The sequence below is a fragment of the Sus scrofa genome, chromosome 8 (genome assembly GCF_054392235.1).
Source record: "Sus scrofa isolate SSC_HxYL_T2T_F1_AM1 chromosome 8, Sscrofa_HxYL_maternal_Yorkshire_Landrace_v2.0, whole genome shotgun sequence".
In the NCBI taxonomy this organism is placed as follows: domain Eukaryota; kingdom Metazoa; phylum Chordata; class Mammalia; order Artiodactyla; family Suidae; genus Sus; species Sus scrofa.
The window spans coordinates 137,799,280-137,926,094 of record NC_139390.1 but is presented as its reverse complement, the minus strand read 5'-3'; the positions used below and the strand labels follow the sequence as shown (position 1 = coordinate 137,926,094).

General features: G+C 41.5%; 3 protein-coding genes across 21 annotated transcripts; 1 reads left to right on the top strand and 2 right to left on the bottom strand.

The window, feature by feature from the left end:
• Window positions 1–29,002: 29,002 nt before the first annotated feature.
• NUDT9 (nudix hydrolase 9) lies at window positions 29,003–118,626 on the top strand. 16 transcript variants are annotated; one of them, XR_014813417.1, is made up of 11 exons: window positions 29,003–29,206; window positions 34,630–34,869; window positions 37,405–37,500; window positions 43,197–43,283; window positions 49,454–49,565; window positions 51,198–51,344; window positions 52,847–52,931; window positions 57,289–57,548; window positions 58,320–58,448; window positions 59,168–60,068; window positions 61,805–62,652. XR_014813417.1 is itself a non-coding variant. In XM_003357087.5 (9 exons), the coding sequence occupies exons 3-9, from the start codon at window positions 34,670–34,672 to the stop codon at window positions 57,465–57,467; spliced, it is 906 nt and encodes a 301-aa protein (XP_003357135.1). In that variant the 5' UTR covers window positions 29,003–29,206; window positions 30,576–30,632; window positions 34,630–34,669; the 3' UTR covers window positions 57,468–57,794. The 16 variants fall into 16 exon arrangements, 5 of the variants coding, with proteins under 5 accessions (XP_003357135.1, XP_084829622.1, XP_005667074.1 ...); XR_014813419.1 differs by lacking the exons at window positions 58,320–58,448; window positions 61,805–62,652 and adding an exon at window positions 118,390–118,626 and having other exon boundaries at window positions 59,168–59,251; XR_014813416.1 differs by lacking the exon at window positions 58,320–58,448 and having other exon boundaries at window positions 59,168–60,060; window positions 61,748–65,540.
• SCPPPQ1 (secretory calcium-binding phosphoprotein proline-glutamine rich 1) lies at window positions 59,135–67,554 on the bottom strand. The gene is made up of 10 exons (XM_084971139.1): window positions 67,475–67,554; window positions 67,182–67,251; window positions 66,213–66,245; window positions 66,043–66,120; window positions 63,978–64,022; window positions 62,593–62,619; window positions 61,501–61,530; window positions 61,345–61,411; window positions 60,509–60,546; window positions 59,135–59,268 (listed from the first exon to the last, which is right to left on the bottom strand). Exons 1-10 carry the CDS (start codon window positions 67,552–67,554, stop codon window positions 59,218–59,220), a joined length of 519 nt encoding a protein of 172 aa, XP_084827265.1. The 3' UTR covers window positions 59,135–59,217.
• SPARCL1 (SPARC like 1) lies at window positions 70,358–114,388 on the bottom strand. Of its 4 annotated transcripts, NM_001097422.2 has the most exons (12): window positions 113,961–114,388; window positions 113,089–113,163; window positions 89,629–89,692; window positions 85,799–85,975; window positions 84,431–85,411; window positions 82,765–82,837; window positions 81,946–82,064; window positions 81,108–81,228; window positions 79,206–79,342; window positions 76,930–77,078; window positions 75,779–75,927; window positions 70,358–70,811 (listed from the first exon to the last, which is right to left on the bottom strand). In NM_001097422.2, exons 3-12 carry the CDS (start codon window positions 89,680–89,682, stop codon window positions 70,783–70,785), a joined length of 1,989 nt encoding a protein of 662 aa, NP_001090891.2. In that variant the 5' UTR covers window positions 89,683–89,692; window positions 113,089–113,163; window positions 113,961–114,388; the 3' UTR covers window positions 70,358–70,782. The 4 variants fall into 4 exon arrangements, 2 of the variants coding, with proteins under 2 accessions (NP_001090891.2, NP_001421976.1); NM_001435047.1 differs by lacking the exon at window positions 113,089–113,163; XR_014811768.1 differs by lacking the exon at window positions 113,089–113,163 and having other exon boundaries at window positions 70,598–72,853; window positions 74,889–75,927; window positions 113,961–114,373.
• Window positions 118,627–126,815: the final 8,189 nt, after the last annotated feature.

Sequence of the window (126,815 nt, the reverse complement as noted above, 5' to 3'; positions counted from 1 at the left end):
GAACTGGGACTTTTTGTGAGACACTACAGTGCTTGGAAACATAATTTTGTCATGTGGGTCACTAACGGTCGCCTTTTATATTTAGGAGGCAGGAAGATCACAAAAATTTGAAGTTCACAAATAATTCACAGTCACTTCTCCCTGTTAAACAGCCCGACGTGTCAGAGTGCATGCGGTGCTAGTGACAGTGCGGCAACAGGCAACTCCATCACAGAGTTCCTAAAGACTCTGAGCATCATCTGCAGTTGTTTCCTTACAGCCCCCAATCCAAGTTTACGACAGCAAACACATTTATATAGAAAGTTTCCAGTTTCCAGAGTTTTTTTCCCACATATATAATCTAATTTGATTTCAAAAACTTGCTAGGAAGTAGAGAAAAAAACCCTTATCTCCCTATTTTAAAAGCAAATCAGTTAGATTGACTTTTTTTTTTTTTTTTTTTTTTTTTTTGGTCTTTTTGCCATTTCTTGCCGGCTGCTCCCGCAGCATATGGAGGTTCCCAAGCTAGGGGTCTAATTGCAGCTGTAGCCGCCGGCCTATGCCAGAGCCACAGCAATGCAGGATCTGAGACCTACACTATAGCTCACAGCAATGCTAGATCCTTAACCCACTGAGTGAGGCTAGGGATCCAACCTGCAACCTCATGGTTCTTAGTCGGATTCATTAACCACTGCGCCACGATGGGAACTCTTAGATTGACTTTTTAAAGTTCTCACAGTTAAGTAAAAGTATTAACTGGGGCTAGACCAGAGTCAGTGTTTGTCAAGCTTTTTGCCCAATATCTATTGTAAGAAATCCAATTTTACAAGTGATGTTGTTTATATTGCATGTCTGCTTTTGTACATATTGACTTTTATATATTGAGATATTGGCTCTGCTCTATTTTAGAAAATTGCATTAAAAAAACAAAACAGAACAGGAAGTTCTCGTGATGTGTCAGTGGAAACGAGCCCAACTAGTACCCATGAGGATTCACTTTCAATCCCTGGCCTCGCTCAGTAGCAAATAATCAAACAAGCAAATGGTGAGTTTTGACTGAGTTGACTGAGGTTTCATTGGTCTAGGGGAAAAAGAAATGGTGTTTGAAAGCCTTCGCACCTGAATCTGGTGTTTGTGACTGCACCTCCCTGAGTATTTCCCGATTTGTACTGGGATGTTACTGATACTTGCCCTACAGGATTCTTGTTAAGTTCGAATGAGTTAACGTAAAGCACAGTGCTTTATCACTTATTCAACTCTGTATAAATTATAATTAACCCTAATAGAATTATAATGTGAATTGCTTTTGTGAAGGATGATTAGCTACTTACCTAACAGAGTGGTAAAGTATGTGATTTTCTATATTTGCAGTTTTTAAAAATACCATTGGGAGAAAGGTATTTTTATACATGGGGCATCTTAATTTCATGTTGCCCCCCCTCCCATTTAAAACAAGACAACAGTCTCAAAATGGAGTTACCTACATTAACCCTCAGGTCAGCAGACCAAGACTTAATTACATTTTCAGCTCTCCCAGGAATGGAATCTTTTTTTTTTTTTGCTTTTTTTTAGGACTGCACCCACAGACATATGGAAGTTCCCAGGCTAGGAGTCGAATCAGAGCTGTAGCTGCCGGCCTACGCCACAGCCACAGCAACGACAGATCCGAGATGAGTTTGCAACCTACACCACAGTTCACTGCAACATGGGATCCTTAACCCACTGAGCGAGGCCAGGGATCGAACCTGCATCCTCATGGCTACTAGTCAAATTCATTTTCGCTGCATGGAATGGAATCTTAAAGCTGTCAATCAGGAATCACCTGATCAGCACTAGTTAGGTAATCTGCCTGACAGACCCCTATGAATCCCCTAAAGGAAAGTAATTTTGCAATAACTAACCCATTTTTTTTTTTTTTTTTTGCCTGGTATAACTTCCTTTTTCCACTCCTTCCTATCTAGAAAAGTTATTTTATAAAGCTTTTCAGAACTTCTTCCTACTGCTAGATTGGATACTGCTGGATTCAAATTGATTTTTACTCAAAAGAATTTTTAAATTTTTTAATATATCTCAGTTTACCCGCTAATAATCCCCAGATATTGAAGAGGTTACTTAAAAAGGTAAGCATAAAGGGTCCTTTTCGATGACATTTTGAGCACTTACCATGGCCAGGCATTTTGCTAAATGCTTTCACATAAACACACAATTTAATATATCCTCTCAATAACCTTAACCAGTAGGTTCATCTGATAAGTCTATTATCTGAATAAAGGATTAAGAGAAATAAGCAAATTGTCTGAGGTCATAGGATAAGAGGTAGGCTTGAACTTAAATTTAGGCCATTATCACTAGATTGCCTTCTTTCTTAAGGCAAAGAAGAAAGGTTAAACCAGTTCTAAGTCTCTGAAAATTCAAAAGGATCTCAATGTTTACTCCTCATAACTCAACACTCAACGGCATTCATAAGAGCTCCCTCCCAACACCTGCAATTTAAATGCCTAGTTTGCAGGTGTCAGGGAAGGAGAAATCCCCCCATCCTTCTTGAGTTCTTTAGGGGAGTCTAATAATTAAACTGATACAAAATAGGGGGTCCTGCTATGGTGCATGGCTCTTCACTTCTCAGATCAACTACTTTAAATCCATTTATCCGTCTCTTGTAGACTCTTTATCCTTCCTAATAAAATACAGGTAGGGGATTACTATCAATTCTATTTAATCCAATTCAATAAATATTACAGCATTCTAGGTGCAAGGCCAGGTGAGAGATGAGAAAAAGACGTCTTTAGGAACCTACATTCTAGGACAGGACAGACAAGTAACACTGGGGAAAACAAATATTTGAACAGAAGCAAAAACAAGGGAGTTCCTGTTGTGGCACAGAAGAAATGAACCCACATGAAGATGTGGGTTCGATCCCTGGCCTTGCTCAGTGGGTTAAGGATCTGGCATTGCCATGAGCTGAGGTGCAGGTCACAGACAAGGCTCCGATCCCACACTGCTGTGGCTGTGGTACAGGCCGGCAGCAGTAGGTCTGATTCGAGCCCTCCCCCACCCCCCCAGGAACATCCAAATGCCGCAAGTGTGGCCCTAAAAAGAAAAACAACAAAAAAAGAAACAGAAACAAAAAAGTGCTATCTATGGGAGTGAAGAGGAGAGGCTGATTTTGGAAACAAGCAGGGCCCTGTGGGCTCCTGGGCACACAAACCTTTCTGTGTCCCCCATTTCTTGTTTTTAGGGAATAAACTTCAGCCTCCATGACCTTCCCTGAGTTTCTAAGGGCAGGTGCAAATGTTGCTACTCAGGGAAGGGAGAGGTGCAGAGACCAGAGAGGAGCGGTCAAGAAAAAAACAGTGCAGCTTTGGGGCAGGGTCCTGGTCCCTCCTCAAGGAATATAGATAAGAATATCTTTGAGTTCTTCTGCAGAATGAAAACCCCCAACAAATGGAAGATGTTAATGAAGCCTTCTTTATTCTGGAAGTAAGACCACCAGACCACTGAGCACCAGCTTTGAAAACAATGCAAGCTTGTCTCTACCCAGATCCTTCTCTGTGGCCTTATTTTTCACTCCCCAAACTATAAAACCACCTCCCAATCTCTCCTAAGGTGGGGGGGGGGGGCAATCTTTGAGGCATTAGCCTGCTGTGACCCTCTTTTGCCTGGCAAAGTAATAAAGCTACTTTTTCTCCTTTGCCCAAAACTCTGTCTCCTCTATTCACCACCACCACCACCGGGGAGCAGGGGCTGAGTTCTGGCAACAAATTGGTTAGGAATGACATAGACTAGGAGGTTGGACTTGATTTGTGTCCCGAGGGTGAGCAGGACTCAGGCAGGCTCTGGGGCAGGGCTTTTTAATCCTGTTCCTAAATCCAACCAGGAAAAAAAAATCCCCGAAAGGATTATGTTGGTTCATGTGAGAAGAGTCTTCATTTTCAAAGAGTGAGCTCTATTTTGTTTAAGATAATTAAACTTGTTTAAATCCATTCAATGATATTATTAAAGGCTTCAAATCTCCTTCAGGGAGATTAAACCCAAAAGCCTTTGGCCCTGTCACACTGTAATGTGGGGTTGGGAGGTGGGGTGGGGCTCTGTCCCGGGCCTCCCCAGGGCTTCTGGGCCTGCACTTCCAGATCCTTGCGTGCAGGCAAGGACCGAAGGAGAGAGAGTGCAGAGCAGAGGAACCTCACATTATCAAGGTTACTTGTTTCCTTAACAACTAAGCAGAATAAAGGAAATTCTGACCAACTGGGAAAGAGTTTGGGAACTCCAATCTGGTTTTTGTTTTTGTTTTTAACTGTGCATCATTATCTATTAGTGAGTCAAGGAATTAATTTTATTTTGTTGTGTGATCAATTTAAAGGGTTATACTAGCATTTAAAACTATCATACATAGAATATTTATAGCAAATAGCATAGGGTATTCCTTTGGCTTCGTATCCTGGTGAACCCTCTTTCAGCTTTTCTATAGGTATGTAGGAGGGGTGGAGGAGTGTGTGTGGTGGGTAACTTGGTTACTTGAGAGGCAACAGTGCAAGAGAATAGGCTCTGCAGCTAGATTGTCTGGAGTTGAATCCTGGCTCAACGAATGACTCTCTGCGACCTTGGTCAAGTTATATAACTATTTGGTTTCAGTGTCCTCATCTGTAAAAGAAAGATAATAGTATCTATCTTGCCATGATTAGTACAAGATTAAATGAAATAATATTTGTAAAATGCTCAGAATAGAGCTTGGTACACAGCTGTGCAAGTATGACCAAGAGTCTCAGAAAGAGTGGCAGAAATTTTTGCAAGCCACTCTTGTAGTCAAATCTGAATTAACCCAAGTACTTCAGAATGTGACAGGAACCACTTGATTATTTACCAGTAATTATTTTAGGTTGAAGGTATAGTCTATGATATATCTTTGACTTTTTAGTTCCCCTTTGAGAGGTTTAAATATTGAATACATGAAAAGGAAAATAAAACTTTATGAATACAGTTTACAAGGGAAGATAGGTTCAGGGAGATCAAGTAACTTGCCAAGATGATGCTGACAAGTTGTAGGGGCTTGGATTTACATCCATGGCTTTTATTTACCAACCAATTGATTGATCGATTACTGTGCAAGCAGCATATGGAAGTTCCTGGGCCGGGGATCAAACCTGTGCCACAGCAGTGACCTGAGCTGCTGCAGTGGCAATATCAGATCCTTAACCCGCTGCACCACCAGGGGAACTCCACTAACAGCTTTATTGAGATTAATTCACATATCATAAAATTGACTTGTGTAAAGTGTGTAACTCAATGCTTTTTAGTCATTTGCAGAGTTGGACAGCTATCACCAACAATTTTAGAACATTTTTATCATCCCCTCCCAAAGAAACCTTGTACCCATTAGCAATCACTCCCCATCCCCTCCCATGCCCTCTTCCCCAGTCTTAGACAACCACTAGACTACTTTCTGTCCATATAGATTTAGTCTGTTCTGCACATTTTATATGAATGGAGGTATTCTTCCTCGAATCATGTGGAAGTTCCTGGGCCAGGGATGGATCAAGCCTGAGCCACAATAGCGACCCCAGCCACTGCAGTGACAATGCAGGATCCTTAACCCACTGTACCACAAGAGAACCTCCCAAATTCATTCTTTCACATGTGAATATCCAGCCCCAGAAAAATTTGTTGAAAAGACTATTCTTTCGTCATCGAATTTTCTTTACAAGCTTGTCAGAAATCATTGTCCATACATGTGTAGATTTATATTTGGGCTGTCAGTTCGATTTCATTGATCTATTCCATCTATCTATGCTGATATCACTACCACCCTGTAATTATTATTGTAGGTTTGTAGTTAGTCTTGAAATCAGGAAGTGTGAATTTTCAAGCTTAGTTCTTCTTATTCAAAATGGTTTGGCTATTCTGGGTCACTTGCATTTCCATATAAATCTTAGCATTATCTTTTCTATTTCTACAAAAAAGGCAATGGGATTTTAATATAGATTGTGTTGAATCTATAGGTCAATTTGAGAGTACTGTCATCTTTTTTTAATTTTATGGTGGCACCTCTGGCATATGGAAGTTCCCAGGCCAGGGACTGAATCCAAGCTGCAGCTGCGACCCTACACCATAGCTGCAGTAACACTGGATCCTTTGACCCACTACACTGGGTCAGGGATTGAACCTGCAATTCCACAGCAACCTGAGCTCTTGCCATCAGATTCTTAACACACTGCACCCCAGCAGGAACTCTAAGAGAGAGTACTGTCATCTTAATGTATTGTCTTCCGATCCATGAACATGAAATGTTCCGTTTACTTAGACCTTCTTTCATTTCTTTCAGCAATGTTTCAGTTTTCAGAACATGTCCTGCACTTCTTTTGTTAAACTGACTCCTGATTACTGTATTCTTTTTGACGCTATCACAAATGGAATTCTTTTTTCTTTTTTTTAACGGCTGCACCTGTGACAAATGGAAGTTCTCAGGCTAGGGGTCAAATCAGAGCTGCAGCTGCAAGCCCATGCCACAGCCATGGCAACACTGGATCCAAGCCACATTTATGACCTACACTGCAGCTTGTGGCAATGCTGGATCCTTAACCCACTGAGCCAGGGCGGGATGGAACCTGTATTCTCACAGACACTGTGTTAGGTTCTTAACCTGCCGAGCCACAATGGGAACTCTTGGAATTATTTTGTTAATTTCATTTTCAGATTATTATTGAGAGTATGTAGAAATATAATTTATTTTTGTATATTGATCTTGAATCCTCCAACCTTGCTGAACTTAAGGCAGTCTCATAAATGTTTAATCAATTTGTTAGACTTTTCTATGTACAAGATCACGTTGGAGTTCTCGTTGTGGCGCAGCAGAAACAAATCTGACTAGAAACCATGAGGTTGTGGGGTTGGTCCCTGGCATCACTCAGTGGGTTAAGGATCCAGCGTTGCTGTGAGCTGTGGTTACAGCTCAGATGTGTCTCGGATCCTGTGTTGCTGTGGCTGTGGTGTAGGCCGGCAGCTCTGATTGGACCCCTCGCCTGGGAACTTCCATACGCCGAATGTGCGGCCCTAAAAAAAAAAAAAAGATCACATCATTTGCATTTGTCCACTGTAATGCTGACTAGAGGTAACTAGAAGTGATCAGTGGTAAGAACATGAACAGAGATGTCTTATTCCTGATCTTAGGGGGAAAATATTCAGTCTTTTATCATTAAGTATGATGTTAGCTGTGGGTTTTTCATAGAGGCTCCTTATAAGGTTGAGGAATTTCCCTTCTACTCCTAGTTTGTTGAATGTTTTTGTCATGAAGAGGTGTTGGATTTTGTCAAATGCTTTTTCTATGTCTATCATGATAATCATGTGGTTTTGTTTTTTATTCTATTGATATAATGTAAAGGTATTACATTAACTGATTTTCACATGGTAAACCAATCTTACATTTCTGGGATAAATTCCTTTTAATCATGGTGTATAATCCTTTTCATACATTGCTCAATATGATTTGCTAGTATTTGGTTGAGGCTTTTCATGTCTCTAAGCATAAAAGTATTAGCCCATAGTTTTCTTCTGATGTCTTTCTCCCATTTTAGTATCATAATGTTGAACTCATAACATATGTTCCTAAGAATTTTCTTTCTCTCTCCCTCTCTTTCTCTCTCTCTCTCTTTCTTTTACCTTTTAGGGCCACACCACATATGGAAGTTCCCAGGCTAGGGGTCGAATTGGAGCTGCAACTGCTGGCCACAGCCACAGCCACAGCAACACTAGACCCAAGCCACGTCTGCAACCTACACTGCAGCTCATGGCAATGCTGGATCCTTAACCCACTGAGCGAGGCTAGGGATTGAACCCGTATCCTGAAGAATATTAGTCAGGTTGGTAACTTGCTGAGCCACCATGGGAACTCCTGAAGTTTTCTATTTTTTTTAGGAAGAGCCTATGAAGAATTAATATTAAATGTTTAGTAGAATTCACCAGTAAAGTCAAAAGCCTGGGTTTTGCTTTGTGGGTATTTGGTTTGTTTTTGTTTGTTTGTTTGTTTTGTTGTTGTTGTTTTTGTGGTTGCTGCCTTTTTTTTTTTTGGCTGAGAAATGTTGAACCTCCCAGGCCAGGGATTAAACCTGTGCAGCAGTTGTGGCCTGCACTATAGCTGCAGCAATGCCAGATCCTTAACCCCACTATGCCACAAGGGACTTCCCAAAGCCGTATCTTTTTGAAGCCAAAGACCAGTTCTCTTTCCACTACATTGTGTAGTCTTTAGCTATTTGTCTTCGTTAAAAAATATCTTTGTTCTGGGAGTTCCTGTCGTGGGTCAGTGGTTAACTAATCTGACCAGGAACTCTGAGGTTGCGGGTTCAATCCCTGGCCTTGCTCAGTGGGTTAAGGATCCAGCATTGCCATGAGCTGTGGTGTAGGTCATAGACGCGGCTCGGATCCCACGTTGCTGTGGCTCTGGCGTAGGCTGGCGGCTACAGCTCCGATTCGACCCCTAGCCTGGGAACCTCCATATGCCATGGGAGCGGCCCTAGAAAAGGCAAAAATACAAAAAAACCACTTTGTTCTTTGTTTCTGAAGCAAACAAATTAAAGGCAGCTAATTTTCATTTATTGTATTGTCCATGAGTCTATTGACATTGTTAGCCAAACTATTTTTTTCTTGGCCACACACATGGCATGTGGAAGTTTCTGGGCCAAGGATCAAACCCCCACCACAGCAGTGACCCAAGCTGTTGCAGGGAAGATGTCAGATCCTTAACCCACTGTGCCACAAGAAAACTCCTAGCCAAACCTTTTTTTAATCCAAATATCTTAATTCTTTCTTTTTGGATAATTTGTATTTGGCAATTTCAAACTAACACAACTGTTCTGGGCACGTAACTCTCTTTCTAAAGCCTTCCTTCATTTCTACTCTTTCACGGAATCCTCTTTTGTTTCCATTTTAATTCAATTCAGCAAGCACTTATTGAGTTTTGGGATATGCCAGTGGCTGTCCAAAGTGGCAAATGTAGAAATATTAACATTTGGAAGAAGCAAACAGTATAACAGGTGAAACATTTGCAAAATGTCAAACGCTGAACGTTGCGGAAATTAGATGGTCACGGAGGCTCAAGGAAAGGAGCAGTCAGAGTTCCCGTCGCGGCACAGCAGAAACGAATCCGACTAAGAACCGTGAAGTTGCGGTTTCCATCCCTGGCTTTGCTCAGTGGGTTAAATATCCGGTGTTGCCGTGAGCTGTGGTGTAGGTCGAAGATGCGGCTTGGATTATACGTTGCTGTGGCTGTGGTGTAGGCTGGTGGCTACAGCTCCCTTTCCACCCCTAGCTTGGGAATCTCCATATGCCTCAGGTGTGGCCCTAAAAACCAAAAAAAAAAAAAAAAAAAAAAAAAAAAATTAGAGAAATAAAGGAGCAGTCACCTCACCCTCGGCGGGTTCGGAAAGGTTGCAGGCAAGTGTAAGTAGGCATTCCTCACGCTAATGTACAGGAAGGGAAGGGAGAGCATTCGGTTGATGGCACGGGTGTGCAAGGACACGGGGGTCTGACATGCATGTTCCGGCATCTGTGTAAGCGTCCGGGGGGGGAGGAGATGAGAGATGCCACTGAAGAGGCGGACTGAGGTCAAGTCTTGGAGGGCTTTCTACGCTTAGACTAACACATGCAATCACCCTGTGGGAGAGCAAGAGTGTTGATATGTTCTAAAGAGTAGGATAACACGGTTGAATCCTTCATCCATTCCCATGGCGCACTACTACACGCCTCCCTTGTGACAATTACTATGACAGGTCTTGGGTCTAGAGGACTCATGTGACATGGGAGCAGAAGTTAAGAGCACTGATTTTGGAATCAAATTTCCAGAGTTTGAATCCTGGCTCCATTGTTCCTAGCTTCATGACCTTGGACAAGTTACTTAATAACCTCTCTGCACGCCATTTTCCTCAACTATAAAGTACAGATAAGAACATAATTTAACTTTTAGAACTGGTATGAGGGTAAAACTATTAATATACACCAACACTTATAAGAGTTTGCTCTCATTATTATTGTCATAATTTTGAGTAACACTATTCACTATCTGTCCTTGGGAATCTTACACATACACACTAATAAGGATAGTAGAAAATGAAGTAATAACCCATATGAATACATAACTACAAATTTGTTCTTATAAAAACTCAGTGAAAAAGTCCAAGGGGTGCTTTGACAGAGGATAACAGAGAGGTGGGAGGGATACCTCCTTTATTTAGGGTGGCCAGAGCAGATAATGCTAAATCTGAAGTCTAAAGACTCTGCCAGACTCTCTTGTCTCTAGACATTTACCCTTGTCTGTAACTTTATTTCCTACCTTTCTGGGAGGGTCTTAGTCCATTCAGGATGCTATACTAGAATACCACAGACTGGGTGGCTTATAAATAGAGAGAAACTGGAGGCTGGGGAGTCTAAATCCAGGCACCAGCAGATTCCACGTTGGAAGGGGCCTGGCTTGCTGGATCACAGATGGCCATCTTCTCCTGTGTCCTCACATGGCAGCGGGGGTTAGGCAGCTCTCTGGGATCTCTTGAATGAGGACACCGTTCATTACCTAACACCATTGCCTTGAAGGTTAGGATTTCAATATAGGAATTTTCAGAGAACACAAACATTGAGTCTATAGCATTCAACTCCTGCCCCCACCCAAATTTATGTCCTTCTCACATGCAAAACACCACCATTACATTCCAACAGCCCCCTCCCCCCAAATTTTAACTCATTTCAGCATGAACTCCAAAGTCTAAAATCCAAAGTCTCATTTATATATCATCTAAAGCAGACATGGGTGAGACTCAAGGTATAATTCATCCTTAGGCAGGTTGTTTTCCAGCTGTGAGCCTGTGAAACTGGCATGTTATGTGCTTCAAAAATACAGTGGCAGGAAAGACGTAGCCCACTCCACAGGGCATAGGATAGACAGTCCCATTCGAGAAGGGAGAAGAAACAGGAGAGAAGAAAGAACAGTTTCCAGCTAAGTCTAAAACCTAACGAATCAAGCAACATCAAACCTTCTTCAAGGTTCAAGAATAATCCTCATCAGCTAGACGCTCTCTCTTCCAGGCTACAGTTCTACCTCTGCATCTTTCCCTGGCTGGGGTTGGGTCGAGGTGGCTTCGCAGGTCTGGAGTCAGTGGAGTGCCCCACCCCTGCTCCATTGGACGTGGCCCTGGTGAGGGCTCTCAGGGGTGGCCCTGCCCTTCAATATCTGGGTGGAGGCAGCCATGACCCTGGGCTCTTGTACTCTGCATGCAGATCGAAAAAAGTGCTGCACTGAGGCTGCCAAAGTTTTCTACTTGTGCCCTTTGGAAGGGCAGCCACCTGGCCACCGGGGTGGCCACAAAACGTGGCACTGAAGTGCAGGGAGTGGAACCTAAAATGTCAGGCAGTGCTGTGCAGGGCGTGCCGAGGTTCTGCAGGGTCGGGAGGCTCCTCTTTTGAAATTGCTCTGCCTTCAGAGCCTTTGTACTCTGGGTCTAGGGGGCGTGGGACAGCCTCACATCTCTGAATTGCCCTTAGGGTCAATCTTCTGTTTTCTTGGAAAACAGCTTCTATCCAGGTGGCTGAGCTATACTAATCCCCTTAATAAATAATCACTTGGGCACACCCTTGACACTCTACCCCAACCCTGCTTTCTCATTTTTCACAATACACAAAGCCTGAGAATTTTCCAAATCTTAATATTCTACTTTTTGATAAACAATTCCATCCATGAATCATTTCGCTCTTTCTGCATTTTACTGGCCAGTGAAGGTAATCAACACACAGTCTATAACAGGAATAGAAAAGAATCTCAGTTGTGCCAAACTGAGAACTACAACCCCTAAGACAACCTCGCAGATAACTCTGAGGAACTTCTCTGGAGAAGCATGGTTTTCAGCGCAGTTTTCATATCTTGTCAGAACAAAGCACATCAAACAAGTCAGAGATACTTTCCTTCAGGATTTCAAAAAAAAAAAAAAAAAAAAAACCAGATCAGGAAATACATAGTGAGTTAGAATGGCCTTAGCACCTGGGAAGGGAGTTTTATGTAGAAGGAGTCCCAGCACTGGCGTCCCAGAAAGGGAGGCATTTCATCTTTATTTATTTATTTATTTTTGTCTTTTTTTTTTTTTGTCTTTGTTGTTGTTGTTGTTGTTGTTATTGTTGCTATTTCTTGGGCCGCTCCCGCGGCATATGGAGGTTCCCAGGCTAGGGGTTGAATCGGAGCTGTAGCCACTGGCCTACGCCAGAGCCACAGCAACGCGGGATCTGAGCCGCGTCTGCAACCTACACCACAGCTCACGGCAACGCCGGATCGTTAACCCACTGAGCAAGGGCAGGGATCGAACCCGCAACCTCATGGTTCCTAGTCGGATTCGTTAACCCACTGCGCCACGACGACGGGAACTCCTCATCTTTATTTTTGAACATAGGTTTTTTTTTTTTTTTTTGCTTTTTTAGGGCCAAACTTGAGGCATATGCAAGTTCCCAGGCTAGGGGTAGAATCCAAGCTACAGCTGCCAGTCACAGCCACAGCAACGCAGGATCCGAGCCGCATTTGTGACCTACACCACAGCTCACGGCAACACCGGATCTTTAACCCACTGAGTGAGGCCAGGAATTGAACCCACATCCTGCTAGTCAGGTTTGTTAACTGCTGAGTCACAATGGGAACTCCAATTTTTTTTAAAGGTCATAAGACTAAAGATTGAATCAAAGAAAAGAGGATCAAATAGGTATGAGGGTTAATAATTACCAAGCATAATTCAGCCACAGTAGCAGAAAGTTTCAGAAAACTGTCATCTATAAATCAATGACCAGTAAGAACACACTCTATAGGGAAATTATCTAAGTTTGTGCTCTGAGTAAAGTATTCCAACAAATTCATGAGTGGGATTATAGAGATATTAAATCAGATATGTGTTAAACCAGTTTGTCCAGATATATAAGATTTTTTCCTATCTCATAAATGAGTCTAGAATTTGAGCCTGGATATCTTATCTAAGAAATTCAGTATTTATAATGTTCAAACTACACTGTTTTTTCTCCCAGTGTGCACTGGCTCGATGTGGGATCTCACTTCCCAGACCAGGAATTGAATCCAGGCCACAACAGTGAAAGCACTGAATCTGAACTACTAGACTACCAGGGAACTCCCCAAACTACACAATTTTTAACCTAGGATTTGAAAGAGATTGGTGTCTACGCTGTGCACTGGAACTTTTGGGTGTTTCCATCTAATCTGTGCACTGTTTCCTGTTATTCAGTGACTTGAGTAAACCTTGAACCGAGAAAAGGAGATACAGAATCTTTTCCGTAATCTCTGCCTTCATTTCATGATGAGTGGTTTTCTTCTTCAGGCTCCTGTGGCTAGTCATTGTAACTTGATTCATTTTGTATGAAAATACTCCCTTGTGGAGAGACGAAGGAGTAAACGGAAGAGAGGAGAGCATGCAGGGTTATTTGTCCTTGACTTGTGACCCTAGAAATGAGAGGGAATTTACCTCACTCCGTTCTTCTTTTCTCGCATTGCTTCATTGCAGGCAAAAGCACTCAACACTCCTCCATTTTTGTTGCCTTTACTGTCTGTAGCCTTCCAAGCCACAAAGTGGTTTGTATTCTTTTTTTTTTTTTTGGCTTTTTGCTATTTCTTGGGCCGCTCCCACGGCATATGGAGGTTCCCAGGCTAGGAATCGAATCGGAGCTGTAGCCACTGGCCTACGCCAGAGCTACAGCAACGCGGGATCCGAGCCGCATCTGCAACCTACACCACAGCTCATGGCAACGCCAGATCCTTAACCCACTGAGCAAGGGCAGGGACCAAACCCACAACCTCATGGTTCCTAGTCGGATTCGTTAACCACTGCGCCACGACAGAAACTCCCTGGTTTGTATTCTTGATTTTCCTTGGAACTTTACAAAGCTGCCAGAACCTTCTGTCTCACGGTTTTTCCTGTGTGAATTTTAAGTCTATGTTCCATGTCTTAAATCTACCTGCTGGTGATAACCTTTGAGAGTCACTGATATGTCACAGACCTTGACACCATGCCTCCCAAGAACTGCAAATATACCACTATGGTGCAACAGTTAAAAAAAAAGTTTTAAACCAGCTATAATGAAAAAAAATCATTTTATGTATGTGTGTGTGTGTGTATATATATATATATATATATATATATATATATGTATGTATATACATAAAAGTTCTATGTGGGAGACTAATGTGCAGATAAGAGACTAGAATAAGGCCAAACAATGACAGGTTGGTCTTTTCCTGGATCGCCTGTCCCCTCCTTTGCCAGGGGTGCACTCACAATCTTGATATCCCAGTAACTGCGATGCGTCCCAGCCTCGGCTTGGAGCCTCCATATTCTCACTGCCAACCCAGCCATCTGAATGCAGCTCTTACAGAAACTATTTGACTGGCGCCCTTCAATCAGCTGACTCTGGCACTTGCAGATGACCCAACTCAGTTTCTCCCTCCTCTCCCTACCCGCCTCGAGTCCATGCCCCTTCCCTGTAATCATCCTCCTGCGTCTCACTCCCTCCACTGGACTCACCTGATGAAGATTCAGTCCTGTTCAGCCCTGCTTTCTTCTGCTCTGTGCTTGCCCCAAGAAGCTGAGCATTCCTGAAAATAAACACACAAACTCAACTGCGCACGCTGAATTCGACAACACAAGTTCAGACGGGTGTCAAGGGCTCCCTGAAAAGAAATTTCCCTTGATGTCTCTTCTCCCACTCTGAAAGCGGCTGTGTCACATGTTCGTTCTCTTCAAACTGCCTGTACTCCCTTTCCTATGCTCACTCTCGAATGTTGACATTGTCTCAAGTGACAAAAAACAGCAGCAATTGCAAGAAAGGCCAAATTCTCTGCACCTGATATCAGGCTCGCAGCCTCTTCTTCTGTTTCTAGGAATGAAGCGTTCCTGCTCCTCCTTCCCCACTGGAAGCTCAATCCTATGCCCTCCTGCTCTTCCCGCCCGCCCGTCTGGGCCTTTGAAGAACTTTTGCAGTTATTCCCTCTCCATGGCAAGCAGTTCTCTGTCCTGGAAGGCAAGGAAGGTCTCCGGAGCCCTAGGGGTCAGTTCTGTGACACTCTCATTGAATCATTTTCTAGACATCAGAGAAGAAAAACTTTTTGTCTGCTCTCTTAGGTTTAGTGACTGGGATTCTCAAATTAAACAGATAAAAACCAGGTTAGCAAGAAAAATGTATTTAGTCACACAGGCATGAGTTCATGTAAAACTGAGACTCACGGAAGTGTTCAGAATTTGGGGCTTATATACTCTTTTAGTAGGTGAAGGGGAGGGAGGGAAGGACACTTATGAGAACATGGATGATGTATAAGAAAGATTAGTGGGCCCTCAAGAGAAGAGATGGAAGATAGGATAGTTTTCAGTTGTCCGTGACACTCTTCCCTGGTTGCCAAACTCCAAAAACTCCTGGAGAGAGGATTCATGGTAACTGAATTCTAGGGAGGTTCTTGCTTCCCAAATAGATATGGGAGTTCAGGAAAAAAAGCCTTCAGTATAAAATAATTTTAATACTATAGTGGCATATTTTGGACCCTTTCACCGTCCTGTGCGGAATCATTCTCACTGACAAACAAACAACACTCCATCTCCGATCTTTTTTTTTTTTTTTGGCCACACCCGAGGCATGCAGAAGTTCTTGGGCCAGGGATGGAACCTGGGTTACAACAGTGACCTGAGTTACAGCAGTAATAACTGCTGTGGGGTCCTTAACCCTCTGAGTCATCAGGGAACTCCCTCTATCTCCTACCTCTTTTTTTTTTTTGGTTTTGAGGGCCACACCTATGGCATGTGGTAGTTCCTAAGCTAGGGGTCGAATCAGAGCTGCAGTTGCTGGCCCGCACCACAGTCACAGCAACACCAGATCCAAGCCGTGTCTGCAACCTACACCACAGCTCATGGCAACACTGGGTCCTTAACCCACTGAGCGGGGCCAGGGATCAAACCTGCATCTTCACAGATACCAGTTGGGTTCACTTCTGCTGAGCCACAATGGGAACTCCCTATCTCCTACCTTAATAACAACTTCTGCCTTCATTACACCCCTTTCCACCTACAACTCCATCTCTCAACTCTTTTTCACAATAGCTAGAGTGATATTTTAAAAATGAAGATCAAGTGCTGTCATCTCCTGGTTAACTCACTGGAGGCTTCTCATTCCACTTAGAATATAATCTAGGGAGTTCCCCAGTCGATCAGCAGGTTAAGGACCTGGTGTTGTCATTACTGTGGTACACGTTCCATCCCTGGCCCAGGCACTTCCACATGCCATGGGCATGCCCTGCCCCCCCACAAAAGAATACAATCTAAACTCCTTGCTCTTGTCAGCAAAGTTCTACATGATGTGGTCTCTGCTCACCTCTCTGCTCACATTTAATTCCTCTCTCATTATCACAACTACCTTCTATAGAAACTAAACACAGAACCCAATTTCTTTGAGAATTATATGAACAGTAGACATAACTGACGTCCCTTCAGGACAAATATATAAGAAGACACAAGGAACAAACCAAAGATTTATTAATCTTACAGATTTTGGAAGGTCATTTGAAAGTTGTACCTTGAGTATATTCAGTGCTGTTTCAATGGCATGAATAGAGTTTATATAACCTCCTTGGGTCACTTGGTCCCTTGGTTGTCCATTGTCAGCTACTTGGTACTTACAAGGGCCAAGTAACACGCCAGGAGCTGATTTTCAAATGTCAAGGAACTCTTTGCTATGGAAGGCACAGTCTTGCTCCAGTGCCCTTGGGGTTTTGCTGTGTGAACTCCACAGAGTTTCCTTATCTGCCATGGCTAAATCCTACCCAATGGACTTACAAGACAAGCAGGCAAGCTTGCAGAACAGCCTGGACCTAATTTAGAGCACTTTTTATTCTGACAACCCTCAAAACTGGCAGCATTCTGAGTTAATCAAGAAATGTACTGAAGGAGTATTTTTTTTTCTTTTTAAGGCCACACCTGAGGCATATGGAAGTTCCCAGGCCAGGGGTCAAACTGAAGCTGCAGCTGCCAGCCTACACCATAGGCACAGCAATGCCGGATCTGAGCCACGGCTTTGACCTACACCACAGCTCACCGCAAGGTCATATCCTTAACTCACTGAGCAGGATCAGGGATCAAACCTGTGTCCTCATGGATACTAGTCAGGTTTGTTACTGCTGAGCTACAACAGGAACTCCTGAAGGGGTATTTTCAAGTTGCATTTGTATATATGCAACCTGCTAAGCTTAAAGAAGCCACGAAGCATTGTCCCTCTTTCTTAGTGGTAGAGGGTATTAAAAAAAAAAGCATAACATTTACCTAGAATTTCATCACCACCTAGATTCAACAATTAATGTTTATTGTGTGACAACTTTTAAGCCATTTGTCCGTTTATCTTTACATTCCAAAAATACACAGACATAAGAGCAGCACAAAATTACACTCAGTATTTAGAGGTAAAATTTTAATGTTAAAAATTAAAATTATAATAAAACATAAAAATTATATGCCCACGTACTACTCGAATGTGTATTCTTCAAAGTGTGTATTCTACAATTCTATCAGTAATTTGTCTATTTTCCTAAATAAGCCAGTGTATGTGGACAGGAGGGCACTCGTGAGTGCCATCTTCCCCATACAGACTCTCCTGGAGTGAGAGGGGAGAGGGACAATGGCCAGAGTCCGGCCTCATGAATGAACCCAAGTCTCTGCTTCGGTCCACCTTTAACGAGGACAGGAGAAACTTACTGGCATGAAGAGGAATCATGCCTAGTGTTTCCTTCAGAGGGAAGAATATTGGGGCCCTTCTCCAGAACTGGACAGATCTGGGCTCAGGGGAAGAACATACCCTGGAGCTTCCCACTCTGCTTTAGGAACACTGGCTTATTCTTCAAATATTCCTAGGTTTTATTTCCCCTGCTTTGGCCACACCCATGCTATATGGAAGTTCCTGGGCCAGGGGTCAAATCCAAGCCTTAGCTGTGACTTAAACGCTCTATCCTTCACCTGCTGCACCACATCAGGAACTCCTGTTCCTAAAACTTTTTTTTATTATTATTTTTTTCTTTTTTAGGGCTGCACCCATGGCATATGGAGGTTCTCAGGCTAGGAGCTGAATCTGAACTATAGCTGCTGGTCTACGCCACAGCCACAACAATGCAGGATTCGAGCTGAGTCTGCGACCTACACCACAGCTCATGGCAACATTAGATCCTTAACCCACTGAGCAGAGCCAGGGGTCAAACACACAACCTCATGGTTACTAGTTGGATTCTGTGCCGTAACAGAAACTCCCGCGTTCCTAGCTCTTAAACTCCATACATGGAGTTTGACTGTCCATGCCCTAATACAGCACTCTAACTTATCCCCTCTTTGAACACTAATATTTGCTTTGCACATTAAGTTTCCTGGCAATTTTAGCTACAAAGAAACAGAAGGAATTCTAGCTCTCTCACATGATTTAAATGCTCTGCACACAAACTCAATGACCACTTCAGTGGTTGGGGACTGACTATTGAAACCTCCTTTGAGACTGGCAAGAAACTTGACCATCGAAGAGATTTATATTTTAAAAGTGCACTTTGGGAGCCTGGGGTTAGTAGATGAAAACTGTTGCCTTTGGAGTGGATGGGCAAGGAGATCTCGCTGTGTGGCCCAGGGAACTATGTATCTAATCACTTGTCATGGGACATGATGGAGGATAACGTGAGAAAAAGAATGTATACATATGTATGACTGGGTCACTTTGCTGTACAGCAGAAATTGACAGAACATTGTAAATCAATCATAATAATTTTAAAATTAAAAAATAAAAAATAACTTGTTTAGGAGTTCCTATTGTGGTGCAGCAGAAACGAATCTGACTAGGAACCATGAGGTTGCAGGTTTGATCCCTGGCCTTGCTCAGTGGGTTAAGGATCCGGCGTTGCTGTGAGCTGTCTGTAGGCTTAGACCCCTAGCCTGGGAACCTCCATATGCCGTGGGTGTGGGCCTAAAAAGAAAAAAAAAAAAATTGTTTAAAGTGAAGATTAAAAAAAAAAAAAACTAAAGTGGACAGATTCTAAAAGGGGAAGAGGGGTTGCTTCAAGAGGGAAAAATGAAACTTCTTTTCATTCACGATTTCCTCATTTAAGTAGTATTTGCCCAGTGGTAAAGGTCAAGTGGCTGAATCAAAGGACTAGCAGTCAGCCAAATCCCTTTCGCAACCTAGAGGTAAACATGGAAGAGTCGACTGTGTTCAAATCACTTTTCTGTACCAGAAAGAACATTCTTTTTTTTTTTTTTTGTCTTTTTTTTTTTTTTTTTTTTTCCCACTGTACAGCAAGGGGGTCAGGTTATCCTTACATGTATACATTGCAATTACAGTTTTTCCCCCACCCTTTCTTCTGTTGCAACATGAGTATCTAGACATAGTTCTCAATGCTATTCAGCAGGATCTCCTTGTAAATCTATTCTAGGTTGTCTGATAAGCCCAAGCTCCCGATCCCTCCCACTCCCTCCCCCTCCCATCAGGCAGCCACAAGTCTCTTCTCCAAGTCCATGATTTTCTTTTCTGAGGAGATGTTAATTTGTGCTGGATATTAGATTCCAGTTATAAGTGATATCATATGGTATTTGTCTTTGTGCCATTTCTTGGATCAATCTCGTGGCATATGGAGGTTCCCAGGCTATGGGTTGAACTGGAGCTATAGCCGCCGGCCTACACCACAGCCACAGCAACTCGGGATCCGAGCCATGTCTGCGACCTACACCACAGCTCACAGCAATGCTGGATCCTTAACCCACTGAGCAAGGGCAGGGATCGAACCCGCAACCTCATGGTTCTTAGTCGGATTCATTACCCACTGCGCCACGACGGGAATGCCCAGAAAGAACATTCTTTAAGAATACTACTGTATTTAGGAATGCAGCTTTCTTGTGTGCACAGCTCTGATTACTTAACACGCCCACTCTAAAAAGTTGTGCGTTTTGCTTTCGTACCAGTATTTTGTGTCGAACTTTTTTCTCTCCACCTCTGTTAATTTTAGGTGAAAGTGATCTGTCTTTGTTGATAATGTTAAGACTCAGGGTAGGCTGCCCCAATGTGTGTCTCGGTGCACACTGATTATTTTGAGTTAAAGTTACTCAAGAAGCGGTCAATGCAAGAGGGACATTCTGACCCTCTGTTCTGCCTCCCTGAAAGCAGGAAATAAATCTCCCATATGAAAGTTGCAGTCCCTGCATCTGGAGGTAGAGAGATACTTTTATCACCAGAGATAAGAGAATTTAGGCCAAGAAGCCTCTATAAACAAACTTTGTACTTCTTTAATTTACTAACCCAAGCCCGAACACTGTTTAGATTTTTCAGTAATTGAGAACCCCAAACTTGTTTCTATGTCCTATCAATTATTCACAATTTACTGCTTCTCTGCCTAAAAAAAAATAAAAGCTGTCTGCTTTGGCTACTACTTAGGTCTCATTTGCATATGCATGAATTAAAAATTGGTTCTCTTTCTCCTGTTAATCTTCCTTGTTTCAATTTTACTATTATTCTAGCCACAAGAACTCAAGATGCGTAGAAAGGAAAATTTCCCACTCTCTGACAATAAATTCATGTTAACTTTTATTTTTTTGGCCATGCCCATGTCATAAAGAGGTTCCACAACCAGGGACTGAACCCAAGCCACAGCAGTGACACCAGCTCCTTAATCCACTGAGCTACTAGGGAACTCTGATGTTAACTCTTAAAAACAAACAAGCAAGCGAGGTATTGCATTCAACACAGAAGATGCCCTACTGGAACTACTAAGAACTGGAAAACATATAAACCGTAATAGGAAAAGTGAAAGGTGGGACGATTGGGACAGGAACACACACTTATGAAGTGTCTGTTAAATCCAGAGAGTTCATGCACTCCTTGCGGCAGTGCTACTGGGTGTAGTAGTTTTGACTTGACATAAACCCATGTTTCTAAGTTCTTTCTTTGGCTATAAATATTGATGAAAGGTTATTTATGGAAGCTTATGGAACTCAGCAAAAGGAAAAAAATTACTGACTTAAAATGAGGAAACAAAATGCTTGCTTTTCTACCAGCTGTTAAATCAGCCAACTCTGTTTCTCCTACATAGTAACTCCATTAGAATATCTGTGAGGAGTTCCCATTGTGGCGTAGTGGTTAACAACTCTGACAAGGAACCATGAGGTTTCAGGTTCGATCCCTGGCCTTGCTCAGTGGGTTAAGGATCTGGTGTTGCCGGGAGCTGCAGTGTAGGTCATAGACGCGGCTTGGATCTGGCATTGCTGGGGCTCTGGTGTAGGCCGGTGGCTACAGCTCTGATTGGACCCCTAGCCTGGGAACCTCCATATGCCTTGGGAGCTGCCCTAGAAAAGGCAAAAAGACAAAAAAAAAAAAAAAAAAAAAAAAAAATCCATGAAAAGTTTGGAAAATACTTGTTCTCTTGTGGTGCAGTGGATTAAGAAGCTGGTGTTGTCATTGTGGCAGCTTGGGTCACTGCTGGGTGTGGGTTCGATCCCTGGCCTGAGAACTTCCACATGCCGCAGCCAAGAACAATTTTTTGGTGGAGGCGGGGGTGGGGTGGGGAAGAGGAAGTACTTATTCTCAACTGCACCAGAGCATTCTTTGAAATCTTTTTCATATACCACATAGTAACACTGGAAAAGATCATCCTAGAATAACTTTCTTGCCTAACAAAAAGCCAAGAGTTATCAAGACCTTCTTTTTTTAAACACATGTTCTGTTAGAGGATAATGTGTCCGGCTTTTTGAACGTCCTTGATCATGGTCGCTTCCACTCTAGAACGCTGATTGCATTGGAACATTTGACTCTTTCTCCAACAGTCTAAGTGTGATTCCTGGCTTCTGCTTTGCTGATGCAAGCTTTATCACAGATTTATTTATTGTTCAGCTACAGGTGGACTGTGACCTGTGAAGTCAGTTATTGATGGACTATTGCTTAAAGGGTGGCTTAGGAAGACTCTACAGAAACCAGTGCAGGGGTTCCACTGTAGTAATTGTCTGTCTCTTTGGGTTTGTTTTTTTGCTTGTTTGTTTTGCCTTTTCCAGGGCCTCTCCCTTGGCATATGGAGGTTTCCAGGCTAGGGGTCCAATCTGAGCTGTAGCCACCAGCCTATGTCTCAGCCACAGCCACGCAGGATCCGAGCCGCGTTATGTCTGCAACCTACACCACAGCTCACAGCAATGCCGGATCCTTAACCCACTGAGCAAGGCCAGGGATCGAACCCACAACCTCATGGTTCCTAGTCGGAGTTGTTAACCACTGTGCCACGACGGGAACTCCCTCTGTCTCTTTGAACAGCACTGTAATTGCACTAGTAGGTTCCCTAAGGCAGAGAGGAGACAGGGACAACATTTACTGAGCACTTACATGTGCCCGACATCTGCCTGCAGGACCGCATAGGGGTTTTTTCCCTTTACTCCATCTTAGGGCTAATTGGCTCCTAGTCTTTTTCCGGATCTTATCTCAAGTGCTACTTCTTAAAAGTGGAGCTTTCCCAGACTTGACGAAATCTTTAATTTTCAGAGCACCATGAACCTCCCTTCATTACACTGGTCATAGCTGCAACCTGACATTTATTTGCATGACGACATTTTTGACATTTTACCAATATTTATCTCCCAAACCTGCCTGTACATTCATGAGAACAGTGCTCCTGAATGGTTTTCCCCATTATTTTATCCATAGTAGCCACCACTGTCCTCATATACATCAGGTGTGTAATAAATATTTATTGATCAAATGCATGGCTAAGAATTTCAGCTTAGAGTCATACAGACCTAAATTTGAATCCTGGTATATTAGGTTGAATAATGTCCCCCAAGGACATCAGGTCCTGAACCCTGGAACCTGTAAGTGTTATCTAATATGGAAAGGGGTCTTTGCAGATGCAATTAAGGATACTGAGATGATGGAATTAACCTAAATTATACAGGCCAGCACTAAACGAAATCACAAGTGTCCTTATAACATAGGGTCAAAGACGGAATTGACAGACACAGCAAAGAGAAGGCAATGTGACAATCTGGAGGACTGCAAAGTGCTGTGACCACGAGCCATGGACTGCCAGCAACCATCAGAATCCAGAGAGGCAAAGAATGGGTTGTCCCCAAGAGCCTCCAGGAGTGTGCTGCTGCCAACAACTGATTTTGGCACAGCGAAATTGAACTAGGACTTCTGATCTTCTCCTGTTTTACACTACTAGATCTCTGGGGACCGGTTATAGCATCTCTGGGAAACAAATACACCTGACTTTACAAATTATTAGATAGGCTATGTGATCTTGGACAAGTATTTTGCTTTCTTATGTCTGAATCATCATCTCTAAAGTAGGGACAATCACATGAGCCCTCCTGGGATACTGCCAGGAAGGGGTGTGGTAACATGTGTAACGGGCATAGCAAACAGTCAGTAGGTACCATATTTTAAATGCTCGACAAGAATAATTATTACCATTTTTGGTTAGACATTTAGCAAAGGTTCTCTTTTTTAATTCTCATAACTCCATGATGTTGAATACCCTATCTCCTCATTTTGTAGGTAACGAAACAGGCATAGAGAAGTTAAATAATATGCCCATATTACACGGCCAAAGTAAAAAACATTATGAGGATAATACTTGGGAAATATTGTACAAAATTAATTTTTTCCCTCCTGTTAATCTTTCTTAACAAATCAGCCAAAAAAACCCTAAAAAGGTAGAGGAAAAAATTTTCCTTCCCTACACTGACAGTAGTATACCTAGTATCTAGGGCAGTGCCTAGTAAATAGTAAGGAATCAGTTAACATTTATTGTATTATGAAATGAATGGGAAAAGGGGGAAACAGTTGGAATTCTTAATTATTTTTATTTTTAGCCTATCAACTGCAGTAATTACATATACTGCTTTCCTATTTAAAAATATTTATTTCTCATGATCTTTTGCCTGTCTCACCAAACATTATGACTTAAAATGTTGGTATCTGGTTTCTAAATAAAAAAATAAAATAAAATGAAAAGCCCTCACTTTCTTAAGTTTGGATGACACCAATTTAATTTGAGATGTGTGCAGGGTGTGGAGAAAAGGGAACTCTCCTACACTGTTAGTGGGAATGCAAATCGGTGCAACCACTATGGAGAACAGCATGGAGGTTCCTCAAAAAAATACAGAACTACCATATTGTTGGAGGCATGACTATGCGAGGTGACAAAGAATGGAAAGAAAAGACTGGCACCAGAGAGTGACGGTGGAGGTCAGTCTATACTTTACAACGTCTTGTGACTTTCTCATGACCCTTGAGGCAAAAGGAATGAGAACATCAAAGAATCACATCTTGAAAACAAGATTGGTGAAGCACTGGTGTTGCTGATGGAAAACTATCAGCTGTGACATCCTCAGGACTGGAGCCTTGAGGGATTTATGGGAGAGTCCATAGATGGCTTGAAGCAAACAACAAATTATGGCCTGGGAGGGCTAAAACATTTATGATTACTTTATATGCTTAGGAATGACGTCCTAGCATATCTTGCTTCCAATAAGTTTGAAGTAAAATACTGATGTACCCCCTGCACGTACAAGGAAGCAGAAAATAGTAAATAAAAACCATGCGTTGGCTCAGAAGGTTGCTATTGCCTCTCGAAGGCTATAGCCCCCTGATCCCCACTTTATTTCTGTGTCTCTTTCTTCTTACTTCTATGGCACCGCTGACTTTGGGACCAGGGTTGATGAGCAGGCCATGTCACCATATGATCCAACAATCCCACTCCTGGACACATATATGGAGAAAACCGTAATTTGAAAAGATACATGCACCCCAGTGTTCACTGCAACACTGTAACAGCCAACACATGGAAGCAAACTAAATGTCCATTTATAGAGGAATAGATGAAGATGTGGTACATATGTACAATAGAATAATACTCAGCCATAAAAAGAACAAAATAATACCATCTGCAGCAACATGGAGAGACCTAGAGATGATCATACCAAGTGAAATAAGCCAGACAAAGACAAATGTATGATATCACTTACATGCAGAATCTAATAAAAATGATACAAAAGACCTTACTTACAAAACAGAAACAGACTCAAAGATTTCACAATCAAACGTATGGTTACCAAAGGGGAAATATGGTGGTGGAGGATAAATTAGGGGGCTGGAATTAACACATACACACTATCGCACAGACAAGTAAGAAGGACCTAGTGTATAACCCAGGAAATCTAATCAATACTCTGTAATAACCTATATGGGAAAAGAATCTGAAAAAGAAGGGATATATGTGAAACTGATTCACTTTGCTGTACACCTGAAATGAACATGAGATTATAAGTCAATTATATTCCAATAAGCAATACTGAAGAAAAAAATTGAGACGTGGGTTCACAGTCAGTAATATAAAGCAGTAAATATTTAAGATGGCTTTACCGTTCTGCCCAAGAGTGGGGTGCAGCACTAACGCACTACACTCTTGTGGACCTGGGAGTACTTGTTCCTGTGGGAGGAACCCAGGAGACACGGCTGTCTGAGTCAAATGTGGTACAGGCCCAGTGCCAAGGAGTTGGTTTTGTCCGCATTCTTGTGCAGCTAGGTCCACTCTAACCTCCCCTTACGGAAAGCAGTGTTAGGAAACCAGCAGTTAATGAACTTCCTATGAGGTCTTTTCTGTTTCTCCTATTCTTTGGTCAGAGGTTTTGTGGCTCACCTTCTCCTTAATGACTAATTTGTCAGCTGAACTACTTTGCATAAGGTGAACCTTTTTAAGAGAGCCTGCCTGATACATTTCCAGTGTTAAAAAAAAAGGAACAGGTCCAAAGTGGAGTCACTTATGCTAAGCCCCAGGTAAGCAGATCAAAACATTTTGGTTTGTATGGCCTCAGTGGGTATTGGGCACATTGACTTGTGCTAACATTCTCCCAGAGGAAGGTGACATTGCCTGAATTAATCTTCTTTTCTTTTTGACTTCCTTGTTCCACTTTTCCTGTCTTTATTATTATTTCTTTTTTTTTCTTTTTATGGCCACAGCTGCAGCATATGGAAGTTCCCAGGCTAGGGGTCAAATTGGAGCTGCACCTATGGCCTATGCAACAGCCAGGGCAACACCGGATTCTTAACACATGAGAGAGGCCAGGGATCAAATCTGCATCCTCACAGAGACAGCACTGGCTTCTCAACCCACTGAGCCACAACAGGAACTGCCTTTCTGCCTTTAAAAACCTTCCCTTTGTACAGCTCCTTAGAGCTCCCATTTGTTAGATGGGATGCTGCCTGATTTACACATCATTTAATACAGCCAATCAGATCTTCAAAACTCACTCAGTTAAGGCCCATATCCGTGGCATATGAAGTTCCCAGGCTAGGGATCAAATTGGAGCTGTAGTTGCCAGCCTACACCACAGCCACATAAATGCAGGATCCAAGCCATGTCTGCAACCTACACCCAGCTCATGGCAACGCCAGATCATTAACCCCTGAGTGAGGCCAGGGATTGAACCTGCGTCCTACTAGTCAGATTTGTTGCCACTGAGCCACAATGGGAACTCCTGAATTTTTTTAAAATACCAGTTGAAGCAGAGGTGTCTTAACATTAATGGCTGTCAACAGTATTAAGAGCAAAGTTTATCTGACTTTAGGAAGCCAAGTCCAGATATTTCATTTTTTAAAAGGCAAGCACATTTTGGAGTTCCTGTCGTGGCTCAGTGGTTAACGAATCCGACTAGGAACCATGAGGTTGTGAGTTTGATCCCTGGCCTTGCTCAGTGGGTTAAGGATCCGGCGTTGCCGTGAGCTGTGGTGTAGGTCGCAGACACGGCTGGGATCTGTCGTTGCTGTGGCTGTGGCGTAGGCCAGCAGCTGTAGCTCCAATTCGACCCCTAGCCTGGGAACCTCCATATGCAGCCAGTGCAGCCCTAGAAAAGGCAAAAAGATTAAAAAAAAAAAAAAAAAAAAGGCAAGCGCATTTTAATAACAGTACTTTGCTGCTTGGGTGAACTGTTAAACAAACCTGTACGATAAAGTGACAAGGATATATTTTGTTCAGTAATACTACAGTATGAAATGAACTACACTTCCCTAAAACAGAAAGGAAGTGTGCTGGAGTGTGCTGAGGGGAAGGCACTACAGAGGGGGTAGGTGATCCATGTGACTAGGCCATCTGGATTTGTTAACTGGCAATTGTTAGAGGAGAAACAAACTTCTGTCTTTGTGAAGGGAGGCAGTAGTGCAGGTGGAAGAAAGGCACCCTCTGAAGTTAGGTCCTCATCCTTCCACAAGGACTAGGAGCTAGCAGTTATCTCCCTCAATATTTGCATTTTAAAGAGAGGGGCGCTCAGGTTCTTAAGGAAACAGTTCTGGGTGTGGTAGACTTAGATCCACAAAGGTCACAGATTTTATAAATGCAAGCTTTCTGAAAAAAACAAAAACTGCTCCATGAGAGGGGTCTGGGGTCTGTCTGCTGATCCAGTTTTGCTGGAACGAACAGTAAATTCTTCTGGCAGTGTTGAGCTTTTCTAGACAGGTATTATAAAGGGCTGGGGATGGTGCTGGGATCATCCTAGGGACAAGGCCTTAAGCTGCTAGAAGCCATAATGAGGTGATGAAATAAAATTTATATTTTAGGGCAGGAAGAGAAAAAAATTCAACATAAAAATTTCTGTTTGTCTGGGCCCCCCACCCCACCAGCAATGTGCAGTGTGCGTCTGCATTACACATTAAAGAGAACTCCTCAAAGATGGGAGTGCCTACTCAACTGTAAAGATCAATTTTTTTTCTTCTGTTTTTAATTCTGACGCTAGTAACTTCTTAAAAAAACATGGGGGGGGGTTGGTCATAGGGACTCCACGCTCACTTAACAAGTGCTTACCTGGACTATGCATCCTTGGTGAACTTTATGTAAAGTATCAGTATGTCATTATGATGTATAATCCTTTGACTCAAAAATGTATACGACCATGCCTTTGACTTCTAACACAACAGTCCTCAGAGCTTTCTGAGGCTCTGCTTCCTGTGTTACAATCCGTTAACTTGACTCAAATAAAATCCCCCTTTTTCTTCTTGATAGTTAATTGAATTTTCTTGGACAAGTTTGGTCGAGTCTTAATGCAGAGGTTCAGATGGGTCCTTCACATGCCAAGAGTTTTACAGTCTTCAGAACAGTTATTAAAGTTTGATAAATCTACCTTTTAAGATGCTCGAAAGTTTTATGTCTGTGTCAACAGTGGATTGTGTATTTAATGGTTAAATACGTGCACATTAATAAGATAATGACTATCGAACATGAAAAACCAGCTGTTTTGGACACTCCTGATTTCCAATGTCCAGTTTGCAGTGTGAATAATTCCTTCCTATCTCGGGGGTGGCCCTCTGTTCCTCCTGCAGGATATGTGCCTATTTCACAGCCGGCTTCCTCTTCGGAGGTTTGCCAGGGCCACACAAGTAAGGCCTTGTGAAATGTACCCACTGCAGTGAACAACCTGGTAAACAGGGAAGAGAAAAGCCTCACACACGGGACTGCAAGTCTCTTGCCTACTTTCTCTCCCTGTCGTCACTTATAATAAGTTCAGCTACGACTAAGACAAGCGGGATTCACGTCTAGGCCAGCTGCCTGGAACCCGGTCCGGCCTAAAAAACCAGGGCCTCGTCGGAGGTTTACAGACACACTTCTCTCTCAATGCCCTTACTTTCTTCCCCCTTCCAGCTCCTCGTCTTCTTTCACTTTCCCCTTTCTCTCCCGCTCTCTCCGCCGCCGACGGGCCCCGCAGGACGCCGGAGCCCAACCCGCACGTCCAGAAAGCTCGCGTTACCAAGCCAGCCGTGTCTTTGCTTTGCGGCGGGGTCGTAAAGTGCCGTCACGCACCGGAAACGGCGCGGCCCCAGGAGCCGTATCCCCGTGGTGGGGGCTGGGCGCAAGGGCGTCGCTTGAGGGTCTCGCGGGTCCGTCCCTTCGGCAGGGCTTCCGGGCCCTGGGTGTTGATGAGACGTGGCCACGCCCTCTCCAGAACCGGAAGGCGGCCGGGTCCTAGTGCCCGCTGGACACGCAGGGCCCGGGCTCGGGGCTGAGGGGCGGGCGGAGGCTGCGGCCCAACCAAGAGCGGCTCTCGCTCCGCGCTTTTTCCCGCGGGCCGCTGATGGCCGGACGCGTCCTGGGGAAGACGTTAGCCACCGTGTCTCTCTCTGTGGCCTTGGCCTCTGTGACGCTCAAGTCCTTGGGCTGTTGCAGCCTCACGACGTGCAGGTATTCGCTCTTACGGTGCGGGCTCCTTCTTCCGAGCCCGTGGGTTGTGGGCGGGAACCAACGCTTGGTGGGGTGGTTTCAGTAGGCTTCGCCTGCGTCAGGGGTTTTTATAGCCGTATGTACATTTTTTACTTTTTAATTAATTAATTAATTAAGTCGTGGTGGCAGCATGTGGAAGGTCCCAGGCCAGGGATTGAACCCGAAATGACAGCTGGGACCTGAGCAGGGCGAGATCCTTAACTGCTAGACCACCAGCAAACTCCATCCACACATTTTTTAAAAGGCTCTAAAATGTCTTACCTGCCTTTTGAGAAAAACAAATAGTAATATCTTTTTTTATGATACAAGAAATTTGCCGTCCTCCATGAGTCCCTAACACTATTTTCTCCAGAAAATTTAAATAGCTCTGGTTTGGGTGTGGTGGTGTCCCGTGGCTTTTTTTTTTTTTTTTTTTCCCCAGTTAATTCTTAAAATATTATTAAAATTAGTACATTTATGTAGTTTAAAAACGTGAACAGTATAAACGCTGTAAAGTGAAAAATACGAGTCATCATTTTTCTACATTTCAGTGTAGATAATAGATTTATTATATACTCTTTAAAAAATTTGCTTTAAAATTTAAAATTTGCTTTTAAAAAATTTGCTTTAAATCTAGGGATTTGTGATATCCCACACTGCCTCCTCCTTTTATTCCTCTCTCCTTTTGGTTTCTAAACATGATGCCCTAGGTACCATGCCCATGCTAGCTAGGCACAGAGTAATAAACAGGTTTTATGAGGCTGCCTCTAGGAGTGTGTGTACTTAATTTTTTTTTGCTTTGCACGGCAGGGCAGTTTTACTTTCGCACAAGGGAGTTTTCTTCTCTCCCCCCCCCCCCCTCACCGCCCCCCTTCCCCGGCAGGCCATTCTTTTGTCCTGTCCTTTTTTCCCTGAAACTCCAGTGTAGCTTTTGGATTTTCTGGATGGAGCCGCTGTTGCTCTTTCTCTCTAATTTTCCATTGGTTTGTCTTTTGCTATGATGCTCTTAGTGATTTTCTTCAAATTTATCTTCTAGGTTATTCATTTAGACTTCAGCCCTGGGCACTGTTAGTCAGCTCTTCTTCTGAATTGTAGATTGTGCCAAGAACTTTTTTTCCCTAACTGCTTTCTTTAATAGCATCCTTTTCTTGTTTTATGGCTGTAAGAAGTCTTTTGAATCTATACAAATGATAATGAGAATAAAAACTCATCTTCTCTTTCCTGAATTGCCTGTTTTGCATCAGTGGTTCTGTTTCTTTTTGGTAGTTTTTCCTTCTGTTTTTTCTCAAACCTCTGGTGGATGCCAGTTATCGATATTTTGATAATTAATGGGCATATTCTCTCTAAACAGGAAGACTGAGTGAGTGTGGGCTCCATGTACCAGTGGACATAGACAGGAAGGTTTCAGGTGAGCAGGTAGGTAGCAGGTGACAGGCTAAGAACCTCCCCCTTGCCCTTCCATTCCGGGCTGTACACCAGTGGGGCGCCTTCTCTGTTGAGCGTGGCTGCTTTCACTTTATTTCCTCCCTGAATCATAGAGGTGTTAAACCTGGGTTCCTGCTGTATTCTCTAATACCAGTGTTCACAATGGAGACCATGGTCCTTCCTTAGTCTGCTAACAACTTTTGCCGAACTTTTGTTTGGAGGGTGGGAGGGGAGGGAGAAGAACTGATTTCCATGGTTACCGTCCTGCTGCCCACTCAGGACACTTGGGCCCACCTACTTCAAGCTTGAAACCTCTTCCGCCTCCTCTTGTGGGAAGGGCATCTCTCCCTCACCCTTTTGTGCATATTCTCAAATCTAATTGGTTCTGCTTTGCTTTTGTAGGTCAATATGATTCTGCCTACTTTTTATATTCCTGAAATTAGTTAAACTCTCTCAGTCACCGGCAGTGGCCTAGTCTCTTCTGCTACAGATTTTGTTGCCTTCTTATACAACTTTATTTCTTTTCAGTGGGGTTTGGGAAGGGAAGCGATAAACATGTAAGCCCTCTGGAAGTCACTGATGTGATTTTTGATAGCTACCACTGGAACAGCGTAAAATTGCTTGGCAGTTATTCTTCATTTTTATAATGCTGGGAACCCTAGGTGAAGTGAGGTATCTAAAACCAGTGACTGCTTAATGGCATGGAAGAAAAAGCCCAAAGTTAAGCCTGTAACGAGTCTGTGTTGAGTATCTGGTATCTTAGGTTGCAAGCACCCTGGAAGAGACAAACTTATCATCCAGAATTTTACCACATTTTAATAATTTGGGCGAAACCAGGAAGTTACAGTTTTGCAGTGGGTTTTATGGTTTGACTAGAAAGTTGCAAATGCCTATTTTTTAGAAAAAAAAAATGGTCAGAATATAAAAATATACTATATTTTCCAAAAACTATCAGCAACATGTGTGGAAAATGGCATATATTTTATTTCTATGAATACATATAAACATATGCGTAAGCTAAAAATGAAGTCAGAGTAGTAGAGCATAATTGTAAGAGCCTGGGATTTGGACCCAGCTTGCCTAGGATTGGATCCTGATTCTGCTGTCAATTATGTGACCTTGGTAAACTTTAACCCCCCTGGGCCTTAGTGGTCTTTTTTTTTTTTTTTTTTTTTTTCCTGAAATAAAGATGATAATACGTAACCTTAGAGTTGTGAGGAGCAAATGAGTTAATACATTACACGCAATATTTATATTTAGCCATCATGGGTATTATTATAAATTTATTTTATTTCAAAGTAGCATATCAGATTGCATTTCTTCAAATTTGTTTTAGCAACTGGTTTTTGTTTTGTGAACTGGCAGTGGCAGTTTATTAATGACCAGTTCCCACTTGCTTGGTTAAATATATTTTTTGTACCTAGTCAGCAATGCAATAAAAGAACTGAGGCTGGGTTTCCCGTGTGGCCCAGCAGATTAAGTATCCCATGTTGTCACTGCAGTGGCTTGGATCACTGCTGTGACATAGGTTGGATCCCCGGCTTGGGAGCTTCTGCATGCTGCAGGTGCTGCCAAAAAAAAAAAAAAAAAAAAAAAAAAATTGGAGTTCCTATTGCGCTCGACAGGTTAAGAACCCAACATAGTGTCCATGAGGATGCAGGTTTGCTGCCTGGCCTCACTCAGTAGGTTAAGGATCTGGTGTCATCACAAGCTGCAGTGTATGTCATTGTATATTCTTGCCTTTGTTATAGGTTAATTGCCCACATCAGTGTGGCATCATTTCTGGGTTCTCTTTTCTGTTCCATTTATCTTTTGTTGTTTCTAGTCTCTATTTCATTTATTTCTGCTCTGATCTTTATTATTTCTTTCCTTTTACTAACTTTGGATTTTGTTTGTTCTTCATTTTCTGTAGTTCCTTTAGGTGTAAAGTTAGGTTGTTTATTTGAGATTTTCTTATTTCTTGAGGTAGGCTTCTATCACTGTGAACTCCCCTCTTAGAATGTGGGTCCCTTAATTGTTCTGAAGTTGAGTGAAAGTAAAGTTGTTTATTTTTAATTGTTTTTCTTTTTAGGGCCACACTTTTAGTATATGAAATTTCCTGGGCTAGGGGTCAAATTGGACCTGCAGCTGCCAGCCTACATTACAGCCACAGGAACACCAGATCTGAGCTGTGTCTGGGACCTACGCCACAGCTCATGTCAACACTGCATCCTTAACCCACTGAGCAAGGCCAGGGATTGAACCTGCAACCTCATGCTTCCTGAGTCGGATTTGTTTCTGTTGAGCCATGACAAGAGCTCCTGTTCATACATACAGTCTTCTGATGAGTCCTGCGATCACCTTTATAATCATTACCTTCAACTCTCTTTTGGTTTGGTTACTTGTCTCCACTTCACTTAATTCTTCTTCTGGGGTTTTGTTCCTTCATTTGGAATATATTCCTCGGTCATCTCATTTTGTCTAATTTATTGTTTTTATTTCTATGTATTTGATAGGTAGGTTACATTTCCTGACCTTGGAGAAGTGCCTTTTCTATGCATCCTAGTAGCGTGCTACTGTCTGGTCACTAGAGCTGAATGCTCCACGGGTGCCACCTATACAGACTTTTGTGGCAGGCTGACTACTGTGGGCAATGTGATACATGTGACTGGCCTCCATCAATTGGTTGCCAGGCTTTGTCTTGTGCAGAAGCTGCCTGGGCACTGGTGGGCAGGGCTGGGTCACAGGGTAGCTGGGGAATCCCAGGACTAGTGTTGGCCCACTGGTAGGTGGACCTGAGTTCTGGGTTGGGTGATTGTGGGTCTAGTGTTCTGGCTAGTGTTGGTCTCCTGATGGATGGAGTTGGTGCCAAGGGATCCCAGGGCTGGCACCTGCCCCCTGGTGTGTGGGGCCAGATCTTGGGCCTTCTGATTCACCAGCAGCTGTGGCCTCAGCCTTAAGACTGTTGGCCTGCTGGTGGACCCAGCTATCTGTTTGGCCCGTGACCTCCCAGTGTTGTTGCTGAGAGGCTTTTGGTGGGTCCAGGTCCAGCTGCTAATAAGCTAGAGGGAAGTTCGAGTGGTGCTTGCGAGCACCAATGTCCTTGTGGTAGAATGAGCTCCCCAAAATGGTTGCCCCCGGTATCTATGCCCCAAGGGTGAGTCCCAGCTGCCTCCTGCCTCTCTAAGATGCTGTCCAGGATGAGCAGGTGGGTCTGACCCAGGCTTCTTTCAAATTACTGTTTCTGCCCTGAGTCCCAGAGTGTGTGAGAGTGGAGTCTGTATTTCCAGCTCTCCTGAAAATAAGCCACACTGGCCTTCACACCCACGGGTTCTGTAGGCTCACCTCAGTACAGGACCCCCGAGCTGGGGAGCCATGGTGGAGCTTGAACACCTCACTCTTTGGGGAGAACCTTTGCGGTTGTAATTATCCTCCTGTTTGTGGGTTGCCCACCCAGGGTCTGGGTCTTCACTATACCACATCTCTATGCCTCTTCCGTGACCTATTGTGGTTCCTTTGTCTTTAGTTGGAGATTGTCTCTGTTAGTCTTCTGGCCTTTCGCATCAGTGGTTGCTCTGTAGATGGCTGTAATCTTCATGTGCCTGTGGGAGGAGAGAAGCTCAGGGTCTTCCTGCTCTGCCATCTTGGTCACACCGCTACTTTCATAATTTTAAATTAAAAATTTTTTATCTTTGGCCACCCCAAGGCATATGGAATTCCTGGGCCAGGGATTAAACCTGCATCCTGGCATTACAGAGACACTGCTAATCCCGTTGTGCCACAGTAGGAACCCACTGCCCCAGTGTTCAGAACTCCAAGATTTAGCACTATTTTAAAAACTTTTTATTTGAAAATAATTTCTCATAGATATTGATCTCTATCCTAATATGCATTAAATTTGAATTTTCTGATTCTTAAGTCTTTGAAATTGAAAAGTATATTTTGGGGTCTTTGAGTTAGGTTAATTAATTTTTTTGTACTTTTTTTTTTTTTCCTTCCAGAAACTCGTTTTTATCCTGTGGGTTTCATCTTTGCTCCAACATGATGTCTGGCTCTAATGGCACCAAAGAGAATTCCCACAACAAGGCCAGGACATCGCCTTACCCAGGCTCAAAAGTTCACCGCAGCCAGGTTCCTAATGAGAAGGTAGGCTGGCTTGTCGAGTGGCAAGATTATAATCCTGTGGAATACACTGCAGTCTCTGTCTTGGCTGGACCTAGATGGGCAGATCCTCAGATCAGGTGAGCAAATTAGCCAGCGTTAGCTGGGTGTACGACTTTTGGAGAAGATAATGGTTGTATTTGTGAATTATCACTTGGCAGCTGAAAAATTTTTTATCTAGGGCTTGATTTTATTATAACTCATTTTCCGCATTGGCTTGAATTCTTGCCAGTTCATGTTAGTTTATTCTTTGGGGGGGTTTTATGCTGATCCTTCCGAATAGGTAAATCTGTTTTGTTGTGGAGTTTTTAATCTTATGAAATGACAAGTCGTGGTTTCTGTTTTCATTTGCTCTGTTGGGGTTACCAACAATACCTTTTGTTAATATTTTCCAAAATATCTAGACTTGTATTTGAAGTAGAAAATATTTTCAAAAAGCTTTTTCCAGATTACTAAGAACAGGATGATGATAAAATTATGCTAGTGTGAAAAAAAAAAATAGAAAAGGGATAAAGGAGAAAGGAAAGAGGAAAACAAAAAACTCAAACAAAAATGCTTTAATCAAGTGCATGGAAGTGCTGTGTTAGTTCACGTTTTTATATTTATGTTCCTTTTGATACACATAATGATAGAGTTCTAAAGTGTGCTATGAACTAGGCCCCGTACTAAATGTTTTATAAGCATTGTTTTATTTTATTCTATTCTGGAAGGCAGACGGGGTTGTGATTTCTATTTTGTAGAAAAACAGACAAAATGGAAGCACAGAAAGTTTGTCCTTTGTGTATGGTCGTGAAGCTAGTAGAGGGTGTAGCTTGGACTTGAACTCAATCTGACTTCAGAAATCATGCTTTTAACTACTCTGTTGAACTCCAGTCCTGTTTATGGAACATTTTATCAGTTTGATTTAATGATCTGTTTATTGTAAATGATAGTCCTCTCAAGACATTATTTTGTCAGTTAAATAAAACATTTTGCTGTTTGGATTCATCCAGTGTTTGTTGATTAGACTGTTAAACTTTACCAGGTCACTTAGTACTGTGGCTTGAGTTTGACCCGCAGTTTCCTTATTTAATCCAAAGATATGTTTGTGAAAGTACCTGGATTATTAATTAATCATGAAGCTAACTTGTGGAGAAATAATTACCTTTAACTGAGTTCCATTTCCCTCATTTTAGAGAATGTACATATTTACACATGTATCGCACATACACATTATGCACAATTAAAATTAATGATGTTGGCAGGGGTGCTGTACAGTATAAATAGAGGAGGCTCGAATACATTTTCTTACTGTTCATTTAGTTTATTTTAAAGTTAAGTTTGTATCACTATGTAAGTAAAGCTTTATTACTGATATGCTTCCACTATAACTAGATTCATATGTTTTTTAATGATAAATTTCTGGACTCTCAAGAGCATTTTAACGATAAATTTCTGTAACTCTGGTTTTATAACATCATGATTGTTACCATTTAATTTTTATTTGTGTGTTTGATGGAAGAGTGATTACAAGTCTTGAGAGAATAGATCATTCAAATTGGAAATTATTTCCAAAGTAGCACAAATATTTCTATGCTCACTTACTGGAATTAAGCAAGAAAAAAAGGAAACTCATGTCAGAACTGCCTATGCACTATCCACTGTCAGTGCTGTTATGTCAGTGATTTCATAATACCGAGGAAAGTAGTTTGTTTATATATTTTTAAAAATATTTTTATTGTGGTATGACATAAATGCAGTAAAGTGCACATTTCTTAAGTGTGCACGTGTAGCCTAGTAAGATTTTATACTTATATAACTCTGTAACCCAGAGCTATATATATTCAGATCCAGATCTAGAACATTTCTAGCATATTATATCTTTTTTTTTAGGGCCGCACCCATGGTATATGGAGGTTCCCAGGCTAGGGGTCTAACTGCAGCTGTTGCCGCTAGCCTACGCCAGAGCCACAGTAACGCCAGATCCAAACCACGTCTGCGACCCACACCACAGCTCACGGCAAGGCCGGATGCTTAACCCACTGAGCGAGGCCGGGGATCAAACCTCCATCCTCATGGTTCCTAGTCAGATTCGTTTCTGTGCCACAACGGGAACTCCATATTATGTCTATTTTAATCTATATCATGATCATTATTAAGTTTGTGGGTGAATTCATGTTTTGTGGATTTACTTTGATAAAAATATTAGCCAGTATACATTTGAAGAAATTAAAGTTACTTTGAGACAGTAGAATTGACGAAATATCAGAAGGAATCTTATTTTTAGAACAGTGTAGGACGAGTAATTTCTGTATTGTGCCCACAGACAGTTCTCTTACTACCATGCAGACATTTTTTGTAGCATGCGGCAGGAGCTCCAGTTATCTCTGCCATTAGTCTTTCCCGAGAGGTTATAACACACATCTTTGTCTTATAAGGTGTTTTGGTTAAACACTTTTTTTTTTTTTTTTCCGGAAACTGTTTTGAAGGATTAAGATGGATTTGTAAATGAAAACTAAATTTGTACCTAAAAATTAATTTCAAAGATACTGCCTATTATAAATAACTGGCATTTATTAAGCTGTTGATAGTATTGGGTCATTAGTTCTTATTTTGCATTGATGTTCTCATTACAGTGAAAGCAACTTTTCTCCCAAGTTTAATGAAAAAGATGGACCTATTGAGAGAAAGAGCCAAAATGGCCTATATGAGGTTGAAAATGGAAGACCTCGGTAGGTATTGGGAATGGAATATCTTATAGTAGTGGGTCTTTTAAAAGGTAGAAACTAACTGTTGATGAATATTTAATTAACAATCAAGGTAAAAAGAAAAAAAGGGAATTTTATTTGAACCAAATTGAGGATTGTAACTTGGGAGACAGACTCTCAGAAAGCTCTATGAACTGTTCCACCTGTTAAAAGTGTATTTATAGACATTTTTGAGACAAAAGATTGTACATCAGAATGACATATTGATATTTTACATAAAGTTCACCAAAGATACTTAGTCCAGGTAAGCCTGTACAAAGCAAGCAGCAGGTCACCGTGACGCCTTTCAGAGTTGGGAAAGAATGCTATCCCTTAAAGAATTATATTGCTAGTATCAGAATAATGGGGAAAAAATTAATCCTTACATTTGAGCAGGCAGTCCTGTCTTTGAGGAGGTTTGGTTAATGTGTAATGTAGATGCAGTTTGCTCATTAGAGAGGATGGGAGGAGACCCAGATGGACACAGAAAGAAAATATTAAAATTTTTAATATTGTATTATTTATAATATTTAATTTAATTTCAATTTTCTTGTCCTGCCTTAAAACATAAATTTTATATCATCAATATAATTAACATGTATTGTGTGCTTATATATGCAAGGCATTGTATGAAAGAATTTATGCATGTGATCTAATAAAATCATCACAATAATCCTGTGGGTGGATATTTTTTGTTCCATTTCCAGAAAAGGGAAGAGAATGTAAGCAGTTTGCATACAATGAGTGAGGGGTGGGGACACGATTTGAATGCATCTTCTTGTAACTCCACAGTTGACCCTTGAATAGCACAGGGCTGGAACTGTACAGATTCACGTATTTTTTTTTTTTTATTACTCAGTGTATTACTTTTATAGTTGTACAATGATCATCACAGTCCAATTTTATAGGATTTCCATCCCACAACCCTAGCGCATCCCCCACCCCCCAACCCCTCTCCTTTGGAAACCATAAGTTTTTCAAAGTCCGTGAGTCAGTATCTGTACTATAAAGAAGTTCATTGTGTCCTTTTTTCAGGTTCCCCATGTCAGTGAAAGCATTTGATGTTGACCTCTCATTGTCTGACTGACTTCACTTAGCATGATCATTTCTAGGGCTATCCATGTTGCTAAAAATGCCAGTATTTCCTTCCTTTTAATGGCCGAGTAATATTCCACTGTGTATATGTACCACATCTTCTTGATCCACTCCTCTGTCGATGGACATTTAGGTTGTTTCCACATCTTGGCTATTGCAAATAGTGCTGCAATGAACATTGGAGTGCTTGTGTCTTTTCGAGTCATGGTTTTGTCTGAATAGATGCCCAGGAGTGGGATTGCTGGATCAAATGGTAGTTCTATGTGTCGTTTTCTGAGGCATCTCCATACTGTTTTCCACAGTGGTTGCACCAATTTACAATCCCACCAACATTGTACTAGGGTTCCTTTTTCTCCACACCCTCTCCAGCACTTATTGTTTGTGGACTTTTTGATGATGGCCATTCTGGCTGCTGTAAGCTGGTATCTCATCGTGGTTTTGATGTGCATTTCTCTGATAATGAGTGATGTTGAACATCTTTTCATGTGTTTTTTGGCCATCCATATGTCTTCTTTGGAGAATCGTCTATTTAGATTTTTTTGTTGGGGTTGTTTGTTTTTTTGGTATTGAGCTGTAGGAGATGTTTATAAATTTCAGAGATTAATCCCTTGTCAGCGATTCATTTGCAAAGACTTTCTCCCATTCTGTGGGTTGTCTTTTTGTTTCGTTTAGGGTTTCCTTTGCTGTTCAGAAACTTTTAAGTTTAATTAAGTTCCATTTGTTTATTTTTATTTTTACTGTCATTACTCTAAGAGGTGGATCTGAGAGGATGTTGCTGTCGTTTCTTTTCCATGTGGCTGTCCAGTTTTCCCAGCACCACTTATTGAACAGGCTGTCTTTTCTCCATTGTATATTCTTGCCTCCTTTGTTATAGATGAGTTGGCTGTAGGTGTGTGGGTTTAATTCTGGGCTTTCTATCCTGTTCCACTGATCTATGTGTCTGTCTTTGTGCCAGTACCATATGGTTTTGATGGCTGTTGTGTTGTAGTATAGTCTGAAGTCAGGGAGCCTGGTTCCTCCAGCTCCATTTTTCTTTTTCAGGATGGTTTTGGCTATTCTGGGTCTTTTGTGCTTCCAAACAAACTTTAAAATATTTTGTCTGAGTTCTGTGAAAAATGTCCTTGGTAATTTTAATAGGGATTGCATTGACTCTGTAGATAGCTTTGGGTGGTATAGTCATTTTGATAATATTGCCTCTTCCAATCCAAGAGCATGGGATGTCTTTCCATCTATTTGTGTCATCTTTGATTTCCTTCATCAGTGTCTTGTAGTTTTCAGAGTACAGATCTTTTGACTCTTTAGGTATGTTTACTCCTAGGTATTTGATTCTTTTGGATATGATGGTAAATGGGATTGCTTCCCTAATTTCTCTTTCTGGTCTTTCATTGTTAGTGTATAGAAATGCCATCGATTTCTGTGTATTAATTTTGTATCCTGTGACTTTACCAAATTCATGGATGAGGTCTAACAGTTTTCTGGTAGAGTCTTTAGGGTTCTCTAGGTATAGTATCATGTCATCTGCAAAGAGGGATAGTTTTACTTCTTCCTTTCCAATTTGGATTCCTTTTATTTCTTTTACTTCTCTGATTGCCGTGGCTAGGACTTCCAGAACTATGTTGAAGAGTAGTGGCGAGAGGGGCATCCTTGTCTTGTTCCTGATCTCAGTGGGAATTCTTTCAGCTTTTCGCCATTGAGAATGATGTTATCTGTGGGTTTGTCATATATGGCCTTTAATATGTTGAGGTAGGTTCCCTTTATGCCCACTTTCTGAAGGTTTGTTTTTTTTTTTTTTTTTTTTTTTTTGCCGTTTCTGTGGCCGTTCATGCGGCATATGTAGGTTCCCAGGCTAGGGGTCGAATCGGAGCTGTAGCCGCTGGCGTATGCCAGAGCCACAGCAACACGCGTCTGCGACCTACACCACAGCTCACGGCAACGCCTGATCCTTAACCCACTGAGCAAGGGCAGGGACTGAACCCACAACCTCATAGTTCCTAGTCGAATTCGTTAACCACTGAGTCACCACAGGAACTCCTTTCTGAAGGGTTTTTATCAGAAGTGATGGTTGGATTTTGTCAGAGGCTTTTTCTGCATCTATGGAGAGGATCATATGGTTTTTATTCTTCAGTTTATTAATGTGGTGTATCACACTGATTTGTAGATATTGAAGAATCCTTTCATCCCTGGGATAAATCCCACTTGATCATGATGTACAATCCTTGTAATTTATTGTTGGATGTGGTTTGCTAGTATTTTGTTGAGGATTTTTGCATCTATGTTCACCAGTGAAATTGGCCTGTAGTTTTCTTTTTTGTTGGTATCTTTATCTGGTCTGGGTATCAGGGTGATGGTGGCCTCATAGAATGAGTTTGGGAGTGTCCCTTCCTCTGCGATTTTTTGGAATAGTTTCAGAAGGATAGGTGTTAGCTCTTCTCTAAATGTTCAGACACACTTATGCATAGATTTTTTCCAGTAGTAACTATCACAGCACTATACCGTTCCAGTTTGGTCACATCCCTGGATATGGAACCGTGGATACAGAGTGCTGACTGTGAGTTTAAATGGGAGTGTTGTTCAAGGGTCAGTTCTAATTAAATCAACTAACAGAGAAGGAAGGGGTTGAACCTTCTATTTCAGTAGTAATTTATAAAATGAAATAATACCTTAGAGTAAGAATTTATCCAAATATGTAAGAGTACAAACAAAAACAACCAAACAATTTAACATCAAATTTCTTATCATACCTTTAAAAAGGATTTTTCTGTACAACTCTGAAGTTTTCCATTTTCCTTATGAAGGCATTATAAAAGGAAAAATGTAAAAATTAGCATGCCTCAAATAAAGCAAGAGAAGAATCAGAGATTTGGAAATCAGGCTTTTCTCCTAATAAAAATGTTGCAGTTTATATTCTTAGTTCTTCTAGAACAAAAGCATTGCTGTATTCCTCTCACCTCCTACCTGGTCTTTCAGTTTTACTGGCATTCTTTCTTTGCTCCTAACTTACTCACCTTTCTGTGTTATGGAATCTTATCAAGTCAAACCCTCCATGCATTTAACTTATCCCTTAGACTCTTTTCTAGGTAAAATGTGTTAAAAGATAGGTACACATATGAAAGGATAGTCAGCAAAGGTAAGATAGCTGATTTTTTAGTTAAGATTCTTTTACTAATGGAAACCAACTCTGGATTGTCTGAGTAAAAAGTGAACTTTTCTCTAGGCTATAGGGTTATCTCCAGGAGCCCGAAGCAGAGATGCAGCTAATTTTAGGGGAGGGTAGAATGGAAATCCATTAGGACTGTCTCTCAGCCTCACATCTGTTTTTCTTTGTACGTTGCCTTCATTTTTCTTTTCTGCAAACAACTCTCTCTGCTGCTCAGGTAATAGGATAATCCATATGTCTTTTCCGCAACTTCCAGTTTATAAGTTATAGGCTTGGTTGTCTGTAAAAACTAACATTTTCTCTCTTAATATTGGCTTTGATTATTTGTGTTCAGGGCTGTCTGGTTACATGGAACAAAACATAGTTGCTGTCTACTCTGCGCCTCCTCCTGAATCTGAAAAGTTGAAATAGTGTCATCTGGTCAGGTGTCATGTCTTATTTTTTTGTTTTTATTTGCACGTCTTGCTGAAATGTTTCTAAGTCTAGTATAAAACAATATAAAAATTCATTCAACTGTAGTAACAGTCACAGGAAAGACCAGAATAAAAAGAGATGGTCGAAAGGGAGAATTTGACAAGTTGTTTATTTACTTTCACATACTGGGAGGACCAAAAATATAATATTAAATATAGGATTGTAGATTAGGGCATTTCATTTTCTATAATGAAATTGAACGTTTAAGGACTATTGACTTAAGAGATAATGATTCGTGCAGTCATTATCTCTAAGTCCTGCAGGCATGAGTGTTGCTGTGTTTATCTGACAGACTTTTTAACATTGGGTTGTGGCATTAGGTTAAATAGTAGGTTGGCATTTTTATAAAATTTTTAAAATTGAATTTTGGTATATTTGAAATCTTGAAATATTAAATACTTCTACCTCATTATATGCTACATAATATTCATTACTGATAGTAACAATCTAGACCCCTCTGTGAAAAAAATGGATTTTTAAATGTAACCCAGACTATTTGAATGGGTCAGGTTGTAGGAGAATGGAGTAGGAAAGAGGATGAGAAGAGAGTGAAGAGAAGTTTGGCTATCATGAGTGATAAAGCATCACTGTGGTAGAGATAGATGCAGTTAGGTACAAGGCATTTCATCCTTTCAGACTGAAGAGTCCAGTAAGGCTCTAGTTTGAATTCTGAAGTGTAGGTGAAAACCGAAGTTCCTATATTGTAGAACAACTTTGGAAATGAGATCCTCTTCCTGATTCAAGCCCAAAGCTTAAGAAACACACGAAAGACAAGTTACACAACTCTCTAAGGAAGAATCTATTTTCAGTGCCAAATATGTCGTGGTGCTACTGGATGCCTATGGAGATGCATTTTCCTTCAGTCACTCTTACTGCTTATTTTGGGCCAAGGCAAGTTGGGTTAAAAAGGATGAGAACATTCAGTTGATTTTCATGTTTGTTTTTTTCTTTACAGAAATCCTGCAGGACGAACAGGACTGGTTGGTCGGGGGCTTTTGGGGCGATGGGGCCCCAATCATGCTGCAGATCCCATCATAACAAGGTAAGAACTAAAAACATATTTTAGTGGCAAGGAGTTAAGTAATTGGAAAAGTAGAGGCTCTAACCATGTTTTTACATATACATGATATACCTACAGATGTATGTATGTATATGTATGTGTTTATAGATACAGTCATCCCACGGTACCCTGGGTCAACCCCTGTGCTCCAAGCAGATACCAAATTCTGTGGATGCTCAGGTCTCTTATATTGGGTAGTACAGTCGGCCCTCCTTATCCACGGATTGTGCACCTGCGGGTATAGAGAGCTGACTGCATTTACATGTATATATGTGTGTATGTATGTATACACACACACACACGTGTATATACATTCATATGTATACATACGAAGTCTATAGTTTAAAGGGCCTTTATGTAAAATTATAGTAATGAGACATAAGTATAAAGCTGTAGTTTTATGTTGTGTGAATAGGTTAGGCGTTATCTAAACAAAGTTAATTCACCAGATAATTTATTGAGCATCTCTGTGTTCTCAAAATTGAGTAAGTGCTTTCAAGCATATAAAAAAGTATAGCAGTCCCAAATTTCAGTTTCCTTTTATTGAGGAGCCATATTTTCATTTGCAAGGTAGAAAATACGAACTAAGAAAACATGTCAAAGTAATATGAGTGGTATAGGATGCTTCAGAAAAGTGGAGAATTGGATGTGGGGCACGATGATGCTTGAACCAGGGCACCCAAGGAAGGCATTATAAAGGAGGTAGACTGGAGCTGCACTTGAAGCTTGATAGGGGAACAAGAGGAAGCCGAGGAACAAGGCCGGTAGTAATATTATTTGAGTATTATTGAGGGATGATGAAAAGACCATCTTGGTTGAGGTAGAAGACTCTTGTAGGAGAATAGTGGGTGGTAAATTAGACAAAATTAATGTTTACGCATTTCTCTTGTGGAAAATATTAAATGCCAGAGCTAAGGAGTATGAAGTGGAGCCATTGAAGGTTCCAGAAGAGGGAAAAGGCATTCTCTTCCTGAGGCAGTTCTATCTGATAAGTCAGATCATATTCAGAAGGTTTCTTGGTGAGCATGAGTCACAGTAAAGGAGATGGGGAATCTGATAGTTAGATGGACTTAGCCGTCTCCATTGGAATTATCTTCCTAACACATCTGAACTATTCCATCATCTCTGTCATCCTTTTATTTGTTTTTTGTTTTTAAGATTTCTTCACTGAACACCTCCCTCCTCACACATAATTGTCATTTTCTTTCTTTAAATAATGCAGATACCCTTAATATTCTTTTTTAGTTTTGGTATTTTGAGAGCCTTCCTTTCTTCCAGGAGATTTTGTTTTTCTCTCATCCGGGGTATAGTTTAACTCTAGGAAAGCTTATTTTTAAGTTATTAAAAGAAGCACTGATATTCTCCCCATCTTATTCTCTTGCTTGCCCTTTCACTTCTCCTGCCAAGAGGGATCATAACCCCACACCCCATCTCTTTATCTTACATCCATCCATTCACCCAACCACCACCTACCTGCCTGCCTATCCACCTGCCTACCAACCTACTTCTATCCATTTATAATTCCTTCAGAAGCTTTATGGTTTAAATGAGATGAGTATGAGTATAATATATGAGTATATTAACTCTTAGGAATGAATATAATTAAATAATGTAAGTAAATGTTAATGGTGGTATCAATTTCTCTTGATTTTGGTGGGGCTATCTAAAAACAGGAAGATGTGAAATATTCGAAGCAGGCACGCTAGTAAGGGGACAGGAAGCAGAAAAGGGAAGCCAGAGACTTGAAAGTTATTTTCTAATTAACTTATCTTGGAGCTCCTGTCATGGCTCAGCGGTTAACGAGTGTGACTAGCATCCATGAGGACACAGGTTTGATCCCTGGCCTTGCTCAGTGGGTTAAAGATCTGGCATTGCTGTGAGCTGTGGTGTGGGTCACAGACGTGGCTCAGATCCCACATTGCTGTGGCTGTGGTGTAGGCCGGATACAGCTCTGATTCAACCCTTAGCCTGGGAATCTCCATATGCCATGGGTATGGCCCTAAAAAAGCAAAACAAACAAACAAACAAAAACAAACAAACAAACTTTATAGTAGACCAAATAGCAGCTGGGAGTAAAACATGGTGATTATATGTCAAGTTGTTTTGAAATGGTAGACTTTTTGAGCTTAACTCTCTTGTTATATAAATGAGAAAACTGAAGGCTTAGATATGGTCCAAGGCTGTAAAAGAACCTGCAAGTGGCAGAGGCCAGCTTTCAACTGTACTCTTAGGTTGATGTTCTTTGCTATCTCAGTAATATGTGTATTAACTGATGAGTCCTTCCAAATAGATGAGGGTCAGGGGAAATGGAAGGAAGAGAAGAATGAAGGATGTTGAAGACAATGAATTGTTAAAAGTATTGCTTTAGACACTCTGCTAACCGCTATTAATTAGTTTTTACATTTGTTAAAAATATTGCTTTAGATTAAATGAATTGTTAAAAGTATTGCTTTAGACACTCTGCTAACCGCTATTAATTAGTTTTTACATTTGTTGAAAATACTGCTTTAGATTAAATGAATTGTTAAAAGTGTTGCTTTAGACGCTCTGCTAGTTGCTATTAATTGGTTTTTACATTTGTTTCTCACAAAGACTCCTCAAAGTAGGTATTAATGTATCTATTCTGTCCATCTGAAAGTGGAGCCTTACCGAGGTTGACCTGGCCTATATCTTGTAGATCTGAAATTTGAAAGAGGGGTATTTGGCTCCCAATATTGTACTTTCTCTTTTATACCATTCTTTCACTGAGTAATCATAAGAATCACACAGGCACGCTTAGAGCAAAAATTCTATCCCCTTTTCTCCCAGAATTTCACAAGCTTTCTTGTTCAGAATCTCCAGGGAAAGTGTTGAATTTTTAGATTCCCAGCTACCTCTCCTAGAGATTTCCCATGTATAGTGGGAAGTTACCTGAAGTTCCTTTAGGTTTTTTCAAGTCAAAATGAGATGGGAAGTGCCGACATATTATTGTGAATAGATTCACGTCGAAAGTTAATGCCAGTATAATTTTCTTTCCAGTTTTGGTTAAAAACAGGAAGGTATGGACCATGGGAAGTGGGAATATTAATAGCACATAGGAATATCATAGGTTTGATAAATGTTTATGTGGTTCATTAATTAAAATGATACATTATGTCGTATCAAAAAATTTTGTTTTCAATGTGATAATGTCTTTGGTACTAATATAAACATAACAGGAAACTACTCTGCTTAAAAATTTTAAATGAGTCCCTTAAGGATGAAATCTGAGGGTGTAAGCATGATGCGCAAGCTTCAGCATCTGTCTGGTCCTGTCTTCTTAGCCAGCAGCATCTCTCTTTATTCTGTTTGTCTTCCCAGTGCTCTAGCCATGACTGGCTCTCTGCTGGGCTCAACAGCTAGGGCTCTGTGTTAGTCTTTGCTTTCCCACCTCCTGGCATGTGAGATTTACTAGGTGCTAGTAAATGTTTGCGAGTGAACAGAACCATTGTTTGCTGGCTTACTTCACCTCTTAATTAGTTTTTCATTTGTTTGATTTAAGTAAAATAGTATAGTGATTAAGAGCACAGATTCTGGAACCAGATTGCCTGAGTTCAAATCTTGGTTTACACAACATTTTTACACTGGAAGCTTGGACAAGTTATCTTCATTGTGCCCCATTTTCCACACCTGTTAAATAAAGACAGTAATACAACTACTGTGTAGGGTGGCTTTCAGGCTTATGTGGGTAAATACATTAAAATACTACAGTATCGGGTCCATAATAAGTGCAATGTAAGTGACTTTTAAAAAGTAAAGGTGGAGTTCCCTCGTGGCTCAGTGGGTTAAGGATCCAATGTCATCACTGCTGTGGCTCTGTTCCCTGGCCTGGGAACTTCTCCATGCCATGGGTGGGGCCAAAAAAGGGAAAGTAAAGGTAAAATTTGTCCTCTGTTCATTCTGTCTCTGCCTCAGTTCTGTCCTCATCATCTTGTGCCTGGATCATGGTAAGAATCTTCTAGCTGGTTTTCTTGCATCCTGTCTTGCTTCCCTCCAAACCAACTTCCAAACTTTTATCAAAGTGAACTTTCTAAAATCCAAATTGCTTATGGCTTTGCTCTGCTGTGAATATTCTCTGGCTCAAAGCAGATGAATGTGATGAATTCTTTGCCTGCTTCTCCAGCCTCATCACCCATCTTGCCCTCACAGATGCCTATGTTGCCACACCCCATGTGTACTTTCAGTTTCTTTCTTTCCTTTCCTTTCCTTTCCTTTCCTTTCCTTTCCTTTCCCTCCCTCCCTCCCTCCCTCCCTCCCTCCCTTCCTTCCTTCCTTCCTTCCTTCCTTCCTTCCTTCCTTCCTTTCTTTCTCTGCTTCATGGCACTTGGAGTTCCTTGGCCAAGGATCAGATCTGAGCTGCAGTTGCAGCAATACCAGATCCTTAACCCACTGGGCTGGACTGGGAATCGAACATGAATCCCAGCCTCCACACCACAGTTGCACCACAGTAGGAACTCCTTATAGTTTCTTGAGTACATTATTTTGTCTCTTTGTTTCCTCTCTCTGGCATCCTCAAAAACAGATGTTGTCTTCTTATACTAATTATTCTTTCATTTCTACTTACTGTACTCATCAAACTGTCACTCTTGTGGATTATTCAGTTACATGTCTAGCTCCACTGCTAGACCATGAGCCCTTTTGGGGGGAATTATGGATTAGATACAGGATGCAGCCACAATATAAAGAAATTTGCACACTCATATCTAAACTAGTATATTTTCTTTAGTCTCATGCACAATGATGATTAGATTATAGGCTTTTCTTTTTTGGTTTATATACAAAGTTTGAAATCTTTATCTTTGCCTATGGGACTATGAGAACTATTCCTTTTTTAAATTTAATTTTTTTTTTTTTAATTTCACATGAGGCTTGTTCTTGGCCTGTGGTCTATGAAATCATTGGGAAGAGGCATCACAGGTGTTGTTCTGTTCCTGTAATCCCACCTGTTATATTTTTTTCTCTTTTTCTTTTTAGAGCTGCACCTGCAGCATATGGAAAATTCCCAGGCTAGAGTTTGAATGGAACTGCAGCTACTGGCCTGCACCACAGCCACAGCAACACCAGATCTGAGTTGCTTCTGCACCCTGTACCTCAGCTTGTGGCAACAAAGGATCTTTAGCCCACTGAGTGAAGTCGGGGATGGAACTGACATCCTCATGGATACTAGCTGGATTCTTAACCTGCTGAGCCACAGTGGGAACTCCATAACTTTTCTTTTCTTTTCTTTTGTCTTTTTGCCTTTTGAGGGCCTCTCCTGCGGCATATGGAGGTTCCTAGGCTAGCGGTCGAATCGGAGCTGCAGCCAATGGCCTACACCACAGCCACAACAACGCGGGATCCGAGCCGCATCTGCAAACTACACCACAGCTCACTCAGCAAGGCCAGGAATCGAACCCTCAACCTCATGGTTCCTAGTCGGATTCGTTAACCACTGAGCCACGATGGAACTCCCATAACTTTTCTTAAAATTGATCTGGAGGAGATGGATGTGGTGGGTGTAGGAGGGGAGATTTATCAGTATCTCTGGGAAGGAGGCTGTGGCTAGAAGAAGCACATTCAGAAATTAACATTGCCTTGATGCTTTGAAAAAACGTGCAGTTGAATTTGAAATACAAGGTTAAAGGACAGAGTAAGATTTCTTTTATAAAAAGAGGGGATGAAGATTGAGGAGCAGGTCTTTTGGGACCAACTGAACCTGTGTCATATAATCTGCTTTTCTGAAAACATAGGGTGAACTATTTAAAAGTGAATATTGCAGATCTTTTTCACTGTTTATAATTCTTTAAAAGGATCCTTGGATCAAAAAAAAAAAAAAACAAAACCTTAATGATACTTTAAATTCTGTTCTTTAAATTTTTTGATAAATTTTGCTTTAAATAGTGAAAACTATACCTTGGATTTTTTTATTATGGAGACTATAATATTCTTTATGAAAGTAGACTTTTGTCTTGGTTTGTAACAGTGCTAAATAAAGAATATTTTTAAAAGTGTTTTGCTACAACTAGCTGATTCAAGACAAATTTATATATATCCTGTTATAAAGAAACGTACATCATTATAACTTTGTCTTAAGCTTGAGATAGAACATTGGTCTTTGTTCTAAATGAGTTATACTCTTACAATCCTGTTTGTAGGTGGAAAAGGGACAGAAGTGGAAATAAAATCGCCCACCCCGTTTCTGGGAAAAACATCTTACAGTTTGTTGCAATAAAAAGAAAAGACTGTGGAGAATGGGCAATCCCAGGGGTAAGCACTAAAATTAAATCAAATAAATATTTGTTAAGTTCTTTTTAGTTTCTTTGTTTACTACAAGGGTATTGTACGTGAATCTTCTCTACTCCACCTAGTCTCCAGTCCTCCCTGCTTCAGTCAGTGATTCTTCCGTCATTTTTTCACTGCAGTGGTGTGTCATTATCCGTGACAGATGTAGGGTAATCAACAGAACTGTTAGAATCCGAGTCCAATTCTAAAACCCTTGGGAAAGAATGTGGACTTCGGCGTTAGACCTAGGCTTGTATTTTGGCCTTTCCACTTTGAGCCAAGTGATACGGAATTCAGGCCTTTGTTTTTAAAAATAACCATGTCTGTTTCATAGGATTATTAGAGATAGCGTATCAATAAAGCACCTGGTATAGTAGATATTCATTAATGTTGGGTCTCATCTTGGAACCTAACCTCTACTCCAAGTCCAAGGCTAAGATTTTTAGTATTTTTTGCTGAATTCTGATAATTTTAGACATAGTAAAAAAAGATATTTTTTATTATTACTTATTGTTCCTTGTAGTTTTTTAAGTTTCCATAATATTGTCAGGAAGAGTATACTCTGAGTTCATGTCAGTAGTATATTTCAAGTGGCTTTTAAAATGTGTGTGCGTTCAGTAGAAGGTTTTCTATTTTCTGCCACATTGTGAAATGGAGATAGTTTGATGACAAGAAGACTGCTGACACATAGTGCTATCTGCAAGAATGCTTTTTTTCTTTGTAAGGTAAAATGGAATGTAAATAAAGATTGCAGCTGTCTGTGATAAAAGCTTAGGCTAATTATTATGAGCCAAATTGTCACATTTCACTCACACCAAGTGAAGAATGCAACAATGATATCATCCTTGAATATTTTTATTGTCATTTGAATTATTAGACATAATATTAGGGAACTGTTGTCATAATATCATTTTGAGCATCATCCATCTACTCAATATATTTTGAGCATCTGCCTTTTGTTGGTTAATATTTTGGACTTTAAGGATACAGCAAGAGCAACATAAGCATGGTTGCCTGCTTGGTGCTTATACACTAGTGAGGGAGGCAGATAATACAAGATGAATAAGTTAGTCTATGTTAGAAGGTGCTAAGTATTAAGAAAAAACTAAAGCAGGGGAGAAGTGTGTGCGAGCTTGCAGTTTTAGATAGGGTGATGAGAGGAGATCCGAGAAGCTGGCATTTCAGTGAAGACCTGAAGGGGTGAACAAGTGGACCACGTGGCTATCTGGGGAGAGCATCTTGGACAGAAGGAATAGCAGGTTCAAGGCCTTAAGGCTGCCTGCTCATCCTGGGAACATTGAGGAGGGAGTGTGGCTGAAATTGAATGATCAGTGGGGAAAATATCAGCTTGCTGTATTCTTTCTCGCCTCCATAGCTTGAGTTTGGAAACTACCAGGAAAGGAGTCTGATTGGCTTAGTTCACCAGATGCTAACCTTAGACCAATTACTGTGGTTGAATATGTGAGATATCCTGCTGGGCTATTGCCACTAGAAACAAATGACTTATCACAGGAGGTTGTGGTCAGAACAATATGTGTCCACTGCATCATTCAGTAAATATTTATTGATTGAACTAAAGTTTATTACTTTTTTTTTAACCAAAAAAATGACGCTTAGGGGATGGTGGATCCAGGAGAGAAAATTAGTGCCACGTTGAAAAGAGAATTTGTTGAGGAAGCTCTCAACTCATTACAGAAGTCCAGTGCTGAGAAGAGAGAATTAGAGAAACAGTTGCACAAACTCTTCAGCCAGGAACATCTAGTGGTAAGAAATGGTGGTTCCTAGGAAGGATTTAGTCCTGGGGATTAATGAAACTCTTAGTTTTCCTTTTGACTAAGTGTGAGCTACTCTGATGCTGAGCTCTTCCATTTAACAGAAAATCTTTCTTTGCATGAATTTAGCTTTTTCGAAAGGACCTTTATATTTTAAATTATGTTATTCAGAGTTTTTTTTTTTTTTTTTTTTTTTTTTTTGGTCTTTTTGCTATTTCTTTGGGCCGCTCCCATGGCATATGGAGGTTCCCAGGCTAGGGGTCGAATCGGAGCTGTAGCCACCGGCCTACGCCAGAGCCACAGCAACGCGGGATCCGAGCTGCGTCTGCAACCTATACCACAGCTCACGGCAACGCCGGATCGTTAACCCACTGAGCAAGGGCAGGGACCGAACCTGCGACCTCATGGTTCCTAGTCGGATTCGTTAACCACTGCGCCACGACGGGAACTCCTTTTTTTGGTTTGTTTTTTGTTTTTGCGTTATTTAGAGTTTTTATGGCTTATAACCATTTAAATCTCATGTCTGTTTTGTCTACATACCCTTTTTGATTAAAATAAAATCACTTTATAAAGTGTGGTACACTAATAATGACAAGGATAGGTTTTTCTTTTTTGTTGGTTTTTTTCAAATTGCTTTGTGTTCTTTCTATAATTAGGATTTCTTAGTTATTTATCTGTGTTGTCTAGGTTTGGGGTAACATTTGTGTTAGATGGCTAGATCCAAATCTTTTCATGTATTAACAGCTTAAATATTAGTCTTTACTAACCTTACTTATGGATCCTTGTTTAACTAGAAGAATCTCTCTTTGTGTATCTAAAACTATAATCACAGAAATTATTAAAATGGAAAAATTCTTAAATTATAAAGTTTTGGAAGAAGTTATATGGCCAAAGTATGACTGCTCTCAAATTCTGAAATTAGAGTCTCGGGTGTTGAGGGTTTTGTGAATTTTAAAGCTGCCCCTAAATGTTTTTGAGAATACTGTTTCCTGGGAAATTTAAAACAAGCATATGGAATGCTCCTGTAAAGGTTCTATAATATTTATATTTCTTTTTGTGTGTGGTAAAAAAACATATAACGTATAATTTTCCATCTTAACCATTTTTAAGTATATAGTTATGATAATTAAATGTGCACATTTTGTAGCAGGATATTTCTTTTTTAGTTTTTGGTCTTTTCTGGGGCTGCATGCACGGCATATGGAGGTTCTCAGGCTAGGGGTCTAATCGGAGCTATAGCAGCCGGCCTGCGCCAGAGCCACAGCAATGCGGGATCCGAGCCACAGCTCATGGCAATGCTGGATCCTTAACCTATTGAGCAAGGCCAAGGATCGAACCCGAAACCTCATGGTTCCTAGTCGGATTCGTTAACCACTGAGCCACAACGGGAACTCCCAGCAGGATATTTCTGACGCTAATGAAGGTATCATGCTCTGCTCTACCCATTCCTACTTCACCCTATAATTTTTTTTGTCTACCTTCTTTTAAAAATAGATCTATAAGGGATATGTTGATGATCCTCGAAACACTGATAACGCATGGATGGAGACGGAGGCCGTGAACTACCACGATGAAACAGGTAATTTTACTTAGGTTGATTAAGTTACCTGAATTAGAGGGTCAGTTTAAATCAAGCAGCCTACTAGGGCACAATTAAATCTGGACTATTTTAGCATTTTAAGTCAATCAGTTACTGATTATAGGATTATATTTGTATGAAACCAGATTGTTGATATTAAAGGAATATATAGAAGAAAGCTCTAAAAGTATAGCCTGTAACTGATTTCGTTTAATCCATGGGTAGCATGTAAAATTGAGGCATATATATATATATAGCTTTTAAGGCCCCTACCTTCAATATGGAAGTTCCCAGGCTTCAGGTCGAATTGGAGCTGTAGCTCCCAGCCTCCTCCACAGCCACAGCAATGCCACATATCCAACCCATTGAGTGAGGCCAGGAATCAAACCCACATCCTCATGGATACTAGTCGGATTTGTTTCTGTTGTGCCACAGTGGGAACTCCGAGGTTATATTTATAGACTAAAATTGTGTGCCCTAAAGTCGTTAAATTGTTTGTATAGTATGAGTCAATTTGTATAAAACAAAAGCAACTGAAGATTTAGGTAGGAAGTATGGCTATGATAAAGGAAATGGGATTTTTATTTGTTTTAGTGTTTAAAATAATTTGATGATTAGCATGCATTTTTAAAATATAAAACACTACCAAAAAATATGAAATACTGAAAAAGTTTAAAATGAATGCTTTTTCTGGTCCATTGATTTAAACATTTTAGGAGGTGGATGGTAATCAAAACTGTTATAAAAAGGAGGAGAAATCTGCTATCTTAAAAATTAATTATAATCTCCAGCTTATACATTGAGTGGCTGGCTTCTCTAGAAACATATTTTATTGCTAAATTGGATGACATTTTAAATGAGGGTACCATATCAGAGAACTGAATGTTCCACTCATGGCTCCTTTCTGAGTTGTGTAACCTTTCGAAAATCAGTTTGTTTTTGTTTGTTTGTTTTGTTTTTGTTTCTTTTTAGGGCCACACCTGCGGCATATGGAAGTTCCCAGGCTAGGGGTTCTATTGGAGCTGCAGCTGCTGGCCACAGCCACAGCAACGGGGGATCCGAGCCTCGTCTCCACCTACACCACAGCTCACAGCATCACTGGAACCTTAGCCCACTGAGCACAGCCAGGGATTGAATCCAAATCCTCATGGATACTAGTCCGGTTTCTTAACCACTGAGCCACGACAGGAACTCCCACTTGTTCTGTTGGACTCTGTTTTTTCCTTATAACATGGGCTGGAACGAACTAGAAGATCTGTCACTTTTACATTCTTGCTGAACTTGGGGAAATGCCAAGCACTGATTCCATTACTTCTATACAACAACTCTAACCACAGTGTTAGAATTCATTCATTCTTTCTTTCTTTTTTTTCTTTTTTTTCTTTTGCCTTTTCTAGGGCCGCTCCTGTGGCATATGGAGGTTCCCAGGCTAGGGGTCTAATCGGAGCTGTAGCCGCTGGCCTACACCACTGCCACAGCAACGCAGGATCTGAGCCGAGTCTGTGACCTACACCACAGCTCATGGTAACGCCGGATCCTTAACCCACTGAGCAAGGCCAGGAATCGAACCCGCAACCTCATGGTTCCTAGTCAGATTCGTTAACCACTGCGCCACAACGGGAACTCCTAGAATTCATTCTTGTATTGAGGATGTAGAAGAAATATTCAAAAGGAGAAATATGCAAATATAATTTAGAAGCAGACCTTTACAACTTAAGTACTGATGAATTTGTTAGGTATTTATATTTGGAATTACAAAACAGTGAGCCTCTAGAAGTTGGTTACATAGTGTCTGAGTTGTTCAACTTAGTTTTCACCCTTTCTTTCTTTTTTTTTAAAATTTTTTGTCTTTTCCAGGGCCACACCCACAGCATATAGAGGTTCCCAGGCTAGGGGTCCAATCGGAGCTACAGCTGCTGGCCTACGCCACAGCCACAGCTATGCAGGATCCGAGCCACATCTGCGACCTACACCATAGCCACAGCAATGCTGGATCCTTAACCCACTGAGTGAGGCCAGCCATCGAACCCACAACCTCAAGGTTCCTAGTCGGATTCGTTAACCACTGAGCCACAATGGGAACTCCTGTTTTCACCCTTTCATTCTCTCTCTTAACTTAAAAAAAAATTACGGGAGTTCCCATCGTGGCGCAGTGGTTGACGAATCCGACTAGGAACCATGAGGTTGCGGGTTTGGTCCCTGCCCTTGCTCAGTGGGTTAAGGATCCAGCGTTGCCGTGAGCTGTGGTGTAGGTTGCAGACGCGGCTCGGATCCTGCTTTGTTGTGGCTCTGGCGTAGGCTGGCGGCTGCAGCTCCGATCAACCCCTAGCCTGGGAACCTCCATATGCCGCAGGAGCGGCCCAAGAAATGGCAAAAAGACCAAAAAAAAAAAAAAAAAAAAATTACGGTCTGATAATTCCAGTTCTCTGCTATATCTGAGTCTGATTTGGTTGCTTGATTGTCTCTTCCGTTACTATGAGGATATACAAAGAGCTCTTGTTTTAGCCTTGGGATTCAGAATCCTGTGTGCTAAAGTATTCAATTGATTCTTCTAACAATCAGCTTTATTATTTAATTATTATAAAGGCTACCATTATAAAGATAAAGGATATATGTGTTATAGTGAGTTATTGAGAAAATCAGTGACATAAAGCTGAAAAAATTTAAAGGACTAGTTATTTCATTTCCCAAAGATGACCACTGTTATATTGATTGGTCTTCTTCCAGACTTTGTATAGCTGTTTTTAAAATAAAAAATAGGCTCACACTGTACATTCTGTTTCTTGAATTTTCACATAAAAGTATATTATGGACATATTTCTACATCAGTATTTATAAAAGTGCTTCACTTTTGACAGTTCCCTTCGTGGCACAGTGGAAATGAATCCGACTAGGGACCATGAGGTTGTGGGTTCGATCCGGCATTGCCGTGAGCTGTGGTGTTGGTTGCAGATGTGGCTCGGATCCTGCATTGCTGTGGCTGTGGCATAGGCCAGCAGCTGTAGCTCCAACTGGACCCCTAGCCTGGGAACCTGTGTATGCCGAAGTGCTTCACTTTGAATGACCATATGGGAGTCTGTTCTTTAGCTGTCTTATCGTTTATTTAATCTATGCCCTTTAGGCAGAAAGTTTGGTTATGTCCATTTTTTTTCATTTTGGTTATGAATAATGTTGCCTTGAATACTTCAGTAAGCTTGTCTTTTTATTTCCTTAGGATAAATCCTTTGAAGTAGAATTGTATCCTCAGTACCTAGTACAGAGTCTGATGCATGAGTCACTCTGATATTTGTTGAATGAATGCTCATCAAAGAGCATTTGCTTTTTAAAAGCTCTTGATAAATGTTGCCAAATTGTCTTACAGAAATATACCAGTTACATTGCCAACAGTGGTTGAAAGCACTTATTTTTAATTTTGATAATTAGAAATATTTGAATAAATATATTTATATGTATTTATAAATATAGCTATAAATATTTTATTTTATGGCTTCTGGTTTAGTGTCATACCTGGAAAAGTCCATTAACTGTATGACTATAAAGTAAGTCATCAGTAATTGTTTTCTTTCATTTTTTTAACATTTAAATCTCTAATTCCTCTGGAATTTTGATGTGAGTTCTCGTGTTTATTTAATGTGAACTCTTTTTTTCTAAGGATAATATTTATTTATTTATCTTTTTTTAGCCACACCTGTAAAAAGCTTCCAGGCTAGGGGTCGAATTGGAGCTGCAGCTGCTGGCCTACACCACAGCCACAGCCACAGCAGTGCCAGATCTAAACTGCATCAGTGACCTATGCTGCAGCTTGTAGGCAATGCCGGATCCTTAACCCATTGAATGAGGTCAGGGATCAAACCCGCATCCTCACAAACACTATTTTGGGTTCTTAACCTACTGAGCCACAATGGGAACTCCTACTTTTACTTTTTTTTTTTTTTTTTTTTTTATTATTTTCCCACTGTACAGCAAGGGGGTCAGGTCATCCTTAGATGTATACATTGCAGTTACAGTTTTTTCCCCCACCCTTTCTTCTGTTGCGACATGAGTATCTAGAAATAGTTCTCAATGCTATTCAGCAGGATCTCCTTATAAATCTATTCTAGGTTGTGTCTGATAAGCCCAAGCTCCCGATCCCTCCCACTCCCTCCCCCTCAGTACTTTTACTTTTTAAAGAGAAAAGCTTTCTTACTGGTACCTCTACTTAGAATTTAGGCACTTGGTTAAAATTTGAGCCTTTGGGAAATTTGAATAGCCTAGGTTTTAATTCACTTGGCCACCTAATATAATGATAATTTAAGGTTATTTTTTAGTAAGAAAACAAATTACTTCTTCTTGATGACTTTTTTTCTTTGGTAACCAGGTGAGATAATGGAGAACCTTACCCTAGAAGCTGGAGATGATGCTGGAAAAGTGAAATGGGTGGATATCAATGATAAACTCAAGCTTTATGCTAGTCACTCTCAATTCATCAAACTTGTGGCTGAGAAACGAGATGCACACTGGAGTGAGAACCCTGAAACTGACTGCCAAGAGTTATAGTTCGCAAATCTCCATGTAAATCAAAGGCCAGCAAGAGAGCACGTACTGAAAAGAAGGCAGTATCACAGAACTCATATATAAGTAGGTCCCTTGGAAATTATTTTAATCACTTTCAAACTGATTTGCATTTGGAAGGTTTTGCATCAGAATAAAATTAGTAAATATGATGAAATAGAACACATAATTTTCTGCTTTCCAGCCAGAAGAGCTATAAACCATCATATTTTGTATGTATTTTATTTAAGCATGGCTTAAATCAAATTTGAAGAACAGATGCTCTTTGCAGAATCAGAATCTGAATAAAGATAAATTTTTGTTCAGCCATAACTTCTGCTTTCCATCTAGTTCTTATTTGTCACGTTTTTTTTTCCCCCATTGATCTTTGAGTCCTGAAGGAGGTTCCTGTCACATCAAGCTTCTTTTGGAGGCACACCAACCACCATTTATCTTTAAATTATTTGCTCACATTTTGCTTTATATGATCTTGTTGAAGCTGATTTCAAAAATAGAAGCCTTATTTATTCTTGACTTTAGAGTCAGTTTTAGGAGGAAATTTCGGTCACTCTTCTAGTCAATAAAGATCAAGCTCAATGATCAAGAGCACCTGTTCTCATTTCCAAAAATTCTGAGTTAAAAAAATACGTCCGGGAAATCAGTAATTTAAATTGGTATATGCATTTCACTGTACTGTAACCATATGTGCCATAAATGAATTAAAAATAGAATGGTCAGAAAGGAACTGAAATCAGACAGAGACAGTCCTTGAGAGTTAACGTGTCGTTTGTTAGGAAGGGATTGTTAAGGGCTGACATGGGTTTTTGAGAGACTCACTGTTAACATTGTAATTCCCAGAGGAGAGGAAAGGCGTTCTTGGAAGCAGGGAAGAGGGAGGAAAATAACACGGCCTCTTCTCAGGGGACATGTGTGTCACATTCTGGCCAAGACATCTATTGGGACAGTCCCATGACACTAACGCCTGAGGTAGGGACTGTTATAATTCCGTCTTCATTCCAGTTGGACCACACATGGGGCCTCTGAAGGAAAGGAGGTTTAAGGGATAAAGACATGGTTGCTTTCTTTTCACATACGTGAAAAAGGTATTAGGCTTATTCTGTAGCTAGAGGACAGAACTAGGGCTAAGGTAGATCAATCAAAAGCTTTTTTTTTTTTTTTGATTTGGTTTCAAAACTCCTTTGGTAGTAAACTTGAACTGAACTGACAGGAGGCTTTTTTCCCCATCAGTGTGGCTATAAGTTTTGCTGAAAAAGGTTATAATGTTTGATTTTAGGATACTGCCTCACACCCCTGTGGAAGAGCTATAAGGTTTATTAATTTTCTGAAATCCACACAGATCCTGGCCTTTGGGCATAAAATAAGGGATTTGTGCTTGACAAGGATGATCGGCTCAGTGGGTGAGGGGTAAGGTGACCTTGACCCAGCATGGAAGAGTCTGAGTCTACTTTTACTGTTTGGGAGGAAGACTGCTTCTTCCTAACACTGAGTACAGTTCTCTAAAATTGAAACTGCTTACAAAAGCTTTTGAGAAAGTTTAAGCAATTGCGCATTTACTCATGTTTTAATAGTTTTGACACATCTACACTGACATGACTAAAGATATTAGGTTATATTAAAGTTTTATTTAAAGAATGACTAAAGCACATGATCTATAGATAATAGATTTTTTTTGTGGCATTTTGTAGTTTTCATTGGAACATTTACAAAGTATGCAAAATGATCAAACTGCTACACACTAGAGATGGGTAGAAGTGGATAATCTTCTAACTGTAAGTACCAGCACCATCTATAATAGAGAAAAACCAGGTTAAAATTTTAGTTTAAGACATTTCTGGAGGAACACCTGTTGCCACATCACTTGGTGATATTGCCTTCATGTTTACTTTTCTTATATTTTAGATATAAGGAACATTTTTATTTTTTTAAGAGACATTTAGTAAGATAAATAATGATAGCAACCATTTTTCGACTGTCTGTGTTATGTGACTTAAGCCTCACAACAGTCCTGTGAAGTTAGGTGGTATGATTTCCATTTCACAGATGAAAATGATATTTAGGAAGGTTGCCCCAAGGCTTACTCAGTAAGTAACAGAGCTTGGATTTGAAGCTTGGTCTTCCTAGTTCCAGAACCAATTCTCTATCTGTCATATTCCCTACAAAGGTTATGAAGCTTTTATGATTTGTTACTTTAAGTTTGTGGTTTGGAAGGATATATATTACTTAAGCAGTCTTATCCATAGTAAGACATTTATGGCTTATGACTTGACTTTTAAGGGCCACATCTGATTTGGCTAGCATTGCTGAATTTGTTTGCCTAATTTTGGCCCAGAGATAGTTTATTGATAAGATAGATCTTAACCTAAGAATGAGTGGCTGCAATTAGTGTTTGTCTTGCCAGCAGGTGTTTTTGAGATTTGAAAGCATTTCAAACTTAAATAGAAGCAAATGGCTAAATGTAGCTAAAGAGGGCATCTAAAATTTATAACTGCTTTTAGAGGCTAAATGCTACTCTGTGTTACAGTATAAGGTCTTATCATGGTTGCTATTGTTTTTTAAAATATTTGTGGGAGTTCCCATCGTGGCGCAGTGGTTAAGGAATCCAACTAGGAACCATGAGGTTGCGGGTTTGATCCCTGCCCTTGCTCAGTTGGTTAACGATCCGGCGTTGCCGTGAGCTGTGGTGTAGGTTGCAGACGCGGCTCGGAACTCGCGTTGCTGTGGCTCTGGCGTAGGCTGGTGGCTACAGCTCCGATTCGACCCCTAGCCTGGGAACCTCCACATGCCGTGGGAGCGGCCGAAGAAATGGCAAAAAGACAAAAAAAAAAAAAAAGAAAATTGTGAAGTTTTAATAAAGTGATTTTAAAATATATCCTTTGAAGAAAGCACTTGTAATTAATTTGTTTTTGTTTATACCTGCTTTAATCATTATTAACTTAGTATGGGCACGATCAGGCTATTAAACTCTTAGGGTAAAAGCACTAAAAATACATAATAATACTTAAAAGATATTTGGAGATTTTACTAACCGTATATAACTTTTGACATAGTAGTAAGAGAATTATTTCTGCCAAAATAAACAATACAGATTATAGTTACTATATGAAGGTATTTTTGCCATAATTTTTTCTTTGCCTCCACCCATGTCTCCCATCTTAATGGTTATTTAATGTTGTTGGGTTAGTGTTGGTACAGTCATGTGTGTTAAGAGATAGAAAATAATGTGGTTCTGTTACAGCTGAATACTGATAAATTGAACCATCAACTGTCTTCTCTGCAGCATAGAGCTTCACTTCTCCCATTTCACCTTTAATGGCCTGATAGGAGCATGTAAAGTGACAAACACTAAATAAGCACTTTGGGGCAATGATACTTGTTAGAAGGGAAACTTGGGTGAAATCCAATTTCTTTCTCAAAATTAAGATTGAGAACATTTTGATTCATCAGCTTCTCTCAGGTAGGTTAAAAATAAATGCATACTGTATGTAACTTTAATTGCCATTACTTCAGGTATTGAAAAAAGGAATTTACCTTTTTGGTTTGTGTGTCTCTCTCATATATTTTAAATGAAAGCAAACTTGGATGAGAATCAAAGTAGAAATCTCAGGGTTTGTAGCCTCGCCATCAAAAGAGCTCATGCTTCTGTCTTAAGGAGATTTTTTAACCTAATACAGTTACTTATGGGAACTGAAGTTTTGTCAAATACTATGGGCATTGTGAAAAGAATTCATTTTTAAACCTGCAGAAATTCTGATATACAAATCTTAGAGGAAATTAAGTTTATACCTCATGAGCTTTAATTTGGGTAGATCAACTGGGTTCCATTCTGGCATATGCTTTTATGGTTCAGAAGGATTATTCTTACCTTTTCTGAGATTAAATATCACTTTTATCAATATAATCATAGAAAAAAGTCTTATCCCAAAGAAGCCCTAAAAATAAAAATATTAATAAGATATTATCTTCAGTCCATTAAGTAGATTTATAGTTTATAATAGCTGAAAAATTAATATGGACTTACCCCAAGTTGGTTCAAAACAGAAATGATTAACTATGAAGGAAGAAAAAAATCAATGATAGTGACATCAGTGGGTTTACTCTTTAGCTTAGTTTTTCTGTGTGTGTGTGTCTTTTTTGTCCTTTTTAGGGCCGCACCCGCGGCATATGGAGGTTCCCAGGCCAGGGGTCCAATCGGAGCTGTTGCTGCCAGCCTACGCCACAGCCACAGCAACGCCAGATCCGAGCTGCGTCTGTGACCTACACCACAGCTCATGGCAACGCCAGATCCTTAACCCACTGAGCGAGGCCAGGGATTGAACCCGCAGTCTCACAGTTCCTAGTCGGGTTTTGTTTCCGCTGCGCCATGACGGGAATGCCAGCTTATTTTTAACTTAGTACATACATTAGCTAAAATATTTTCAATATGAAAACCTTTGTTTTTATTGAAAAAGCAATTCCACTTTACTGCTTAGTATTTTATTTGCATGACTTTAAAATGAATATGAAATATCTAGATTTAAATTCCCTTAATACACAGGAATATTTTCTTGTAACTGCCTGTAATGGTACTCACCATGCCTGAAATATAAAAAAAAATTGATGTGAATGGTTAAGAAACTCGCTGTGTACGCTTCCACCCAAGTGCTGTCTTTCATAAATTTTGCGAATTCCCTATTTGAATGATACTTGAACCAAAATTTTAGGACAGCTATGATTTTGTTTCGAGGGTTTGCTTGCATAAGCAGTTTCACTGGAAAAGTATTGCTTTGTAGCTTCCATGTGGTCCTATTTTTAGAGGCGGGCAGCTTGTTCAGAATATTGACCACTGTCAAAAAGATGGATCCCTCTATTTTTCGAGCAGAGTCCATCCCAGCATATGTGCAAGAATAGGTAAGCTAAAGCTCTCACTGGTCTTAGGCAAGGACATTGCCCCAAGATAGCATTTGTTCTCTTCGGATGCCTTTTCCTATTTCCCGACTTGCTTTATTTTATTTCTAAATGAATTGGACTAATAGAGATGGTCATTTTTACGATGAACTAGCTCATCTTGTAATAGGGTATTGAATGTAATATTTTTATAAGCTTCATAGATTAACAAGGCAGATGTATTTACCGCTATAAGATCATTAAGTGTCGGCACCTGGAATAAAGGAAACACAATCAAATAATCAAAGAGCTGTAATTCAGTATTTTATCTATCTTTTCTATTTTATACATTTTATATCAGTTTGATTAATAAAAAGCATGCTTTTTAGAATTTTCAGCATTTATAAAATTAGGTCAGTAAGATTGACATTCACTAATACCTACCCCTTGGTACCCATCCCCTCTTCAAACCTACTATCACTGGAAACATGTAATCTGCATTTTTCTTTCGTGGACTCCAAACACAGGAGCTTTTTGGAAAGATCTTTAAACTTACACATACAGGATTGGAAAAAAGACTGTATTTGGACATCACTTCTTTTTATTTTATTTTATTTTTTTTGTCTTTTGTCTTTTTAGGGAGACGCACCCGAGGCATATGGAGGTTCCCAGCTAGGGGTCCAGTCACAGCTGTAGCTGCCGGCCTATACCACAGCCACAGCAATGCCAGATCCAAGCCTAGTCTGTGACCTACACCACAGCTCATGGCAACACCGGATCCTTAACCCACTGAGCAAGGCCAGGGATCGAACCCAAAACCTCATGGTTCCTAGTCGGATTCGTTAACCACTGCCGCACGATGGGAACTCCGGGTATCACTTCTTTAGGAAAAAACTTTAATAATATCACATCCTATAATTGTAATAGAAGTATCATTAAAAACTTGAAGTTAATATGCTACATTATAATTTATTTTTTGGTTTATTTATCTCTTCCTATGTTATTTTCCCTCATTCAGTAAAATCTTGTCAAAATAAAATTTAAATCATCCTTTGATACCATGACCATAACCTTAAATATAGTTCATAGGCTTCTGGGACAGATTCCATTTCGATAAGAATGCGTTTCCCCCTCACTAATGGTAAATGTAAGCATAAAATTTTAGAGGTGAAATGGACTTTATAAATCATTCATTTTTACTTTTTTACATTCTAAAAGAAAGTTAGGTATAAAGGATTTAATGTAAGCTTCTACTCCAAGTTAATGTGAAGAAAGTTAGGTATAAGGGAGTTAATGGAAGCTTCTACTCCAAGGAGTTAATGTAAGCTTCTATTCAGTGACAGAGCTTGCATCTCCTGATTATTTGACTTCAAATGTTTTTTCCTACTGATCTCCTGGGTTCCCTCCACACAATCAAGGAAAGTTTCAGGTTTTAGGTAGTTCAGTTTTCAAGGATATGCGACATTTGTACCTTAAGTGATTCAAATAAGACAAAATAATGGTTCTCATTATTTTTGGTAATAATGAGATAATAATTACTTTTGGTATCAAATTCCTTTCCAAATCTAAAGAATTTTCAAGTTTTGTCTTGTATTCATTTAAATACTTTCTTACAGGAAACTTTGTAATTACCTGATTTGGATTATTGGGAATTGGAAAAGGAATAGGAATTGTAATCTGCAAAAAAGGGGAAAAAAGTGAACTGTGAATAATAAGCTTTTTTCTCATTTATTCATGCCCTCAGCCATCCATTCACCCATCCATCCAGTATTTATTGAGCTATTATGTGTTCTCAGGGACTCCACTTTCTAGTTGGTGGAGATGAGATTCCAGTGGATTTCAAATAATTTTTTTCTAAGATGTATTTTTCTTATTTTGCTTAGTCAGTCGTTAAGTGCAACAATCTCATGTGTGTTGATAGTTCTTGCAAATCCTTCAGTTTCTCTGTAGTAGCTCATTCTTTTGCCTGATTTTTAGTACCATTCTGCCATCTGGTGGAAGGAAGAGAGAGCTTCTGTTTCAAATACTAGTGATTTTTTAAATTGCCGCATAGATTTACATAATTTGAAACATAAAGATGTTAATAGTGATTCTTAAATTCTAATTATAAACCAAGGCTCCAGGATTTTGCATTAATGTAAAACAAGTCTTACTGGATTTCAGCCGGAAAAAAAAAAAAAGGGCACCACCTAGCCCTGACTCAACCAAAATGTTAGGAAGTAATTATAAATGCAAGAGCATAGAAATTTAGTGTCTAAGGGTCAGTTAGTCCATGTGAAAACATTAAAGAGAAAGACTGTTCCACTGAGGACTGTAACTTTGGTGGCAATTTCCAAAAGCCTACTTAAGGTTGAGAAATAAGTAGTTCAAAACTAAATATAAGCAAAGGGAAAGTGTTTGTTACATTTAGATAATAGAAATAATGCAAAATTGTGTTAATGTTTTTAAAATATTTAGGTGATAGACAAGAAGTTAAACAAGAGGATATTTTATTTTATTTTATTTTTTTTGTCTTTTTGCCATTTCTTGGGCCACTCCTGCGCATATGGAGGTTCCCGGGCTAGGGGTTGAATCGGAGCTGCAGCTGCCAGCCTACGCCAGAGCCACAGCAACATGGGATCCGAGCCGGGTCTGCGACCTACACCACAGCTCACGGCAACGCCGGAACCTTGACCCACTGAGCAAGGGCAGGGATCGAACCCTCAATCTCATGGTTCCTAGTTGGATTTGTTAACCACTGCGCCACGATGGGAACTCCAAGAGGATATTTTAAAATGTCTATGAACCTTCCAAAACACCACTGCCTAAATACTGTTTATTTAACATGTCCCAACCTGTGTTGCAGCCTGATTGCCCTGGTCATTCTTTCCCTGGATTGCCCTGTCCTTCTCAGCCCTTGTTGTTCCCTCCGCCTGGAGTGCTCCCCCCGCACTACCTGGCTGGGACACCCTTCCTCTGTGAATGAAGTCTTTGACACATAGCCTGAGTCAGCTGGTTTTGTATTTGCCTCTAGAAGCACTTATCAAATCGCATCGTTTTTTCCTTTGTGAATCTCTCTTCCTCATCAGATTCCTAAATGTATTCATACTCTTTGGATTTCCAGCAGTCACAATAGATCCCATTACATAGTCGATACTCAGTGAATATTAACCAAATGAATTCTGTCTGTACTAATAAAGGCAACTCTATTATGTATTTAGCATTGTTCTGGCCTTTATTTTAAAGATTTATAAGAATCCAGATATTAGGAGAGATTGGAAAGAGTACAACAAGAAGAGCAAAATAATTATTTTGTTTGACCTGAGAAAAGTTACAGAAAGCTGGGGGGAAAAAACATTTTAGAGAAAAGAAAGCAGCAAGGTGATTTAGAAAAAGGAGAACAGGTATTCTAGAAAAAGGTTATTCCCTATGTGAAGAATAATTAAGCTCATTATAGTTGACATAATTTAGTGTAAACCCCTTTTTGATAGCAAGCATAGAGAGAGAGTGAAAGAAGTCCCTGAAGCTTTGGAAGGGAGTTTGCTATAGCTGCTTGTCACACTCCACCACAGCTATGCAGGAGGGGAGTGTGAACAGCTGGTGCCTGGTGGCCTCGCAAAGCCTCATATTTCTGTGTCCAAATTCGGAAAATGCTATGACCATCATCCAACTAATAAGTACTCTTTGCAAGTTGAGATTCCCCCCAACCCGTGCTTACCAGAGGCAGTTGTGGAGGTGGGGGAAATGGGATCTGAGGAAAAAATAGTGGTCCTTGTGGTGGGTGGAAGTTAAATCTCTGTAACGAGAAACATGATATCAGTTATTCCAAACACTTGAAAACTTTAAAAATGATGACCACGTCATTTGAAAATACAACCAGAAGTTTACCTGACCACTGGAATGTCCTCCAGATTGTTCGAGCTTGTAAAAAATAACAGCAACAAGGTAAAGCAACATGTGACAATAATTTACTCATCTCCAAGACATTTTACTCTCATGAGAATGGTTGACAAGCCGATATTGAGCGTTATGCTCATCCCTGATACAGCTTTCCCTCTGAACTAGAAAGCAGTTGAGTCTAATAGGGGAAAGTTGTATTAATTTTGTCCAGTGATTTAGAATTTGTACTTTTTACTTTTAAACTTATTTCCAAAGAATGTTTTTCTTTACATTTCTTAAGATTAATCACATTGCATGCCTCTTTATCTTTGAATCAACAGTGTTCTCAATGTAGTGCAAAGTGGAGAGAGTATGGAAGTGTAAATTTAAATTTTGTGTGTCCCCAAATACAAATTTTGAAAGCTCCCTCCCTTCTTTGAGGTCTCCTTTGTTGCAGAATGTACAGGGGATGGGGGTTCCTGCTGGCTAGGTACCCTAACATTTCAGACTATAGTAAACACACATGGGAGGCGTAGAGCCCATTGCATAGATGAGGAAGCCTGGCTGTAGTCAACATGAGGCATTTTGGGGAAGGGAATTGTAAATGAAACTCAGTTGGAACTGCTTAATTAAGACCTACGTGACTATGGAATACTTTCTCTATATTGCGAAGTTTGCTCGAGCGCTTCCTATGTTCCATTAGATGCATTTTTATCATCCTGGCATAACTCTGAGGTAGTTCTTAGAACTCCTTTTACAGGCTGGGAAGCCGTGGGTTAGTTTCTTCCTCAAGGTCATGCAGCCTGCAAATGGCACAGGGGGCTGGGATTTGTGTGGGAAAACTCTTCTGAAGAAGAATGGTAAATTCCTGGTTCTGCAACTCTCCTGGAATGAAAAGGTAGAGGAAATGCTTTCTAGCCCGGAAACACTGTGTCTCCAGACTGGAAAGGGAGTGGAAAGCTGAGGAGGAGTACTCACGGGGATGGCAGGGCAGTGGCAGCGATCCCAAGGCCAGCCAGGGTGAGAAATTTCATTCTGAAGGAGCAGTCTGGAATTGAAGGGTTAAGAGATCATTTTTTTTTTTTTTCCCCTATCCCATTATAAATAGACTTTTTAGTTGCTGGTGTTAAAATTGTGGTCAGCCTGAATCCTGCCTCTAGAGCCAGGTTTTGTAAGCCTACAACAGTGCTTTAAAAACTGCCTTTAGACAGGACATGCATTTTTTGTCTCATAACATTGCATCCGCTTACTATTCTTCCTTGTAATCTCACAGTTCAACCTGTACTGTTTGGTCCCTGAGGTTATTTGAATTTGTGATCTCTACTCTCAAATCTTCAGACACCAAGGTCATAGCAACTTAGAATAAAAGATGTACCGCCACTGGCTTAAATGAGAGTTAGTATGTAGTATATGAATAAATCCGTCGTGAGCGCCTACCCCCAAGAGATTTACCAGGTCTTCATATGGTCTGGATGCTGTTACTGACAATTAAGGTTTCTCAAAAAGGAAATGATACGGAAAAAATCTTGAAAGGCATCATGGATTGGTAGAGAATAAACACAATATGAATAAATTCAATAAAACAAATCAATGTGGTCTTGACTGGCCTGCCGATTCTGAATGCAAACCTTTTTTAATGGTCCTTAAATCACATTTAATTCAAATTAACTTACCTTAGTTTCAAACCAAGTCGCTGTACTCTGGAATTGAATTTTGGAAGAAAAAAAATTTCATCATATTCCTATTAAGACTTGTCCTCAGCACCTGAAGCAAGTTATTTATATTTCCAACTCTTTTATACATATGTATTTGAGACTCAGCTCTGATTTGTCTTTGTGCTGTTTTACTTTGCCTAAATTTAGGCAGCTTATCTCCCTCCCTCCCCCTTCTTTTTTGTGTTTCTCCTTTGCATGCCTTTGCATTTTTTTCCCTTCTAGATTCAAACCCTTGAATTTTTTTCTTCCTTTGATAGGTGGACCTATTAGAAATCATTAAATTATCCAAAAACAACATTTTTACCTAATACAATCAATTCAGTCTAAATTACACTGTCTTTTCAATTACCTTTGCTTCAAATGGTCCTTGGGCAACAAATTCAAAGAGCAGTGTGATCTAGAATCTCGATGCCCACCTAGTATTTAAGCCGTATTACTAATGCCTTTGTGGTCATGGGCAATATGAGTCACAAAATTCAAAGCTAAATTGAATAATTATTCTAGACTAGGAACTCCAACTTCTTAAATATCTCAATTACACAGAGATAGGCTTAAAGACTGATTTCTGAGGAAATAACTTCATCACCTTGGTTGGAATTAGAGTCATGTCTGTATTGCAAACAACTCACCATTAAAAATTGTGACCACTAAGAATATTTAAGTGCTTTTACAGTATTTCAACAAGGGCAACTCTATATATGGGAGCCTTAAGTAATAGAAAAATTTAAGGTGCTAAAACTTTCTCTTATTAAACAATATTTTTATTTCAAAATGAAAATTGTTTTCAAGTAAAAAATTTTTAGTGAATGTTTAGGTAATGTCCCTAGCATTAAGGTCATCTTTCACTATTCCAAAACGTTTAAAATATTTAAAATATTAAAAATAGTCAGAGGTCTAATTAATGCCTCCAAATTCGATTTCACTGTTTTGAACAAATGTGCAATTAGGAACTTGGTTTCTACCTAGTCAGGACCTCTCATTACTTTTCTTTGCAGGTACACATAAGAATATTCTGAATTGTGGGATAATTCCTAAAATTATTTCTGTAGTTGGAAGGAATTATAAATAATGCTTAATTACACTTTGATTAATCAAATTGAACATAATTATTTAGACATGACCTCGTGTGATACTTTCTGGTTAAGAACAAGTGACTCATTGAGCTAAGAAAAGAAATAAAAAATATAATTTAAAAATGAATCAGAGATTATTCTGATAAAAAACGAACTTCCAGGAGTTCCTGCTGTGGTTCAGTGGGTTAAGAGTCTGGCTGTAGTGGCTCAGGTTGCTACAGAGGTATGGGTTTGATCCCTGGCCCAGTGCAGTGGGTTAAAGGATCCAGCGTTACTGCAGCTGTGGCTCAGATTCAATCCCTGGCCTGGGAACTTCCATAAAAAACAAACAAACAAAAAACAAACAAAAAAAACTTCTTTAAGTGTCCTTCAGATAAAATTGCTAGGGGCAGTGACTGTAAAACTCTGAACAAATTTTTTTTTTTTTGGTCTTTTTTGTCTTTTTTGTTGTTGTTGTTGTTGCTATTTCTTGGGCCGCTCCCGCGGCATATGGAGGTTCCCACGCTAGGGGTCTAATTGGAGCTGTAGCCACCGGCCTACACCAGAGCCACAGCAACACGGGATCCGAGCCCCGTCTGCGACCTACACCACAGCTCACGGCAATGCCGGATCGTTAACCCACTGAGGAAGGGCAGGGATCGAACCCGCAACCTCATGGTTCCTAGTCGGATTTGTTAACCACTGCGCCACGACGGGAACTCCTGAACAAATTTTTGATTATTTGAATAAAGATAATCAAAGCGGTTTAAATATGTGAAACACCATTTTATTTTCTTTTAAATACTGTAAGTAGAATAAACTGGGTGACAGTTTCTGTTTTTGCCTTGCTTTAAACCTTGAAAAGCTTAATTTTGGTGTCTTTTATATTTTTGCCATCTAGTTTTTACTATATTAAAAAATTTCGAAGACACATTTTCTTGCTATCAACTTATGCTAGTGCTATTCATCTCTGACTGCATTGGACAGGGCTCTCCACTGTGTGTTATCTGTACATTCTCTTTATTTTGACATGAAATATGTAGAGATTTTGCTGGGCCTCCTCTCCCCAGACGCACATGTACACCTGCACAAAAACTAAAATTAGTTGTATCAAGCAGTGCAAAATCATCCATATTTTAAATTGAATTTGAAGAAGAGCACTTGAATTCAGTTTTTTTCTGTTTAAACTTACATCGTGACAAAACACTTTCAAGAGCTAAATACTTGCTTCCCAGAGGAACTATCTCCCCCAACCACATTCACACTTTTTTTTTTTTTTTAAGCAGTAAAGTCTAGAAAGTGTGATTATAATTTTATGTGAAGTATGAACCCTGGGTTGGTCTTTCACATGTAATTGTTTAAGTAAATGACTGCAAACAGGCTTGAATAAACATTTAGATTTTTATAGATTTTATTAGAATATTAAGATATTGAAAACACATCAGCAACAAGGAACATTATTTCACTTTTTTGAAGTGCACATGATATTATGGACAAAATGAATGTATTTTTTTTTTTTTTTGAGTGTTATAATCTAAGTATTTTGTGAATGGGTGCAGGGAGTGAGGAGTTAAACTGTTCACAGTGTATAGTATTTTGCAAATACTGACTTTACTTAATTTAAACGTTTTATTTCCAAAGTTAATGTTAAATGCCTGGTGTACATACTGTTATCAAGCAGTTATTCTCATTGTCTTCTTAGACATGCAAGCATTTTGCTAAATATAAATCTATAAGTATCACGTTGCATATGCTTGAGAAGTGATCAAAACAGGAGGATGCAGAAAAGTTTGAGTTCTTTCAAATCTTAATTCAAAACAGGAGATTTTCATCTATGTCTTCTGTAAAAAACAAAAACAAAACACCCTTTTAGAAAGTAGCCAGAACAGTAATATAAACCAACGATTTAGAACTGGGAGGTCAGAGAAGCCATCGGTAAGGCAGTAAGATGGTGGTTTTCAGTTCTGGTAGGGCATCAACATGGCCCATGATATTTTAAAAATATGTGTATCCTTGGACCTCACTCCCGGCCTCCTGAATCAGCATCTCCAGTGGTGGCCAAGGGCATGCATACATTTAGAAAACTCTGCAGGTAGTTCGAGAACCACTGGTAGTAGTGACTGAGGGGAGACCCAGCCAAAAAATGCCAAGTATACCACTCTATAAGGGTTGCCAAAATATAATCGAAATCAATAGAAATATAGTGCCAGTTATATCAGATTTCCAATCAAGGAATTTTAAAAGAACTTGCTGCCACACTTATGGAAGAAGACAGCGTCCTCTGGGGAATATAAGGCCACCCCTTACCAGTGTGGCCCACTGTACTCCTTAATTGAACAGATACCTAAAGCAGATTCATTGGAAGCATGCTACCCTGTCTGGAACACCAGGTAATTTTCCTGCTCAATGTAAGTCTTCGTCTTATATTTCCTTTGAGTACTGGCTTCGTTTGTCAAATAGGGTACTAGGCTTATTACCTATAAAGGCACTGATATTTGCACTCATATTCTATGTCTTCTTTCTGGTGTTCAGAAGGGGGATGTCCCTCCTGCTGACTGTGAGGCTAATTCTTGGTTTGTGCCTAGGATCTAATCTGACCTTTCCAGAATTCTCCCCCATGTTCCTCTTTTTTTTTTTCTCTCTCACATCCACAGTCTTTCCTTTTTCACTGGGTCCTTCCCATTCATGTTTAAATACGCGGCATATCCAGTCTTGAGAACGGTGCCCGGCACTATCTAGACCACCAGAATGACTGACTGAGTGAGTGAATGCGTGAGAGCTCAAGCCTCTTTTACTCTTAGAAATTCTTCCCTCAAGTCCGTATCCCTCTCTAGCTCGTCGCTGCCTTCAAACACCCATGTTCTTTCTCAAGGTCTGGCTTTCATCTCTACCATTCCACCAAAACTGCTCTTACCAAGGCCATCTGGGCTATCCTTATTCCTGCGTCCAAAGGATGTTCTTAGTCTTGTATCTTCCTTGACATCTCAGCAGCATTGAGCTCTGTGCTTTGTTCCTGCTCTTGAAACATCTCCTTAGACATGGCACTATCCTGTTTTCTTTTTCCTTCCAGGAGCTTTTTCATTCTCCTTCCTGAACTCCTTCTTCCACTGTCGAGATGCTGTTCCTTGGTGTTCAACCCATGACCCTTTTCCATTAACTCAGCACATTTTCCTCAGGGAATTAATTCCTGTTCCCTGGTATCAATTACTTTTTGTATGCTTATACTTGCCAAATATGTACTTAAATTCCCAAACTCTGTCTTGAAAAGCACATCCAGATATTCAACTATCAACTGAACTTTATCACCTAAGTACTTCAAAATTCAATGTGTCACAAATGGAATTGATCATGTCCCCCCAAACCTGCTTCTGTTCTTGTGTTTTCTGTCTCAGTGGAAGGTCCCTCTCTTTACCTGCCTGGCCTGAGCTAGGAACCTAGGCCTTGTACTTCTCTTCCTCTCAGTCTCTGAAGTGGCTGCTGTCTGCCTCCACATGCTTCCTATAAAACATTGTCTTATTATTTCTGTATGCTATACATCTTGAAGATGTTTATATTCTTGAATATATCTTGAATATGCTGACTGGGGGCGGGGGGTGCACCCACAGCATGCAGAAATTCCCAGGTCAGCGATTGAACCCATGTCATAGCAGTAACCAGAGCCACAGCAGTGACAATGCTGGATCCTCAACCCACTGAGCCACAAGGGAACCCCTGTTGATATTTTTTAATATATACTTTAATGCTTTTCTTTCCCCTACTATAACCACCTAACTCAAGTTCATATCACCTCTTGCCTGGATTTACTGTAACTGTTCTCTGACTTATCCACAAGGTAACCAAAAGAATCTTTCTTAAATATGTAGCAAAGCGGAAACCAATCCGACTAGAAACCATGAAGTTGCAGGTTCCATCCCTGGCCTTGCTCAGTGGGTTAAGGATCTGGCATTGCCATGAGCTGTGATGTAGGTCGCAGATGAGGCTCTGGTCCTGCATTGCTGTGGCTGTGGTGTAGGCCGGCAGCTGTAGCTCTGATTTGACCCCTAGCCTGGGATCCTCCATATGCCATGGGTGCGGCCCTAAGAAACAAACAAACAAACAAACAAAAAATCAAGTGAAATCACTCCCTTGCTTAAAACACTTTGATGGACCTTCAAGACTCAGAGGATAATATCTTTAACTGGCTAGGTAGGACCTGCATGATGTGACTGGTTTCCCTATTCATCTCACTTGGAAGGTTTTCCTAAAGATCAGCATGGCTATATGTCAATACATTGTATGTCGTAGGCATTAAATAAATGACTCCTTAATTGAATCCCATTTTTACACACAAGGAAAATGAGACTTGCTGAGGATCCGTCCTCACTCACTGGTTAATGGCGGAGCTGGAATATTTTAGCACATCTAGTTTAGAGCAAAGGAAGTTAAAAATTCAGGACAACTCTGGCTAAAATTTATCTTGTCCTGTGGGTTTCTCAGTCCTAAGGGAGTAAAGGGTATACTGACAAAAAGACTTTTTTTTTTTAGTTTTTCCTAGCAGCATCCCAAAGTAGTAACTTGTTTACATGTTCTGACTGCATATTTGATACTGCTTTATTGGCTTACTGTGTGATAATTCTTTCCCTTCTTCAAAATAGCGCAATCATGGCCAAACCACAGTGAACAAACAAGATCATTAGGAGCTTTGCTAGTCGCTGAACTTTAAGCCCTTCCTGCCCCTCCCAGACAACCACCCAGCACAGAGCCCCAGTGAGCCCACATGCTGGGGTTTCAAACTGCCAGAAGTTTCAAAGGGGACAGGAAAGTGTGACTGGTTTCCTTAAATCACCTCTGTTTAAATTTGCCTTTGGGCCACTCCTTTAAAATCACCCACCGTATATGGGGGGCAGAGATACATATGTCCTGCCCCAGGTAAGTTCTTCTCTTGATAATGGTCGAGGGCAGGGGCCGGGCAGCTGTTCTTAGGTACATGTTGTCTTTTTAACAGGAATTGGGAAAAACAGTGTTAGCCATTCTTAGGGAGGTATTTGAATTTGAAAGTACTGTGCTTATAGAATAGATGTTAGAAAGGAAATTGGCATTATTTGCACGAGGCTGGGTCTTAATATCCTGTTAATTTCCTATCGATGTTAATGGGGTGTAAAGCTCATGGGCTGCCAGCCTCCACCACGGTCCCCAGTGATCCCCCCCTCCTGTGGTCCCCTTCCTCACTGTGGCAGCGTTAGACTGTGTGACCAAGAGAATATGGCAGAAGTATGTCATTCCGAGATGCGATTCCAAAGGCCAGTACTGCTTCGGTCTTGGACTCTTTCTAAGTCTCTCCCTAATCACCGGCTTGGAGGAAACCAGATGCTATGTTATGAGCAGCCCCGTAGAAAAGACCGCGTGCTGAGGAACTGAAGCCTCCTGCCATAGCATGTAGGTGAGCTTAGAGCAGATCTAAAGCAGATCCATCCAGGTAAGCTACTCCCAGACTCCTCAGAAACCGAGAGAGATTTTAAGCTTCGAAGCTTTAGGGCAACTTGTTGTGCAGGAATAGCAGCTAATGCGCAGAACTAGGTGCTTACAAACATATTCTTTACTCGTGACAGTTGTGCCTGTCTCACAAAATAATTATCAGTAAATAACTAATCTCCACACTCCACCTTTTTATTTCCAGTTTCAAGGCATCATACCCATGTGTAAAGAATATATATATTTGTATTTTCTAGGGCCGCACCCTCGGCATATGGAAGTTCCCAAGCTAGGGGTCGAATCGGAGCTGTAGCCGCCGGCCTACGATAGAGCAACAGCAAGGCCAGATCCGAGCCGCGTCTGCGACCTACACCACAGCTCACAGCAATGCCGGATCCTTAACCCACTGAGCAAGGCCAGGGATGGAACCTGCAACCACATGGTTCCTAGTCGGATTTGTTAACCACCGAGCCACGATGGGAACTCCAAGAATGTTTTTCAAGTCCACACAATTTACCTCTTTTGGGGGAAATCCTGACCTCTGATGAACTTGCTTTTCTTTATTTCTTAGCTGCATGTTCACCCTACATGTATGTGTGCCACGAACATATATGTCACATTTCTGCTTTAGAGACGTGATGTTCACCGTCGATTTACATTCTGCAAACAGTCGCGATTGCTCTTTTGGGAACATCTTTCAAATCTCAATTATTAAAAACTTACTTGCACATCACAACTGTAACTTAGAAGCAGAGGATGACATAACCTAGCAAAACAAATGTCTAAATTTAAATTCCTCCACTGTAGGAAGGATTTAAATTTCTTTTCTTTTTGGTCACTGAAGATGCAGGAATAGGTCACTTTTAGATTAAAGAAATAACATCTGGGCACAACTGATGAAAATCTCTAGTGTGTTGGTAATAAATTCTTAGATTCTTCTGGCATCTCCCATTTTTAGAATCAGGCTTGCTGTTCTACTCTTCACATATGATTTTTTAAAGTTTGGCCCAATACTCGGGTTCAGGAAGGGTATAAAGTCCTTCCTTCCTCAGAAGGGTAGTCGTCTGAGATGGCTTAGCGCTCTGGATTCACATCACTTTTTTAGGGCTTGGCCAACTTCTGAGACCTCAGTGCAGTTCCATCTCTTAAATATGCACCCTCGCTACCCTTTGAAAACTGAGAATTACGAAGGAAGTAAGAACCTTGCCGTGACAGTGGTTCTGCCTGAGACGCTGCCACCTTGTGGTCTCTAGGTTCCAGTTAGAACCCACAGCAGGACCCCTCTGTGAGGGCTGCAGGGCTTAGGGCTTATCCAGACAAGAGGACACCCCTCTCCCTAGGCTGATGACGAATTTACCTTCTTTAATTTCAAAGCAGCGGCCCCACTCCTTCAGGGTGATGTGCTTATCCTTGTTGGGGTCACACTCTCCAAAGAAGCGTGTTATGCAGTGTTCCATGGGCACCAGCGATGCTCGCAAAGGAGCGAGCTCAGAGTGGGTCAGGACTCTGCAATGAGATAGATGGCAGCCTGTTAACTGAGTAGCTCATTTAAGAAAAGTTGGCTCTTAGGATCACCAAGGGCATTTTTCTTCCACAAGGTCGCGAGGATGACAAATATGCAGTACATTCCTGAGAAGCCGCAAATGAAATAAACTGCTTATGGGGGAGGCAGACGCTTTGGGGATGTCAGTTCACACAAGGCTTCCTTCTTCACTAGGAACCCCTGCACTCTGAATTTATGAGGGTACAACCAAGCAATCGTGTGTGCACAACCTGGCTCTTCCCACCGGCCGTCCGTACTGCTTCCAGATGTAGGTGCTTGACCCAAGTGGGGCCAATCAGATTATCCTGGGAATTTAGGATCAAGAACGAGAAAAAGTTTGAGTTCCCATTGTGGCTCAGCAGATAACGAACCTGACTAGTATCCATGAGGATGCAGGTTCGATCCCTGACCTTGCTCAGTGAGTTAAGGATCTCTATTACCGTGAGCAGTGGTATAGGTTGCAGGCTCGGCTCAGATCCACGTGGCTGTGGCTGTGGCTGTGGCATAGGCCGGCACCTGCAGCTCTGATTTGACCCCTGGCCTGGGAAAGTTGAAAGAGTCTCTCCAGGCCAAGGAGCCGGGAGGCGAGGGCTGGGTCATAACATGTAAACTTAGGAGCTGGGATGTGGCCGTGTTCTGTTACTTTCAAAGCGGCTTTCTGTTAAGACTGCTGACCAGATTTGTTTGGCACTTCTGTGATCTAAAATGGAACTGGGGGTGTTCCCCTGTGGTGCCGTGGGTTAAGGTCCGATGCTGTCACCGTGGGGGTCACTGCTTTGGGACGGGTTGGATCCCTAGCCTGGGATCTTCCACGTGCCGTGCATGTGGCCAAAAAAAATAAAATAAAATAAAAAAATAAAAAAATAGAACTGGGAAATTTCCTGAATCTGTTTAGAATTCTCTTAGTATAGATAGCCCTTATATCGGGGAGGTGCCCTGGTCATGGGAAAATAAAAGGCTTTTACCTGTCCCGCGGATGTTGGTCAAGCTCACTGAACTGCCAGTGCACGGGATACACATACATGTGGTAGTTTTTCTTAAAGTCCCTTAAGAGAAGGTCGATGGAATGGTCCCCAGCCAAGAGCCTCTTTTCATCCAGGTAAATTTTCTTGACCTGCGATCAGGAAGGGAGAACATCATCAGAGAATCAGACAAGTGAAGTGGAATTCTCGCTCGCTAAACCTCTCGGGGATAGGAACTCAACGTGGCAGAGGAAACCCAGTGCAGAACGTCACTGGAGAACCCATTACGCGCCTTCTCATCAACGCTACAGCCTTTCTTCTTTCTTATTTTTTTTCCTTAAGTTGAGAATTATGTTTGTTTTTTATTTTTTTCGGTTGTGCCTGTGGCATATGAAAGTCTCTGGGCCAGAGATCGAACCCACGTTACAGCAGCAACCACAGAGAGAACGCTGAGCCTTTCTTATTACACAGAATAACAGCAGACATTAAAAAAATAACTGCGGTTTTCAGAAGAAATTTGTCTTTTTTGATCTTTTAACCGAGTAAGGTTCACCACATTTCTTCAAACTGTGAGAGGGTTTTAATGGAAAGGGCTGAACTGACCTAGACAAAATCGTTCATTCGTTAGTGAGGTGTCCAGCTCTTCCCCCCTGGTGTTCTCTGTTCTTGATTCTCCCTGTATTTCCACCCCATGCCTGCTGAGTCTTGGGTTGGCCCCCTCATTGACATCTCCTTGTTGTGTATCTCATGCTCTCGAGCCTGTCTGTGACGACGTGTTGTGAGAGAGAGAGGCTAGAAATTATTTAGGGGCAATGCGTGTATGTACATATAAAACTCTCAGCTGGTGCCGTTGCCCATTATTTCACTGAGTCATTGGAAGCAATCAGAACAGAACTTCTACCCGTTCCCATGAACACAGCTACCAATGTCCCTCCTTGTCACTGTGGGTGAACTTCCTATGCTCCTCATCTAAGTCCAGCCCCTCCCTGGCGCTCAGAAGCTCACCCCTTCTCATCTACTCAAGAATACGCTGTGACAGTTGGGCACCTTTCCTTCTTTGCTGGGTTATTTCCAGAAGCACACAAACATCCTCTACCATCTCCTGATGGTAGATAGGGCTCTTTTTTTTTTTTTTTGGTCTTTTTAGGGCCTCACCCTTGGCATATGGAGGTTCCCAGGCTAGGGGTCTAATCGGAACTATAGCCACAGGCACAGCAACACGGCATCGAAGCTGGGTCTGTGACCTACACCACAGCTCACGGCAGTGCCAGGTCCTTAACCTATGAGCGAGGCCAGGGATTGAACCTGCATCCTCATGGATACTAGTAAGATTGCTTTCCACTGAGCCAGGATGGGAACTGCAAGAGGACACTTGAACTCACATTCCTCTCTCTCTCTGCCACCCCATTTCACTTTTCCCACACCGTTCCTCCTATTTTCTTTTGAAGGCAGTCCACGCAGGATGTTCTCTTTCCTGCTCTGCAGAAACAGCTCCTGTCAAGGTCAACTATGACTGCCACATGCCAAATCAGGGGCCAACTCTTAATCCTTAACCTATAAACAGCATCTGACACAATTAATGCACAACCTCCTTTTATTTTTTCTTTATGGCATGTTTCATCCCACCTGACTTAACTTATATGTGTATTTGCATAAATATTTTCTTGCATATGTTTATATATTTGCGTGCATGTTCATATTTGCATACATGTTTATGTTACTGTATATCATCTCTTTGTGTAGGATGTAAGATTACAAAGGCAGAGATTTTTGTTTGGTTCATGGCTGTGTTTCCAACATGTAAATCCATTCCGGGTACTGGGGATATACTCAGTAACTCCCTGGGGAATGAGTTTTCTTTGGGCGCTTTTAGGATCAATCTTCTCCACTTTTAAATTTTAATGTATTACTGACATCGTTAGTAGTGGGTTTCCCTTATATCACACACCTCTGTCTGGCCTATGAAAGAAAAAGAGATGTTTTGACTTAAATAATATGTCTGGGCCTGAACATGTAAATGCTGAATGGAGGTTTACTTTACTCCACAGATCTTGGCCTAGGTATGAGTTCAAGAGCCCTTGCTCAGGCCACCGCGCTTTGTGTAGGAATGAGGTTTGTTTCCCAAACCTTGTGGCCTGAACGATGACCACTGCTATATGTTAACCAAGTGTGGTTGCTGATATGCAGTGGAAGGCAGCCCTTGCCCCTGGCCCCAGCCCCTGACACCTTTTCCAGGCCCGCAGACAGACGCCCAGGCAGCTGAGCCATGGTTAACTTACTTTATTTCTCTGCTTCTCATTTAGATATCCAGCATGTTCAGGGTTAGGCTCATAAAGCTGCATGAGGATATTCTTGAGCCAGTCTCTCATCCTTAGAGGAAACTGGGTCACTTCAAAGTCCGTACAAGCAGGAATAGCTGTTCCAAGCAGAAAATAAATTGATCTTGACTTTTGGTTCTTACTCCTGCCCTGAGGATTGTCCTCATGACAGGATGCTTAATGACTTCCAGTGACTGGCAGTTTCCTCACTGCCCCTCCATCACAGCAGTGGTCCTTAATCCTGGTGACACAGCAGAATTGCCAGGAGTGTTTTAAAAGCATCCCAAAGATGCCAGCTTCTGTTCAAAGAAATTCTGATTTGATTGGAGATGAGAATCCAATCAGGATGCTTTAAAAACCTCCACAGGTAATTCTCATGTGTGGCCAGGGCTGAGAACCACTGCTCCAGAATCAGAGAGTTGGAATTACGAGGTAGAGGTCGCAAGAGCTGTTTCTTAGGGGAAAAGAGAAAAAGGCAGAAGTTAGCTTATACTGTGGTAACAATGTTAAATCTCTGTGGCTTAAAGGAAAAAAAGTTTACTTCTTTTTTTCAGGCTCATTGAGATATAATTGACATACCACACTCTAAGTGTAAAGTGTGCAGCAAAATGACTTGACACACATCTATCGTGTAGTGATTGCTGCATTCATCACCTCATGGTTATCCAATTTTTTATTTCCTCGTGGTAAGAACTTTCATGGTCTACTTTCTCGGCACCTGTGAAATACAGCAGTGTTGAGTGTTTTGTCGTCATCCTGTTGTACATCCCATCAAGTGTTTACCTCTTGATCCTCCTTCACATCCCACACGAGTCGGCAGGAGAGCTCTGCTCATCGCTGGCTCTCGGGGCTCCGGATGGTGGAGACTTCACCCTCTCAACACCATCTCAAGACGAGATGAAGGGTGAAGAGCCACACACCAGCTCTTATACGCTTCTGCCCAGAACTCACATGATGATTTTTGCTCAGATTTCATTGGACAAAGCGACTCCTATGGCTGCATCTAACATCAAGGGGGCTGAGAAGCTGAATCCTCTCGTGTGTCCAGAAGGAGAGGGAGGTGAGTGAGCACTGCTAATGTGGAAAATCACTTAGCAACCAGGAGATCCAGACAGAATTGAGAGTATCCTGGGGAAGCAAGAACCTTTTAAAAAAATTCTGGAAGACTAGGTTGTCCTTAAAACTTATTGGCACTTGCTTAACTGGGAAGAGGACAACTAATTTAACAAAACTCCAGTGACTCATCTCAATTATTGAATGGATAGCATAGTGGTTCTGAACCCTGGCTGCACATCAGAATTGTCTAGGTTACTTGAAAAACAAATGAAGAAACAATGCCAAGTTTCCAGCTAATTAAGGTTCTAACCCAATTAAATCAGAATCTCTTGTAGTTAAAGTCTGGGTATTATTCCTTTAATTTTCAAAAAATCTTCCCAGTTATTTTAATGTGCAGTCTGGATTCAGAGCTACGTTAGTTTTGGAGTTCCCATTGTGGCGCAGTAGAAATGAATCCGACTAGGAACCACGAGGATGCAGGTTCAATCCATGGCCTCACTCAGTGGGTTAAGGATCCAGCGTTGCCATGAGCTATGGTGTAGGTTGCAGACACAGCTTGGATCCCGAGTTGCTGTGGCTGTGGCTGTGGCTGTGGCTGGCAGCTGCTGCTCCTATTAGACCCCTAGCCTGGGAACCTCCATATGCTGCAGGTTCAGCCCTAAAAAAAAAAGCAAAAAAAGAGAAGTATGTTAGTTTTTGTTGTCGTTGTTGTTGTTGTTTGCATGTATGTGAGTATGAATATGTATAATTCAGTTTCACCCCAAACCCTCTCAGCAGTGGTGGTTGGCAGTAGTGATGGACTCTTACATTTGCAGGCTCCAAAGTAATCCAGCTGCAGTTGGTGCTCCTTTTTCGTCCCCTCCAGTCTGCACTTGGTAGCAAAGAGATGACAGGAGCTGGCATAGGTCTGATTGTCAGTGCCACAAACCTAGGAAAGGCAAGCATGGGAAAAAGCTCCACTTTACAAATGTTCAGTGGAAAAACACTCCGCTCATTCAAGGCTGTCTAACAAACTGCTGTGCCAAAGATGTAGGACTTCCCGTGTGGCTCACACTAAAGATGAGGTCAGGTAGATGAGCCTATTAAATCCCAACTGTCCCATGCAGCACAAGAAAATCAACTAAATTACACCAATGGTGATGACAACTTAGCTCTAGAAAAACTCAAAATAAAAACGGCAGATGTTCCAAGGAGAGAATGAGTTTTAAGATAAATTCTACATCAATGATTATCTTTTCAGGGCACAGTTGAAATTATTTCATTTCTTGGCATTTGTTTCTACTGACTATTACTTAAATATTAGTGATAACATGGCACTTACTTATTTCATTTTATTAATTTTTTTTTTTTTTTTTTTTTGTCTTTTTAAGGCCACACTTGCGGCATATGGAAGTTCCCAGGCTAGGGGTCGAATCAGAGCTGTAGCTGCCAGCCTATGCCACAGTCATAGCAACGCCTTAACCCACTGAGCGAGGCCAGGGATCGAACCTGCGTCCTCCTGGATACTAGTGGGGTTCGTTACCATTGAGCCAGGATAGGAACTCCCCTCGCATTTACTTTTTTAAACAAAAGATTGCAATCGCAAATTACTTTCATTCGAATCACTGTTTGATATCCCTTAAAGACCATCTTGTGGAAAACTTACTTGGTCAAGGAGTTTTGTAGGAGGACATGTCACTGGGTCTTGGCAAACACAGTGGGGTTTTCCCTGTTGATCAGCCTTGCAGATGTGTCCTCTTTTACACTGGAAGCTCATGCAAGAATCTAACAGAAAAGTTTAGACAGGAATCATGGGAAAAGCCAAGTTGAGTACATAAATTCATCCAGACAGTTCCATTCTCATGAATAAGAGAAAGCTTGGAAAATATTAGAAGCCTTTTTAATGAATGTGTTCATTTCCAGGTGGGACCCTCTGACCCCGGACTCTTTTACACAATAGGCCGAGGTTCTGTGCAGTTTGGATTGAGGATTTAAAAAGAACAAACGACTCTTGTTGATCTGCCTACAGGGCCATAGCCTGATGTCTGTAGCGCAGTTCTGTACAAGTTGGTCAAAAGTTAAATAAGCCATGAGAATTTTATTGGCTGAAATGCAAAATTTTGTGGTTGGGGCATGTGAATGAGAATTAGGTCTCAATTAAATATGAGATCTAAAGTCTAAGATATGGATTTGAAAGTAAATAAGGCAGAATTCCTTCTTCCTCTTCTTTGAAGCAAAAGGATTTAGAGAAAAAGAATTCTAGCTTTTGCAACCAGACTCCCAGTTTGTAAACACAATTAGCATAGTTGTATATGAAATGTGCACAGGAGAATGTCAACAATTTCTGTGGGAGCATTTCCTCGGAGGAGTGGGGAGAGGAAGAATTCTGTGCAGTATTCACAAATGCAGGGATGAGGATAGCTCGACCTGGCCCGTTGTCTCTTCCCTGATACTGTCACAGCCAGCCTGCTTAGCCCATACTCACCAACACTGTGCCCCCTCGTGGTGCCTTCAGTTGAATTGTCATCTTCATTTGGTGAGCCCTCTGCTTTCTTGGCCTTTGTAATAACAAGAGCAGAAGTTGAAGTCTATTTTAGAAGAAAGTCATTACATAATTTATATTTCCACTATGCATACCTGCTCAGATCTTTTCATACCCCCGTCATTTCAGATCTCAGACACCAGCCACAACCATGGAAACACATGGTAACACTTTGAGAACAGGAGCCATTTTTATCTTTATCAATTGGATTCAGTGCCGTATCTCTCCAATAAAAGTTGCAGCTAACATCAGATGTCAAGTTGAGACCTCCCCTTTAGTTTGGGAAAATAGAAATGCAGTAGTACCACGTGATTCTGTAGTTAACACGTGATCACATCAGTAATCTCTATGAAGCAACTGGGAAAGATGTCTTACCAGGTTTTTAAAATGTAAGAAGACTCCTACTTTTTAAAAATTTTTATTTATTTTATTTTATTGTTATTATTTTTTTACTTTTTGCCATTTCTAGGGCCGCTCCCGAAGCATATGGAGGTTCCCAGGCTAGGGGTCTAATCAGATCTGTAGCCAACAGCCTATGCCAGAGCCACAGCAACACGGGATCCAAGCCACGTCTGCGACCTACACCACAGCTCACAGCCACACCAGATCCTTAACCCGCTGAACAAGGCCAGGGACCGAACCCACAACCTCATGGTTCCTAGTCAGATTCGTTAACCATTGAGCCACGACGGGAACTCCAGAAGACTCCTACTTTAGAGTGGCAGCAGAGTTTTCAGGAATTGAAATTACTATTCACCTTGCACAGCAAAAGTTAAGAGCTCCTGGTGGGTGGCTGTCAGGGTTTGCATGAAAGCTCCCAACTGATTAAACAACCAAACAACAATATGCTTCTTTCCTTCCACTACCCCACTGCTGTTTTCGGATTATCATTTTGGTGTGTGTTTGCTTAATAAAATTGTAGCTAAAGTCTTTGTTCTTTGCTTTTATAGCTAAATCACAAACATTGCTGGATCTCCTATAACATTCAAGGCCATTTGATAAACATTGGTGATTCAACTTGACTATGATCTGGCACCTGCTCTTAAGGCATGAGAGCAGCAGTTGTCATGTCTCCCATCCCTCATGTCTGTCAGAATTTACCATTCCAGGTGGTGCCAGGGACTTTCGGCTGCCAGTTCTGCGTGTGCCTGGAAAACCATGACGATCTATCTGGCCTACTCACAGGACAGACTGGAAATGCTGGGGAATGAACTCCTCTCCTCGTAATTCTCAGCTTGTATAAAAGCCACAGCTCCCTCACCTTCCAAATGGAATAATTTAGAGGAATGTGCTTGACATGCCTTTAACAATGTACTCCTGATTAGCTTCCTTTCCTTCCCTGTGTCACTCCTCCACTCCTTTTTGTTCCCTGAACTTCCCAAACAAACTGCACTAAAATCCGGGACCTACTTCTAGGGCACCTCAAATAAATCAGGCATTTTCAGCCTGATGATGGAGATGCAGAGAAAAATAAATACTTATAATATATTTCAGTAATGTACTAATAGAGATAAACAGAAGAGATGGCAAGAGCACAGAGAAAGGTCATGGCTATTTTGTAATAAAGCTAACCACCTTATCGAAGAAGCATCATTGTAAATAATCTCACCCCTTGGTTTTCTGCAGCTTCGCCGGTATCTACATTCTCACCCTCATGTGCTTTTTCTCTTTGCTCCTTGTATTTGGTGTGGTAGTAATTGGATGGAGCTCTTTCACGCTCCAGATAAGCCTCACTTGGGTTGAAGGCGTCCTCACTTGCGTTGTGTTCATCATCATCATCACTGTCATCATCGGCCCCGTGATTTCTGGGCATGACGTTATCATCATCAGTAGGCTCCACCAACAAAGGCTTAGCAAGGGTCTTTTTATCCATCTCCTCGTGGTTGCTGATAACTTCAAGGCCAGGCTTTCCTTCTGGGCTCTGCCATTCTCTTTCTTGATTGGGCTTAGTGATTTTTGAGGCAGTTTCCTCTTCTGTTTCTGCATTGGCGTTTTCCTCTTCTCGTCCTTGATTACCCTGCTCAAATTCATCTTTCTGCATCTTGCTTGCTTGAGTTGGTTGGTAAGACTCTTCCAAGATGTCATCTGATCGGGTACTGTCTTCTTCCTGCTCGCTGTTAGACTGCTCCTGGAGCACTTCTCTCTCCTCTTCTTGGTTGTCATTGAGGGTATCAACTTCATGTGGCTCTTTTTCCCCTTCGTCTTTTCCAGTTGGACTATCTGGATCCTGCTCTTGGTTTCCTCGGTCACTTAGATCTGGGCTATGTTTACTGCTCCTGTTCAGTTGAGGATGTGAGTCTTGGTTTTCCTCTGCTTTTGTGATACTTTCTTGTTGGTTAGAATCTACAATGGAACTGTCATCATGACCAAGGGAATCAATGCTCTCTGGGAATTTTTCCTTTTGAGGTTGAGTCATATCTTCTTTTAGGTCCAATGTACCTTCAGTTGGCATATACTCGGAGTTCTCAATTAAGTCTCTTTCACTTTTCTCTTGCTCCTGTGATCCCAGGTTTTGGCTGTAACTCTGGTCCTGGTCTGCTGACTCTTCATGGTCTTCCTCCTTTGACTTTAGTACTGAAGATTTTTCAGCCTGAAAAGAAAAGAGTTTATCCTTGAAACAAGTGATAATGTCGTGTCTACCTCATATTTACAGTGCATCAGCCAATGTTGACTATTCGTTATTCTTTGTCTTCACATAATGTCTGTAAACTTACCTATGATATTCTTTACACCCAATAGCTGCAAGTTTAACCTGAATTTGAATTTTGTGAAATAAAACAATGATGTAGCACTTCAACCCAAGGAGTAAAACCCATCAGTTCTCATAATTCTTTTAGAGATTGGAGGCGGTCGATGTGATCACCATCCTAAGAAAATTAACCTTAGAGTCAGCAAGAGAGTCTCTTTGACCATATGCTTTAAAATTAAGACCTCTGGAGACTTAACAATTATGTGAGTACACCTGTGTTACTCTTACCTTATGATGGGGATGCTCTTCTAGGGACACTGCTGGTTCCTTTTCATTTTCTGCATCTTCAACCCTTCCAGTGGGGGTTGCAGTCTGCTCCGCTGTTACCAACGTTTCAGCCTGCTGGAAGGAACTTAAGGAAGCAGCAGTTGGGTTGGAATGACCAGATGGGAACCTGGCTTGTGTCTGAAAAAATGAAAAACTCATTTGTGCTATTCATATCTAGATGCTACTATTTAAAATTTCTACTTACTCTTTTCTTATCATTATTAGGGTAATGTGCTTCATTCATAACATCAATTGAAAGGTATTTTCTAGAATTTTTAAAGATAGAAGCAAGCAAATATTTGGGATATAATCTTAAGTGAAAACAAAATCCTAACCATGATTAAGAAAAAGTTATAGGAGTTTCCGTCGTGGCGCAGTGGTTACGAATCCGACTAGGAACCATGAGGTTGCGGGTTCGGTCCCTGCCCTTGCTCAGTGAGTTGAGGATCCGGCGTTGCCGTGAGCTGTGGTGTAGGTCGCAGACGCAGCTCGGATCCCGCGTTGCTGTGGCTCTGGCGTGGGCTGGTGGCTACAGCTCCGATTCGACCCCTAGCCTGGGAACCTCCATATGCCGCGGGAGCGGCCCAAGAAATAGCAAAAAGGCCAAAAAAAGAAAAAAAAGAAAAAGTTATAGGCAGAGACTGGGGAAAATAGGGCAAAAATTATTTGAGTAATAGTAACCTTTGATTTTTGGAATTGCTTTCTGTGTTTTTCAAACTTTACTGAGTATTCATTCTTTATAATTTTGAAAAATGTTGTTTAGCATAAAGTTGAAGTTAAATTAACCATAAGCTACGGCACTGTACATTTTCTTAAGTTTTAAATACTCACTGACCATTAGCCCAACAAGTTATAAGCCTTTTCTTCAATGTTGGTGTACTTTTCTAACGCTGTAAGTCTTATATCCATCAAGAAGTCATATAGTAAAATAATTGAATCTAGAACTAGTGCAAAAACTGTGTGAAACAGGACACCAGGTCTAGGAGGGGAAAAACAGCTATGGAGTATTATTTCCACTAGAGGAATGGCTCTATCTCTGTCAAGACTGGGGACGTAGATGCAGAGCTGGGCAGTGATGCATGATGGAGAAGCTGAACAACTGGACTTAGAGATACGAGACCCCCTTTCAAGTCTTGATTTTGCTACGTATTCTCTGTTGGTGGTTTTACAAATCGTTCATCTCTACTCTCCACTCTCAAGACGGAGTGAGCAAAAGTACCACGATGAGGCTATTGAAAACATTTTGTGAATTTTAAGAGGTGACCCAGGTGAAAAACACAACCAGTAATGATAGCATACAGCAGTAATAAGATGAACAATCTGATATCTTAAGCAGGTATTCATCACAAATCTTTATGAGAGAGATACTGTGGACACTCAGGTGTCAGACAGGTCCCGGTCTAAGTATAAAATTCAGATTCTATTTGGATTGACACTCTGCTCCATTAGCGGGTCTTGTAGTGCTGTCTGTATAATATAAAGAACGGCATGGAATACGGATTTATTTTAGATGTGTTTTTTTCTCTTGCTTCTTATTAGCTTTTCAACTAAAAGGAATAAAATAATATTTGAAAAAATTTCCAAAGAAGCCTTTTTTTTTTTTTTTTTTTTTTTTTTTTTGCTTTTTAGGGCCGCACCTGTGGCACATGGAAGTTCCCACCAGGCTAGGGGTTGAATTGGAGCTGTGGACACTGGCCTACGCCACAGCTCCTGCAGGGCCAGATACGAGATGCGTCTGCAACTGCAGCCCATGGCAATGCCAGATCCTTAACCCACTGAGTGAGGCCAGAGATAGAACCCACATCCTCATGGATACTAGTCAGATTCGTTTCCACTGAGCCAGGGCGGGAACTCCCCAAAGAAGCCATTTTTAAGAGGAATGTGGAGAAAGAATGGTGACCAGTTTGGCAAGTTGCCGTCCGGGGCCTGAGGGAGGACAGTTGTGGAGGAGATTTTCGGCTTATTCGTGGAGACTGCTCTCGATGCCTTTTCTCCTCCACTCCCCTCAGCAAAAAGCTGGAGGAAATGCACAGGAACCACGGCAGCTTATTCTTCAGAAAATTTCAGAACGTGGCCTTCTGTGTCCACGTATATATTTGTAACAACATATCCTCTGGAAGGTTCTTAACCAGACAGAATCCACTTAGGTCTGGAGAATTTAGACAGAGGGGACAACCACACAAGCTTTTTAATAGGTAAATCCTTTGAGAAGATACTTAGCTTTTGAGCATTTGCCTGGGTCTGTATGAAAACAAATTGTCCTGAAGGGGAAGCATCTGGAATGTGTCTATGTGTAGGCGTGTCATTCAAACATTTGGTTCAAAGACACTTCTGATGCCTGTTTACAGAGTGACAACAGCTGCAGAGGCAAACCACATTTTCAGAAGAAAACAGTGGTTCTGTGGGAACTTCCCTCTGTGCTGCATGTAATTTATTCCCCTGTTGTAATTTCAGAGGACAGTATTTGGTTCCAGCTGGAGCAGCTCCTCACTACTTAGGCACGATTCTCAGAGGTGGTCATAAATTCTGTTTTCTAAGAACAACTCGTTCTGGGTGGCATGTTGTTATTTCTGCGGACCCCTCTGTCAGCCGGAAGCTAGCCACTAGCTATCGCCCAAGCAAGGAGAGACTCTTAGATGCAGTGGAGAGGGAAGGAGAGAGGGACAAGAGGTAAATCGAGAAGGGAAAAGAGGTCTATTTTAAGGAGGTGGATTTCCCCCCCTTTGGTGAAAAGGAAAAGTTGGCGCCAGTCCTTTCATGTGATTAAGGATGACATGGATGGAGCGTGGTGGAGGGTAGTGTGAGAAAAAGAATGTATATATGTGTGTGTGCCTGGGTCACCTTGCTATACAGTAGCAAATTGACAGAACACTGTACACCAGCTATCTTGGGACACATCAAAATCATTTTTAAAAAAGGATGATATGGATCATTTAGGAGATACCCAAATGATCATCAAGCCATGGCTCCATTAAACAACCAATCAAATTAGGCAGCTTTCAGGTATTTTGAGGCTGCTGACATTGTCTCAAAGGATCCAATCTGTGTGTAGCTGATTTACTGCTGTGTGAGTGGTGGGGCTGGTATATCTGACTGTGGAGAAAGGAGTGTTCCAGTCCTGTCTGCTTTGCGAGTTTGCTCGGGCAGACCCCCGAGGATAAGTTGGAGTCCATACCATTTCCTGCCCTTCACCTCTTGGCTCCTGTTTTTACTATAGACTTGGAATTTCTCAACCAGTATGCGTTAATCTTAAAGAAAATGCTGCTGGAGAGTGTGGGTATTTGCTCCAAGATTTCTTATACTAATTTCTTAGATTTCTCATATAAGTGTGATAAGCTTCCATAGGAGAACTTATTTTTTCCTTTTCTCTTTGGTATTTGGGCATCCCAGGCTAATAAATTGTTCGTTAACAGCCGCATATTTAATTGTATCTTGTCGAACCTGATGGTTCTTAAAGAAGGAAAAAATTTATTTCATTTTTTTTTCTAGTCATTCCCTGCTTGGGAAAAAAGTAATACGATTGAAATAAAAAAGAGAATTTCAAACCATTATATAAAAACTTCACAAAAATTTTTTTTTCTTTTAGTCTGTGCCCACAGCATGCTAAAATTCCCAGGCCAGGAACTAAACCCCGGCTACAGCAGCAACCCAAGCTGGAGTGGTGACAATGCCAGATCCTTAACCTGCTGAGCCACCAAGGAGTTCCCATAACATTTTCATCTAAATGATGGATTTAATCTAAACTAAATGTCAGGAGGGGGAGATGTAACAGCAGAAGAAAGGATGTTTACCGGGACTGCAGCTGCCGTTCCCAAAATGTACAGGAGAAAAAGCAGAGTCTTCATCTTTCTAGCCCTGTAAACCAAGAAGATAGTTAGCAGTGGTAGGTAAATATGTTTCCTTGTGAAAGTTAAAAGATACTCTTCTTAGCAAGTATTGAACTTGATACCATCCTTTATATTTAAAGGCAGTTTTTGGAGTTCCCGTCGTGGCTCAGTGGTTAACAAATCTGACTAGGAACCATGAGGTTGCGGGTTCGATCCCTGGCCTCGCTCAGTGGGTTAAGGATCCCGTGTTGCCGTGAGCTGTGGTGTAGGTTGCAGATGCGGCCCGGATCCTGTGTTGCTGTGGCTCTGGTGGAGGCCAGCAGCTACAGCTCCGATTCAACCCCTAGCCTGGGAATCTCCATATGCCGCGGGAGCGGCCCAAGAAGTAGCAAAAAGACAAAAAAAATAAAAAATAAAAATAAAAATAAAGGCAGCTTTTGTCTTTGTGGACTCCCATGTCTGGAAAGACAGATTAATGACAGTTTTTACCTAGTCGTGTCCCCGTGAGAATGACTCCTTGAGTTTTTGGTCCAGCTGTGTTTGACAGAACCTGTGTTGGGTGATGACTGTGCTTCCTTGGATAAAGGCTGTATGCAGATCTTGGGTCCGGAGATACGAGAATATTCATGGTGAAAATAAACGTCACAAAGTGATGTAACGTAGTGTGTCAGATTTGGATAAAACAGACTCTGCCTCTTCAGTGTTGGAGAAACTCACACATTCAGTTCGGATTTTTAGGAAGGAGACATCGCACTGTCCTCCGGGGACCATCCACGGTCACCTGATTTCGAGTCTCACTTTGGCAATCTGTGCGTTGGCGGCTGCCTGCAGTTGGGTTGGCTTTTGCAGGCACCGTGTGTTTTAAACTAGCATTTTAAACTTGGGAGCTTTCATGTTAAATTCAAGATTTGCAGTTTTTCTTGAACCATTGATCTTCTCAGCAACAGTAGATCTTCGTGGCAAAAACTCTTGGCTGGATCTGTGAGGGATGCTGGCAATTGTACTTGGTTTGTATCATTTTTCTTAGTTGCCTTGCATTTGAGTTTTAGTTGGCTCCAAATTAACTTTTTGAGTTTAGCGATGAGCCATGTGAGGCTCAGAGATGCTAAGTAAATTGGTATCCACATGAACCCTCTGAAAAGAATGGCCTGTCTACACTTTCTTGCAGAGGATCTCTCCATCTGCCAGTCTGAACCCTGGCTGGGGTTGGGTGTAGTTCTTATTCTTTTCTTTTTCTTTTTACCTCCACACCTGTGGCATATGGAAGTTACCAGGTGAGGGGTCGACTTGGAGCTGTAGCTGCCAGCCTACACCACAGCCACAGCAACGTGGGATCTGAGCCACATCTGGGACCTACATCACAGCTCTTGGCAACGCCGGATCCCCGACCCACTGAGCGAGGCCAGGGATCAAACCTGAGCCTCCTGGATGCTAGTCGGATTTATTTCCACTGCACCACAGTGGGAACTCCCCGGTTGTTTGTTTCTAAATAAAGAGTTCCAAACATTGTAAGGTTTAAAGTTTTCTGTACTTGGCAAAATACGTTTTTTCTGTGTTGCTTGTCATAGAAGGTTGGTTGTGTTATTTGATAGAGAAAAGTCCCTTTAATTAGTGCTTTTTGCAGTCTAAACAAGGAAAATGCACTGAAATTAAATATCCTTTGACTCAATGTTTAAATAAAAATGTATAGTGCACCACACCCCTCCTCCATGAAAACTCTTCCCATTGCAGTTATGTTAAAGCAAAAACCAAAACAAAACAAAAAACAGGGTATACTGAAAAAACCAAACTGTCAGGAGACCTAGATCCTGGCTCCAGCACTGTCCCTAACTGGCCAGGAGACCTTAGGCAGGTCAATTGCCTTTTCTTAGATAGTTTTCTTAGGTCATGAACAGTGAAGAGGGTGACCTGTGCAATCCTCCAGCCTTAATAGTTCATGGTCCTAAAATGGGAAATAATTCTATGAATCTCAGACCCACAAAGTGCTGCTACCCTTAAATTACTAAACTCACTAAAAATACATATTTTATGATTTTATTGTATCAAAAATAAAATATTTTGTATATGATATTTAGTGCTTCAAGTAAATAAATAGACTCAATTTTCTATCTCTATTATTGATGGTAATTTAAAATATTTTATTCTCAGTAAATGCTGACTGTAAAGAGTCATTAATGTCTTCTGGAATTTAACATTCATTCACTCATTCCATCAGTAGTTAATCGGTGTATGGAACTCTAGTCATTTCTATTTTAGATAAGCATATTTTTACTATTCTACTGTAAAAGAAAAACCTGTTAAAATGTAAAGTAGTATTTAGTGTAGGGCTTTTTTATCTTGGCACTGTTAATATTTTGGGCTGGATAATTCTTAGTTGTGAGGACTGTCCTTTGTATTTTAAGATATTTAACAGCATCTTTCTATCCACTAGACATCAGTAGCAAACCCCCATCCCCCACCAGTGATGCCATCCCAAAATGTCTCCAGACATGGCCCAGTGACCCTGGCGGGAAATTCATCCTGACTGAGAACTACGGGCTTAGTAGAAGGAGCATGGTGCTTTGGGATTAGAAACATATGTATTTGAACTTGAACTGACACTTGCCCTTCTTGGGATCTTTGGCAAGTTACTTAACCCTCTGAACCTCAGATTCCCCATCTGAAAATGCGGATAACATTTTGTGATGGTTAATTTTATGTGACAGCTTGACTGGGCCGTGGGATGCCCAGGTATCTGTTATATCCAGATGCAACTGCGAGGGTATTTCCAAAAGAGATGAGCATTTGAATCAGTAGACTGTGTGCATAAAGCTGATTGCCCTTCCAGTGTGGGTGGGCTTCATCCAGTCTGTGGAAGGCCTGTATAGAATAAACCGGTAGAATAAGGGAGAATTTGCTCTCTCAGCCTCACTCTTTGAACTGGGACATTGGTCTTCTCCTGACTTAAGACTGGATACACCATCAGTGCTCCTGGTGCTCAGGCCTTCAGACTAGGACCACAGAGTTACATGAGATCACCATGGTACTGGGTCTCCAGCTCGAAGAAGGCGAATCATGGAACTTTATCAGTGTCATAATTGCTGGAGCTAATTTCTTGTATCAATCAAGTTTTCTCTATATAAACACCCTCCCCACCTTGGAGAACCCAATACAACATTTAATTCAGTTTTGTGAAGATTAGAAGAAACAGTATTTGTAAAAATGCCTGATACCTAGGAGGTGCTCAATGCATTTTTCCTCTTTTTTCATTTTCCATAAAAGTCAAATTGTGATTCTCGGATCAACAACTTAGAGCCTCAGAAAATAATATAATTTAAGTTTTGCTGTGAGATCAGAAATAATTTTCCATGGGAACATTTAACGTCTCTTTTGGAATTTCCTCATGGGTTCACCGGGTTAAGGATCCTGTGTTGTCACTATTGTGGCTCTGGTTACAGATGTGGTATGGGTTCAGCCCCTGGACTGGGAACTCCCACATGCCACAGGCACAGCCAAAAGAAAAAACAAACAAACAAACAAAAAACCAGTCTCTTTTGCCTGCCCATTTACCAAAGCTCCCTTTAATTCCAGAGGTCTTTCCTACATGCGTCACACATAACAATGGGATTAGGTTAAGACACTCAGCACAAGTCTTATAAATGGTAGCGGCAAAAGGGGAAGCAAGTCTCATCAAAAGCGTTGTGGGTTTTAAGACTAATTTTCTTCTGATTTTAGCCTTTACAGCAATATGTATAGCTAATTAAATTGGGGGAAATATTGCCCTTTAATTTGATCACAGGATCTCGCAAATTCCCTCCGCTTTCTTAAATCTAATGCAGCTGAAGGAGTCAAGAAGAAAGATGTGTCCAGTTGGCCAGAGCTTGCATCACTGATGTACTCCTTCCTTCATTTATTGAGCTCTTACTAGTCACTGCCTAAGCACAGGGCCACATTCTTCCTGAATGAAGAGTTAGAAAGAAGGAGGTCACATAAATTGATGATTTTACATCAAGGATAATGGGAATGAGTGCACGGGAAATCCAGATAAGAAGCTTTTGCAATGAGGCGGCTAATATCGCTAACATTTACTGAGTCCTAAGTGCTTCAGTTATAGGCACTCTTCTGAGGGTTTGGATCATACTAACTCTTTGAATCTTCTGAACGATTCTCCAAGGCCCTTTATTTCCATCGTGTTATTAGTAAGGAGACTAAAGCGATGCGTTCAACAGAAACAGACTCACAGACTCTGAAAACAAGCTTTGGCTACCAAAGGGGACAGATGGGTGTGGAGGGTGGGAGGGATGGACGATGGGTTTGGGACTGGCTTATGTACACTGAGGTCAATGGAATGACGGCCAGTGGGACCTGCTGTGTAGAACTCCCCCCAGTATTCTTTGATAATCCAAGTGGGAAAAGAATCTGAAAGAGAATGGATGTGTGTCTGTGTACCACTGAATCACTTGTGATACAGCAGGAATTATCACAACATAGTAAGTCAACATACTTCACTAAAGCTTTAAAAAATGAAAAAAAAATAGAAAACAGGAAAAAAAAATTAGTGTGTTTAAGGTCACTCAGCTAAGTGGCAGAACTGATGTTGAAGAGCTGGCTGTTTGGTTTTATGTCCATGTCTTAACTACTATGCTCTACCTCCCTGTAGAGAAAAGGCTTTCCGAGGAGGGAGTCCTGGACCCGAGGTTTGAAAAGCGCTCAGTACTAGTTAGCTGACGAAAGATGGCCGGGCAGGCGAGAGGGGGAAGCAGCACAGGTGACGGTCACGGCACGTGTTTGAGTCCCTAGGGTGTTTGTGGGTGAAGTAGAGGGAGCTAAAGCTCAAGACAAGGCAATTCTTTGTGCATTAAACTAAGAGTTTTAAGTTCCAGCTGAAAAGCCATGAGGACTCAATGACTGATTTTAAGTAGGGGAGTGATAGAACCAGATTTGAATGTTTGAAAGCGTCCTTGGGACTGCTTTGGGGAGGACAAAGGAGTAGAAAGATTTACTAGGAGGAAATTGTAATATCAAGATGGGAAGTAGTCAGACCCTCAAATTTTGCCTTTGGTCCTGAGAATGGAAAAGAGAGGGATCGCGCCAGCTGGTGCTGGCTCATAAGAACGATTTGTTAAATTTTCAGGGATTTTGTGAGCTGGTGATTAAACAAAGCCATCATTGAAAATTAAATTGTATGCACATAATTAAATTAACTGTATTGAAAACAAAAGACATAAATACTCAAAACTCACCACTTTGTACTTATTTTACTACATTTATTATTACTCTCTTGAGGTTATTTTTGCCTGTTGTATCTGTAGATGGAACTACTGTATAATGTGTGGTAATTCTCTTCCCAGTTCTGTCCAGCGATGTCACGGTAGTAGCTTGAAATCAGCTGTGGTGGGAGGGTTACACCGTGGAAGTCATCAAATGTTACTAATCCTCCTCTCTCCCACAAAAGCTGGTTTTTAAGCATTTGCCGGTGTACCCACTGGGCAGCTCTGAGAAATAGTTAAAGGCAAAACAGGCAAGACTTCATGACACATCGTATATTGTGCGAAGAAGAGAAGGAAGAGTCTTGGGCTGTCCCCCTTTTTTTTTTGTCTTTTCTAGGGCCGCACTCGCGGCATATGGAGGTTCCCAGGCTAGGGGTCAAATTGGAGCTGTAGCTGCTAGCTGATGCCACAGCCACAGCAACGCAGGATCTGAGCTGAGTCTGCAACCTACACCACAGCTCACGGCAACACCGGATCCTTAACCCACTGAGCAAGGCCAGGGATCGAACCCACAACCTCGTGGTTCCTAGTCGGATTCAGTAACCACTGAGCCACGACAGGAATTCTGGGCTATCACATTTCTAATTTGGGGAACTGAGTAAATGTTGGTGTTAATACTAAGATTAGAGAATCTGGTCCTAGAAGAAAGATGATGAGTTAGTTTTGGACTTGTTGAATTTGAGTAGAGATGTGTTTAGATAAATGAGTCTGGAGGTAGCATAGAGTTTTGGGGCTGAAGATATAGTTTGAATGCTTTTGGCATAAAAAGATATACAGTGAATAGAACAGAGGGTGCGATCCAGAACTTTGTGAGTGAATACCATTAGTTGCCATTAGAGGGATGGGGAGAACTAAAGAGAGAGGATGAGAGAAAGGAGAGTCATATAAGGAAAAGAAAACGTGTTACGTGTTACAGCGAGGTCAGCATAAAGAAGGCCAGGGCTTAGCCACTGCCTTTGGAAATGCAGAGGTTATTGGAGCATTGAGGGAGAGTAGTTTGGGTGCAGGAGTGTTAGTGGGGGCCAGTCTGTAGTGACCGGGGTGTAGACAGACAGTGATGGAGGGAAGACAGGGAGTGTAGACCTCTCTCAGGTTGGTTGGCTATGAAAGAAAGGGGAGTAAGACGGTAGCTAAAGCGGAAGGTGCAGTCACAGGAGGTTTTTATCTGTATTCTCATGTGGTCATCCAAGTGTTTTCTGTGCGGAGGGGGAAGCATAAGTAATGAAGGAGAAGACGGGGGAAACCAGGAGACGTGGCAAACAGCGAGGGCCCCCAGTGAACCCCACCTTCTGCCTCTCATGGCCTGTGACTTTGCCCTTGGCTTTGTGACTAGTTCTGGCCAATGGGACCTTAGCAAGTATGATGCCAGCAGAGGCCTGGGAAGCATTTGCACAGTGGGATTTGTCCTCCTGGGGAAGCCTCTGCCAGGCTGTAAAAAACCTTGGGCTAGAGGCTATTCCAGACCCGGACTGACAGGCAGCCACGAGAAGAGAATCCTGGAGAATGAGAGACCACGTGGGGTGGTTCAGCCCCAGCTGAGTGCCCAGCTTGCTGTGTCCTCACGAGTCACTCCAGACAAGATCAACAGAAGAATGACCCATCTAAGGTCAGTTCAGGTTGCAGAATCATGTGCAAATAAGGTGACTTTTTTGTTTTGTTTCTGGTTGCACCTGTGGCATGTGGAAGTTCCCGGGCTGCGATTGAATCTGCACCCCAGCAGCTACCCTAGCATAGCAGGGACCGCAGCCACAGCGGTGACAATGCTAGGCCTCTAACCTGCTGAGCCACAGAGGAACTCCCAAGATGGTTCGTTTTAAGTCATTTAATTTTGGCTTGGATTGTTACGCAGTAATAGATAACTGAAATGGAGGAAAACGAAGAAGTTGCTGGAGTCAGTGGGAAGGCAGTATTGCACCGTGATAAAGACATAGATTGTGGAACAGGACTTCCTGGGCTCCAGTACTTAATTTGCATAATATTGGATAAATTATTCAGCTCATTTCTTTATCTGTAAAGTGAGAATGGAGGTTAAATGAGATAATAGAGTCCCAGTAAGCCCTTGATAAATATTCGCTGGTCTAATGTAAGCACTGGTGGAAGGTTTAACTTTGCAGAGAAGAAGGGGTTCTTTGTTCTTCCACACGAAAGGGAGGAACGCTTATCTGTCAGGATGCGTTGAGGCAAGGGCGCTAGAATTATCAATTCGTTAATTGGATTTCGTTATATTTTCTGCACATTTATACAGGATTTCAAATCCTATAACATATTTTCTTGTATGCCATCTCATTTTATACACTAAGGAAAAGAGGGTAGATAACATTTAACTCTAAAGAGAAGCTCGAGGAATCTACAGTATTTGGCTAAATGTGCCGGGCTTAAGAGGTGATCCAGGACCAGAAGGCTGTGCTGTGGACTCAGAATCCAGGGCTTTCAACCTGGTCTCGCAGAACAGGCTGCAGATTAGAAATCAGAAGTCTGGCTTTGGAGTTCCCGTCGTGGCGCAGTGGTTAACGAATCCGACTAGGAACCATGAGGTTGCGGGTTTGGTCCCTGCCCTTGCTCAGTGGGTTAACGATCCAGCGTTGCCGTGAGCTGTGGTGTAGGTTGCAGACGCGGCTCGGATCCCGCGTTGCTGTGGCTCTGGCGTAGGCCGGTGGCTACAGCTCCGATTTGACCCCTAGCCTGGGAACCTCCACATGCCGAGGAAGCGGCCCGGGAAATAGCAACAACAACAACAACAAAAGACAAAAAAAAGACAAAAAAAAAAAAAAAAAAGAAGTCTGGCTTTGGTCCCTGGCTCTGCCCAGTACTAAATGCTGCTTTGAGCAAATTACTTAACCTCTCCAAACTTCATCTGTAGAATGGGAATAACAAATCCAGGGTCAAAGGGAGCCACTCAGGCAAGGAAGTTCTTCACAAACTCTGAAATAACATATGCGTGTAAAGGATTATTATTTCCATTGCTCTGCCTGGTGCCTGTCATCAGTAGTGTCATGATAGCCACTTAGGGCTTATATTTGGTGTGGTATGAGGGAAATGAATCTTTAGTGTTCCTTACTTTTTCTCCGTGTCTTCTTCCCCTTGGTGATTTTAAACTGCCCGAGAGTCCTAGTTCCAGAATATTTTTACATTAGTTCACACAATAAAACAAACTCACTTGTTCTATATTCCACACATCTAAATTCTAGTTTTCTGCCTGCATCTAATCCATAGATAGGAGATAAGAAAATTCCTGAGTTAGTGCCTTTCTAGTCTTAGGTAAGAGAAATCTTCACATTGGCTTTAACCCAAAGGAGCTGAGAACCCAAGAGTGCTGAGAATTTGGGCCTATCGGTGGAGAAGACATATTAAGATAGGATAAGTATAGGGACATCGTATGAATTTAGGTGGCCAGTTCTGCAGGCCTTTTGGGAGTCAACCCCAATATTTTCTGCATGGTCCCTGATTATTATTGTGTCTTTGGCTGGACCTAATTTTTAGGGGTCTAATGTTTATTTCCATCCTGAAATCAAAAGTAAAACATAAAGACAGAATATGGTTACCTCATTTAGAAGGATCCTAGGAGGAAACCACCTCAAGTTTTCAGCTGTAAAGCAGATGCCTGTGTTGTATGTGTAAAGATAGGACTTTGTGGAACCACCCAGTGTCTCGAATGCTGGAGGCCCCACGTTCCTCTGCTGTGTCCCGCTCGGTCCTTCAGACCCATCACTGGGCGTTTTTGTCTCACCGAGCGAGTTGTATTTGCCACACATTGATCAAAAATAATTCCGTGGCCTTTCACTTCTTATTTTAAGAATGAAACAAATGTGCTAATTTGTGTAATAAGACAGAGTGGAGAACTATCCCGGAAAATAAGAGGTTTTTGAAAATAACTGTGAAAATGAAGACTGCAGGAGGCTTAATTAGCGGATGCTTGCAAAGTGCTTTGAAAATGAAACCCATGATGTTCTTGCTAAGAATGATGAACACCATTTATTCTTGGATAAGTAAGAAGTCATGTATTTGGAGACATTCAAAATTTGGTGTGCACTCTCTATAAGATGCAGATTATTTTTGCAGGAAGAACAAATAAAACTATGTGAAACATGCAGAAGTGAGACATTTTTGAATATAGAATTATTATTCTCAAAGACTTAAATATTCAGTATTGATGTGCAAGTAGATAAATATTATTTTGCCCAAATGTACAAACTTATTCCAAGGCAGCAGCATAGCTAAAGACAGGTGGTGTGTATAGAACTGGAAGTTCTAACTCCAGACTGGCACTGCTTTTCAGCAGCCAAGAGACTTTGGTCAAGTCACTGGTTTCTTCATCTACAAAACAGGAAAACAATATTAGCTTTCCTGTTTTATCTTCTAGGGTTGTTTTGAGATTCAAATGTGATCAGATAGTCATTTGACAATTTTACTAACTATAGAAATGAAATGAAAGATATCATTTCTTTGAAACATTCATCAGGCAAAAAAGGCTTCATAACCCTAATAAATAATAATTCACAGAGACTTTTTTTTTTCTCCTTTTTTTGCTGCCCTGCAGCCTGTGAAGTTCCCGGGCCAGGAATCAGATCTGAGCTGTAGTTGCAACTTAAGCCGCAGAAATGCTGGATCCTTAACCCACTCTTGCCAGGCCAGGATTGAACCTTCGTCCCAGGGCTCTCAAGATGTTGCCCATCCCATTGCACCAGAGCAGGAACTCCTCACAGAGACTTTTACTTAGAGTTCTTAAGTTAGTTTTCTCTTTCCTTTGCCCCTCTGTTCCTTCTCCTGGGTCTAGAGAGAGGTGGAGGGGAGCTTTGAATGGAGCTTTCTCCTTCTCCTAGGAACAAGGTGTCTCATTACCAGACTTTCAGGAGCAGCTTATCTGGAATTTGAAAAGATGACTTCTAGACACCATTGTATAGGTATGTCCTTTCTGAGGAAGCCCAGGATTTGGAAATTTCAAGTGCCTGGAGTTCCTCCCCTGGCTGGCCCATATACCATCAAAATGGATATCCAGATGAGACATTTGATACGGCAAAAACAGGTCTTCCATGAAGAACTAACTAAACCTCCACGAAGGTCAACTCTATTCTAACTTACGTGAGTGGTTGTCTTGAGGGAATTTCTAACATTTTTTTTTTTTTTTTTTTTTTTAAGGGCCACACCTGTGGCATATGGAGGTTCCCAGGCTAGGGGTCCAATCAGAGCTGTAGCTGCCGGCCTCACCACAGCCACAGCAACACCAGATCTCAGCTGGCATCTGGGACCTACACCACAGTTCATGGCAACGCTGATCCTTAACCCACTGAGCGAGGCCAGGGATCGAACCCGCATCCTCATGGATATGAGTCGGGTTTATTTCTGCTTTGCCATAATGGGAACTCCCACGTTTTTCATTTAATATGTGTAAACAGTGTGATATAGAAAAGATGGCTCTAACTTCTTCCACTGAGAGGTGAAGTCAAAGTCTCCTCTCCTCAAATCTGGACTGGCCTTAGTGTCGTACTTGACCAGATGATGGAGGTGGAAAGTGATGTTCTGTGACTTCGGAGGTTAGCTCAGAAGAAGCATTGGGAGTTTGACCTTGACCCCTTGGAGCACTTGTTTTGGGAGTTCCAAGCCACTTTTTAAGAGACTGTATTGCCACAGAAGTCCCTGTTCAATGGTTCCTGCTGATTCCCAGCTTTCCACCTGTCCTGGCAAAGGCACCATACATGTGAGTGGAGCCACCTGGGACCCTTCCGAGGGGCTCACCTGCCAGCCCAGCACCTCTGAGTGACCCGTCCAAACACCTGACCCACAAAAATCTTGAGACATTATGAAGTAATTGTTGATTAAAGCCACAATTTATAAGCAGCAATGAAGAATAAAAATGAACATTAAAGATCTTGAGTGAAATATTCATTAGAAGTAGAATCACACGTGTTCATCAAGGTATTGTTTTGCTGAAAAAGTAGGTTTTTATCATTGGCTGTTTAACGTCATAGAAAATGCAATGGCTTATACCTTTTGAGATTTTACTATATGTCAGGCACTGTGGCAAGTGTATCACCCGTGTATTCCCACCTGTCACCTCACCCCCCCCTGTGCCACTGAACCCAGTCACAAGCGAGGGTCATGGAAGCCAAAGGATGCAGGACTTTCCAAAGGGCTGGCGTGGACATTCTCCAGCTCAGGGAAATGAGTACATTCTCCCTGTTCTCTGGTGTGTAATTGAGGGATGGCTTTAACTATATTTAGAGGATGCCCACAGGCTCACCTTTGGCAAGACTGTGCAATAGCCTTGTTTCCACACCTCCTCATCATTCCTTTTAGGGGTCCTCATCTTACTGTGTCACCCACCACTTACCAATCTCGTGGGTCTCATTTCACCCACGAGAAAAGGCAGAGCTCTGTCCTTTTCCTGAGGCATTCGCCAGCCCTTCAGGAAAGTCTCCACCACTCCCAGCCCTGTGGTGTGGGGGAAAAATGACTTTGGCCATATTTATTTTTCTTTGCTCATATCATATTCTGATATCTGCCATTTAAGTGCCTCTTTCTCAGTGAATGCTGGGTTTTTCATATTTACATTTATTTATTCCATATACTGTTGAGTATAACCAGAGGCGGATGTACCACAAAGCTAAGAAGTGTAAGTTTTAGGGATCCTTACTTGTATAGGCCCCTTACAAAGCCCTATGCCTGATTTTGATTTTTCTGTTTTTTAAAAAAGAAAGCTTTACACGCTTGTAAACTTCTGGTTCGCAAGTTCTGAATCCCCTCCTGAGTATGGCTCATCTGAAGGCCTGAGCTATCTGTCATGTTGTAGGACTTAATAATATCTGAATGATTCATTTCATGGTATTACTAGCACGACAGTTCACCTTTTGAAGCCTACCAATGATCAGATACATCTGTCCTAGCCCTTTGTCTGCCTCTGGCTTGTCTCTCTAGCCCAGAATTTATTTTATTCTCAACCTCCTTGGAATTTCTTTTCTCTGAATGCCAGGTTCTTAGCTTTCTTCTCCTCTGACTGCTCTTATTTGAACTTCCCTTATTAGTTAAACTCTACCAGCCACTAGACCCACTTTGGCTTCAATGGAAATTGTCTCTCTTCTTCTGTTAATAGAGTAAGTCGGTTATTAAGTTCAGTTAGTTGGGAGAGGAATTTCAAGTGCTTTCAGCTCTGTGAATGTACCAAGAATTATTGACTGGGTTCTCTTCCAGGAGTAAGAAAAGCAGCAAAATGTACCTAAGAACAGTTCCAAGTAGCCTCATGCTCATGGTGTTGGGAGACAATGGTGGGCTTTGATGCATAATTTTTGTGTGAACTGCTAAAGAAAGCACTCTCACCAAGATTCAGTGCATGGTCGGGTTTCTCATATGCCTGGATGAAGGCTGACACACTGAATCAAGAAAACTACCGCTTGTCCCAGTGGTGCAATGTTACACATTCCCTGACTTCTGTGAAAGAAAGATTCAATAAAGCCTAATGGATTTCTTGGCTGGGGTTGGAGGAGGTCTTTGAAACTAGGGTGAAAAGCCTAGGTTTATATATGCCTTCAGAGGGGAAGCTCAAGAAGATGTATTCTGGCAGCGAGACGACACAGCTGTCTACAGCTGGGCCTTCTGCCTTTCCCACGTTGGGAAGAGATTTTTCCCCTCTGCATATCCATTTACTTCCTCAGATCCACTCCACACCCACTCTCCAGCCTTCTCCAGGCTTGGCTGCCCCAGGGCCTGTGTGAATTGCATCATTGGTTCTTTTGCCTGATGGTTTCTCTTGGGGGTCTGCCAGTGGGGTGCCCCCGGGGGAGAGATTTGGGGAAGGAAGAGAGTCAAATCAGGGTATGTGTCTTCTCGGGGCCCTCTCTGTGACTGTGTTCCACTCCTGATGGTCACAGCCCCTGTCAGTGTCTTTTCCAGCATTTTCTATCTGGGATCAAAAAGTCCTTCTTTTCTTGGCGCATACAAGCGTAGCTCTTACTAGTCTATTCTCACAATCCCTTGGAACTTCTCCGGGCTCTGCCCACACCTTGGTAAATTATCCATTAATGTCACTCTCCTCAAATGCCCAAATTCGATGTTCCTGCCTGGATCTGTCATTTCCCTGCTAAGATCATACAGTCCTTGATTGAAAATTTGAGACTCCTGGGTTTTCATGTAATTCAGATGCCCTGCCAACAAAAGTCTCCCCCTCTCCAGTGTTGCCCTGTTTCAAGTCTTTCTGTAGTTGCTGTGGGAACCCACTCAGAACCCCAGAGTTGTTATAAAGGTTATTTTAAGATAAAGACATTGGAGATTCAACAGATGAAGAAGGAAGCCTTCTTGGAGCTTCCCTTGTCTGACTAAAAGCAGAAACTTCTGAGAAATGAGAACTGCCATAAATTTCCTCTTTAGGGTGGCTTCTACTCCCAGGAGAGAGACCTGCTGTAAATCTACCGTAAAATCCTCTCCAAGGGAATTTTATGACCTTGAAAAAGACAGAAGAACCACTTATACCTTTATAGACAAACATCACAAACTCTCATCTCATTTATTTTCCCCGAAGAAATCTTTTTCTACAGAAGCTGTTTCTCCCCCTTCCCTTTCTCTTCCTGAGCTAGGTTTATAGGCCTTTAACAACTGAAGGAGCCAACTACTTTTGTTGGCTTCTGTACGCATATGAATACACCTTTTTCACCTTTGAATCTGTCCTTTGTCAGTTTAATTTGCAAGCCCCATTACTGAACAAAAGAGGGTGGAGAAAGAAGTTTTCCTTCCTAACACTGCCTTAGCACATGCACGTATTTCTTTTTAAATGGAACGTAGCCACCCTCACTTTGGACCGAATCAAAAGCTACAAGGTATTAAAATGTGACTCAATAAAGCACTCAATAAAGGTTATTTCACATGGGGTTTGAAGTTGTTATTGAATTAACTCTGGGAGTGTTTTGTGTCAGGATTTGGCATTTTTCACTTTACTCTCCCCTTTCTCTTTTCATGCAGTCTCAGAAATGTTGTGACACCAGGATTAATCTGGAGACTTGGGAAGTAAATTGTCTCTCTGTTCTTTTCCCTTCCACTGCAGTCCTTTCACCACACCAAAGGAAACCCAACTCATTACTTAGTCCGATTGACCATTTTAAACATTGTTCTAAAAATACTGTTTTTGAATGGTTAGTCCCAGAAGGTACAGAAACTTGCCTAATCAAGAGTAGCCTAATTAGCCACATTAAAACGAAATTGTATTTTGGATGAATAATACTGTACAAGGGACCGCGTTGTTGATTCTTTTTGGACAATGACTATGTGGGGTCTCATGGCACTATAGTGTACACAGCACATTGACTCTGGGCCATGGCTCTCTGGAGGGATTAATCCTGTTAACAAGATTCCGTGAGGCATGAGGTGAGTCAGCCACCTCCAGCTATAACCATAACCTCAGCCCTTACGGGGGCCACCATGTAAAACACAGGAGTTGGGAAAAATCAAACAACAAAGAACCAAATGTAGAGTAAGCATGGGCTGGGTTTTTGTGTGTTACCCTTTGGGAAAGAAAAGAAGTGAATCCTATTCAGATCTCAGGCTATAGGAATTTGCAATATTCCTATCAGAGTATCTTTCAAATTATAAGAAAACATTTGCTTTTGAAATCAGTCACTTTAAACTGTTTTCATATCACAAGAAGACATCAGTCAGGTGTTTTAATAGGGAGCTGATGCTGGGCTTCCACCCCCACACCGTACATATCTAGATGCAGTACATATCTAGAACGCAGGACCACCAAAAGCTTTAAGCTCGTACATATCTAGAACGCAGGACCACCAAAAGCTTTAAGCTCCGGGTTTAAAGCAAAAGATTCTAGTAGTTTCCTCTGCCTATACTTTAGGAAACTACTGAAACATTTTCCTAGAAAGAGCTTAATCTACCCCTCCCTCTGAGGTCCTCAAAGCTTACCATTACATGTGCGAGAACTGGGGAGCAGGGAAGAAAAAGAAAAGGGCAGGTGACACTTGGAGCTCAGCATTTTGTTTTGTTTCAGTGTTTTGTTTCTTCTGAATTTCAGCAGAATGCTGTGTTGATTTAGAGTTAGTTCAAAGTTGTTTAGTCTCCAAGAAAAGATTGGGAAATTCGCTGAACAAATGGCTTGATAGTTAAAAAATGATTCCAAGTGTGCTAAGACAGCATGAAGATCTGACCAATTGTGGCATCTTGAAACCAGCTACAGGTTTTCTTTGACCCATTATCAAGATCGGTTCTTCTGACTTTCGTAGATTTCAGGCTACCTTCCCATTGGGTCCCTCTATCATACTATTAAAATGATCGGGTAACTCAAGTCGAATTGAGTAAGGTAAAAATTCATTACTTTTGGAGTTACTTGAGGGTCACTTTGAATGGTGGATTCTTATCCTTGTTTATGTACTTTTATTAACTCTATGGGCATAGCACTGTAATTGAATTTATGGTGAATTTTATCCTATTTAAGCAAACGAAGAAACAAACAAACAAAAGCATATACCTGTCCTTACTCCATTCATATGCAATTAAAAACTTACTGGTTGCCTGGATGCTCCTTCTAAAACCTGTGCCCGTTTAGAGGGAAATGCTGCAAATCTGGGTCTTGCACGTATTTAGTGTTCTGCGGTGATGATGTTGCAGTGATAGAGATTTCATTAGAATGTGGCTTGTAATTTTACTGTTTTAACAATTGTGGACTTTCTCCAGGTATTTGTAAAATATTTATTTCCATAAATGACTGTTTGGAGAACTGTGTCCATTAATCTCAGTTAGGTTTTAGGGATTTGGGGTGACCCTTCTTCAGGTAGCACTGCCGTTTCTCATTTCCCTCAAGGGAATGGGTTGGCCGAAAGGGTGGCACAAGGCATTGAAGATGCCAGGAAAAGATTATAAGAGGATACTAGCTTAAATAACTCACTGCATTTTTTTTCTTGTTTAACATGGCATTTCAAGTTCAAAAAGAAAAGTCATCTTGCTGAATCAAAAGTGTGTATGTGGAAGATTTTGCTTTACTCAAGCAATGGATCCTTGAGAAAATCTCCAGAAGTTCCTGGCATTGGATATAAAAATATTTTTCCTTCTTATGGGCATAGGGTAGTTACAGTATGCCCATTTTTCCTAAGCAAAGCAGGTCAAGGTCACTGCAACCTTTCTTCATAGATGCCTAAGAAAGGAAGCAGAACACAGACACATCCCAGAGTCTGAAACCTCTTTGTTTAGTTTCTTTTTGTATCAAAAGGATTGGCTTTCACTGCTGGAGAGGTTGTAATTGGATTTCACCATGAAAGGGGGTTGTAATTAGATTTCTCAGCAGGTCTACCAGTTTTGTCCCTGGAAAAAAAACAGGGAAAAGGCCTTGAATATTCTTTCCTCTAGCTGGAAAGGTAGCCCAGCCAAACCTGCAGAGATTGGTTTGAAAGGCATGGGCAAAACGGGCCATGCGTATGTCAGCGCCCCCCCCCCCCCCCCCCCCCCCCGATGGACCAGTGAGTGCGTTGTCCTTCAGGTCGAGGGTGGAAAGCCGGGCCTGTGACAGCTAAAGATGGCTTGATATTTGGTAGGAAACATAGGACATTCCTCTGAATGAAACCCTCTGCCTCTTGGTTTCATTGTCTCTTGGTGCCCTGAAATTTCGATCTCCTAGAGAAGGGGAGGCACCTAGAACATCATTCTCCATCTAGACTCAGGAGTGAACTTAACACAAACAAACAATATATTTTTGGTCCTGTGGTTCGTTTTAAGTTCTTATTTGTATTGGTTCCATTCCAGAAGTTTAAATTGGAATAAGATTAGGTCAGAGAAGGTGTATTTGATTTCTTTTCAGTTCTTAGAGGTTTTTTGTTTGTTTGTTTGTTGGCCATGCCTGTGGTATGCAGAAAGTCTCAGGCTAGGGATTAAACCCATGCCATAGCAGTAACGATACTGGATCCTTAACTGCTAGATCACCAGGGAACTTCCAGTGCTTACAGTTTTTTAAAAGAACATTATGTAATTAATTTAGAAGATTAATTTAAATTTACATTGAAAATGTAGATTTTATTTTTGAAGTTCTGCCTCCTGCCTTGTCACGTAAATCTACACCATCTGCGTCCACTGGGCATTCCTTGTCTCCCTATAGCCCTCCTCTTTTTCCATCTTCCTGCTCTTTTGTTTCCTCCTATGTGTTAACAAGCTGTCGGACCACTGAACTAGAGTGGGAACACGGCAGTCCGTTTCTTTAAAGAGAGGAACAGGCATGGAGTCTACTGTTTTCCAGCTCTCTCTCTCTCTCTTTTTTTTTTTTCTATTTTTTTAAATTGTTATTTCCCCAATACAGCTTTTTTTGCTACTGTGCAGCATGGTGACCCAGTTACACGTACATGTACACGTTCTTTTTTCTCCAATTATCATGCTCCATCGTAAGTGACTTGACGTCGCGCTCAGTGCGACACAGCAGAATCTCATTGCTAATCCATTCCGCCTCTTCTATTGGCTATGTCAGTGACTCTTGGGAAATTTTAGTGCTGGGAGTTACTGATTTCAAGTTTTTTTCAATCGAATGTCCCTCATGTTGCCTTGAGTTCCTCAAGCTGCTGACCTCTCCCCTCCTTGCCACCCCCGGTTGCTGGCTCCTTCATCGACAGCCTCAGCCAAACTTACGTCCTCCTCCTTCTCTTTGAGATCAAGGAAACTTCCTTTAGCATTGCTGGTTTTCAAGGCAGATGATGCCTACTTGATCTGTTCATCTTACCTTGTCTAAAGTCGGAAGAACTGAGGAGGATTTAATGTACGCCCTAGGAGAAGGAGAGGTTTGCACTGACTTTTTTTACTTTACTTTTCTTCTGACTATTAGCATCTTATTCCCTGGAGTACGTACATCCACGCTTCCAAATAAGGCCAGGTAGCTTTCGTTGAGTTTGTTTATATCAGGAGGAAGATATAGGCTGCTATTTTTAGTAAGCATTGTAACTACGGAAAAATTTCCCTTCAGGGAAATGTTGTGAACAAAATGATTATTATAAGCTCTTCACAATCAGGCTCAAACAGCACTCTCCCTCTCGCCACCCTGACTTTACATGGTAGCCAGAGGCTTTGTTATCAAAGAGCAAATCCTCTTGCTCATATTTTGGCTCTCAAGTGCATGTTGTTACCTGATCCGGAGTTAACACTGATGTTTTAGGGTTTTTAAAGTATCAATGAGTCTCTGGGGAGAGCTCTGCAGCTTGGCATTAAAGTTGTCTGAAGGATTAAGAAAATGCCTTTCTATTCTGAGCTCTCTGCTGAGTCACCATTTGACGTGAAGTTGTTCCAGCCCTGTGAGTGGACACGATATACTAAGACTCAAAGAGGCAGACTTCACTGGAGCTCTGACCTTCAGCTGCCTGTCATCCCGCCTAACTGCACACCGCTAGGCTAGGGGTAGACATGGTTCTTCAAAACTTTGAGTCTAACCAGAATTCAACAGAGACGTTAAAGATGCGCATTAAACATGAATTGGGGGGGGGAATAAATACATTTAGTGCTCAGGGAAGAGGGCGTTGTGGGGAGTTGCTTAGGCTTCACATCTCTCCCTGCTCTGTTCCTCGAAGGGGCCACGATCCCTTCTGCTGCAGGTTTGCACAAGGTGTTCACACCCTCTTGCCAGCACCCACTTGTCCCAGCCATCCCCCCCCACCCCAGCACACACACCTTCCACAGGCTTAGCCTCTGTCTAGCCTTCGGACCAAGGAAAGTCATCACTGACCTTGAACGGAAGTCAGGCTCCTTACATGCTCTCTTAGTACAAAGGTGCTTTGCCTTAACACCTTACTTCAGCATATGATTATAAACACTGCATGCTCAATATAGAATGTAAACTTTTTTACCACTCCAAATCATGCTATAAAAATGAGAGATTGGTTTTATATTCTAGTACTTCTGAGGTCTCTGGCTCAATTACTTCATTGCGAATACTGAAGTACCATTTCAGGGAAATAGCAATTTCTCAAGCAATGCCTATTTTTGTTCTTAAGAAGGTCACCTTGACAGTGAAAAAGCAGTACAGATATTTAAAGTAGATTTAGTCATTTTTCTTGAAGTATGACTTCATTATTGCCAACTGGAATTACAAACTTGTAGAAAACCACACTTGACAGACTCAAGTGGTTTTAAAATAAGTCCTTTAAAGAGCCATATAGCAGGTAATTAATATGTAGAGGTCATCACCATAGCATGAGAATTTATGCTTGGAGCTCAAATTTGCAGCACCAGCAGATTTCTGAGAGGTGCCTTATAAACAGCTGGCAGAGGATTGATGAGGCATTACTCTCTACTAGATAATTACAGAGTGGAGCCAGTGAACACAGACAATGATCTTAAAGATGCATAGCGAGAGTCCTCACAAAATAGTTTCATGAAATATGAGACTGGAAAAAAATTCCTTTTATAAGTATTAAATATTTAAAGTGCAATGAGATTTAAAATATGTACTCCTAGCAATAGAGTAAGTGTCCTAAGCATACAATACAATGTATCCTCCATCTGTGCATTTACGTCGTCCAAAGACTTTGGCTGAGGATCTTTCCATTAGAAAAATGAAGATGGATTTGTGTTCAGGTTACCTTATGTTTGAGCAAATGCATTTTTTATTAATGTGATGATTTGATTAATAACCGTCTCCCTAGCTACATAGTGTTAGCGCCTCGAGGGCACAGCCCCCCTCTACTTTTGGTCTTGTTTCGTCTCGTCCCTGGCACTTCACACAGGGTAGAACTGAATACATTAGTTGTTTGAGGCATAAGATAAAAATATTACTTATTTACATAATTGCATGACCTGGACAACACTGGAGAAACTACAACAGAAACTTGGATAAAAAGCATTTTAATGAAAGATAAGATGATACCTTTCACCCTTCTGTTAATAAGATAAGAAGAATCTTTTTCTCTCTTTGTAAATGTAAAAACCCTTCATTAGTTCTCTTTAGAAATTCAATGGCTCACATTTAGAAATGATAAAAATATTTAGAGTCCTATACTCATTACAGTGTACTCACGGAGAGATTCCAAGGTCAAAAAAGCCATTCTTAGCAGCATTAGACCTAATGAGAAAAGTACTAAAAGAACTACTACTTCTTGAGCACTTCCATCCATTGTTTCAGTTAATTGCACAATTATATGAATTAGCTGTTATCCCCATCTGAGAGGGAGGGGAAAGGAAGGCTTGGTGAGCTTAACAGCCAGCCTTTACAAGTGGTCACTACTGTAATAAGAGGCTTACAGATGGTATCTCATTCCATTTCCATGACAATTTTACCATTGCTTTTACCTCTGTTTTACATATGAGAAGATGAAGCAAAGAGTGGCTAAGATAAGAAATTAGAGAGTATGAGTGCCAGAGAAGTCCATGCAGCCTGCTCATGAATCTCCCCGACTCATAACTGCTTGGATAAGCATGTCATGAAGATGGGCGGAGGCAGTGGGAACTTGGAAAATAGACTTATAGCGAGTGGGGTTTGCAGCATGTGCTAGAAAGTGAGGCCCCTTCTCCTTCTCCTCCTTTGCCTGCCCAGTTGTTTTTCCCCAGCACTCCACCGTAAACTGGTCACTGTTTGTGCCTTTCTTGTTCGTTTTCTTAACACCTATTCACGGACTCTATTTAAAGGAAACGTTTGGCTACTGCCATTGGTGTACAGAAGTTGGTTGCATAATAGGAAGGAAACAAGCCAGGACTGGAGACTTCATTTCTAAAGAAGGATTTTTAAAGGAGACTAAGAGTTATTTCACTGAGAGGGTGGCGAAACTCGAGTCTCTCTATACCCTTTCATTGCTATGACGACAGGCTGCTCCTGCTACATGTAGCCAGAAAAAGCAGCTGACATTTCAATGCTAGGAACATAGGGGAGAGGTTTACAAAAACAAAAAAACAAAAAAACAAACCCTTTCGTTGGAATTTCAGTTCAAGAGGGAAAAAAATACCCCCTAACGTGAGTCAAAACCCCTATTCTTGCTTTTAGAAAAGATAAGAAAGGAGAAATCTTGGGGGCCTTCTCCCCTGTCCAAGTGGGCCAATCAAACAGAACTGAGTGCAAAGCAGCATTTTGCCTCCCTCCTCTTAATGGCAATCTGAAACAGAAAACGAGCTTTAGTTTCGGTTGACTTGGCCATTAAGAAGCAACTAATTGATGAAGCAGGACTTGGTAATAAATAACTTCATGTTGAGCCTTCCCCCACCTCAGAGAAGGACAGTAGTGTCAGATTTGTTTTTCCACTTCTTTGGGTAAAAAAGAAAATTCAAAGCTTTTTTCTTTCTTTCTTTCTTTTTTTTTTGTCTTTTTGCCTTTTCTAGGGCCACTCCTGTGGCATATGGAGGTTCCCAGGCTAGGGGTCTAATCAGACCTGTAGCCACCGGCCTGCGCCAGAGCCACAGCAACAAGGGATCCGAGCCACGTCTGCAACCTACACCACAGCTCACAGCAACGCCGGATCCTTAACCCACTGAGCAAGGGCAGGGATCGAACCCGCAACCTCATGGTTCCTAGTCGGATTCATTAACCACTGTGCCACGACCGGAACTCTGCTTTTTTCCTTCTTGACCCCCCAGTTTTCCTGCCAGAAAAATTATTCCAAAGGCGTAATCAAACACTTCCTCACTGTGTCTAATATTCTGCTGGTACGCCTGACATTTAAGAAACATTTAATTCCTACAACGACTCCATTATGGGTATGCTTATCATCACTTGCTTAAGAGATGGGTAAACTGAGTCCTGCAGGTGTGAAGTGACTGCCAAGCTCACACAGCCGGTAAGAGGTGGAGTCAGGACTCAAACTCAGGCGTGTTAGATGCCGAAATCCATGCCTGATGCACTCTTCTGGGCTGACTCTGAGGCAAAGACCTGGCATTGATGTTTATTATACAGCAAAGTGTGGACGTGCAAGGAAGAAATCTTGAGGGAAATCCTAGAGTAAATTCCTCTTCTATGGAGTTACATTTGGGAAAAATAGACAGATTAGTGTTTTAAAATAAGCTCTGATCAGTGGATTGATTCATATGTATCAGACAGAGCTGTTTTCTTCACTTATCGTAACAAATCTCCACGATAGCAACCAGTTTTATAATCCGTCCCCATTTCTGCAGTTGAAGGGACTGAGGCTCAAAGAGTCATTTGTCTCAAGTCACAGAGCCTGGAAACACCCAGATATAAACCAGATCTTTATGTTTCTAGAGCACGTGATCTTATTCACTTTATTACATCATCTCTCTGCAGTCAGTCAAGACCACACACCCTGTTCCCCCAAATTCTGCTCATCTTTTGATGCCCGGGACAAAAACCAGACTGACCTCAGGTTGCACTACCATTGCAAGCGCAACTTTTGGGGGAAGAGGCTTGGTGGGCCCTGAATGAACCAGACCCTGGCCTAATTTGGCATCTCCTGGGGAATTCTGGATTTATGGGCCCCTTTCTCCTTGACTGAAGGTTGTTCTGGAATGACATATGAGGGAAAAGGGCATCTGAAGTCTGAAAAACAGTCACTTATGTTCTTGGTGAAAAAAGATTCCCAACACGTTCTGGACATTGTGCTAAACTTAACTAAAACAGCAGTGTTTGTGTACTGTTACATATCAACCGAACAAAAATAACAAGCAGTCAAGAGGAAATGAAATGAAGAATGTTTAGGAGTTGTCCAGAAATATCACTATTCATTTCATTTCTGTCATCACTATTTATTATTTTTACTTAGTTGATCAGTGAAACTGCACGACAGGCTATTGGGAACTAAATCTCAAATGACCTGGAAAGGAAACCCCAGTCCTCAAATTGCTAAATGGCTGGGCAAACATTCCCTGAAAGAAAAAAGGCAGGATTCATTACAAACATGCACATATTCTTTTCCAAAACGTGGAAAGCAGCATTGCCGGACTGGATGATACAGACTACTGTGCTTTGCTGGCTCTTTTGAATGGACAGAAGTATAAACTTAAATCTTTCCTGAGAGGGATGTCCTTTTCAAAACAGCAGTCAGAGTTAACAACAGTCATAACCATCAAGCTGTAGCTGAATAAGCTGTGAACTGAAAAAAAGCTGGTATCCATGAGAAAGAGGAGAATTAAAAAAGAAAAGGTTTCTGCTGAGTTAGACCAAGTGGACATTTCTATTCAGTGTACTTAGGCCCTGCACCAGAGGAGAGCTGAGCTATAACGCCAAGGTGACACATTTCAGATTAAAGGCAGGTCAAGAGAGATGCCCTCTGTGCACTACCTCTTGGTTGTAGTATCCGCAGCATCCATCTGCAGTTGAAAGCCTGGTTTTCTCCTCCGGGGTGACCTTGAATACCTGGGAGGAGCGACGGAGCCTGACTTGCATTATTGGTTTATTTTAGACGAGAGAGCCAGAACAAAAACGCCCTGCAGTGTAGGATTTATCATCATGTTTTAGCTCTTTGATTCCCACTCCCTCCTTTTTTCCTTCCTAAATAAGAAGGCATCACTAGGAGTTAGAAATTTTGTGTATGTGTGTGCATCCTAAAAACGATAGGAGTCAAGAGACAATGAGTCATAAAACTATAAAAGGGAATCAGAAAAAAAAATAGTCACAATAACTAAAAAATAATCAAAGAAAAATATAGTATTTTAGGGATTTTCTTACCTTTCAGAAAAGCAAAATATTCCATTTTTACGTTCCTCTTAGGTATAGGCTGGGACAGTGGTGATGATTGAATAATTCAGATAATTTAAACATGAAAAACTCTCAAATTACTTTGATTAAAAAGTTTTTTTAAAAACTGCTTTCCTTATGATGTCTTTAATATATTTGGCAAAGAATTTCTGCAAAACACATTTCAGGATCTCAGCCTTCACCAAGATCTGAATGCTAGTCTGGCCAACAGCAATTCAACATTTGCATTCCTAGTTTACACTAAACCCACCATTTATTCCTACTTACTATTTAATCTTGGATAAGAAAGTGTTAAAATTCTCTAGTAAGTTGATTTTCTGTAAATCAGGCAAAAGGATTTTTTGTTGGTAAAGAAGATGGCTTTGTATCAGGCAAAAATATTAGACATCTTTAGCAGATCATGCAAACCGGTTAACAAATGCAATTAGATAATACAGTAAACATATTACAGTTACCTTCAGGTAGGTGGCTGGACCCAGAGCCTTGGCAGGAATTTGAAGTTGAATCTTCTCTTTGCACACAGCCAGAAAATAAAAGTTTGACAAATACCCAATACTCTATATATCTCTTTCCTCGTTAGCTCTGCTTCTTTGCCCAGAAACACATTCAGGTCTATTGGAGTTGAAATTCTGCTGCTCTGTCAACTAGTCAGGGTCTGAGGTGACAGATGAATTTGGAGGTTGGCACTGGGACGTATTTCAGGCTGTCATCGTTTTTGTTGCAGATTCCTGCAGTTCTCCAGCGGGCTAGCCTCTTACTCCGAGGCGAGGGCGTGATGAGCTTTCCAGGCTGTGCAGACCCACAGGGAAAGAGCTCCTTCTGCCCGAGAGAATGGGGTTAACAGTCCTCTTCTCAGGCGCTTGTTCTCAGAGGCTTATAACTTGGCCAGAATATAAGGCTTGGCTCCTTATGCCTTTTTTTTTTTTTTCCTCCTCCTTTTTCAAACAACTCTAAAAGGTTTTACAAGCTGGATCCTTTTTTTGTTGGGGGGGGATTTTTATTTTAAGACTTTGAAAAGAAACTCCATGCTGTGGTTTCTTCCTGAAGGAAACTGAGGGGTGGGGGTTAAGGAAGGGGAGAAGAATAATTGCATTTTTATATTGCTTAGGTAAAAGCTGTTCTCAGGGGTAGGTCTGGATTTAGTAACGGCAGGGTACCTCAGATACTGTAGCCTTCAGAAGTTTAGCTGTATACGAAGCAAGCATCACTCCTTCACTTGCGTGATCACTTGCATGCCGCTCAGAAATGTTGCTCTTCGTAGACTATTCTTCCCCCCAGAACACTCCCTACCATAACCCCCTGTGCAATGATCGGTCTGTAAGAAGTCTTCCCATGAAGTAGACTTGGTGTTCTGCTTATTTATATGTGCATCCAATCTCTTCCACTGCTATTTCTACATTTATTGCACACGTATTAAGTGTCACATGGACGGACTTTTTTTTTTGATGCATTCATTTCAGTTGATATTCGCAAGTCTACACGAAGTATTACACCCATCTGATGAGGGTGTGGTTTAGCGGGGCCGTCTCCATGTTTGAGGCCACACAGCTTGGGTTTGCATCTTGGTTCCTAATTGTAAATGACCTGGGACAAGTTATGTAATGTCTCTAAGCTCCTGAATCCTTATCTATGAGACGAGGACGCAACTGAGGGGGGGCTAGTAGTGTTTGTCTCAGGCGGTGTTCTGCATTTTAAGTAGGTAGACACCTACCATCCAGCAGACACTCAAGGTGAGCTCTTAGGATTTTCATGAGGAAAGCAGAGAGAGCTTGGTACGGCTGAGCGACTTTTCCAGGGTCTTGTAGGATTCCAACCCAGCTACCCTGGCTGATTGCTGCACTGTCACTCAACCTCTAGGCTATAAAATCTCCTTCCGAGTGAGCTGTGAGCTCCTTAAGGGTGAGGAAGGCTCTTTCTCTATTCTCCACGTGCCTAACACAGTGCTTTGTATACTGTAAAAGCTCCGTTAAGGTTAGGTAGTTATAATTTAACTTAGATTTTTCTACATTTTTTTTTTTTTTTTTTTGCCAAAGGCAGGTCAAAAGCAAAGCAATATTAAAAATAAAGAAAAACCCCACCTATAGTTCTAGGCAAATATGCCCTCAGATGATTGTGCCCAAGCACCTTAGAAACACTTGCCCTGTTTATTTTTCAGGACACCGCAAGAGAAAGGTAATAAGAATTATCTCAGTTTTGCAGTTGGGGAAATTTGGGAGCAGAGGAAACTGGGCAGTTTGCCTGGGAACTGAAAACAAGTCACTGTGCAGCTGGGAACTGTCTCAACATCTTTAGAATCAGGATTGCTTGTTCCAAACTGCCTTTCCAGGCGCAGGGTGAAATGACGTGATGTCCGTTTGCCTCAGACAATGGGATGTTTTTCCTTAGCCAGGGTCTGGGGTGTGAGCAGTCTCCTCGGAGGAAGGATCAAAGGGGTGGGCTGTGTTTGATTTTGCTTCTCCTCTTTCTCTGTGCACAGCTGGGTCTGAGAAGTGTGGGAGACACAGGCACCGTTTCTCCAGGGGCTCCCAGGGGCCCCAGGTGTGGTGTGGCTGTTGCAGGGTAGGCAGGACAAGCACTTCCGAAGCTCTTGCCTGAGGCTGGCTAAAGGAAATTTGCTTCGGGACCCAAAATGTTACCTTCTTCTTCTAACAACATTCCCCATTTATTTGCCATAGCTTTATAATATTCATTTCAGGTAATTACCTGAATTCCATGAGTACGAAGAGAAAATTTTAGCTAGAAAGCTATGGAAAAAAGGTTTGGCCAACAAAAATATCTTTTCTAATACTGAAGTTGATACTTTACGTTTTTACAAAATTATCATAGTAGAATTTCTTACAGACGTTTACAGTAACATAAAAAGGTTGGTTAGAATAAACTGGATTTATCTCTCAAATGTACCCTGAAAATTCATTTATAAGTGGCAAAGCCTGAGAATTTTGACTCTCAGTTATACAGGATGTTTGCTCTAGGTCTCACTGAGCTCTAACTCGATTTAAAAGACCACTGTATTTATTATAACTAGATAACAAAGAAAAGTGTGTGTGTGTTTTAATAAAAAGACCTTGAATCCACAGTGTCTTTTAAGTATGGCTTTATTTTGGGAATGTTTATGGGCAGATATCCAAACTCTTACTGTTTCTGAAGCTGTCATTTCTAAGATAGTTTACAGCGCATGGATCTGAGGAAAATAAAATTGCAACAACACTTGCCTAACAGATGGAGCTGTTGAACCGATTTAGAAACTCATCCAGTGTCTGAATGTGATGGGAGAATGTTGATAAATAAGGAGATGATTACGCTGCTGCGTATAAACCGACCCGTGCAACCTCAGCACTGGTCAGAAGCTAACATCAAAGTTGAGGGTTTTTTTTTTTTTTTTTTTTTCCCAACTTTAGTGCTAGGATGTCCTTTGAGAAACTGATGTACGTTCCTAAAGTTTATCCATAAACATCCCCTCCCCTAGGGGCTCCATGAAGTTGAGAACCTCTGACTCAGGTGAAGGACCAGTGAACACATTCATCAGTCCTCAAGCACTGAATGAGCCTTTTTGCAGCACATGGCACAAGTCCCCGGGTGACCGGAGAGAAATGTCATAGCTCCTGCCCCGTAAGAGTGTAAGAAACAAGACATGCCCTCCTGGTCAGAAGGGGGCGTGATTCTCTTGGAGAAGTGAAGAGCCCCAGGTAGGAAGTGAGTACGGATGAAGGATGCTGCAGTGACAGCAGAGTACCCACAGTTATGTGGTCAGGACCTGCCTATAGGGCTCTTCTCCTTGCTTACGCCATGTATTAGTTTTCTAGGGCTACCATCACACAGTGCCACAGACTGGGTGGCTTGCATAACAGAAATTTATTGTCGCATGGTTCTGGAGGCTGGAAGTCCCAAGACCAAGGTGCTGTCTGGGTTGGTTTCTCCTAAGGCTTTTCTCCTTAGCTTGCAGAGGGCTATCTCCTCACTGTGTCCTCACCTGGTGCTCTTACACCACTGGTGTCTCTTCTGTGCTCTTACACCACTGGTGTCTCTTCTATGCTCTTACACGACTGGTGTCTCTTCTGCTTCTTAAAAGGACGCTGGACCTATTGGATTAGGGCCCCGCCCTTGTGACCTCATTTAACCTTAGTTACCTCTTCAAAGGCTCTATCTCCAAATCCAGTCACATTGGGGGTTGGGGCTTCGACATGTGAATTCTGGGGATGGGGTAGGGAACAGCATTCAGCCCGTAACACCCCATATATCTTTCAGACTTCGACATTTACTTCTCTGTGGGCCTTACCTCCGGGAACCACGCTCGTTTCTCTGTTCTGGCTTAGGTACTGACCTCTTTCTATGCAACTTCCCATTCTCTGCACTATCATCATATCTTGGCCCTGAACCCTTTCATATCTCAGCGTGGCCTTAGTGATCTTTCTTTCCGACCATGGATTCTTGAGGGAGTTTGCTGTAACCATCCTCCACCAGCCCAGCTCTTTAAGGGCTTAATCATACCCTCTATTAGGTCTTAAGCAGAGGCTTGACTCACAGAAGTAATTAATGAGTTGCAAATATGCATAATATTTTGGTAAATATAATGTGGTGACTATGATTGACTGCTTTTTTTTTTTTTCCTCATTATAAGTTTCAAAGCAATAGAAATGGAAAACAAAAGGAGAAAGATTGGTTAGGGCTAGATGAATTTTGTACATCAGGCTAAGAAGTTTAGCTTTCATTTATTAGGTTAAAGGGAGCCCTGGAAGTTTAGGGAGAGTAGGAAGGAAATAATATAAATATTTTATCTCTCAGGGTCGATTATGCTGCAGTAACAAAGAACCCCAACATACCAGGGACTTACAATGAAGCTCTCTTTTTCATTCATTCTCTGTGTTTAATTGTTGTCTACTGTAGTTCTGCTATACATTGTCTTCACTCCGGGATCCAGGCTGACCAACATGTTCTCTCGGCAGAGGAAAAAGAAACATGGCAAACTCTGCTTAGTTCTTAAAAGCTTCTGCCTGGGTGTGATGCACGTCACTTCTGCCCACATTTCATTGGTCAGAGCAGGTCATGTGGCCACAATGGAGCTCAGCAGGGTAAGTACAGTTCTTCAGAGAAGAGAAAACCATAGGCAAGAGAACCAGAAAATAGATTCTAATAGGAAGGGAAGCATAGGACAGCCTGTGGGAAAAGGAAGGGAAGACAATAAAAGGGGCAGAAGCAAAGTTTAAAAATGTGGATGATAAAAAAGATAAGAGGACAGAAGAGAGAGGAAGTAGGGTAAAAATAAGAGATAGCTCTATAGAAGATACAAATAAATAGTGGAGAAAAATGACAACAGAAATATAAGGAGTTATGGATAAGCAACCTGGTCCTACACGGGGGGCTATGTTCAATATCCTGTGATAAACTAGAATGGAAGAGAATATGGAAAAGAATGTTATAAGCATGTGGAAGTGAGTCACTTTGCTGTACAGCCAAAACTAACATAAGGTGATCAACTAGTTCAATAAGAAAGAAGGGAGGAAGGAAAGGAGGGAAGGAAGGAAGAAAGAAAGAACGAAAGAAAGAGAAAAGAAAGAAAGGAAGGAAGAAGATACGGAGTTAGGTTGGAGTAATACCAATCAAATGGTTCTCCACAGTTATAAAAGTTATGTATTAGTCTCCTAGGGCTGTCAAACAAATTGCCACAGACTGGGTGGCTCAAAACAGCACAGCTTTGTTTTCTCAAAGTTCTGGAGGCTAAGAGTCTGAAGTCAAGGTGTCAGCAGGCACAGGCTCCTTAAGAAGACTTTAGGGAAGAATCCTTCCTTGCTTCCTCGTAGCTTCTGGTGGCTTCCCAGGAATTCTTGACATGCCTTGATTTGTAGTAGCATCACATCAAATTCGGTATCTGTCATCACATGACCTTCTTCCCCCGTGTGCCTCCTCTGGTTTCTGTGTGTTCTCTCCTCTTCTTGTGAGGTCTCTGGTTATTGAATGTAAGGTGTGCTGTAATCCAGTATGATCTCGTCTTAACTTGGTTGTATCTGCAAAGACTGCGTGCCAACTGAAAATTTAAATGGAGCAAGCTCTTTAATCAAATCTCTTGAAAATCCAGGGCATAAGCAGCCTTGTTTGCACACCCGTGTAACGAAGTGTCATGAAAACCATAGCGGACAGTGGTGTATGGGTGACCCCAGAGCACCCAGAGCTACTCTGGCACCTCAGTGGTCCCGGCCGCAGGCAGCAGTGCACAGTGCAGACCCTTGGGGTGGTGGCAATAGTGGTGTTGACTGACACGGACAGTGCTCAGCAGAGGCACAGTACCCGATGAGGTTGGTGGCATTCGCCGTAACAGCAGAGGTGGTGGGACTCAGCAGGAGCGGGCAATGGTTAGCGAGTGGTGGCCCAGTCATGAGCGTCAGAGCAGGGCCAACCTCTTGCAGCTTCCCAGGCGGTGGGCCGCTCCGGACGAGCCATGGTAAGAGACTATGAAATTGCAAACATGTGATCGTAGGGAATCTTGAAACGCGTGAGAAGTCTTGGAGGATGTCAGGAAAAAAAAGATGGAGTACGGCTTTGACGTGGAGGGCGGAATTTAGAGAGCAAAGTTGGAAGTCCAAGAATGAGGAAAGAAACAGGAGATTTTTTTTTTTTTTTTTTTTTTTATTATTTTCCCACTGTACAGCAAGGGGGTCAGGTCATCCTTAGATGTATACATTGCAGTTACAGTTTTTCCCCCACCCTTTCTTCTGTTGCGACATGAGTATCTAGACATAGTTCTCAATGCTATTCAGCAGGATCTCCTTATAAATCTATTCTAGGTTGTGTCTGATAAGCCCAAGCTCCCGATCCCTCCCACTCCCTCCCCCTCCCATCAGGCAACCACAAGTCTCTTCTCCAAGTCCATGATTTTCTTTTCTGAGGAGATGTTCATTTGTGCTGGATATTAGATTCCAGTTATAAGTGATATCATATGGTATTTGTCTTTGTCTTTCTGGCTCATTTCACTCAGTATGAGATTCTCTAGTTCCATCCATGTTGCTGCAAATGGCATTATGTCATCCTTTTTTATGGCTGAGTAGTATTCCATTGTGTATATATACCACATCTTCCGAATCCAATCATCTGTCGATGGACATTTGGATTGTTTCCATGTCCTGGCTATTGTGAATAGGGCTGCAATGAACATGCGGGTGCATGTGTCTCTTTTAAGTAGAGTTTTGTCCGGATAGATGCCCAAGAGTGGGATTGTGGGGTCATATGGAAGTTCTATGTATAGATTTCTAAGGTATCTCCAAACTGTTCTCCATAGTGGCTGTACCAGTTTACATTCCCACCAGCAGTGCAGGAGGGTTCCCTTTTCTCCACAGCCCCTCCAGCACTTGTTATTTGTGGATTTATTAATGATGGCCATTCTGACTGGTGTGAGGTGGTATCTCATGGTAGTTTTGATTTGCATTTCTCTTATAATCAGCGATGTTGAGCATTTTTTCATGTGTTTGTTGGCCATCTGTATATCTTCCTTGGAGAAATGTCTATTCAGGTCTTTTGCCCATTTTTCCATTGATTGATTGGTTTTTTTGCTGTTGAGTTGTATAAGTTGCTTGTATATTCTAGAGATTAAGCCCTTGTCAGTTGCATCATTTGAAACTATTTTCTCCCATTCTGTAAGTGGTCTTTTTGTTTTCTTTTGGGTTTCCTTTGCTGTGCAAAAGCTTTTCAGTTTGATGAGGTCCCATGGGTTTATTTTTGCTCTCGTTTCTATTGCTTTGGGAGACTGACCTGAGAAAATATTCATGATGTTGATGTCAGAGAGTGTTTTGCCTATGTTTTCTTCTAGGAGTTTGATGGTGTCCTGTCGTATATTTAAGTCTTTCAGCCATTTGGAGTTTATTTTGGTGCATGGTGTGAGGGTGTGTTCTAGTTTCATTGCTTTGCATGCTGCTGTCCAGGTTTCCCAGCAATGCTTGCTGAATAGACTTTTTTTTTCCCATTTTATGTTCTTGCCTCCCTTGTCAAAGATTAATTGACCATAGGTGTCAGGGTTTATTTCCGGATTCTCTATTCTGAGAAACAGGAGATTTTAATGCGTATTTTTTCTTCTGTAATCGCTTAAGGTTACTTTCAGTTTAGTAAAATCTATAGCTATTTTTTTTAATGCTGCCTGGTTCATGATGATATTTCTGCACCTGTGTGTGAGCAGACTTTCCATTTTGTAGTTAAGTGTTCTGTTTCTTTGTTTGGCTTCCTGAATTCCTCCATCACAATAGCAAGAAATCTTTTCTATTTTTGTTCTCTGAGAAGTTTTTTTCAAAAAAAATTTTTAATTGTAGCTGATTTACAGTGTTCCTTCACCAGCTTCTGCTACACAGCAAAGTAACCCAGCCACACACACGCATTCTCTTTTTTTTTCATTTTCCATCATGTTCTAATCAAGAGACACAGTTCCGTGTGCTTATAGCAGGATCCCATCACCCATAGCTTCTAAGTATAGTAGTCTATGAGTTCCCATCGTGGCTCAGTGGTTAACGAATCTGACTAGGAACCATGAGGTTGTGGGTTTGATCCCTGGTCTTGCTCAGTGGGTTAAGGATCCCGTGTTGCCATCAGCTGTGGTGTAGGTCGCAGACGCCGCTCGGACCCCTCGTTGCTGTGGCTGTGGTGTAGGCCAGCGGCTATAGCTCCATTAGACTCCTAGCCTGGGAACCTCCATGTGCCGCGTGCATGCGGCCCTAGAAAAAAAAGGCGAAAAGACAATAAATAAATAAATAAATAAATAAAATGATCTGCATATACTAACCCCTGAGAAGTTTTAATCACCAATGAAAGATTCCAAAAGAACCTAGTCAGATGGTATTTGACTGTGAACACGGACAGTCAGATTCATTACTAAGGTAAGATAACGTGTCTAAATCTCAGTCCAAAAAGTTACCTGTGGACACATACATCCAGTGCTTTGGTTCAGAATTGGTAAATTCTTTTTTTTTTTTTTTTTTTTTGCCCTTTTTTAGGGCTGTCCCTGTGGCACATGGAGGTTCCCAGGCTAGGGGTCTAAACGGAGCTGTAGGTGCCGGCCTACACCACAGCCACAGCAACATCAGATCCGAGACACATCTGTGGCCTACACCACAGCTCACAGCAATGCCGGATCCTTAACCCACTGAGCGAGGCCAGGGACCAAACCCGCAACCTCATGGTTCCTAGTCGGATTCGTTTCCGCTGCGCCACAGTGGGAATTCCTCAGAATTGGTAAATTCTAAATAATGGGACAGTGGGAGTTGAAATCCAATGCCTGCCACTATCTTATACCTTCAATCTTTTGTGTCTATCTCCCTATCAGATGCCAAATTATCAAAGGCCATCAAAAAGGCCTGATAGGATATCGATAATCACTGATGCATTTGAATATTACAGGAAACAAATTCTACTACTGCTCAATCTGAATGACACCAATCTAGCCCTTAGAGGATGCAGCGCATGTTCAAAATCCTTCTTTCTGGATGAAGCAGAAAAGCAATGAGTCAGACAGGCCAGAATTCAAGTCCCAGCTCCGATGCTTCCTAGCTGTGTGACCTTGAGCAAGTTATTTAATCTCTCTGGGTCTTCAAGTCCTCATCTGACAGATGAGAATGATAATATTACCTACCTCATTGGGTAATTTCAAGGAAAATAGATGCTATTTACATTACACTTTGACCAGTGCATGAGTGATTGGATTAAGTCTCAATAAATAATAAAAATAATAAACAACAATAATAATAACAATAAAGGTTATGGTAATGATGATGAAAAAAGGCCACCAATAAGGAAGCCCGATGTTGCTGGAGATTGCCATGGAGCTTCCTGAAATAGGAATTAGACTGCCTCCTCTTTCCACATAAACTGCTAATAAGCCCTGAGAGGAATGATGTGTTTCAGGCAGAGGGATGCTGTAAACACAGTTCAAGCATCCCTCTGCAAACATAGCAGTTTTAGTTAAGCTCTGCAAACACAGCAGCTGCTCACATCAGTCCCTGGAGTGGCCTGTCGTCTTTTGGCAGACAGAACCTTCCTGAGCCCGGGGAAATGTGGGCCGGCTGCGCACCAGGCCTGTGGGCTACGCAGCTGCTCTCCTTCTGACCTCACCTGGGACAGACACAACCCAATCCATCAGATCCCTCAGTGTTTGGGTCTCTTGTCCAAGTGAGGTGCAGCTGGACTTCTTTATATTTCTGTGCATTTGCCTTGCAGGATGTGTCTTATTTACCAGGATCGAAGTTTATATCCCGGCCTTCTCCCGAGTGAGGTCATTTTGCTGTTACTAGCCAAAAGCCACCCTCCTCTAAATCTGTCTGATGTTCTTTTGGCTGTAGTGCTAAGTTCCCAGAACAAGAGGTTTCAGACTAAGAAGTACTGTTTGTGTGGTGAAGCAGTCCTATTCTGGAAATGGGTTCCAGGGGTTGTTTTCTTCTTGGTCTGGCAGAAGCAAGGACACTTGTATTTTTGTCAATATTTCAGTTGTGGTAGAGCCCTGGGTTGGTTACAGAGGTTTCACGTGGGCTGGTTGTACACGTGAGTGTTGGTGGTGCTACAGCGGAGGCTCCGTCTCTAGCAAATGTTGGAAGCCCAGTTAGAACTGGTTGGAGTCTACACTGGCATTCATTGGATGGCAACTCAAGTGGAGACACAACAGATGATTTGAACAATACCTGTTGCCTCTAATCTAGTATTTCTCAAAATTTTCTTTCCATGATCACTCTCCTAAGGGCCCTTTGAATGTCTTTATTCCTGCGTGTTCCCCCACCACCCATGAGGTTGTAGTACCATAGCTACGCTGTATATCCATCGAGGTACTTTCTCTATAGCTGGGCTTTATATACAAAAGGAATAGGATTTTTGCCTCTGCCAAGAATCAGTTTTGCCCCCTTGACTAATGAGCCTCACCAATTGACCAAAGCACTTCTCATGCTTAACGAGATACAATTTACTGTAGCCTCATCCACTGACTAATTTAGAGTTGGAGAAATTGAGTTATTTATGTCTTCCTATTGAACTCTATGTAATATATCTGACAGCATTCATTACTCCAACAACTTAGTTTTTTGGCTGTACCCACAGCTGTGGAAGTTCCTGGGCCAGGAACTGAGCCCAAGCCACAGCAGCAACCTGAGCCTCAGCAGTAGCACTGCCAGATCCTTAACTACTAGGCCTCCAGGGAACTCCTCAGACAACTTTTGTAAAGGAACAAGGCAGAAAACTTGCTGAAAGCATTATAGTTATTTTCTGAGGAAATGGAGTCAGATTTTTCATAATTATGCCCCCGCCTCCCGTTTTGTTAGCTCTTCTCAGGTTGTTTGTTACGAGTTATTTGAGATTCAGCCAAAGAGGCAGGACAAATATCTCCAGCATTGGCCCTCTTCTTCATTCCCGGGATCACGTTCATGACGGCAGTTCCTGGTCACCTCACAGCCAACTGTTTCTCCCCCCGACTCGCCTTTGCAAATACGATTGCCTGAAGGGCCAGGGAGGTCACACAAGTTAGTAAAGAAGGTCAGAAGTAGGAAAGCAACACGCTCAGAAAGTGCTGATTGGCAGCTGACCTTGGGCCTTGTGTGGGGAAGACAAGAGTGGGCTCGGGACTTGGGAACTGGAAGGTGCTGTCCATCCAAAGGGGGCAACTGCCACTCCATTCTTGCCTCCTTACGGCCCCGGGGGAGTGACTGCTCTGCGTGGCTAGAGCCTGTCACCGTTTCAAAGGGAAGCCAGTCATCTGAAGCTTTATGGCCTGATTAAATGTTGACCAACATTCTTTTGGCCACATAAAATAGGTCTGTAAGCTGGATTGAGCCCCTGAACACTGACTTCTGACCTGAGTGCCAAATACTTCTTCCCTCCCCAGTGCAATCCACCTTGAACTGTATTTAAACAAATTGAATCCTCTCAAAGTGCTAACTCACACTGGGTCACTCTCCCGCGTAGAAGCCCTCAGTAGCTTCTCCCTGGCTGCCCAGCCACTTCTGATCGCATGAGCCAGGCCTGCCAACGTCTGCCACCGTGTGTATTGTCTTCCATTCACTTAACAACAGCATCTTCTCTTTTCCTCGCTTTGTAATTTTCTGCCTCTATGTTTTTGCTGAGTAGCTTCCTCTACCTGGAACCTTCATGCTTAAATCCTACCAACCTTTCAAAGTCCAAATTAGACGCTTCCTTTCAGGGAGCTGTCTCTGCTCCCTCTGATAGGAAGGTATTCTTTCACTGAGCTTCCGAAGTGTATTTTTAAAAAGAATTTTGGATCATCATAGCAAAAGACAGGTGAGATAAAAGTTACCATCTGAACCTTTTTCAGCTGTACGGTGATAGTAAATACATGCATCATGTTGTGCAGCTCTGACCACCGTCCATCTCCGTAACGCTTCATTGTGTAAAACTGAAACTCTATCTCCCTGAAACACAGCCCCCACCTTCTCTCATCCCTCGCAGGCCCGGGACCACCCTTCCACTTCCTGCCTCTACAGCTTTGACTACTCTAAGTAACTCGTGTGAGTGGAATTACACAGTATTTTTTTTCTTTTATGACTGACATATCACTTAGCATCGTGTCCTCAAGTTTCATCCATGTCAGAGCATATGTCAGAATTTCCTTCCTTTTTAAGGCTGATAATATTAATAATATTCTCTTGTATATCTATATAGATATAGATACAGATACAGACACACACCCACACATACCACATTTTGCACATCTGTGCATCTGTCAGTGGACACTTATGTTGTTTCTACATTTTTATTATTGTAAATAATGCTGCTGTGAAGACGGGTAAACAGATATCTCTTCCAGACCTTGCTTTCAATTCTCTTGGTAATATACCCGAAGTGGAATTGCTGGATGATACGGAAATTCTATTTTAATCTTTTCGAGGAATGGCCATTCTGTTTTCCACAGTTGCTATGCCATTTTAGATTCCCAGCAGTGACACACAGGGTTCCAATTTTCCCACGTCCCTGTAAACATTTGTTATTTTCTTTTTTGATAATAGCCGTCCTAATGGCGTGAAGTGAATGGCATACTATTTTTGATTAGATGCTTCGAACCTCAGATGCAGAGTAAGTGATCTGCCTACATGTGTCCTGCACTGGGAGGGCTTGGTTCAGGGGCGGCCCGTTACTGTCCCCTGCACTCCCCAGTTCTGACTTTGTCCTGTGTCACAGGGGAATAGGATATTAATTTAATTTTTTTCTTTGGACTGTATCACTTTTCGTCATGTAATATAATTATATGTATACAGGCCCCCATCTCCCCTACTGGGTAATATTTTAGGGCAGGGATAACTTTTTCATGCAACCTTGATTCCCTGCAGTGGCTCATACTCAAT

Excerpts from the sequence above, each read along its gene's own strand:
- NUDT9 (XM_003357086.4), top strand. The coding sequence starts at position 29,100 with ATGGCCGGACGCGTCCTGGGGAAGACGTTAGCCACCGTGTCTCTCTCT. Across the intron at positions 29,207-34,629 it reads TGCAGCCTCACGACGTGCAG|AAACTCGTTTTTATCCTGTG; the intron begins GTATTCGCTCTT and ends TTTTCCTTCCAG. Across the intron at positions 37,501-43,196 it reads GTTGAAAATGGAAGACCTCG|AAATCCTGCAGGACGAACAG; the intron begins GTAGGTATTGGG and ends TTTTCTTTACAG.
- SCPPPQ1 (XM_084971139.1), bottom strand. The coding sequence starts at position 67,554 with ATGACCTTGGTGTCTGAAGATTTGAGAGTAGAGATCACAAATTCAAAT. Across the intron at positions 67,252-67,474 it reads CAAACAGTACAGGTTGAACT|ACTGCTCCTTCAGAATGAAA; the intron begins GTGAGATTACAA and ends CTTCAATTCCAG. Across the intron at positions 60,547-61,344 it reads GATATTTAATCTCAGAAAAG|AAATAATTCTCTTACTACTA; the intron begins GTAAGAATAATC and ends TTATTTTGGCAG.
- SPARCL1 (NM_001097422.2), bottom strand. The coding sequence starts at position 89,682 with ATGAAGACTCTGCTTTTTCTCCTGTACATTTTGGGAACGGCAGCTGCA. Across the intron at positions 82,065-82,764 it reads CACGAGGGGGCACAGTGTTG|ATTCTTGCATGAGCTTCCAG; the intron begins GTGAGTATGGGC and ends CTTTTCTGTTAG. Across the intron at positions 81,229-81,945 it reads CTACAAAACTCCTTGACCAA|GTTTGTGGCACTGACAATCA; the intron begins GTAAGTTTTCCA and ends TGCCTTTCCTAG.